We start from the raw sequence: 144,179 nt of genomic DNA, 5'->3' as shown, positions 1-144,179 counted from the left end.
CTCTACAAGACGTAAACTGATATTCTTGTTGAAAATGCAGTTTTAATAGAAAATATGTTTGTCAGAAATAGCCTGCATGCAAACGTTTAGCTAGTTCTACCTTCTCTAAAGGAATAGGGAAGAGAAAACTGGTGGAGTCAGAGCTGTTAATGGAACTTTGTAACACACTTTAATTTAGCCTTGGATATGCTCAATTTGCCTAAACTTCAAAAGAGGTCAATGACTAAATCTGCATAAAAAGTATAGCACCAAATGCCTGTTAATTTCCCCTAGGTTGAAACAATGTAGGATTTTACATTTGGAATTATAGAGACACAGCTTTTCTCTTATTTAGGAAAGGAGAGAACAAGCACATATCTGCTTAGGGGGAAAAAAAGACAGACATTATTATATATACTTACATATATAGTCATAGTCCTTGTCTGGCCCTCTTTCAAAACAAAAATAAGTGATCTGGGCTGCTTGATATTCTTAAGTACAAGTAAATTCTCACCCTAAGGCACATGTGATATTCTAAAATAAGCCAAACAATAAAGCAAAATATCTGAATCCCAAGTAGCTGACACACAAAATTCCACACATTAGGAACTATTCCTAATATAGGGAATGGAAAGTTGATCAGAAAGAAAATTATTGCTTCACCAATTTGCTTAGCTTAGGCAGTAACAATCCAGTTATGATTTCCAAGTCACTATATATTTGTTAAAAGCAAAATTATTCAATATCAGTTTACTGAAAATTGATTGGTGACTGAAGCTCAGGAGCAACCATAGAAATGGTAACAAAATTTCCCTTGTGACTTACTGTCCATAAAAAAATATGAAGATAATCTGCAGCTCCGCATCACCTGCACCTGTGATGTTACTTTCTGTTACTTCAAACATACTCATGTACAGTATACACTAGTTAGGATAGAATAGAATTAACCAGGTTGGAAGAGACCTTCGAGATCATCAAGTCCAACTTATAACCCAACACTATCTAATCAACTAAACCATGGCACCAAGCACCCCATCCAGTCTCTTCCTAAACACCTCCAGTGATGGTGACTCCACCACCTCCCTGGGCAGCACATTCCAGTGGCAAATCACTCTATGAAGAGCTTCTTCCTAACATCCAGCCTAAACCTTCCCTGGTGCAGCTTGAGACTGCGTCCTCTTGTTCTCTCACAGGTTGCCTGGGAGAAGAGACCAACCTCTGCCTGTCTACTACCTCTCCTCAGGTAGTTGTTGACAGCAATAAGGTCTCCCCTGAGCCTCCTCCTCTCCAGGCTAAGCAACCCCAGCTCCCTCAGCCTCTCCTCATACGGCTTGTGCTCCAAACCCCTCACCAACTTTGTTGCCCTTCTCTGGACACATTCCAGCAACTCAACATCCTTCCTAAACTGAGGGGCCCAGAACTGGACACAGGACTCGAGGTGTGGCCTAAACAGTGCTGAGTACAGGGGCAGTTCCCACACATTTCATGCCTCTAATTGCATTCCTAGTTTGTAAAAATACATAGGTCTGGAAAACATGACCACTTCCTACCTCACACAGTGCAAAGCAAAATAAGAAAGAGATGTCAATCTAATTTACTTTGGTGTAATGTTATTTAGAAGTAAAAAACCCGATCAAATTACCCATTGTCTGATGACCTGCTTTCTAATTTTGATGCACCTGCATCAGAAATTTATCTGGATCAATAAATATATAACAAAGGAGTGACAATGGCAAATTCTGATATCTGAAAGCTGCAGTTAAAACCATACTTTTGTCAGAACTTATTGGCAAAAGGTAAAGTATTAAAAATTCAAGGGCCATGTTTGGTGTCACCCAAAGCACAGGCAAGGTTTGCAGTGAAATGAGACAGGTAACAAACAGCAGAATATTCTTATTACAGCATCTTTTCCTGCTGAGTCAAGCCTGGTGTGTAACTCAGTGTGATTCCAGCAATTTCCAGGAAACCATGCCCAAACTCACCTCACCTGAATGTAGTGTTGATCCTGCACTAAGCAAAAGATTGGAGTAAATTCCTCTGGGATCCTGTAATTCTATGGTCTGCAGTACACCATGATTTAACTGCTGACAGGGAAATGCACAAACAGTTTTGCTCATTTATTTTAAACTCACAGTGGACACTCTTCCTATCACAGACTTGTGGCTGACAAAACAGAATAGAAAAGAAAGCAAACCAGAAGACTTGGTGGTTTGACCACCTTAGTGCTGAAGGAAACCAATAAAGCAGTGGAAGTATTGACTGAAGAGCCAATCCATCTTTCTGTCACACCTGTAAGGAAGACAGGGTGGCAAAAATTTTGCTGAGTTCAGCTCACTAAGTACTCACAATTCCTCTCCATATTCATGCATTTTACACATGTTACATATGACCAGAGTAGTTTAGCATGTTTGTTTATATTGGATAATCCTCTGTTTTGAATTTCCTGGAGAAAGAATAAGGATAATATATTTGTGTCATGCAGCCCAGTTTGCATATAAGAATCCATATTCTTGTTAATAATTTAAGCAGATGGTACTGGAAACATTATTTCCTCCGAAACATTCATTTTCTATTAGGATTTCATTACAAGTGACTCAAGATAATATAGTAATCGTAAAATGCTTTCACTGGGCTAATTACAATTTGTTTTTTTATAATTATTTTAAAGTGCTCCTCAGCAGTCTAGGTTTAAAGATGGTTCAAGTAAACTACCATATTGTTCAATAAAACTAGAAAGCAAGTCATTAGATGAAAGATAGTTTGATCAAGTTTTTTCTAATTACCTTTACGCCAATGTCTATAAAGCTAGAAATGAAAAAGGAAGAAACAAAAACAAATCCAAGGAATGCATATTTTCTCTGCTCTTGCCTAAAAGGCAACTGCAGGTGTATTCATTATTTAACATGAAGACAAAATGTGTCAAAGTCTCATGTCATTAGACCACACCTATTAAACTTTCTATCAAATGCTAGTGATTGTATTGATATTTCTGAGGCAAATCCCCAGCACCTCTCAAGATCAATGGCCTTTTACATTTGGGCACAATTCATAGGCATAAATAACAAAGAGGGAGTTATTTTTGGTTTTGAAGTAATTTGTGGGCTCTTTTTATTTTTCTCTCCCTCCATGCAAAATACCCTTAAAAATGTAAAGCCTGTAAATGATTTTAGGCTAAATTTATCCTCTGCCTGTACTTCTGCTACTTGGCCACTGGTCAAAAAATATTATCTTCTTTATTACTATAGACCACAAAGACTCAGAGTTCTGAATAGTCAAAACTCAGTTGTGCAATGCATGTTGGTTAGTAAACTAAAAAATAATCACCATCATCCCATTAGCTTTGGGACAATACCACCTCCACCATATTCACATTTGTGACTTTAGCATTGCAGATCCTCTGAACAAGTCTGGGCAAAAGACTACTTTTTTTTTGTCTAATTACATAAACACATAGTGTTTAGTTACACAGGTAGATCTTTATGTCTTTGTCATGTAACAGATCAATTCTGAAAGCACGCAGTGATACAATCTGTCTTAAATCTGTTCTGTAGAACTACTACTACATCTTAGAAGTCAATAGCTAATGATTGGAGTCCTATCCATATTTAGATACAAGTATCAAGCCTATATGAATAGACATGCAGGCCATTAAATATTTTTACATCACATTGACAGTGCCATGGCATTTCTGGGATGGTCCTGATTCACAAGCACACAAGTGAAAAAGACAGGCAAGCTCAGAAAAACATTATCCAGAAATATAGACTTGAAAAAAAATAGCTAAAGGCAGCTCTTTCTCTTTGATGGAGGATGACATAATTTTGATGTTTTTTGGTTTTTTTTTCTTCAAAGAGGAATTAATCCATTGAGATTTGTCCTGGAAAATTTATTTTTTAAAGTAGTAAGCATCAAGGTCTCAGTGTAAGAAGAAATCTATGTAGTTGTCATATACAATATTAAGAGTCAGCCTTTCAATACACTTTGTATGCCTGACATGCAGCTATTAATGTACCAGCTACTGAGCTCTAGTATAAACATTTTTTCCAATACTTAATCCAGCCTCCTAGAAATGAGTGGCTGACACTAAACCCCTTCAAACAGCTTAGACTCTCAAGGGGGATTTGGTTTTTACATGTACTTGTCATTGTAATGGAAAGCACATTGTCCTGATGCCAGGTTCTTAAAGTGAAGGAGGGCCCTTTACAACAAATACAATAGTAATTCCAGGATTTACAAAGTGTTGGCAATAAGGTTTCTCTTTAGGATGGATTTTAGCTAATCCATGCTTCCTTTAAACTACCCTCTCCCTCTCCCTCTCCCTGCCATGTTTTGAAATACAAATCAGGATGAAATGCAATGAAATATTTATAAAAGCTTGGGATAATTATGAAAACAGGCATAATTAAGCAATAGGCTAGTCAGATAATTTGTGGAATTTGCAACCACAAAGCTTATCACAGTATCACTAAGGTTGGAAGTGACCTCAAAGATCATTGAGTCCAACCTGTCACCACAGACCTCATGACTAGACCGTGGCACCAAGTGCCAAGTCCAATCCCCTCTTGAACACCTCCAGGGATGGTGACTCCACCACCTCCCCAGTCAGCCCATTCCAATGACCAATGACTCTCTCAGTGAAGAACTTTCTCCTCACCTCCAGCCTAAACCTCCCCTGGTGCAGCTTGAGACTGTGTCCCCTTGTTCTGGTGCTGGTTGCCTGGGAGAAGAGACCAACCCCCTCCTGGCTACAACCACCTTTCAGGTAGTTGTAGAGGGCAATGAGGTCACACCTGAGCTTCCTCTTCTCCAGGCTGAACAGTCCAAGCTCTGTTAGCCTCTCCTCATAGGGCTTGTGCTCAAGGCCTCTCCCCAGCCTTGTTGCCCTTCTCTGGACACGTTCAAGTGTCTCGATGTCCTTCTTAAACTGAGGGGCCCAGAACTGGACACAGGACTCAAGGTGCGGCCTAACCAATGCAGAGTACAGGGGCAGAATGACTTCCCTGCTCCTGCTGCACACACTATTCCTAATGCAGGCCAGGATGCTGTTGGCCACCTTGGCCACCTGGGCACACTGCTGCCTCATGTTAAGGCAGCTGTCAATCAGCACCCCCAGGTCCCTCTGTATTTGGGAGCTCTCCAGCCACTCTGACCCCAGCCTGTAGCTCTGCACTTGGACTTGTTGAATGCCATCCCATTGGATTCTGCCCATCTGTCCAGATGGTTGAGGTCCCTCTTGCAGAGCCCTTCAACTCTCTAACTGACCAACATCTGCTCCTAACTTGGTGTCATCTGCAAATTTGCTGGTGACTGACTCAATCCCCTCATCCAGATCATCAATAAAGATGTTAAAGAGGATGGAGCCCAACACTGATCCCTGGGGGACGCCACTGGTGACTGGCCGCCAGCTGGATGTGGCACCATTCACCACCACTCTCTGGGCTCGGCCCTCCAGCCAGTTCCTAACCCAGCACAGAGTGTTGCGGTCCAAGCCACGAGCTGACAGCTTAGCCAGCAGTTTGCTGTGGGGGAGAGTATCAAAGGCCTTGCTGAAGTCCAAGTAGACCACATCCACAGGCCTCCCCATGTCCACCAGATGGGTCACCTGATCATAGAAGGAGATCAGTTTAGAGAGGCAGAACCTGCCCTTCCTAAATCCATGTTGGCTGGACCTGAGCCCTTGGCCATCCTTCAGGGTTCCATTCAAATCTATGAACTCTATGTATATACACAAGGGTGAAAACTTCAGGAGAAAACTGAACATTGCTTTACTTATTGTCTTGGACTGCAATTCCTAAGAATTTCCATCATAAGATTAAAAACCAAACATGTAATTATTCTAAAACATTAGAACCTGGATCAGGGACTGGTTTTCTGATGCCTTTGGCAGTGAAATCACCTCAGTATCTGTAATAGTTGATGGAGGCTTTCTTCAGCAACTTGTACAAATGCACATCTACACATATCAAAATCTTAATGGGAAAACCTTATCACCAGAAAGTTCATTGATACTTAGCTCCCATTCTAATCCTTAAAATCAGTGGTAAGGCTCTAATGCTCCAAACAGACATTTGCTTCAAACAAACAAACCAACCAACTTGACCCCCCCAAAAAATCCATCACCAACAACCAAAAAAACAACCAACCAAAGAAAACCCACCCAACCAACCCTGCTTGTACATTAAAGCTAAAGTCAGAAGAAGAAAAGAATAAATAAGATTAAGAATAAATAGCTGAACAGATCTAATAATTGTTGCCCTTGGAAAGGAGAATTCCTTTTTGCTTATATATGTTCTTTTTTCTCTCTCCCTCTCTTAGCATATTTATTTCATTTTCTGAGTTAGCTTTCTACCCTTTCGGTTATCTCATTAAGCTTACGAAGGGGATGAAACAAGAGACGAGGCCCAGACAAAGGGAGAGAAGTGGAAGGAAGAACATAGTCCAGAACAAAGACTTATAGGGGACTGAACTGTCTGTGGAGATTGCCTAGGTTATAGCTATTTATATCAGGCTATGACTGTGCAGTAGAGGCATTCAAGATCCTTGAGATGACAAACTGGGTATACTGGTTGGGCAAAAAGCCTATAAAAATTACTATATGGTCTCTAATACTCAAGATACCTTGTTTAGAAGTAGCTTTGCTGAGTTGAAGTGGGAGGGGAGTATTAAAAATATCTTTTTCTGTCTGTTCATGCTGTTGCTTCAGGCCATCATAGTACACTAAAATTCTCAGCTACAGCAGGACTCTGTAAAAGGTTTTATTGAACATTTATCTGACAGAGTACAAAACAAGCAATTGGGATAAATTCTAGCTCTGAAGATGGAATGCTACACAGACAATCTATATCTTTGAATCCAACATAGACATTTCCTTCAGGTTCAATGGCAGCATGTGTACTCTATATCTGAAGTGCAGAAAATAAAATAATTGCAAGGCACAAATGATATCTGAAGACCTGTCAGACAGGATGCTTGACCAGATCCAGTCATAATACAATAAAAGACCATAGGGATCCCACTATCAGAACTGGTTATATGTTAAAAAAATCATGAGCAGTTTTACTGGAGCAAGACCACCAGCTGTAAATTAATAAATGTTTCATACAAAAATAAATGGCAACTTTCTATTAAAAGAGGAGACTCAAATGGTCTGTTTTATCACAACCACTGTAATGAATACTTTCCCCTAACAGAGCAGAATCCCTGCTGACCAGCACAAAGCCAAGAGGATTTCATGTCCTCTTTACAAAGGTAAAAGAGGTGAAGACACCACATAGCTATCCTAATTGACAAGTCAAAATCACTAACAACACGGCTGTGATAACAATGTGAATTCAATGGAGCCATTACTTATTTACAGTGGAATGTGTTAAAGCAGAGTCAGAATCAGACCCTGGGGTGCAAAACAGAGGCAGAAGTCATCCCCTGGTGTATATTAACACAACATGGTATAGATCCATCGTCTGTAATGCTTTGACTTGCTTTTGCCTCTCAGCCTGAAGCCAAATAAATTTCGGCAGTTCATGCTGGACAGAGACCAATTGCAAAACTCTCTCATCTTTCCTGATGCTAAACAAGGTTACAAATAATGAAATAACATTACTCTCAAAGACCTACACCACATGACTTTCAGAGCAGAAACCAGAGTAACTTAAATGATTGAAAATTATTTGCATTGCAAAGTAAAATGTCTCCGAAATACACAAAAAGGAAAAATTGTGGGTAAAATTAATCCAGAGATACCAGCAGTCTCTGGTCACTGTGAAGTCCCATCTGGACTTGCACTCATGTAAAGCACGGTGAAGATTCAATTTTACAACGGATTCAAAATGAGGAAAGCAAGCTTCTCGATGTGCATTAATGTATTGCAGAACACTCACCACCATTCTGGCACTGCGAAGCAGCTATAAATCTGGTTAATAGCCAGTTAAGCAGATTTTGTATCTGTCATGTATTGCAAGAGAAACAAAACATCTGGAGCATCATGATAATTCTGATGGGCTGATGTGTTTAAGGTCTTTAGCAGACAACCCTTTCTGATATCATGTGAAAAAACACACCATTCCCACAGCTCCCAGAAATCCACAGGAAACTAATAGTGCAAACTTAATAAATGTATCACAAAAGAAGCATGACTTTTGTTCTTGATTTCAATTCTTGTTTGAATTTAGAAAGAAAAGGTACACTGCTTATTTCCCAAATCATGCTCCTAGCTTCATTCCACTGACACATAACACACCTTTATTAATACCAGCTGACTGGAATCCAGCCCAAAAAGGTTCTAAAAGGGATCTGTTACTTTGGGCCACGAGGACCATCAGAGGGCTGAAGCACCTCTCCTATGAAGATAGATCGAGAGGGTTGGGGCTATTCAGCCTGGAGAAGAGAATGCTCCAAGGAAACCTTATTGTGGCCTTCCAGTATATGAAGGGGGCCACAAGAAGCGCTAGTGAGGGACTTTTTAGGATGTCAGGTAGTAACAGGAATAGGGGGAGTGGAACAAAACTAGAAATGGGTAGATTCAGATTGGATGTTAGAAATAAATTCTTCACCATGGGGGTGGTGAGGCACTGGAACAGGTTGCCCTGTCCACCTGGAACAGGTGGTAGAAGCCTCATCCCTGGCAGGTTTTAAGGGCAGGCTGGATGTGGCTCTGAGCAACCTTCTCTAGTGTAAGGTGTCCCTGCCCATGGCACAGGGGTTGAAACTGGATGATCTTTTGAGGTCCCTTCCAACCCTAACATACATAGAAAATATTTGTAAGAAATTTTTAACTATTTTATTTCACATATTTTTTGAAAAAAATTCCCCCCTCTTAATGTAGGTTTTCATTACTTGCTTAGTGCTTACTGAAATCCACCTCTAACACAATTTAAAGTATTGTGAGACAGAGACAGTATTTTTTCCATCTGTATTGTTTCATTAGGCTAGGAAAAAGAATCGATAGTCCCTTATTACATGAAGACATAAAGCCTTAGATTGAAAGAGTGACATATTAAGTTAATTGACAAGAAATGAGTTCACACAAGGATAGCTAAGAAGAGAGAACAGTATGAAACACCAGGAAGGGCCCTACCTTTCTGACAGAGCTCTGGAGAAGTATTACACTTGCTATTTGACACCTAGAAGAGAACTTAAGCTATGAGACTTTTTAATCAAGTATGTGTTTAAAAGCAAGTAACTGAGTCAGGTTTCTCAGAAGGAAGAAACACAGGGAAAGTCTAATACAGAGCAGCTTGACTCATTGGTTATTTATTATCATATCCACATAATTACATCTACTTTATCCTTCTACTATGTGTAGTTATGTGTGCATGCAAACTGTCATTCAATTTTCCACTAGTTCATGGAAAAAAAACCAAAACCACAACACACCACTCTGAAGGGAAAGAACAAATACCACATGCAAAAAAACCCAAACAAACAAACAAAACCCCCTTCAATTTCAAGTTTGTAAATAAAGCTATGTCAGTAAACTTCTTAGTAGACTCAGAAAACTATGAGTGATAACATCAAATCTTTTGGATGCCCCTCGAGCTTACACAGAAAAATGAGGGAATCATTTTAATTGTAGATGTTAAATTTGTAAAATTTATTGAAGAACTGTTAAAAGAAAAAAAAAAAAGAAGCTAGTATGTAACAATCTACATCTTTCCAAAAGTTAATAAGGATCTGTAAAGGACATCTTACCCAAACATGCTGCAAACTAGAGCAATTCATATGCATACACTTTGATTGACTCTAGCCAGCTCTAATAATGAAACTAAAACACTATGTGCTATGAGGTATTTCAAAAGCAAGTAAACACTCACTTCTACTAGAACTGATAAAAATTACAGGGGAATATAGGTATCTGCTCATCAAGTTACCTAGATAATCTAAACTGAGGGATCTCTACTTTAATTTCAAATGAAATTATGACAATCTTATTAATGTTCCCATCTATCCCTAACATACTGTGGTTGAAGGCAAAAACAACTAACCAATCCAAAACCCCACCCACTAACAGCCTCAAGCAACAACAAACCTCAAACAATCTCAAAAGTACACAGCAGAACTCCTGGTATGATGAAGAAATAATTTACCTTTAAAAAAAGGATAGTAAAAGTGAAGTAATTTAGCAAAACAAGGTTTGAGGACAAATGTGAAAGCAAAATATTGACACCATGGATATTAAAGCTTGTAATAAAAGCAAGGCTAATAATAAATGAATAAACCCCCAAATATAGGTAAAAGTAAGCCCAAACAGAAGACAAGCAATATTATAGTGCACTGTATACAAAACACTGTCAACCTACCTGCTTTTTTTTCTGACACACTGCCCACTGCTGCAAACGAGATAAAACCTCACTTACCAGATTGACAGCCATTTCCCTAGGAAGTAACCATATTGTGGGGAGAAAATAACTTCTGTGCTTTAGAGAGAAGGTGCACTACATGTTGTTTTTTGTGACTTCTGTCAAATAGACTTGCTCAGTATTATTATTTGCTAGCATGGTGGTCTTTTCTAGTTCTGTAATAGAACTACGTGGGTGTGTAAAGTACCATAATTTTCTCCATATGGCAAACAGGCATTTTACATTTCAGATGCTGGCCACTTCTACTAAATATACTTAGCACTTTCCAATATTAAGGTTCATACATAAAGAGGATGGAAATATCTACATGTGGTGGGTTGAAATTACCCCCAACTAATTTGGAGAAAACTACTCCCAAAACAAAATTGCCAGACCAGCTCAGTTGGAAACAAGTGAAGCTCTATTTACAAGCAAAACTACAATCTAGAAATATGAAATGCAATGAATATGTATAAAATACAGACTATTTACATGGATTTGCAATCTATAAACAGTACAAGACCCCCCCTGGACCAAACCAGGTGGCTACTAATAGCTTCCCTCTCTCCCCCTCCTGGACAAGGGAAAGAGAAAGAGGAAAAAAAACAGAGTAGCTTGTTAGTACCTAGCCACAACAAAGAAATACAGCCAAGGTCAGCAACAGCCAAGCCTAAGCATCAGCTAGTGTCTGCTAGAGCAGAGAGAAAAGAAAGTTAGTTTATACAACTAACTTTGTGTTAGTTTTCAGGCCAATGGGATTATATAGACCTTATTATTTTTCTTTTGCACCCAATGGTAATTTATTTACATTCTAGCACTTTTTTTACTTAAGATCTGCAAAAAATTTCCCAGGCATCAGCCTAAAACTGCCACAGTACTGTTTTGTCCAGTCAGTGTTTTGGCTGTGTTGTACAGATGCAGAGTAGGAAGTATGAGGTGACGAAAAAAGCTGTGCAAGTTTCTGCGCAGTTTGCAGAGCAAATGGTCACAATTATCTCTTCTTACAGAGCCAGAATCTGCTTCTTATGAGAAAGCCCTGCTGCTCTGCAAACCTGATCCAAATGTTTGAGAAACCAAAACCAATGCTAAACACAGATTATTTGTTGTAGATCCTGAGCATTCAAGTTTTAAAGAGTATATGAAATATGGGTTGCTGTGTGTCATTCATCATGCCCTACCACCATAAATACTCTTGCCATAAGGCTTCTGTGTGTGGAAGGGATAATCAATAGCATTGCAACACTGCGCTACTATCGTAAATCTTGGCCGCTGCTGTGTTGAAGAAACAAAGATGCAGTTGTACATTTGAAACCAAAGGAAATGGGGTTATTCAGTCTGGTAAAAAGGAGGCTCAGTGGAGACGACCTCATTCTCCACAGCTACCTGAAACGGCCTTGTAGTGAGGTGGGTATTGGTCTCTTCTCCACTGTAACAACTGATGAGAGGAAATGGCTTCAAGTGCCCCAAGGGGAAGTTTAGACTTATACCAGCAGAAATTTCTTCACTGAAAGGGTTCTCAAACACTGGAAAATGGTCCCTTTTGAGGTGATTGAATTACCATTCCTGAGGTGTTTAAAAGATACACAGATATGGTGCCAAAGGACATGGCTTAGCACCAGAGTTAGATAATGGTTGGATTCAATGATCTTAAAGATCTTTTCCAAATGAAGATTCTACAGTTCCCCTACTGACTAATTGTAGGGCCAGATACCTATCTGTGCTAGCACAAGGAAAACAAGCAGTAGGATACAATTAGATATATGCATACCAAAATATATGAAAATGTTTTAACAAGCATTCCATAGGCATCGTAAAATTCTGATGCTTATCTGGATTCTTGCTATGAGGAATTTACAGCAGAGTTTTTTTTTTTTTGTTATTTTTACAGTAAACTTTGGCAAAACAGTCCTGCTTAACTGGCATTTACTTTCTACTATTGTAGTATGAAGTAACTTTAAAGCTTATGTTAGCAGTCAAATGAAGTCTGAAGTAAATGGAATAACAAGACAATGATGTAAGCCACATCTGACTTTTCTTCCCCAGTGGACTTAATTCTGCTAAGCGTTCATAATTAACGTATTTTTTATATCAGATTTGATGAAAGATTTTCAGACAAATGTTCCATAAAACATTAAATATATGGAAGGTATAAAATAAGTTTAGAGCCTATAGTAAAAATTAATCCTTATAGTGCAGTATGCTTCAATTCTTCCAGTATTAGTTTATCTTTGTTTTCAAGTTCAAGTATCTCAGAATCCAGAGTTAATACTGCTTCAATTCTGCAATATAGCCACGGCATGACTACAGCTAGGTGAAATCAACTGCATTTACAATAAAAGCATAGGCCAGAATATTTTGAAGATATTTCTGAACAGTATACAGTCATTTCTTCTTTGCGATTGTTAGTACCACACTCATTGACAACAGACCCTGTTGCCATCTAGCAATGAGATTCCAGAAGTGCAGAGGACAGAATCTCAGAATTACTCCCAGAAGCCTGTTTTTGCTGCGTTGTAGAATCCTTAGCATTACAGAGTCCCACTTACAGAAGTAGTCCTGGAAGTCCTTAACAAACCAACAAGTTAACAGAAGTTCTGAACGTACCTCTAGCAGCATCCCTACACCAAAGCCCTAGCCAGACCAAGTAGCTAACTAACAGAAGCAGAAATCCCTGGCAGCCCTAACCCCCCAAGCTAACTAAAATAATTGTTTCTCAGAGTAGCTGTTTATATATAATCTTTGTTATCAATCCCTTAACCAGTAAAATCCAATCACATATGTAAGCTAAAAATCTTTTCCCAATGAGAGGTGCCAGCATGTCAAGGAGGTGGCTTTTGCAGCATGTTCCAACCCAAGGATGTCAATGTGAGGACATTGTTCTTGGCACACATGGAATGTGATAGCTTTGCTCTAGGCAGCGTGCTAAGGAATTGGTCAGCTGAGGAATCTCGCACTCTGCATGCTGCCAGCAGCTGCCCTCAGAACAGTGGCTGCAACTATCAAGCTTGAATATGAGCTCTACAAAAAAACTACAGAGCAAAATATGAAGGGTATTTTTTTCTAATTAAACATTTGAGAGAAACTGGCTTAAATAAACAAGCCCCTTCCTCTGTGAACCTGGAGAAATTACAGCATATTACAGCAGCATACAGGACTATTAAAAAATCTGAAATTAATTCCTTGTTTATTTCTGCAAAAAAGAATACAGAAAGATCTGAAAAGCAGAAACAAATTTATAGTGACTAAGACATGAAGATGAATGAACATATCTTAATCTTAGCCTGATTACTTAGAATGAGAATCAGATTCATCTTGGCTGGTTTCAACTGTAAAAAAAAAAAAAAAAAATAAATCTAATTTTAATAAGTAAAAGAAGTCTCGAAGCACAAGGTGAGGACAAATATCTTTGTCAGCCATTTATTAAGTACCAGCAGATCACGTGTTTTTAAAGTAAAGCCTAACCAGAACATAAAACAAAGCCTAACCAGAACATAAGACAAAATGTCTTTTAGAAGACGAACTTTGAAAGAAGTGTGTGAGATATCAGAAGTATAGTGTGGAGGAAGGAAGAGAAGCCCAGAAAACTACATGAATAAATGAAAAGTGGGGTCCACAACAGAGTACATGAAAATCCTGCACATTAATTACTCATTGCATGAACAATAATGTCTGAAAAATGCATTTGTAGAAGAACTAGGAGGGGAAGGACAGGACCAAACCCAAAAAATCCTCTGTCAGAATGAAGATACAAAACCATGAGTCACACAGTAAGGAGTTTTTGACCTGTTCAGAATTCAGAGAACCTGCTTTTGAACTACAGTTGATGGAAGGCACATTTAGATCAGCCAGCGTAAGTTATACAAAGGGAAAAGAGCTACACTAAAGCACAATGGTGAAAAATTGACAAGGAAGACATCAAGTTGCCTAGCATGTGAAATAGAGGAAGGACAGTATTGCTTGTCAGCTTTTTTTAGGCTGGCAGATTTTCTAAAAATCTTCCAGTGGATAGCTTCATAAATGTTAGGAAGCACTTAACAGTGCAGAAAGGTAAGGGTACAGAAAAATATAAAATGTTATCAGGTTAGGTGTTTGACTCTTTTTGATCAAGCCTTGAATTGCCCACAGACTTGCAGTAGTAATACCTAGATCTTTTCTCTAAGGTAAAAATCCATCAGAAGGATTTTTAATCAGAGGGGTTTTTAAGTTTAAAGAGAAACTATAAATACTTTTGATATAGAACTCAAAACACCTACCAAAGATGCAACTAGATTTGTGTGCAAACATTTCATGTCCTGACTCCTATAACCTACACTTGTGAAGGAAACTTTTTTCCACATAATGAAATATTTTTTAAGGTGGCTGTAAATTCTGCCTAGTCCATTCTAGTCCCCATAAAATTCTTCCTATCCCTTCTGAAGCCTAGCAAGCTGACACCATTTCTACCTACAGTCATACAGTTTCTCCACATAAAGTGTAGCCTCCCAAAGTTGTGTTTTGCTTTGCCCACTGCAGTGTCCAAAACATCTTCCCTTAACAAGACACCAAAAAAGTCACTTCAGTTATCCCATTCTTACACTTCAGGGTGTGGTGAGCAGGTCAAGATAGGTTCTCCTCCTCTACTCTGCCCTGGTAAAGTCACATCGGGAATATTGTCTCCAGTTCCGGGGCCCTCAGTTTATAAGGGGACAGGGAGCTGCTTGAAATAGTCCAGCGCAGTGCCACAAAAATGATTAAGGGAGTGGAACATCTTCCTTATGAGGACATATTGAGGGAGCTGGGGCCCTTTAGCTTGGAGAAGAGGCAACTAAGGGATGACTTCAGTGAGTCCCGAATCCAAATCTGAATCCTGTTGTGACTATCCATTTCCAGTCCCTCAGTTTACAGGTAGTTTCCTATGAACTTTTTAAAAATTTCTTTTCAGATGACTGCATGTGATATTAAAAGAAAAAAAAAAAAAAGTATTGATTTTATCTTTTGCCTCTTGTCAAGATGTTGTTACACCACTTGCACATTGAGGTGCAATTTGATATCCCTAAATCAAAAAGATCTTTAGAATTGTTTCAGCTCTCATAATACGATCAACTTTTGTTGTTGGGAGGGGAGGGGAGGGCAGTATGTCCAAAGATCTGATAAAGTATGCTGCTTATTTTTTCATTTTACTTTCTTATGAAGCACCATGAAGTTCAAGGTTTTCCTGTCACATTTCTGTCAGTCACTCTCTTTCTACGTATCAACAACTTTCAAACATCTAACAGGCTTTTGAAACTCTCTCATTAGAGAATAAAAGCTGTTTTGATAGCCAGTTTTACTATCCAATTTGTTCATCAGCGTCACTGAAATTAGTGAGCAGCTCAGGCTCTTAAAAACCTTACTATATCATTACCCTGAGAACAAAATTGAAGAAAGGAGAAGAAAACCCCAGATAGCATTACTGGTACTGTAATACTGGCATTACAGCTAAGCATTGCATTAGAAGTGAGGACAATTCACTCACTAATTTGCTGCAAGCATTGTAGCTGAAATTTCACATTCTCTGGTTTCTTCTGCATCTGTATTCTCAAAAAAACAGAGCCCCATCCGTTTCACTGCAATCAGACTTTGTTATTAAAATATATGTTCCATTAAAATACTAAACCAAACCAACCAACAAACCCCACAACCACCATCCATAGGCAAACAAAAAAAAAAAACCAACATGAAACCCCACCCCAAACCAAACAAACCCCAACCAAAGCTGGTACAAAAGTTAGTTGCACAGTATGAAATTACTTGCACTGAGCCCTAGATCAGGGAAAGTCATAGCATCTGAATCTGCAGAATTTAAACAGCCTGACTGTATGACACCTGGATTTCAGCATCTGGTTATTACACGCACCTAATTTATCCAAGCAGTAAATATTACAAGTAGAGAGATCTATTCGCCTAAGGCTTATGATTCAGTTGGTTTAGTATTTTAGGTTGAAAATAAAGTGCTGAATAAATTATGAGCAATTGTGTCCCACACTTCCTCAGCAATGTGGCCTGCCACTGTTTCGCAAAAATTGCTGAAGTCTAATGGAATACCAAATACATTGACTTTAAATAACCTCTCTGCCATCTTGAATCATGAATCTCATTAACCAGGTTTACCTTTAATCTGTTTCTTTTAATTTTCCTTAAGCATTTCCTTATCTTAAAACTAGTCTAGGAATGAAATTACCTGGCTGCTTTCTCCTACATAAAGACGTCAAATTTAAGTCCATTTTGGTCTCCAGTACATCCTGAATCAGATCTAAATTGACTACCACATCTCCTCTTGAATATTTTCTGACTGACTGCACCAAAAGGCGTTGACTCAAATTTTAGATATGACAGAAGCAAGTATTCTGTCCTGATATGACATTTATCCAAGATTTATGAAGTTAACTTAGGCTTCACATTATTACTATGCTTTTTAAACTTCTTACTCTTTTGTGTTTCGTGTCCTTTGTTACTTATTGTCATCGCGCAGTATAAAGTACAGACCTGATGCAATTCTCTCTGCATTTGGATAGCACATTTAAATCCACAGAGATCCTATAGTACTTCTGAAACAGCTGTCTGAATCATCCATGCTGGGAAGGACCTCCAAGATCATCAAATCCAGGCATTTTGCCCACTCCAACAAATCTGTCACTACACCATGTCCCCAAGCACTGGATCTAAAAGGCTTTTAAACACCGTTGGGGTGGCAATTCAACCACCACCCTGGGCAACCTCTTGCAGTACCTAATAATCCCTTTCTGTGAAAAACTTTTTCCTAAATGTCCAGCCTAAACCTCACCGGCACAGCCTGAGGCCACTCCCTCCCATTAGTTACTTGTAAGAAGAGATCAGTGCCTACTTCTCTACAACCTATTTTCAGGTAGCTGTAGAGAGCATCAAGGTCTCCCCTCAGCCTCCTTTTCTGTAGGCTGAACAGCCCCAGTGCCCTCAGCCACTCCTCACAGGATCTGTTCTCCAGGTGCCTCACAAACTTAGTAACCCTTCTCTGTACCTGCTTCACTGCCTTGATGTCTTTCCTGCACTGAGGTGACCAAAACTGATCAGAGTAGTCAAGGTGCAGCCTTGAGTACAAAGGGACAAACACCTCCCTGGTCATGCTGGCCACATTATTTCTAATACAGGCCAGGATGCTGTTGGCTTTCTTGGCTACCTGGGCACACTGCTGGCTCATATTCCTCTGCTCGTCAGTCAGTAGCTATGACTAACTGTTCATCAGGGTTTACAGCACAGAGAAGCACTGCTGCTTTCCAAACTGTGGCTTGTCCTTTGCTGTTGTGTTTGGACATAATCTTCGCAGCATATGATGGAGCTGAATACCACAAATAATTACATATAATATTACATAACTACATATTGTGCCAAGACCAATGTTTTGCACATTGAAAACTTAAATCTGTAAAAACATAACTCACCTTTAGGGTTTCAACTCTGAACATTTTCTACCTAGAACACATCGACACATTCTTTCTAGCATCTGATGTGAACCTACCACTGTCATATATATATATTACAGATTCAAGCTACAACATATCAAAACCCCTGAACTTCAAAACATTTCACATAGAAATAACAAAAACCTTTGGCATACACAACTCCTTTTCACCTCCCTGAAGGATTTCATTATCCTCAATTTCTTTGCTTTCAGTACAGTTTTCAAATCACCTCACAACTAAGCTTTCCTTAAAAGGTGCCACTAACTTCAGAAATAATCTGAACAGTTTAACAAATCAGGGTAAGTACAGGACAGGTTAAAAAAAAAAACAACACAAAAACTTGGAAAGTAAATGTAAGCCATAGCTGCTAGCTAAAGAAATTTCAGGGCACAGACTACACCACACAGTTAAGCCAAAACCAGTGTATGCCAGTATTTGTGCCAATCCGCTGGCATTCATGACGTTAAGAGCAGAAGAATAAAAGCCGTATTTATTGACTACAGTTTATTTAGTTTAAGTGTATGTATAGAATAAATGCAACATTAATTTAAAAAAAGTTATTTCTACTCATCACGTCCCTTTGACATGGTTCTTTAAACACCTTCGTAACTGCTCTACAGGGCCTCAGCAGGTTTGCTTGATATAATGTGTTCTTTTGACTTTCCTGTTATGTTTGTAAAGACAGCAACAAAAGAATACAAATAGATGAATTCCAAATAGCAGCTGCCTGTAGTTTGGTTTCCATTACGCAAATTGATTTAGAATGCCTGTAAGATTCATTGCGCTTTGCCACCCTGTACTGTTTAAGCACTCAGCAGGCTCATTACATGCTGCTGCTCCATTCTACCTATAAAAGCTTGTGTTTTGTTTTAGTAGCTTTAACTGCCTGTGTCCTTCAGCTATAAAAGTTTACAATTATAATTCCTACAGTATTGATCAAAATAATTAATTCTAAAACATGAAACTATTACAAAACAAAATTCAGTATGGCATTGCATCCTCATTTTTATGATCCATTGATTTAGTTACTAAACCTTTTTTTTTTTTTTTTTCCAAATGTCTTCTTTCTATTAGACTCAGCTCCATCCCTCTGAACAAGGTCAATTAATGAGAAAAGCCAAGAAATATCTCAATGAGATTTCTAAGTTAACTTGTTTCTCATATCAAGGTGTGTGTTTGGGGGTTTCCCCCCAGTTAATTAAAATACACAAATAAAAAAACTCAAGGATTATTTAAAGCTTGCAACCCCTGATGTCATAATGACACAAAGTGCAGTGTCTTCAAGAACACTGGTCTCTTCTCCCAGTTAATTAGTGATAGAACAAGAGGGAACGGCCTAAAGCTATGACAGAGTTAAGTGTAGACTGGACACTAGGAAAATATTTTTCACAGCAAGAGTGGTCAGGCACTGGAATGTGCTGCCCAGGGAGGTGGTGGAGTCACCAACCCTGGATGTGCTTAAAGGTGGTTTGGGTGAAATGCTTGGGGATATGGTTTAGGGGTGTACCTTGTAGAGTAGGGTTATCAGCTGGACTTGGTGATCCTAAGAGTTTTTTCCAACCTGAATGTTTCTGTGATACTACAGAAAGAATGAACTGAAGCTTAGTTTCTGAAGTTTTGCTCACAGAGATTTAGGTGTTTGAACATAACATGGGTACATATGGCACAGGAAATACCACATTAAAGATTAGTGGTGATTTGCACATATTCAGGTCTTTTTGTGCTCCACAGACTAACACAAAGATATGCTATATCAGCAGACGTACTAACAGAACGTTCTCTTACTCTAACCTGTAAAAAATATTTATCCAAAGAAGGCTATTCAACTTTGCCAAAACGAAGACACAACTTTTTCCTGAGCAGTCATCATTGAGCACTGACCTCTGAGCATTTTAACTGAATAACACTATTCAATCCAGTTCTACTGCCTATTAATGAGCGTTATTTATTCTGTTTCTTTATCATTCCACAGAAGTTTCTTTATACTATAGCTCTTCCTAAACGGTAAATTTCACAATTTCTAAAAGTGTTTATCATCGACAGATTATTTTTGAAGATGGCTTACACGAATCCTCCAATTCAGCCCAGAAGCTTGAACACGTACATTAGCACAAGACTGCAGTTAATGAATTAAATACATTCAACTTGCCTCTAGTTGTTTGGGCTTGTTTTTTTCTGTTGTTGTCCTGAAAACAGACAGCTAAAAGTACATCTGCTAAGAAAAGTTAAAAAAAAAAAGTTACTCAGAAGATGTGCTTCTCATTTTGACCTTGTGAAGCTGTCTTTCATTTTATTTTCACCCCCAATACCAATTCAAAAGTGGAAATGAATTTGCTGAATAAAAATGTTTTGGCATTTAGAAGGCTATCTGCTTCATAATTAATATGTTAATTGCATTCTTACGAGCTGCATATAATGAGATTTGCAGAGAACACTTAATGTTAGGCTTGAGTAGTGAATATGTCCAGTTATATACAGTTGTGTTTTTTTTCCAAGTTGGTCATTTACATAAACTTGCAAACTATTACAAAGTTCAATTTAATTTTAAGGTAATGGTTTTGCTTGTTTGTTTAAAACAGTTTCTTGGAGATATTCCAACCTAAGTAGTAACAGTTTCCTGCTCTGACAACATAGATTAAAATCAAACCAAATAACCAGAAAGTCACCAAAACATCTGCATTATTAACAGCATTCTTATTTGATCTGATCTACTGTGTTGCTGCTCCTTTGCTGTGTTCAGCTATACAATGCTGAAGTCCAACTTTATACTTTTTGGTAAAACCTTGAACCAAATGGTTGAATAAAAATTCCTGAAGGAAATAATTTTTTGATGATAAATTGTCTGTACTGTGGAAAAATCGTGTCCTTCTCAAATCATAGAGAAAATAATTTTCTAACTTGGGAAAATTCTAATCATTGTATACAGCATATATATGATACATTCATTCAAATGACACTCACATTCTATACTATGATATAAATTCAGGCTAGTAAAATTAAATGCCAAACTGAGAGGGCTTTAAAAACAAGCCCAAAGCACCTTACAGAACTACTAATAAATCTTAGTGCAACAGTGTAAGTCAGGGTAATGGCAGACTAATGGATAAATTCAATTTATTAAGTGTACTAAACTTCCTCCACCAATCAATATGCTATCAGTCTGAAATAATCTATAAAGTAGAGAGTTCAGTTTCAATTTTCCTTAATAAACATGGATAAGAGCTGCCATAACATACAGAAATTTTACCTTTTAATTCACTGCATACTGTACATAACAGCTGTCTAAATAAATGCTTTTGTCAATCTTTGGAGCACCTTTTAGTACATCAGCAACTCAACTTTATAAAACTTGCAGCAACACAGAAATTTCTGTGTTAAGGACAAGATACAGAGCTGATATAAAATGCTGAAACCCACCAAATCTCTACAGTTAAGTAAAATTTTCACTTAATGATGATCAGTTTCCAATTATAACTTCAGGATGTCTCTCTAATCTATTTGAAAAGAATAAACATAAATGTGATCTCTTAAAGGCTAGGAAGAGCTAATGAAATAGATGCTACATTTGTTCTGCCAAAGCTGATGAAGCTGTAACAATTTAGAGTAGCTGTGGGTGTCCTTTAAGTGTAATATATTTCATTTGAAAAAGCCACAAACCAGCAATATGTTCATTATTCATTTCTATCTATGCACCAGATGAAAGCATGTAACACTTGCCACTATTAACAGTCCAAGTTTATCCTGATACATGCAGTATTAAAGTTGTTGTAATATTGATTGGTTAAGTACTGAATAAATACCATGAATTTGCTTTTCACAATAATAAGGGAAGCCTGAATTTTTTACTTCCTTGTAGTGAGGCAAATTCAGCTCATTAGATGACCAATAGATCTTTCAGATATATTGCTGAGGTGCTGATATTTCAACTACAGCTTTAAACCAGGTCATAAAATAAGCAATAAAAAGAAACATTTTTTAAAAGAAATAAATTTTAAAAGTTAAAATGAGAAAGTCACAAATTTCTCCTTGGGAACAATCCCCCTGCCCCCCAGTCTGAAAGTAAGTCTCAAAAGTGATGTACTGTACAGTTTGATGTAACATAAAGGTAATTGAACAAATAATGAAATGTGTACCAAATGGTGACCTAATAAGCCCTGGATCTTCAAAGGTTCAGGTACAACTTTCCTTAATGAGAAATTCCTTTGATGAGTTAAAACACACAAAACTTACCCCAATGCTTATTTCAAAGCAAAAGGACCTTAGCTGTTCAAAATGCTTACAATCACCAAATGCTACTAGCAGTAGAAATCACTGAAAAGTAAATGTGAAAATCTTTCTCTTACAAAAACGAAATGGAGGTTAGGGTCTCCAAGGACATTAGTTTTTTTTATCATGTGTAGGAGAAAAGTTATATGAGTTTCTAAGACAGGCAGAAAAATACACTAACCACAAGATGACAGTTTTAACAGCTTCAGTGGGTTTGCTGCAGTGAAAACGTTTGCCCCAATAGCTTGGAAAAGCACAACACATCAGCAGTGTGTGATTTTATCCATGAGACCAGTCCATTCCATACAGCAGTAGGTGGCTTCTCGATTACACCACTGGGATTTAGTTTATGAATCAAACATTACAAGTAAAACAAATTCTCCAAGATTTTCAACAAAGCCAGAATTTCACCCTTTTGGTATTGTGCAATGCCAAAAAATGCTGCATGTATTTCCTCTTCTCTATGTTGCACCTTGACCCACTCACCAACAGCCTTCCAGTTTTCCTTCCCACCAATGTTATCACAAACTAATTAATTAGCAACACAGGTATAAAGATGGGAAAGGCTAAATGTTTGTGTTCTCATCTTGTTCTCTGTGCCCGCAACGCCGGTGTACAAATAAACGGTCACACAAGCTCCCTGGTCTTGATCAGTCACCTTTTTCAGGGACGGTGTGTTTAAATTTCAGCATAATACTCTTACTCTATTACCTACAAACATGCACAAAACCAAGGTGCCAGCAGCATGCCTGTATGCTTCCCTTTTCTCCCTCGTCTGCTCAGGAAACGTGCTAGTCTATCTCTTCCTTCAGCAGATGCTGCATTGTGATTTTACACGAGTTTTCCTACTGTTTTTATCAAGGTCACACTTATTTTTCTACTCACTCAACTGTCCTGATCACAAAGATGGAATACAGTTACATTTATCTTAATAATTCATTTAGCATTCACTATGACCTATAGATAGTTAAGAATTCATGTGCTGTTCAATGTGCATGTCACAGGTACTTCCACATGAGCTTCACTGTAATCTAGCACGTTTAAAATCCAGGTGGCAGCATGACCTGGTATATCTAAAAATACACAAGGAAGCAAAGAGCTGCTTTAGCCAATAACTCTATTTTGAGACAATGCAGTAAATTGTCACATAAGTCAAAAGAGACAATATATGTATAAGAACATCACATAAATGTTCTGGTCAGGAAGCATTGGAAGCCAAGTGTTCTTGGAATTTTTTTCCATGCCTGAACTCAGAATTCATACACATGACAAGGTGAGGCACTGAAGGAAGACTAATCTGAAAGTATTTTTAGCAGTTATAATGTCTGAACAGGAAGACTGATTTGTAGTCCTCGTTCCATATGCTAAGTGACAAAAAGGCCATAAAAATAAAACAGTCAATCTGAGTTTCAATAAAATATTTTAAAGACTTAGTAATAACCCTTAATCCCATTCAGACTTCAACACTATGACTTCTGTGAAGTCAGCACAACTGTGTTCAAATTTCTGCGGAAAATGAAAGATATCCAGTCCACATACAGATCTACAGCAATGGAACAGAACTGCTGTACCAATTATTCTAAATGTAGAGTAAGCTCTAATAGATATCACTCTTCATGAGAGGCTACTCTGCTTGTAGACACCATTTACAGTGACAACTATAGTGTGAACAATTTGCAACCATTTGGTTTTGAAACTACAGCTGTTTCTGTGTTCAGTGAATATTAATCACAGAATCACCAAGGTTGGAAGAGACCTCAAAGATCATCAAGTCCAACCTGTCACTACAGACCTTGTGACTAAACCATGGCACCAAGTGCCACATCCAATCCCCTCTTGAACACCTCCAGGGACTGTGACTCCATCACCTCCCTGGGCATCTTATTCCAATGGCAAATGACTCTCTCAGTGAAGAACTTTCTCCTCACCTTGAGCCTAAACTTCCCCTGGCGCAGCTTGAGACTGTGTCCTTCATTAATACAAGTTAAATATCTGGGGCTACTCCCATCTCAAATTCACTGTGGCTCTGGGGACATCTGAATTGAACAGGTTTAATGATGTGTACCTATATCCCCAAAAAGTTATTTTTACTGTGATGAAGTACAAACTGCTGCCATTTACTACTGTTCTAGAGAGTGCAACACTAACTCTAAATGGTAAATTTATTCTATAAATTTTTAATTATTTTTTTTCCACATGGGGAAAAAAAGACTAAATCACCTTACAAATTTGGGGAATTAGTCTTGCATGGTCATCACAACTGCTTCCACTTTTAATCATCCCATTTAAGAAAATATAAGCAAAAGCTATTGAAGTATAATTTTGTATAATCATAACTTCACACACTGACAAAATCCTTTCTAGAATAAGTTCTTCTAGTAACACACTATTTCAAAGAAAATAAACTCCTAAGGAGCAATATTTACATTAGTTCAGCCACAGGACTTATTTTCATTCTGTTTGAAGAAATATGCAAAACACAAGGACAAACAGGTGGAATGAAACAGACAGGACACTTGATGGTGAGATTAGATATTTTCACACTCTTATTTGCTCTTAAATTCTGTGAATGGGAGCCAATGCACTTATGAAATTAAATTTACTTTTAATATATTCTTATATTTTAGCAATGAGTTCATATAGAGCTCATTTAGCTACTAGAGCATTCCACAGTTTAAAGCCACATAAGTTATATTCAAGTACATTTTTTCTTACACTAATGTAAAGATACCATTTATAATGTTTTGTTACACCAGAAGATTTCAATGCCACAAGTATTTGTACACTGAAGTGTAGCCTCAACAGAGGCTAGTTCACTTGTAAAACTACAAATACTATCGAAGAGTACAAAAAGGCATCAATGTTCTACAACAATATATGAATACGCTGCAAATGCAAAACTCTACCTGACTTCCAATCCAACAATTCCCTAAGTGATCCTCAGAAGTTAGAAAGAAGTTTGCTAATTACAAGCAAACAGTAAACTAAGCCCACATAATTACTGAGTGAAACTGTGGGCCAGTAGCAGTATTTTAGGGTTTTCTCTACATTTTATAAAACTGAATATGACTAATTGATTACATCATTGGAATACAAAAATTGAAATGCATTATATAACGATATATTAATGAAAGTCTATCACTAACACTTTATCAAATTACATTCATCATGAGAACGTAACTTCAGGAATATTATTTTCTTACCTGGTACCTGCAGTCATGGACTGGCACTGCAATAAAATCCTGACAAACTATGTCCATACTGAAGCTAAACAGACAGCATAAAACCCATGCAGACCCAACATAAAATTCAATTGAGGAGGAAAGAAAGGAAGAAAAATCTTCTAGCGCCTCTATCATGAATATCAAGCTGGTTTGATATTCCACGCATGATGTCTAACTTTTATTTCCACCTATTTTCACCAGACTTAGCAAATAATTACTGCTTCTAAGGATCCTGAAAACTACTAGTTGAAGTACCATTTACTCTGCTCCTTGATAACCTCTAATCCCTATGCCTAAAGATATATGGAGGTAAAGGGTGTAACTACTTCCCACATGGAAGTAGCAGGCACCACAGGTGATGGCATTTTAGTCATCTTTACTCTGTTATTGACTGGAGAGGAACTTGCAAAATGGCTCCCTAGCAGTGTCTGTGAGGTAGGACATGCTACATCTCATGCTTCTAAAAATCCCATGTTTATAGAAGTCCTCTATCATCTACTGAGGTATTCTGATCCCATCACAAATCTAGGTGATCACTACTTCTACTGATGGTGTTACACCTAGACACTGATAATTTTTTTTTCTATATGTATAATTTTAATTTTGTTTCTCCAGAAAGGACTGGGATGTGGATTCACAGCACCCTGACAGCTCCACACAACTTCTCAAGGAAAGCTCTTAGTACCCAGTAACTACCTTTGGATCGTTCTACGTGGTGTCTTCCAGGACCATCCAAACAGGGATTTTACATAAGAGGCAATGTTTTGATCAAGTCTATATCAAATCTCATCAAAGGATCCCTGGGTCAAGCAGTCCAGAGCTGGGGAATTTCTATTTCCCCTCCTATCTAAATAAACCTCGATCACTGAACTAGGTATTTAGGAAAACCAGAAAGTGATTAGACAAACTCTTGTTCTCCCACATGCCCATTCTCCAATTACCTTGTTTTCATTGTCTGAAATTTTCTCTGATGAGGGACCAGATGGAAGAATTTCTCTCTGCTCTTGATGAGGCAGCAGTTTTGGCAGCAATTCTCTCAGGAGTGTTCCTCTTCCGGCACAGGAGCAGTTTTGGCAGCAATTCCCTCAGGAGTGTCCTTGCTGTGGCACGGTGGCAGTTTTGGCAGCAATTTGCTCAGGAGTGTCCTTGCTATGGCATGGTAGCAGTTTTGGCAGCAATTCCCTCAGGAGTGTCCCTGCTGTGGCACGGCAGCAGTTTTGGCAGCAATTTGCTCAGGAGTGTCCTTGCTCTGGCATGGCAGCAGCTGTAGCACCACTTCCCTCAGGAGAGTTCCCACTCCATCAACATTCCCTCCTGTGGGAAGTGCCCAGCTTAGTGGCTGCAGAATCCTTCAATATGACATGCTGTAGATTTCTCTGGTGAGTAATTTTGGGCTATGCTATCTCTTGTTACATCTTTTCCCTCTCCTCGTGCTCTCTGCCATAGGGCCAGCTGAAAGCAATTTTAACTCCCAGTTCATGGCTCGCCTCCCCATCACCAGCCACCTGTGGCAGCTCTGCAAAGACACGTGAGACCATATTATTATTGAGGGGAGCAGTCTAACCGGGCTCTTCTACTGTGCCTAAATCTTAACCTCCTAGATCACGACACACAAAAAAAAAATCATGACTGTTGAAAGTAGAGAAGCTTGGACTAAAATTTCAAGAGAGTTTCTGTCTCTACAGATGCATCTTCTAAGTGCCTGACAAAATTATCCATGCTTTGGGAACAGGCTGATAACTCAGGAAAATGAAAAGGTCATGCTGATTCTGAAAACTTACCCTTTGAGCCAAGCTATTTTACATCAGTGGAAGCCTTACACCTCGTATATTCCAAGTAGAACACATTTAGAGCAAATTGTGTTTTATTCTGAATAATTGCTTGTTCCTGGCTAAGGTAATTGTGGTTCAATACTTATCAGCCCAAAGAGTCAAATTCCTTTATCACTTTGGTGCCATCATACCATTTTGTAATTCATCTTGGCGTGTAATAGGCTTACATACCTTCACATGATTTGTTTCTTCAATTGTTTATACCTCAGAAGAGCACAGTGAACACCTCTGTTTGAAAAATGGAAGGTTTTCAAGGACTTGTCTCAGAACAACACTGAGGTATAAGAGGCTAAACCCTCGACTGTATAAAAGGTGCCTGGATTAAGCAATTTCTGTACTAAAAAATCTACTCCCTATTTTGCAGTGTCAGAGAAAACCTGAAAATTATAATTATTTCTATTTTATCTATTATTAATTTATACTTTCTAGCTTATTTAGCATATTTATAACCCTTGCATAACCCTTGTACTTCTCCTAGGAGTAGGCTTTGTAACAATCACAATTAGGAAAATTTTGACTTTCAAAAAAGAAAGTCAAATAATTAGGATGCCCAAGGAGGTAGAAAGTTTTTCAGAATTATTTCTTTATCTCTCCCTCACATGGTGTACCTTGCTATTTCTGTAAGCAAAAATGTCACTACACTGCAAAGCCACAATAATCTACAATTTAATTACTTTAATATTTGATTTTTTTTCAATGACAGATTCTAATATAATATGTACCAGCATAAAAAACCCCACTCAGTTCACATGGTACAAATCAGATTAATATCCAAGTGGTTTATTGATTTATTAATACTGTGTCATTATCTGGTAAACGGTGAACCCCTCATTGAGGATCACAATTTCAGCAATAAACCATGTAAACCAGTAATGCACTGAAAACCGGTTAATAGATAACTACAACTTTCTAAGAATCCTTTTGTAAGTAATGTTAAAAAGTTCTAGTTGCACACACACAGTTGGTAGACCCCTTCACTTCAGTGGGTGCAGGCTGACATACTTACACATGCTGCCTATGTGCTTGGGTGACTTCTGCCAGCATTGAAATGGAATTAAACTGCTGTTCTGTTATGCTTTTCTCACTTCCAGGTCCCTCATGATTGTTGCATACTTTCCAGGCATCTTTCCTATTTCTTCTCAAGACACTTCTTCATTGTTTCAAAAGCATTTTTTTTGCAAATCCTTGGTTGCTCTTCGATCTAAACTGTGGTCATCATTAAATTCAGCAGCAGCACTAGGCAAATCCTCTCAGTCAGTATTTGCTGTTCCAGTCACACACAGAGTTACTCCTCACATCATGTCTTGTTAGCTGCTATTACCCAGATCATTGTGAAACCCTCCTCCTCTGCCCCTAACAGTATACATCAGTATTTATTTCAAAGATGCAACCAGCAGAATATGAGAAGAAAAACTATTTTTAAAAGAAAGTGAAATGGGGAAGGCAGGTGAGTAGATCAGACCCACAAAAGTAGTTATGACTGTGAGTCTTACCTGCATTGAATCATTCATCTTAAAATTAATAGTATCTTCCTAGAATTAAACATATAAAATATAAATCATTTTCAAATAAATCCACAGTAATTCAGATTATAAAACACATAACAAAGTAAAAGCACTTTTAAAATAACCCAATTATACTTTTAATACAGAATATTATGAATGAAGAGACTTTATAAAAGCTGCTTTTGTTTCACTTTATTTTTTTCACTATTTTATTTTTTTTTTCAGTGAGTTTAGAACTATTCCACTCCAGTGAACTTCTTAATGAAAGTCAGCCTCATCAATTCTGGTGTTGTCATGTGTATTATTAGATGAATGTTTTTTCAGTAACGAGAAGTTTTCTTACTCAATACAAATGGGTAGGATTTAAGTGTATAGGATGGTAAGTATAGACCATATAAGACTATACAAGACAGTAATTTGCATGAGAGATACTGACTCTGAAAATTTTGTTTTGAGGACAGTGTTGGACTGAAAGGCATTTTTGTTCCTTCAGTCAGTGTATTTTGATTGGATTTAAAAAAATAATCTAGCTGAGCTCAGGAGTCATCTGCTTCTGTATATCTCACACTAGCCACTAGAAGATGAAGCAGAGAGACAGAAAATTGTAAGCTTTTAGCTAAACAGTTGGTTTTGATACACTTTTTGCAACTGTGTAATTAAGGTTTACAAAATATAGAATACTGTACTCTGACTTGGCTTTTCTTTTTAGTAGAAAAATAAGATTTATTGTATTTAGGTTTCCTCCAAATGTACTAAACAGAATCCAAGTTTCCCATTTAGAATTGACAGGAACAATTCTAGTGACTTCTGATTCCTGCTTGACTTCAGTCCATATTTTCTGTCTGAGCGTTTTAAAGTATGGAGCTACCTGGAACATAGTGAAGTTTATTGTTGATACTGCTTATACAGAAAAGGTCTGACACAAAGCAAAAGAAATGTCAGTTTTAAAGCAGTGTAAAAACCACACAATTAAAGACATTTTTTTCTGGAGCTGTAACAATTATGACACTGTTATCAATGCAATTAAGAGCCTATGGGTCTAACAAAACCCATTAAGTAAGCTCAAAGACTTCTGGGGCCTTTCAAACAGCTTATTCCATATGTATCCAAACTACTGTTTTATATCAACAGGGAAAATGCATCATCAATTACTTTTACTTTGCTTTCTAAAGTCAGAACATTATGACAAAAGAAATATAATTGGTGTACTTGCTCAAATATGCAGGAGCTTTTAATAAATAATTTTGTTAGACTTTAATCATTTATGGCTTGTGAAGGAAAGATAAAATAATTGATAAGCAAGCACTTTCATATTTGTCACTGAGTACTGAGCATTTGTTTTTCCATATGCTGACAATGTTGTCAGAGAAAACTTGTGCAGAATGTCTATGATGTGCTTCTGTTCCAGTATTCAATCATAATCCGCATTTCTTGACGTAGTAATAGTTCAAAATGGCCCCAAGGCCCCATAAAACAAGAACTGCTGAGCTCCGTGACCTTGATCTTTAGAAAAGGCACAAATTTTTAAGACTGGGTCTGAACGTTGACAAGATGCCGTTTCAAAGTTTTAGGATTTTCAAATATATCATGTAATAATTTTGATAAAAATGTTTAATAGATTCTTAACTTTATTACAGAACCTGATATTCCTAATTAGATGTAATTTGATTTAGGTTTTGGTGCACAGCCACTAAAGAAACAAGATAAATGCTGCAGGAAATATGGTATGACCTTTTCATTATTGCTTTGTCAGGACATCTGTCAAGAGACTTTTCCTTTATTCCAAAGCAGTCAGACATTGCAGTGAACTGAGTAAGGTATAGCTTGCTCTTGGTAAGAAGCCAGACCATGTTACTCACTAAGATTCATAATGTACTACAGTCAACAAGATATCAAGATACAAGATAAAATCAAATTTGTCTTTTGAAGTAGTATAGGTCAACAGTTTAGTGCACTTTAGAAAGGAAGACATGAAAGGCCAGAAAAAGTAGAGGGGAAAATGTCATTTTCCATATCCCTGGAGACATTATCTGTGAATATACTGTAGAAGGTTTATTATACAAATTTATTAATGAAACATTTTTAATAAGCAATTTTGTAACATCAACATTGAAAGGCAAATGAGAAATTTGCAGCTCAGGATTTGCAGAAGAAAGAACAGACATAGGCAGAAAGAGTTTTCTCACAAAAGGGAAAACTTGGTTAGATTAATCCCATTCCAGAGAGCATAATAGTTATGACAGTCTTTAGGAAGCTGCTAAAACCATTCTGTATTCTCAGGCCAAAATGAATAGTTTCAGAGACAAAAGAAGCAAGCCAGCCCCCCTGAAATTAATAACCTTTTTCAAAAGCTTCTTATGTAGTAGAGAAAAAAGTGACAAATAGAGCATGTTCCATCATACCTGCATATATTTTCTAGTCTCTTTGAATTACTTCAAAGACAACTGCAAAGAGTAAGAAAAACAGAAGATACATGTCAGCAGTATTGACAGTCCCCTCTATTGGGAATACTTTAGAGGCTTGCTAATCAAAACTGCCACCGGTTTAGATCAAGCTCAAACTTAGCAGCAATTACCTGCTGCAATAACACAATCTCGGACAAATATTTACTACTCATGAGTAGTTCTGCATTTATTCTAAGGGAATGTAGAATGGCAACATTTAGAACGTTCTTAAACTTTATACTGGAAATTAAATGTACTTACATTCAGCTGTCTTTCTCTCTTCTCCTGGTGTTTCCCTCAACCTGTTATACCTCTCATTTAATTAAGCTTCCAGTCTTATAACTGATTTTATGCATTATGATTATTCCTTGGAGTCTTTCTACCTCTGATTCAACAACAGAGGCATAAGACTATAGTATTTGGAAAATAAATCATCTGATGCAAGTTTCTAGATTTCTTAAGTGAAAGCAATAATTATTTTATTACTTCCTATGTTAGTGAATACCTTCAATTTTCAGAACACATTTGTGGAGGAACGTATTTAGCATAAGGCAGACACTGAAACACTCTGGGTTCCGCCCTACATTGCCAATGGTAGAGGACTCACAGTATCACAAAATCACAGTACATTAGAGGTTAGAAGAAGCCTCAAGAGATCATCAAGTCCAACACCCCTGCCAAAGCAGGATCACCCAGGATAGTCCACACAGGAATACATCCAGGTGGTTTGGAAAGTCTTCAGAGAAGACTTCACAACCTCCCTGGGCAGCCTGCTCCAGTGCTCTGTCACCCTCACTGTAAAGAAGTTTCTCCTCATGTTGAGGTGAAATCTGTCTTCAAGTTTGAACCTGTTGTTCCTTGTCTTATTATTACTGTGCACCACTGAAAAGAGCTTGGCCCCATCCACTTGACATTGATAAACATCGATCACATCTCCTCTCAGTCCGTAACCACATTTCAGTCATGAGAGCTGTCCCACCATGTCTCTGTAATTGGAACAAGATCATAACCCTGCAACTGCACCCAGATTTCTAGTTCATCCTGCTTATTTCCTATGCATCTTGCATTGGTATACAGACACTTCATAGACTTAGCAGAGGAGTATCTATTACCATGGTGGCTGCTGCATAATCCACTACTCTTACAGCCCCTAGGATAACAGTGGAGCTGGTACCCTGCCTCACAATTGTCCCAGGAATGTCCTCAGTGACGCTCATTTTTTCCCTCTTCCTGCTTCAAAATTAGTTTAAAGACCTATCATTCAGCCCTGCCAGTTCTTGTCCCAGGATTCTTTTTCCTCTTAGAGACAAGCATTTTTTTTTCTATAGTCAGCAGGCCTGGAGTCTTGTTGAGTAGCCCATGATCAAAGAACCCAAAATCCTGCTGTTGACGCCAGTCCTGCAGCCATAAATAAGTATAAGTAATTGTCAAAAAGAGCAATTCTGGGAATTGTCACTGTTTTTATAAGTACACCAAGGAAGAAAGCAGGAAGGCTTCTTCCCAGAGTGATATTAAGTATCCCTGAGGAAAGACACTATGATATAACAAATACTTCCTTTCTTATTGAATTCCATATAGCATTTCTAATTCTGACTCTGCAGTCAGCCCATTCCCATCCTCTCCTCATTCCCTTACAAAGAAACTCCCTAAGAGCTGTTCTCATTTACACGCCAGTTGCCTGCTCTATTGTCAGTTTTTGGAATGGATTAATGTTTTGACATGTCCAGTTACTATTGCTTCCTTAAATTTTTCACACTGTGAATAAAACTGAACATTCTGCAGTGAACACCCACAGGGTTACTGCAGCTGTCTCTGCTGTAAAAAAAATTTAGTAGTGACATGGAATTTTTAGAGCTTGATATCCAACAGTTTAGAAATTAAATTACTGTCAGTCAGAAGTACAGATTCTTATCTCAGCAATTAAACCATGCTTAGCTGCAAACTTAAACCCTGTGATTTCTCACCTCAACTAAATTAAATGGGGTTAGAATCATGAACTTTTTTAAGAATTGTGAGGAATCTTCCACTTAGGAAAGGATAACAGAGCAACTGTCTAAACTTGCTTTGGCACTGCCAGAAGTTGCCCTGCTGACACCACAGCCTCCAATTGTTGAGGCACAGCACCCTCCCCTCCAGATGCCATAAGCAGCCTACACCCAGCTAGAGGAGTGACAGTGCAGAACCAGAAACCCAAAACTGGCTGTGCATATGTGACCATTGTAGTAGGTTTAGGATATGCCTTTAAGGTTTTGTTACAGATTTTGAACAGAAAAGTAGAAAAATATAAATAAATCATTATTGGGTGTAACAAAAGATTATTCAGAACAAATTAATTGGGTAAATATCTGGAATAAGAGGAGCTGTACCATAACAATTCTTTCCTTTTCTTTTCTGATCTCTGGCTGTTTTACTTTGCTCAGAAGAGATAACCTGCTTATCATCTGGCTTTGGCTAAGTCTAACTTCTCTGCTCCTTTCTCTTGTTTCTTTTGTACAGGGGGGGAAGTGGGGTAAGGGATGGAAAAGCCAGTAGCTTCCCCTGGTCCTTGGCCAAGGGAGTCCTTGTGCTGTTTGTTAATAGTAAATATCGTAAATACTGTATATTTTTTACATATTCATTGCATTCCATTGTAGAGTGTAGATTTTGCCTGTAAATACAGCTTCATTTGCTTCTAACTCAGTTGGTCTGGCAAAGTTAATGCTGAGGGAACCTTCAAACCACCACATTAAAAGCATATAATTGGCACCCAATGTGGTGGGTTGAAGTTTCCCCCAACAGACCATGGTGGTTTTCTCATCAGCATATGAACCCGCAGGTTTTAGGGAGCAGCAGGGTGCACCTGAAGCTGGGGTGCCCACAGTTCTAACAGGAGATATATATAAATAGGAGAACCTGCACCCCCAGAACCAGAGGAGGGTGTTTGCAACTCACATGGTCTGCAAGAGAGGAAGTATGCACATAATAGTATGTGACTAGCATGTTTAATCCCTAGCTATAAAGTAGTTAGAAAGTTGTGCCTTCATTAACATTTTGTATCTGTTTCTGTAGTTATCCTGATTGACTAGGTCACAGATAGACAGTTAATAACCTCATTAATAAGTCATTAAGCTGCTCCAATCCGTATTTGTTGTAAACCATGAGCTGAGCAGTTTCCCCTGTGACAGCCTACCTCTCATTTTTATTATATACAAAGCTTTGGTCTGTACACATGCCCAGATAGACGTATGACACAGTAGAGTGGAAAGGAGAGACACTTGTACTACCTTTCCTTACTAAGGTGTTTATCCTAGCTTGAAAAAGCTGATAGTAGAAAACACTGATAGTAGACCTTAAAGCTCTGTACTTGTCTCCAAATGTGCCAGCACACTCACAGCTACCTGCTGCTACAGTTAAATAAGAACAGGAATGAGCATACAGAGGCGCTCTTAAAGATGACATTGTCTTTCCCCAGGCTGCTTCACATTTTATCAAGTGTTCCTCAGAGCAATTAAACTCTAAGGCAAGCAGGTTCTGACAGGACTTTTAGGTAAACAGCTTACTACCTTCGGAGGACACAATAGAGAGGGGTTTATTGCAGTGACATTTGTTTACCAAAAAAAAAAAAAGAGGCCTTTACACTGATTTAAACTGATAGTACAAAAAGATAACTGAATTCAGAAAAGAAGGCAGTTATAAAAAAATAATCTAATAATAACCTGACAGGATCAGGGTAGAATAACAACTGGTGCCACAGTTGTGGTATATTGTTCACCATTGATCCTCTTTCAATTAAGACTTTATATTTAACTAAAAATAATTCTCTAACCAAATAAGAATAATGGAGTTAAGGTGAAATCATATTGATGTAAATAATATAGGTCAGTCATAATGATCTTTTAGATCTTGGAATATAGCCACCTGCCCAACACTTTACATTCCTCCCACCACTGCTAATGTTCCTCTCTTTGGCATGCAGAAGAGGCTTTTTTTCCTCAAGCTTAATTATTTTTTAACTAAAAGGTTATAAATATGCAGTGTTTATAATCACATTTTGACAAAACTTTGGAACTAGGATTAAACCAGTTCAAGAGGAATTAAATACTGAGAAAATGTAATTCAAATAAATCAATTCTGTTTAATATTTATTATAATTTAATGTAGGAATCACTAACCTTGAATACACAAAATATTTTATAACTTGGGTTTATCAGTTAACACTGCTGTGTATTAAGTCTGCCTGTGATTTGTTAGCCTTTTCCCCCAAAGTTATTAAAGTGTGCCACTGAGTCTGGGCAGATTTTGATTACTTTCTAGAGAGGAACAAGTAACTTATGTCAGTCAGTGGCTACAAATTTCATCTGCAAGAACCATGTACAGATGAAAGCCCACACTAGGTATAGGCATTTAAATTGAAGGGAGATTAATTTCCAAAATAAACATGCAATAGTAAGTAGCTGCACAGTCTTTGACAATTGTCTTTTATGTTGTACTAGAACTTTCTCAGTGACACCCTTATCACTAGCACTGTCATACTCTAAACATCAGTCTCTTGGCATAGTATCTGAATATATGTAACACACCAATTGGGACAAAAAAGAAATACCTCCAGCAATATTTACTTGAGGGTATCATGAGTCCTTTAAATTCCCTAAAAGCTTTGATATTATTTAGATATCACTTAACAAGTTCCCTGAAGTCTGAATCTTTATTATAGTCAAACAAGTATTTGTATACATACAGATACACACAGTGTGTGAGACTGTATGAACACCATTTTTTGCATTGATCATTGCACTAGTACCAAGAATGTCCTTTAATTAAAACAGGAGCCAGTGCATAGAACTGTCTCACAGGAAATGGTCTCTTCTGAAAGAACACTGTGTCTGTGTCTAAAATGTTTAGGTTTTATACCTTCATGGTCCAATTACCAACGTAGTCATCAAATTGGTCACCAATAAACAGTGAACCCAAACTGCCCCTCCAAATGTGCCTTTAGTTTTAACATTCTAAGTATTCTATAATTACTTAGAACTGGATTACCCAATGAAGTAAAATTAAATATAAGCATCTGACAATGTCTACTTTCTTTGAAGATTTAAGATTTGTTTTTTATCATCCTGACTATAAAGGACTCCAAATTCTGAAGCTGTAAGCAGAAGGCCCCCATATCTGAGAGTATTCCAGTTTCTGCCAAACCATATGGCACAACTTTATTTAAATGTTAATGATTTTAATTTTCAGCATGAACTCTTTGAAGTAATGCTGCATTTGTCTTTGATATAAAGTAGTTTTATATAAAGAAGCTTAATTAAAAGTTAATTTAATAAGTTTTCAGTGTGCTGTTAACTATAATTTTTCAGCACTAAACTTTTCAATCAGGACATATTTTTAATTGGGAAGTGTTACAGTGATTTTAGGAAATCTTCTTCAATTAATTTGGAAGTATTGTTCCAGTTAGTAGAATCAATGCTTCTTGCTATTTTTCTTCAAGGGAATGCTTTTTCTCTAAGCAACTTACATCCTAAAGGGCAAAAAGTTTTATTTTATCAGACTCTCCAAATGTTTTCTGTTTGAGATGATTGCAAAAATTCTGATTGTTTTTATAGAACAGAATATAGCTTTATTTTCTGTCCAAAGGTCTGTGAAAGACCTTTTGGATATACGGTTTTCTGGAAGAAACAAATGCACTCTTTGAGCAGAAATTACTTCAAGTTTTCTACACAAAAGCTACTCTACTGCAGTTTTTATGTTGTCTGTCAGTGCCTTACTGTTCCTGTCATGTATTTTGTTTATCCTCATCAAAGCTGAACTTGACTGAATGTAGATGACACTTTCAGAGTTCTAAATAGACTATTAGCAGGTGGTTGTGTTGAGAAGATTTTTTGCCAAAGCTCTCTGAGGTACAAGTAACAGAAGTTAGCACCACATCCCAGGAAGATTATACTTACAGTTAATTAGCACTTTTGGCAATGTAGCAATAGGGTTGGTGATTCTGGCAGCAATGTTATCCACAAAACAACACGCAATCTGCTTCTAGAACTGACTGTAGAAGGTCTTCTTTGCCAGTACTCTAAATGCAGGACTGTTCCAAGTGACTATTTGCTTGGTTTTGTTCAAGAAGTGCACTTGTCCTGCAAACCAAAAACAAACAAACAAAAACAAACCACATTTAAAATCCCACTCCATTACACCCAAATCTCATTTGGTGTCTTGACCTACATGAAAATGCTGTGCATCTTTCTGGAATTAGGCTAGATGTTTATGAATGGGGGTGGTTTTGGTTTGTTGTGTTGGTTTGGTTTTTTTTTACTGAAGTGTATCTACCCTGTTCGAGCAGGGCAACATGTTTGTCAGTGTCATCCAGCAACTTACCTATCCCTGGTCAAAAAATATTTTATACACAAAACAAATATTCCTGTAAGATAAGCCCATTCATTCTCTACAGCATCATACATAGATAGATATTTTTTTTTTTTAGAAGTCAAGCCATTCCTTCATTTCCCCAAAGAACATTTCATTTCCATTTCTGTAAAGAAGTTAGATTTGCCTTCTTTCTCACAAATCAGAGAAACTAAAATAGGAGCAGGTTTAGGTAACAAAAAGGATTACAGCTTTTGCAAATCTACGTTCAGTCTATAGAGTCTCCAGTGGCACTTAACAATGGAAATTCACTAGTCACCTATCCAATCCTTTCTCAAACTTTATCTAATTCTCTATCCCATTCAAGTTTCCTTCTCATATTCTCGTAGGTCCTCATTTATCTAACAGATAAATGATGTTTTGACCACCTCAAACCACTACCTTTTCCCTCCCTGGAAACTGTCTGTAGTTGAAGTTTGTGTGGAGTGACCCTGAGGATTCACACCAGACCTTTATTTTTAAGCAAACTGTAACATTATGGATCTGAACACTGCATTAAAACTTGAAAAGACTCATGCTGCACTTAGGTAACTTTAAAGGAATAACGTAAGCTAGAGCAAGTAATTTTACATGCAAGCTTGAACTCTTTTATTCTCCAATTTACAACTTACTTAATATGTACTGGAAATCAACCAAGCTTGCATAGGCTGACTTAATCCAGTAATTACTGTTTAGCACGAGCTTCAATAAACCAGAATTGTTCTATCTCTTGAATTTAAAAACTCTTTAAACTACCGCTATTCATAACCCAGGCTTCCCATTGATTTTGATTTGGGGACCCTCAAGAGTGGCTGCTCCAATAGAAACTATGAAAATATAGAAAATATTGCATAATCAAACAATCATTTGCAACAAGCTGAAATCTAAGAGCAGAAACTCAAATAAAAAAGCCCTCTGGCTGCTATCAGGAAGTTAATCTGCATAACAAATATCTGTGCATTACACTCAGGAAAGTCTTTAGTGGCTTACTCAAACCTATGTATGAATACAATTATTTGGAATGGGGGTTGGACTTGATGATCTCCAGAGGTCACTTCCAACACCTAACATCTTGTGAATATGCTGAAAAACAGACTAGCATTAGGCCTATTTACTAAAACTTCAAGTAAGACTTGAAAACATTAAGTATTACCTAGGTGTGAGGCTACAGTAAAAAGACATCTGAATGTAGTCTTAGGGATTGAAAGCCACATTAACAGTCAGAAGTGGTTGTCCGTGTCCTTGATAAATGGCCCTTGTTGCCAGTTAAAAAAAGAAGGAGGGAAAAGGTGAATTTAACTACTTGCATTGTGATGAAGTTCACTTTCTTCTTTAACCATTCCTAGATAAGGCTTTGCTCTTTAAAATGCAAGAAATGGTAATGAAAGGCTTAAGAGAGAAAGAGAAGCTTTCAGAATTTAAAACTAAGCTACCTCAAAGGAACAGTCATTTTATTCCTATGTGTGCCAAATAACTTCAGTTAAAAAAAAAAAACGACTTTCAGTATTACTGGGATAAAGGTAGGTCAGAAGTCTTTTGCTGATAGCTCAGGACTGCTGTAGAAAAACATTTTGTTCTCAATTTTAAAATAGCCAAAGAGACAAGTGGCTTTTGGGGCTAATGTGGTAACTTAAAAACATTTCTGCTTTTGGACTCAGTAGATCTGGTCACTTAAATCTTTCTGTTAATTTCAAACAAGTCACTTTGTTGGAAATAAAATTTCTTACTTGCTACATCTTTATAGCTAACATTCAAGGTCCTGTGCTGAACCAGTGAAAGCACAAGACTGAATCAGCACTGTTCCTATTGTTCTTAATTATCCCGTGTGCATTATGACCAAGACAGTTGCCAAAGATTAATTTTTTTGTTGTAATTAAAATAAATATGCAAAACCAGGAGTTTTCTACAACAGGAGGCCTTATTTTCTATTCACCCTTATTCCTAAATTACTCATTTTCTTTCTACAATCATGTTTTGAGTAAGTACATGAATGATAGTGAATGGATCAGTACTTTGCCACCTGTCATCCAAGCTGATCAGATGAAAGTGAGTTCTAATCGACATACAGTAGTCACATGAGCACACCACAGGAATACAGCACCATGCCTTTCAAAACGAGCTCAAGTCTGTATCCATCTACAAAAGATGCTCCAAAACATACAATACAGAATTTCTGGGGAAATCAAAACAAAATAACAGCATCAAAAAACCTCCATAAAATACAGCCATGTAATCTAGAAACACTTATTCTAGAACCAAATGGGCTAGAAGAAAGTTAAAGCTCAGCTTTTGGATCACAGTGTTGTGGAAAGGGACACAATTCACTGTGTATTCCACAGCCAAGGAATACTGAAGTTGCGCATGTAGCCATTGAGTTTTGATCACCTCACCTTATAACTCAGTGCGAACTATTTACTGTCTTGTTCAGTTCCACAGAAGACAAAATTGTCTTATAGTGAAACTGGGATAAGGAAATTGTGTAGTTCGATTTCTTGACTTGGAAGAAAATTTAATTGATTAGTGTTCCTCTTTGAGCAGACATGCAAAAACCTGGCTGTACTTTGTGTGTGTGTTAATGTGGTCTGCTTAAAGTTAGCTGCAACTGCTCCCCCATGCACATGTGTGTATAGAGAGCTAGCTGGTAGAAATAACCTCAGGAGAAAAGATATAAACCCAAGATATGATTTCACATACTTCTCAGCAATAGATGTGTTCTTGATTTTAATCTGCAAGACACCTAGGAAAACTATTTTACAGCAGTGCAGTAATTATTGCGGAAGTCTGAAGGGAAAAAATAAGTTAACTAAATTGCAGGATAAAATTAGGTTTGGGCCAAAATAATCTTTACTCACTCTTCAGCATTTAGACAGTATTTCTATTTTCCCCTAACAAGTTCTTTTATCGTACGAGTTTGTATCTGTCACCATCTAAATTAATTTTTTAACATATTTATAACAAAAATAAAGAAGGAAAATGTATATGTTCTCTTCACACTGTTACAGGGAACCCACTTATATTAGTATACACAAAAAGAACTATCAGTTCTGAGTAATGGTCAGAGTGAGCTGCTTCCAGGCTGAAGAAAGAAGACTAACCAGGTGTTTAAAGCCCATTCAGGATATGACATAAAAAATCATGGGCAGGTAGCTAAGCTGAGCATATTCCACATGTGGCTGCTTAGAACAAACTGAACTCTGAATTTTGGGTTGGTTTTTTTTGGTGCCTTGTTTGTTTTTGTTGTTGTTGTTACATTTTTTTACCATTTGTTATATAAGGGAAAGTAAGAATCTGTTTAATTAATGCATGCTCCCTAACTGGAGTGCAGAAAAAGTAACAGAGTTTCTTTTTAAAGGCAGGATCTGCTTATTCTTTCCCTATGTTATCTTGCCAGTATGCCGTACGGTATTGTAAACCTATGTCTGCATTACAAAAGGTTGGTTTTGGCCTATAGATCAGTTAAGGAAACAGCATACCTCATCCATGCAGGCCTAAATATATAATTGCAATACCCTTTTCCCTCTTAGGTGTGTAAGTCAGCATGTCCCTTTAGAAGAGATCACACAAGTGTTGGAACTGGATGATCTTTGAGGTCCCTTCCAGCCCTGACAATTCTGTGATCCTGTGTGAACTAGTAGGAACTCAAGAAACTACATCACTTACAGTGTACTTTATAGCAAATATATCTCCTTTCACATTTCGTAGTGAGATGACAGCAATCCTGTAAGGTATTCAAGCTGACACTGTCATGTGCAAAGCATTTACAGCATAATGATCATTTACAATGACCTGCCATGATATGTCAGCATCCCCTTCAAGAAAAGTTGAAATAGGCTGACAGAATACAAAACACCACACAATGATCAATGAAGAAAACTCATAAGATCAGTCACTTGTCAGATATTATTAATTCCTCAGGATCAAAGCAAGGATGACCATAATAATTCACTAACAATTTATCTAAAGACAAAACATTTGGAATAATAATCAGCCAAAAATGAGTAGCTATTCTGAGCTAATTAATGTATCCATTTATGTACTGATTGACAATCTTGCACTGCAGGACACTCTGTAGTGGATAATCTACAGAGTGCAGTTAAACAAGAGTTACATTACCTCCCATTGTAAAGCTGTGTTGCTTTTCACATTCTAAGATTTTTATATGCACACAGCAGATGGATTAACATTAGTTTATGCATAGCACTGATGTTTCTACCCAGCAAAATCAGTAATATACCTAACATTATTGTAAAAGCTTTTTTTCAGTAGACGTACAATACAGGTTCAGTAGTTCTACCATAAGGCATGCAGTTAAAATCATATTTGTCTTTCAAAGAAGAAGTGGCACTTTTTCTTCCTCTGTTTAGTTTTACAGCCTTGGTTTCCCAGTATCCAAAAGAGATTTACTCCTCTTAATGTTGTAGTACAGTTGTTAATTCTTAGTGTTTTGTCCCCATAAAAATTAAGATACTCTACTATTTGGAAGAAATATTACCTATACTCACACGACTAAATCCTGAGCCAGAGAGCAACATTGTGCAAATACCTAAGTGTAACCCACGGAAGTTACTCCTGCAGTGAATTTGACATAGTGATTCAGAACATACTGCATTAGACTACAATGAGCTAAAAGGCAAAATATAACAACTGTTTTTTTGATAGTAGCATGTGAACAATAATTACTAGACAATGTTAGTATTTCTGTTGTGATTTTACTGGGAAATCATTGTATAATTCATGTGCATCACCCACTCTTTTCTTTCCCTCGCATCTGAGTAGATGCAGTACAGCATATCTAGGAGGGTACACATAGCTAGGGTATGTGCTACTCATTTAAAATCATAACTCCTATTTCACTGCTTTGCTAAAGGCAAAGGAAGTGAGGAAATCATTAACAAGATCTTATTCTGAATTTTGGATGGTAATTGAGCGTATATAGGCAGCCAATTCATTACTCATTTTCCTAGGATCTCACCATGCAAATTAAGCCATTTGAAATCACTGCTTAGTTCATGGAATGCAATACTCAATCATTATCTATTCAGCTAGGGTAGCCAAGCTTTCATTAAAAAACGAACACATCTTACTTCAGGTTACACAACAAGACTCAGTTCCTGCATCAGCCATTTGGACTGATGCTAAGATTGGGAATGCTGTTGTGTCAGCTGTCTCAGGTCTTTTATATGTGGTTCAGAACAAAAAGGCTTGGATAATCACACTTACATGCAGAAATAAGCATGTACAATCTTAAGAACTTAATTCTTTGAATTACATATTCAGCTTACTAATAGTACTTTTGCTGACAAGATGCTAGTTTTGTCAAACATCATCTAAGATACAGTTTTATTTGTTTCACGGCAAGAATACTGCAAATAAAGCCTCAGGAAGCAGTATGCAAAAATAGTATACAGGATTACTGTGTGGTGCATAATTCATGCCATCTCTATAACAACTTCCTGTTTGTAAAATGTACTTATGTAGAGAGATGGAAAAATCAATGCACGTTAGCTGGTGTGTTGACTCATTTTTGGCCTGGTTGGGCTTGCAAGCTGTCTGTGGTTTTTATTTCCTTCTGTTTATGTTTGGAAGGCTAACTCAGCAAGCACACTGAGGGAAGTATTGATCTCTTGGGGAAGATTACTTTCCAGTGGGCTGAATAAATTCAGAACAAAAAAAACCCCAAACCCTTGCACTATGTCTTAATGTGGTTTTTAGAGTCTCTCAAAACTGATCATCCTGTACATGCAGGTACACAAGAAATTTATTTTCAAAATGCAATGCCAGGTGTTATTTAACAAATTGAAGTGGAAAAAGAAATATTTTTGCTTGGTTTTGCTTGTTTTGTTTTTAATCCACAACACATTGTTCAAAACATTGGAGAAATGTGGTAGGTGTTTAAAATAAAAAGGCAGGCAGTGTGATACTGGATACTGTTTCTAACTGTTTCTTGTCTTATTTTCTCTGAATAGACCTCTGGTTAAGAGGTGTGAAATGGTTGATGTTTTTTAGAAAACAGCAAACTAAAAATATATGTGATTTGCCCTCACAGTAGACACAGAATCCAATTTAGCTTTTCAAAGAGAAAGCTTTATGGATTTCTACCATCCCAATGCTCAGTAACTTAAACCTCAGGCTGATGTTAATATAGACTTTTAGAAGCTAACTATTAAAAAAATATTCTTATAATTTAATGGTAAAAAACATGAAAAACCGCAGCCAACATTCTTCTTTTCCCTGACCGTAGGGAGTCATTCAACTTAACAGAAAAATCTCTCCACTCTACATTAGCATTCTACAGAGATTTCAATAATAGGCTGTCAACATTTTCAGTTCCAGCTATTAGTCAAGAGATGATTCCTTAATGAATTAAGCAGTCTGCTAATTTACTGGAATTGTCTAATTTTCCATATGTTTAGTACTTCCTACAGATGAAGAAATTTTTAATTTCCCCCCATTCCCTATCTGACAGCTGCTAATCAAATTGTGTTCAGTTTTATTCATCTTTATTTGTGCTTAAGATCTTGTGTTACTGAACTAATTTTTGCTATGACAGTGCCTTTTTTGGGGGACATCATCAGGATTTTTGTGTGAGAAGTCCAAGACATATTCCAGATTAAAAACCAGAGCACTATTTATGACTCCTATAACACAGCAAAATTGGCAGTTCAGTTATATTTACATAAGCATGTCATCACAGTATAAGGAAATAACTTCATACAAGGGCTTTAACTGACCTTTAAACTGGCTTAATCAGGTAAAATTAAAACATGAGCCTGTTACATCATGGCTATCAAGTTCTTGCATGAAGAGTAATAAGACAATTCCCTTTCTGAGATAGCTGCCCTTTTTAGGATGACCAATCTACTATTAGATCATATCCTGGTATCACCTGTGATGCCCTACATAGAATAGAATAGAATAGAATAGAATAGAATAGAATAGAATAGAATAGAATAGAATAGAATAGAATAGAATAGAATAGAATGGAATGGAATGGAATGGAATAGAATAGACCAGGTTAGAAGAGACCTTCAAGATCATCGCATCCAACCTATCAACTAATTCAACCTACCTAATCAACTAAACCATGGCACTAAGCACCCTATCAAGTCTCCTCCTGAACACCTCCAATGATGGTGACTCCACCATTACTCAGAAGATCAGAATGAAGAAGAATAACCTGTTCTGACTAACATTTTTATCGGGGAGCACTTTCAGACCATATTTTAAAGCACTGAGCAGATTCCTAAAACTAAGTAAATATTTAAAGAAAAAAATGTGTGCTCAGGTTTTCAAGAAAATTTGGGAACTGTTTTCTTCAGTGAACTGAAAACATCAGAATTTCCAAAATTATTTTCTACCTCATAAAATAGAGATGTTATTAATAAAAATATCCATTCAATTTTTAGCCTAATATACATTGAAAAAAATCACAATCTTAAAGTGACTAAGATAAAAATATCAAGATCACAAACATTGTCGTTTACTAAGGCAGCTCCAGAACAGACCAATATTTCTGTCACAACACCAAACATGGTTTCAGTTCTCCTCTTTGTCATATCTTGCTTGGGGATTCCTTTAATCACTGGGCTAAGGAGGCCCACCAGATTGTGCCAAAATGCTCTTCTGGATTTAAGAAATCTTCTTTTTGAGGATTTGTCCAGAAATTTCAAGTCACATTTACCCAGCAAATGTTGCATATTAGACAGTGAATGACATAGCTACAGAATTCTCCAGCTCACTTCATTTGAGTGGCAATCAATTGTGTGGCATTGACCCAATGACTCTCACTTTGTTCACTCTTACTTTTTCCCTACTTTAGGCTATGAGGATGGTAGTTGTTATTTGTGGTATATTCCTAGTCCACAAAAATCTACATCTTGTTTGCTGTTCATGTTTACTAATCTACAACCGTTAAGTGTTTGGGGGTTGTATCTAGTACAATAAAATACAATTTTAAAAAACCCCAGCAATGAAAATAACTTGAATTCCAATAATTGTAAATGGCCTCCAAATTAATAGCTTTCTAAAATATTGTAATGTACACTGTTATCCACTCAAGAAACGAGTCTGGTGCACCGATATATTTCATGCACCTCATCTATTTAAGACTGGATGAGGCACTTAGTGCCATGGTCTAGTTGATTAGATAGGGTGATTGGTTGGACTTGATGATCTTGGAGTTCTTTTCCAACTGTGTTCTCTTTTCCAACTTGACTTCTCTTCCAACTGTGATTCTTATTAAACAGGAATTTGAAAGTGGTAAAAGAGTGCTCCTAATGTAACAAGATTAAAATTCATGCGTATCAGCAAGGATTTTCTGTGACTTTTGTCAAATACAGACAGATGTGGAGCCTGCTTTATTTATTTAAAGCAAAATAAATAGAAATAGGCTACAAAACCCCACTGGTACTCCTAAAAAAAAAAAATTATTAAATTTCTTAACAACATTAACTTAGAGAGAAACTATCCTGCACACTATGTCTTACTACAATCCGTAATTGCCAGCATAAATCTGTTTTCTATATCTTCACAACAATAAAAGCTTCACTAACATCAAGACCATCATTTCCATCTTACATAAAAATTGTTGTCTAGCTGTATGGGAAACAAGAGGCTGTTAATATTCATATTGAATGACAAGCTTTTTACATAGCTTCAACAATTCATTGTAATGAATGCTTCAATAGGTGTGCAATATTGGTTTTCATTGCCATTAAATTATGCAAATTCATTGTAGTCAATATGACCTTAATTTATTATATTACATTACTGTAATGTAATTGCTTTGCACATATTTGGTATACAACTTGATTGCTGATTAAGTTCTGCAAGCTTCCTATGGTGAGCAACATTCAGCTCAGGCAATAAATGTGTTAATGCAGTAGTCTAGATGGTGCAGACATCAGTGAGTGGTGGGTGAAGAATAAAGACCAAGAAAAACTTTATTTCCAGGTGTTAAGGCAGCATAGAGGAGTTTTCATCCCTCTTGCCTTGAACCTTTTCCACAGCAGGAAAAAGATAACTGGGTTTAGGACTAGGCATGGCTTTTCTCTGCTTGGGATTATTGTTAAGGCCAGGCTGGATGTGTCTCTGAGCAGCCTGATCTAGTGTGGGGTGTCTGTGCCTGTGTCTGGCCAGGGGTTGGAACTAGATGATCCTTGAGGTCCCTTCCAACACTAACAATTCTATGATTCTATGACATACTATAAAATATGTAACAGATATAAAACCAGAAGGACAGCAGCTCACCCTCATGTGTTGGGTACTTGAAAAAAACCTCCCATCCTATAATTTGTTACAAATTTGATAACATGACTAAGAATTATAGAATCACATTGGGTGGAAAAGATGTCAAAGATCATTGAGTCCAGCTTTCAATCTAACAGGTCCATGGCCATTAAACCATCCCCCAAAGTGCAATGTCTACACTGTTTTTGAACATCTCCAGAGACAGCCTGTTCTACTCTGAAGTGAACCTAAATGATTTAGGTCTTGTATAAGCAGACTCATCCTTGGTAGTGTATTTGAAATTTATCTTACAGCAGTGCCACATCACATAACAAAATTGTACTCCCCACTGATAACGCCTCTGCTGTTAAAAGAGCAGAATTAGACAGACTTATATTAGCTTGCCCCAGGTATTTACTTGACCAGATTTCCTGTCTTCCTGCAAACAAATGGTGTTCTGATCCTGTTAAGTTTGCTGTAATAAACAGAATATTTGATAGTTATGTAAACAAAACATCAAGCTTTTTGTACATTTCACAGAAAATCAAATTTACACACGTGGTCATATTTCAGTTACAAAAAACAAGTCAGAGGGTTCAGCTCATGTATTTTCATTAAAGACATCATAGCTCTTCTGCTTCATCTGTGCTAAAAGCTTGATCAAGACTACTTTGTCTTGGACATATATACACATTTTGCTGCATACATTGTCCTCTGTCAGTTTTTTTTTTTCACTTGGTCACACCTCTGCCTGCTACCAGCTAAATCCTCACATGGTTAACCCTGGAACTCACACAAAAAGGAATATATTCTTAAAACCAAACACCCATACAGGGAAAAAAAACAAACCACAAACAAAAAACAGCAGGTAGTGAATAAATTGGTATTTCATTCATATTCTGTGATTCTGTGATTCCAATATTTTTCCATTGAGATATTATATAGCTTACAACTGAGGTCATTGTTTCCTATGACTTGCTAAGCAATTTTATCTATATCTGCTTACCTTAGATAAGGAAATTATCAGTTGCATGGGGCTTGTAGCTGCAAGTCACAGACCTTGATAATATCTAACTATTGATTTTTATTTTTTTTAAACCATATTAGCTGTGATTTGTTCATTTCATGCTCATTTCTTGAAGTTTAACTTGGATTTTAAAATAATCCAAAACTACATACATGGAACATCTGAAGTTAGAACAACTATGAATGTTTAAAAAAAGAGACTGCAAATTTTGTTTCTCTGAAGATGGACTTAAATTAACTCTTCTATCTTCTAATATTGTCAGTGCCTTATTTGAAAGGCTGCTGTTTTTCCCAAGTATCTCCTGTTCCTGTGCATATTTTTATGAATGCCTTTTATTAGTTCTTAAATTCCATTTCCACCGTGGATCTGCTTTTGGGACTATGTTCATTATCTAATTTGCTTCAAATTCTGGCCCTGGATTACCTGCAGGAAACCAATTGCCCTTTATCTTTTTTTGCTGTTAATTGCATAGTTACAATTGAAGGAATGAAAAGTCATCATGAAATGAAATTACACAAAGGTCAACTCTAATGATTACTTTTATATTCCTGTGGTATTGGTTTGAAGTTAATTTTGACTAAACCAGAAGGTGACCTGAAGACAGTGGTAGACCTTGCCAGTGTTGACAGGCACAGATGAATTAATATTATCCATATTCTTGATACTATTGACTTTAGTGCTCTTGAGAGTAACAGTGGATATACAAAATGCTATTGAATTTTTGTTGTTCTTATTTCCAATCATTTATGTGAGATACCTTTTAATAAAAGTTATTAATTTTTGTATTACTGAAAAAAAAATGGAGTTAAACACTCCAGAAGCAAAATCAATATCCCTTGATACAGGAATGAGCATGACTAATTGTTTTTTATAGAAAGCACTTTATAAATGAAGAGGAAAAGATACTTATAAAAGTTAAACTCAAAAGAAAAGTGAGTACTTCAGAGGACAATGATAAGTTTATGTATATGAGTTGTAAATAGAAAATGGGAACAATGCTTAATGAGCTTTGCTTTCTATACAGTATCCAATAAATTCTAAATTAATGGAATTTGAAGTAAGGTAAGTTTGACACCTGAAAAAGCACTTAAAACTACATTCCATCCCTTTCTTAGAATGTAAATATTCTTTAGGAAAAAGGAAGCACTTGCTGTTACAAGCATAACATGGTAAAAATAACTTGCTGGAATCAGCAGAGATCTGTTGATTCCAATCTATTCTGTCACATGTGCCTGCAACATAATTATGGACAGAGGAGTGCTACAAGAAGGAAAGCTTAAATATATTCATACTACACATACTACAATCACTTCCGCTACATCCTGGTTTTGAAGCTGTCAGTTATGTCCTAAACCCCACAAATTCAAAATGAAAAAAACCCCAACACTATAATTGTGGGCTAACAAAAGGAAATCTACATGCTCTGTTAGACACAACAGAAAGCTTCTAAAATGCTTTCAGGATAATTTAGTTGTGGTAGTCATGTTTTATTGTTAAACCTACATGTGAACAGACTCCATATAGTGAGGCAGGAAATTATTTTATTATCCCATGCAACTAAATTTCCCCAGTACGAGCTGTATATGCAGTATGACAATGTTTAGTCTTGAGTTACATTTCCGTTAGCATGGTATCTGACATGCAGGAATTTTGGGCTGAGACAGTTGCAAGGGCAGAACCACACCACTGCCAACAAATCTATGACCACTTACTAAGCAAGATCACTATAGGAGCTGGTAGCAATAAAGGCCTTCAGTCCTGCTGTAATCAGTACTATGAACTCAGAACAGTAGAATATCACTCCAGATGGTTGAAGAACCAGAGCCCTACCTGGGAGCCTGCTTTTTACACATAGAAGCTCCATCTTGGGTGCAGCCTTCTGCCATTGTGGTGGATGTTCATGGAAACATTTCCCTCAAAGTGCTCTTGTTTTCACTATTTCTTGTTTTTAATGTTGATGATTGACATAAGCCACCAATGGCCTTATTTAGCATATTTCCCCAGGCAAATCTCTTTGACTTTCTTCATATCTGGAGTCTCTCTAGTAGCTGCAGCTCTTGTGCACTGTTATGCCCAGAACTAAATACAATGCTGCAGGTAGAGTCCCACCAGCACTGTGTACAGGAGAAGGAACATCTTCTGAAACCTGCTGACAGCACTCCTCCTAAGTCAGTCCAGGAGAGTTAATCTTTTTGTTCCTGCAAGGACCCATTGCTGGTTCCTTTTCAATTTGTCCACTTCTGCAAAAGTGCTTTCCAACTGATCAGCCCCCACCATGCGGCAAGGGGTTATTTCCTTTGCAGCTGGGAAATTTTCCTCTTCTCTTTGTTGGCACGTGTAAGGTTCTTGAAACACATGCTTAAATGTAGATACTCTCAGCGGTTTGTAGAAAGATGTCTTTACATGTCACCCACCTCAAAATGTAGCTTTTGTTATAGATGATTCCTACAAATCTGATGCATAGGAGTTCAGACTCTCAAACATACCTTGACATCTCACTACCGGCAGTCAATGCCCTTTGTAAGAGAGCAGAAATCTACAGCATACAGGTGCAACTGACACACTGAGATTCCAAGGCTTTCCCCACCACTATTTCCAGAAAAAAAATGTGTACTTGTCTACTGCTCATAATTTAAGTCACTGAGCCAAAAAAGAATACTGGTTAGATAGTATTTCAACCTACCATAAGCAATTACAGCTTTTCTCACATGGCTTTTAGTGAACACAATACTCTTGCTGAGATCTAACCAGTGCCTTGTAATTCCTTTAATTTTGTTTTTATGCATCTGGGATGCATGCCAATATCCTGTTCTTTCTGTGAAGTGCTGACACCTCAAGGCTTTTTCTGCTTAGTGCTCTCAGGGCTTTATGTAGTCGTTGTATTCTAGCTCTTCCTCCTTTTTGTGACTTTTCTAAGAAGTCATTCTTTTGCATTTATCTCCATTAAATTTTGTTTTCTCTACAATGGCCCTGAACCTCAGCTTCTGTCTTCAGTTCCTGCAGAAAAATACACACTGCAACTCAAAGCAAAAGAGAAGGAAGTACCTTGCATTCATAAACTACCTCTACTCCAAGCCAAGACCATCTGTGAGTCACAGCAAGCAAAGGATTTTCTGAAGTATGGTAACTGTCCCCAACAGCCAATAACTACCCTTGCTTGCATTGCATCAAGGGATATCATTTCAGTGGAAGATTTTAATGAAATCAATAATCTGTTCCACCACTAGTATATTCTCTTACAACTTTTTATAGCATGAAAATATTTTTTTCTACATATCTAAAGTTATTCACACATAGGAGTTTTTTGCCTTCCTCATAAAATCAAAATACTGCTGAAAGGAGTAGACAGGCTTAGGATAAGACAAAAGTAACAAATGATGGGGAAAATTATATTTGACAAGAATACCAAAGATTAAGTTTGAAGAACCTACTCTGGGAGCAGTAATTTACACCATTAGGCTTACTCCTAAGACTTTCTGATTGCCTAATATTCAGAGTTACAAATAATCACCTGTGTCAGGCTGGCAGTATCATTCTGGATTCCAGCCTGTTAAAACTGATTGCTTTAAGCAAGTCACATCAAATGTGAGCATTAGAGCCAGGAAGTATCATGAAAGGCTTTTTGAATTTCTTCTTTGTTCTTCTGTAACTAGGTCAGGTTTTCCTCTTGCTCTCTATTAAATCAACTTCAAATCTAACCTGCACACGTTAAAAATCCTAAGATGCAAGACTGTCTACAAAGCATTTCTGATTCCTTCTTATTGACCTCTAAAATTCTGAATTCAAATCTAAGAGATGTAAGACACACTGTGTGCATTCTGTACAGCCTACAGCATCATCTGAGAATATGATGTGTACTAGATTTGGAATAGAATTAAAAAGATTGGAAAAGACCTTCAAGATCATCATGTCTGAACTATCACCCAACACCATTTAATCAACTAAACCATGGCACCAAGTGCCTCATCCAGTCTCCTCGTAAACACCTCCAATAATGGTGATTCCAACATCTCCCTGGGCAGCCAATTCCAATGGCAAATCACTCTTTCTGTGAAGAACTTCTTCCTAACATCCAGCCTAAAACCCCCCTGGTGCAACTTGAGACTGTGTCCTCTTGTTCTGGTGGTGGTTACCTGGGAGAAGAGACCAACACCCCACATGGCTACAACCTCCCTTCAGGTAGCTGTAGACAGTAATAAGGTCTCCTCTGAACCTCCTCTTCTACAGGTGTAAATAACCCCAACTCCCTCAGCATCTCTTCATAGGGCTTGTGTTCCAAATCCCTCACCAGCTTTGTTGTCCTTCTCTGGACACGCTCCAGCAACTCAACGTCTTTCCTAAACTGAGGGGTGCAGAACTGGACACCGGACTCAAGGTGTGGCCTAACCAATGCTGAGTACAGGGGCACAATGACTTCCCTGCTCCTGCTGGCCACACTATTCCTGATAAAGGCCAGGATGCCATTTGCCTTCTTGGCCACCTGGACATGCTGCTGGCTCTTGTTCAGCCTACTATCAACCAGTAAGTACCCCCATGTCCCTTTCTGCTTGGCTGGTCTCCAGCCACTCTGACCCCAGCCTGTAGCGCTGCATGGGGTTGTTGTGGATAAGGTGTAGAACCCTGCAATTAGATATGTTGAATCTGATGACCTTGAACTCTGCCCATTTGTCCAGCCTGTCAAGGTCCCTCTGCAAAGCTCTCCCACCCTCTAACAGATCAACACCTGCCCCCAGCTTGGTGTCATCTGCAGATTTACCGATGATGGACTCAATGCCCTCATCCAGATCATCAATAAAGATATTGAACAGGATGGGGCCCAGCACTGATCCCTGGCAACACCACTAGTGACTGGCTGCCAGCTGGATGTGGCACCATTCACCACCACTCTCTGGGCACAGCCCTCCAACCAGTTCCCTCCAACCAGTTCCTAACCCAGCACAGAGTGCTGTTGTCCAAGTAATGGGCTGACATCTTGGCCAGGAGTTTGCTGTGGGGGATGATGTGAAAGGCCTTGCTGAAGTCCAGATAGACTACATCCACAGCCTTCCCCACATCCACCAGGCAGGACACCTGATCATAGAAGGAGTTCAGGTTGGTGAGGCAGGACCTGCCCTTCCCAAATCCATGCTGGGATTTTGGCAAGCAGACCCCCAAAAGTACATTACCTCTTTCTTTATATGTGACAGAAAATCAGGAAGGCATGTATTTCCAGTTCTGAATATACCACCAGATAAGGCAGCAAACAAAAGCATTTGGTTCATATCTACATTGACAACATCCAGCAGTTGCCAGCAGTCAGGATCAGGGACCATCAGCCTCATAAAAGCAAGAGAACACAAGCCCTACATAAAAAAGCCAGCACTGTTCTTCCAGTAAGAACATGTTGAAACAGGAGGATTTATTTCCTAAACCTGACGCAATCAGCTTATTTTCACAGAGAAAAGATTTATCTTTAGCAATATTTTCAGTTCTGTAAGTGCTCCTAATGGAAATCAATTTATTCTTAAGAAAAGAAATCCAGGTTCAGTAACCTCTTACAACAGCAAAACTCAGATCTTGAAAGCAGACTGAAAGCAAACCATTCTTCTCTGGTCACGACTAGCAGTGCTTCACCAATTTACCATGTAAAATAACAGAGCAAACAAAGAGACAGAAGGCTGGTTGGCATTTGTCATGCACAATGGTGTTAAGGTGCAAATGTTTATATCAGCCTATATGAACTAGAGATTCCCTTTCCAAGTCAATTAACAATTCTAATCTGAAATAGACCTTGAGTGCTCAAATCACTGAATTTCAATAACAGTCTGTTAAAAATAACTCAAAAAGCTGTCCTCCAATTTAAAGTTTATCACTTGGTATAGAATAGACTCTTCTGACGGTATGAAAGAGCTCCAAACAAGAGAACGAAGCAGACCAAGAACACATTTGGCAGCTATTCCACTTCTACTTCATTGTGGATCATCCTAACAGAATGCACATTATGTTTTGCCAGAGGGCTAACGGCAGGATATCTATAGGCAGCCACTGACATTTTCAAGATTCTTTCTTCCATCATCAGTTCAGCAAAATATTTTTTAGTTAAACAGCGAAGCTGGACTTGATGATCTCAGAAGTCTTTTCCAGCCTCAATAATTCTGTGATTCTGTAACTGATAAAGCAGTCATCATTATCTTCTTAACAATCCAATCCCTATTGGCTTTTCTCTAAAACTGTGATGGAATTAGACCTGAAAAAATGATTTGGATAAAAATTGTATTAAGAAAGCCTGCGTAAGCCAGCTGCATGCTAGTTGTTGGGACCATGCAAAACTGTTATGAACTGGATATGGATTGTATTTTTTTGACATAAAGTTGGGATAACAATATTTGCAAGGCACTGAATCTTACTTATTTGTACTTTTAAATGCAAGTCTTTCTCCATGGTTCTAGCATGACAGCTGCTGTTCACAATTTGTAGTATGAAAGATAACTGCAGATCCACTGTGATGAAACAGGGATTGTACTATAGTGCAGTGCTATGGTTTTTAAGCTGCGTACAGAGTTTTTTTGTCAGAGCCTAAAAGTAGCTCCAAAGGTTGGTTGTTGTTTTTTTGGTTGGTTGTTTTTTAAAACAAAATATAGCAACACCCCCCCCCCCCCCCCCCAAAAAAAAAAAAAAACACCCTCTGTGGTGGGTTGAAATTACTAATCTGGAGAAATTATGCCCTAAAATAACTTACCAGACTACCTCAGTTTGGGATGGAAGAAAATGAAGCTCTCTTTACAAGCAAACTAAACTCTAGAAATTTGAAATGCAATGAATATGTATAAAATATACAATATATGTACTCTCTCTATATATTTACAATTTATAAACAACACAGAAACTCCTCAACCCCCCCCGGATGGATCCAGGGGACTGTTCACCTTCTCTCCCACTCACTCATCCAGTCTCCTCCTAAACATCTCCAGTGATGGTGACTCCACCACCTCCCTGGGCAGCACATTCCAATGGCTAAACACTCTTCTCATGAATAATTCTTCCTAACATCCAGCCTAAACCTCCCCCGGTGCAGCTTGAGACTGTGTCCTCTTGTTCTGTCACTGACTGGGAGAAGAGACCAACCCCCAACTGGCTACAACCACCCTTCAGGTAGTTGTGAGAAATTACAAGCAGAAGTGACAGAAGAAGAAAACAGAGCTCTATATTCCCATTAGCAAGCCAATTAATTATATAGACCTTATCATAATTTTTCCTTTTTCATCCAATGGTAATTTGTTGTACTTTCAGTCTTTGCAGTCAGGGATTAGGCTAAAGTTCCCCCTTCAAACTATAACACCCTCCTAATGAAAAAAAGTTTTGCTCTTGTAAGTCTACAATAAAATGCTATTAAAATACCAACATTACTGTATTTAACTATCAAGAGTTCAACACAGAACAGCAGAGATCCACCAAAGGTTGTTTTCTGACATGATAGAAATAACTGTCTTTAGGTACTCAACATATAACTGAATTCAACAAGGCATTGTACAGTCTCAGTGAATACACGTTATTCAAAGCAACTGCAGGGCTGCTTAAAAGAAAATAAAAGAAAAGGGAAAAGGTACTGATGTTTAGTTGTTTTTCCACATTAAAAGTAGTATTCAAAAGCTGATTAAAAGCATTTACAATCCAGTGAAACATATCATTTGGGTTCAGTGGACCTCAGATGAGGCCTCTGGGAATAGAAGACAGATAAGGTTTACGAAGGACAGTTTTGATTAAAAGTGAAATCTTCAAGAGAAAATTAAGACAAAAAGAACTGAGTGCATTTACATCTATTTTGGCACTGGTTCATGTGAACTGCAGTAAATTGTACTGTCAGAGATGAAATTAATAATGGTAAGATAGTTCAAAATACAATGATTTTAAAGAATCTAGTTAAGAAATACCATTATGCACCTCCTGTGATGAACACCTGGTAGAGACTGCACAGTGCACTTCGGAGCACTTGAGTTTGGAAACATTGTTTCTGTGCTAATTAACAAACTTTGGACTGGGATAGCAGGTGTGAAATTACTACCATTTGAGATTTTCAGCTGTGTTTTCTTAATCAAATAATGCAGGAGTTTACAAAGAGTGAAAGTGAATTCGGTTATGAAGTACTGGTCTCTGAAGTGATGTTGACAGAAGGGATATAGAGAAGACATGTAAACATGAAGATTAGGGGCTTTATTTGTTGGTTTTTCAGTTTTGTTTTTGTTTGTTTCTTTGTTTGTTGCAAGGACTATGCATGTCAAAAGGTGAGACTAAGCAGGCACAGGCAGCAAGACCAAAACCTCAAGCTGTTAAGTAGTGGCCTGATATTTGATTGACATTTTAAGCAAGTTAGCTTTTGTAAGACTGAGCAAAAATTGCATATTTAGATTCGAAGGTTTTTAGTTTCTGGAGGGCGTAATTATGGCCAAGCACAAAATACACTAATTCTAAAGGAACTGTGCTGCAAGCAGCAAGTATTGGCTGGAGAAAAAGGATGCAGAGTATGAATGTTAGAGGCTGTGTCTTTTCATAGCCAAAAGACAAATGCAATCTTGTCTTCACAGTAAATATTTAAGATATTTTTCTTATAACTTGCTTTTTTAGCTGTCACAATGGTTTGAGGAGAAAAGACTAGGTGAGTTTATTTTATATTAAAGTCTGATAGAAATATTCTTCCTTCCTACATTACAAAGCCTGTTTTCTCAGCAGATGTGAGTACAAGTAACTTGAACTAGACAGATAATAAATGAGCTCTCAGTACCATCTATAAAAACAAAATTAACAACTTTTAATTGCCTGGTTTCTCATAAGAATCCACTTCAGAAATTAAGCAGGTGGGGAGCAAGAAGGGCAGGGTGTATGGAAGAGGGGGGCAAGTAAGGCTGATCAGGGCATTTAAGACCTACTGCTGCCTTGAAAAGCCAGATGAATGAGTTTCACAAATAAATGAGTTAAAGAGGTGCAGTCTAGCCAAATTTTCTCTTTATCAGCACAAAAGAATGGCGGCCGAACTGTCAGGCTGCCTGGGAGACAGCTAGTAATGAGATGACAAGAGCTTGGCTGGACTCAAGTGAGCTCTGTTGGCAGAGCTGTATGGAAAAGTTACTACAGCACCTGCTTCCATCATGCTTGGCTCTAGCTACCAGATCCTGCTTCACAAATTTTTACATACAATTGTTTTATACATTTCAGGAGAAAAACTATCACATAAAATATGTTTAAAAAACTTAAAGCAGCAGAAGGAACCCATATGAAAATTAAGAAAATTAGACACAGCTAACAAGATAGCAGGTCGAGGGAGGTGATCCTCCCCCTCTACTCAGCCCTGGTGAGACCCCACCTGGAGTACTGTGTCCAGTTCTGGAGCCCCTATTACAAGAGGGATGTGGAGGTGCTGGAACGTGTCCAGAGAAGGGCCACGAGGATGATCAGAGGGCTGGAGCACCTCTCCTATGAGGACAGACTGAGGGAGTTGGGGCTGTTCAGTCTGCAGAAGAGAAGGCTCCGAGGAGACCTAATTGTCGCCTTCCAGTATCTGAAGGGGGCCTACAGGAAGGCTGGGGAAGGACTTCTCAGGATATCAGGTAGTGATAGGACTAGGGGGAATGGAATGAAGCTGGAGGTGGGGAGATTCAGGCTAGATGTGAGGAGGAGGTTCTTCACCATGAGAGTGGTGAAACCCTGGAATGGGTTGTCCAGGGAGGTGGTCGAGGCCCCGTCCCTGGGGGTGTTTAAGAGCAGGCTGGATGAGGCTCTGTCCAGCCTGATCTAGTGTGGGGTGTCCCTGCCCATGGCAGGGGGGTTGGAACTAGATGATCCTTGTGGTCCCTTCCAACCCTGAATGAAACTATGAAACTATGAAACTATGAAGATACCATGATGATTTTATAGCTGAAAACCAGAAAAATATAATCAAGATCTAAACTCTCCTGACACAGTCTACCATGCAGCAACTTAACAAATTTTAGAGAAGCTGGGAAGTAGACTTAAGAAAGAATTATTTGAATTAATGGCATTTCACATCCCCTCTGGATCCAGGGGTAGTATTTTCTGTTCCCCCGCAAAATGGTCAAGACATATTAACTGACTCAAGAAATAAAACATGGCTTTGGACTTGCATGGATGAGTTCAATCCAACTTTCATTACCTGCTTAAAATCTTGAGTCTGTCTGTGAGCCTCTGCTTTACTTCACTACCTCTCTCCTTTAATTACTATTATTCACTCAGACAGCTGCACAGATCCTGTACTCTTTCCTTATCTCCTCAGCCACTTCACTTACGTTCTGTTGTACTTCATTATCTTTGTATGTTCAATTTGTTTTTTTCAACATTCCATCAACACACAAATAGTCCAATTACTCTCTCTCTTTTCATGTTATGAAATTAAAAATGGTAGGGATTTAAAGATGTTTTAGACTGCAAAAATCAAAAGTAAATATATACTTAGGTGTAAATCTGACTATACTGAAGCAGCACCTTTGCTGTGTGGATATGTCCAGTAGGCTTCTTACATGGAAATAAGGATCAAGACATTTCAATGCATTCGTGTCATCTTTATTGCCATATGCTAATTCAATAAGATGATGTACAAACCTGACTTGTATCTGTTCTACCTAGTACTTTCTTAAGGCTCTGTGAAAACACTGTGGAGAAAAATACATGGCAAACACATTATGTCTCTTCAGTTCTAGCTCTATCAGTATTCAATATAGAGCTTGGGCAGACTATTCTGGTTTATGTTAAATTTAAAAGATTTTTCAATGTGGAAGGCAGAAATAAATGGAATTGTCAACCTGCTTTTGCTGCAATAACAGCTCTAATTATTTCTTTCCATTGAAATTTATCACTGAGAAACTTAAGAGCAGTTTTTATAAACTATTCATATATTATCTGTCTTCTCTAATACTTGCAATGAGTTGTCACTAGCTCAACTTTTTGGTACATGACAGAAAAGATATGCGCAGCAGAGGCATATTATCATTAATTACTGTAATTAATGCAAATCATGCAAAACCAGTAAAACTCAATTACCAAAGAAATAATAACCTTTGAAGGGAAACTGCAACTTTAAATGCAGAAGTTCAACTTGTAACAGCTTAATTGTGGCAGAAAGAATGCTGAGCAAAGCGTTTAGATTTTGGTTCTACATACAAGAGCTGTTTATAAAAAATTGCATAAGTTTATAGAATGTGAATATAAGAAATATATATATAAGAAATAAATATATATATGTAAGGAATTATTTGTGCATAGAAAATGTCTCTTAAAATATTTGTTTTACAGGATTTGCTACTGCCCTTTAAATCAGCTGTTTTAGAAAAGCAGTGCCCTGCAGATTTCTCACAGTTGGCTCTCCATTCTGATAGCCAAGCTACATTCTCCCTTCCTTCAAATAAATACGTCACAACTTGCCCAGCATGTCACTATTTTGATTATTATTTTTTTTGATGGAAGCATGCTTGCAATCCTAACCTAAACTCATTACAGCCATTGGGTTCAGCTAAGGGGTTAAAAGTCAGGTAAGGGATCAAAGGTTTGAGGGTTTTAGTACTTTATCATAATATAAATACTTGATGAAGACGGAAGAATTGAAACAGCCTCTAAAGTGATGAAATTAATCACAACATTCATGTCTTCTGGTCCCACTGAAATAAAAGAATTCTAGAATTTATGTCAAAGAATTAGAATTTCACCAGCTTTTGTATTCAGATCCATGAAGAGGGATTTATTAGCTTCACAGCTTTATTTCAAAGCTCTTTTGTAGATCTCAGTCCTTATTCCTGTAAATTTACTATTTGTCTGAGGAACAGGAGGAATTGTACTAAATTATATTAGTAAACCAACCACTTCAGTACATTTGAAAAGTCAGCTCTTGAAGACAAAACATATTGTTACTTTTGAACTATCATCTATGAAATAACCATCTTAGGAGAAATGTATTCATAAGTTCAAGCAGTGCATGATCTGAAGTGTGCGAGTTTATACAAATGTTATGTGTCTAATGTAACCCTGGAGGTTCTCATGTGTTTCTGTTATGTATTCTCCAGAGCTTTCCATTTCAATAATGGTGTTCAGCAACCTGTCTTACGTGTCATATTAAAAAAATAATAAATTAATATATTTCTTTTTACTTTGCTCTACTAAGATAGCTTTCTTTAGAATAAAGAATAGCAGTCAGATACATTTCTTTAGGAGGTACCTTTGCATTCACCTTGCAATGTAGTTATGTGCCATGTAATATAGGTGCTTTCCCCTGCAGTTCGGGAGATAATGACTCATACCATTTAAAAATACAGCTGCTGTTTATCTGATCAGCAAAACCTCAAAGCTTTAGTGGTTGTTTTAAAGTACATGCTAAATGTTGATCTGGCAATATAAAATATCAGATAACCTAAAAACATGACCACTGTGAATAGCACAAATTCTCTGGAGAATCACGAAGACCAAATAGTACAATGCTGCTTGTTAAAGACACCTACTAGCTAGATTATAAATGTTTAGGTAATGTCTATTTTAAAATAAAATATGGTACACATAAGTGTAAATAGGAGTTACAGGTAAAAAATATTAACTATCAGATAAGTGTCTGTTATGAGGAAAACTTCCTTAGCAGATGTTACAGTTTGAGCTGGGTGCCCCCCTGTAATGTTTACTTCCTGTGTCCAGAGGTCCAGCCCAGAGGGGTGGACACAGGAAATTATGTTGTCTATGTGAAATAGGGGCAATGTCTTTGTAGGCCAGACCTCCAGGGTTTCTCAGTAACTGTAAGAAAATCCATCAACTATATTATTTATTTTCACATATTAATAAAAAACCTGCCAAAAGTTACAGACTTGGTTCGATGACTTCTCTGAAAGTTGACTTGCCTTTTATTGGCTTCCTCCCCACCCCCAACCTCATATTGACTTCCAATGATCTTGTATCCAGCTCTATAGGTACACTTTCCTAACACTTGACAATCAACTGGATCATTCACAAGCATCCCTCTGAGTGTTCACAAGGTCATTGTCCAAGCCTCCCGTTAAATGCTTTGTGCCTCCCTAAGTACGATCACACTGCAAAAATGCTCTGCTTTGAAAGAAGCACAGGAACACTCATTTTCTAATATGTAGATTTTTTTTTCCTAAACATATTGTGGAACGTCCCCTCAGCCTGCTTAAAAAAAAACAACATTTTTTTTTAAAAAGATTTAAAAGATGTTTCATTTTGCTTGCTTCGTTGGGTTTTTTCCTCCATTAAAAGATATTTAAAAGCCCTGGCAAAAATACTCACAATTGGCTCATTTGAGAAAATAAAACAAGAAGGAAACATTGGGATACTGGGCCAGTGGACCTTGCCAGTGTAGTAAGTAAAAGTGAAACCAGATTGGTCTGTAATGACAGCTATTAGTCCTTCTAGGTAACCTGCAAAATTGCTTCTGTGTATCTTTACCCTTTGCAGGATTCAATTTTCTTTTATTTTATCGCATGTTTGAGTTTTGCCTTTCTAGGACTACAAACAAGTTTCTGTATCTCAAGCTATAACCATAGAACAAATACAGGGCAAGCAGTCACAGTCCTGCTACTATTCACTTAGCTGTCACAGGCAATAGCAAAATGAACTAGATACATTCCATACAGCCTAGGCAAAACCAAGGATCACAAGCTACCTGCCTGAAGCTTGATCAGTAACATCTTTACTACTGCTGTTAACTACCTACATCCATGCTAGTGCTCTTAGGCCAATGAGCACTGCGATTTCATTCTTTAGCTGAGTTACATGGCTGATGAAAAACATGCTTATCCACTCCTGTATGTTCCTACATGATAAGAATAATGAATTAAAGTCCCAAAATCATGAAGTCACCTTAGATATCACTAAATACATACATACTTTATAAAATGACTTGTTCCTAAGAATATGAAAGTTTAAAGGATGGCTTAAAGATGGATTATTAAAAGTATTTGACTACTAATGTTGCTACTCTTTTACTCAAGTTTATGCCAATGTATTTCTGGAAACACTATGGCAGGAACAGGCTTCTGAAAGAGAAAAATCAGACAGGAAAATTTCTTCAATAAAGGACCTCTATGGCCCTGTTACCCACCTTGATTATCTCTTCTCCCAGTGGCAATGCACACCAGCTGTTCAAGAAAGGTGATATCTAAGCAGCTGAATCCATTTACACATCCTCATGCATAGCTGGCCCTGCTGCTGGAAGTGCAACCAAAGATTGACTTGGGACATGAGGAACACTGATGGTCAATATGGTACTTCTCATTTACAATATAACCCTCTTCTAATATCTGTTATTCTAATTCTCATGATAACTTTCCTTACACTGTTGAGAGCTCTAAAACTCCTCTTTGCATATTCTCCTCCCTTTAGGACCCTGTTAAAAATCCAGACCAGGTAAAAAATGAATAAATAACTAAAAGTTAAGGCCACCCATACCAGCTTCCTCTTGATGCAAATCTGCACTCCTGAGATTACTTGTGTGCACATCACACAAAAATAGAGTTTTCCTTGAAATTAATCGCTGGTAATAGCATAATTAATATGAAGTGCATGGCTGCCTGAGCTCTAAAAGGCTACTCTGTGGCTCCCCCTTAAAGATAATGCTTGCATGCTTAGAACCTCAATCCAAGAAAACTAGACCAACCCCACCTGGCTACCACCTCCCCTCAGGTAGTTGTAGACAGCAATAAGGTCTCCTCTGAACCTCCTCTTCTCCAGGGTAAACAACCCCAGCTCCCTCAGTTTTTCCTCATAGGACTTGTGCTCCAAACCCCTCACCAGCTTTGCTGCCCTTCTCCTGGACACGCTCCAGCAACTCAACATCTTTCCTAAACTGCGGGGCCCAGAACTGGACACAGGACTCAAGATGTGGCCTAAGCAGTGCTGAGTACAGGGGCACAATGACTTCCCTGCTTCTGCTGGCCACACTATTCCTGATAAAGGCCAGGATGCCATTTGCCTTCTTGGCAACCAGTAACCCCAGGTCCCTTTTTGTGCCTGGCTGCTCCCCAGCCACTCTGACCCCAGCCTGTAGCACTGCATAGGGTTGCTGTGGCCAACATGTAGAACCCTGCACTTAGATGTGTTGAATCTCATACCCTTGGACTCTGCCTATCTGTCCAGCCTGTCAAGGTCCCTCTGCAGAGCTCTCCCACCCTCTAACAGATCAACACCTGCCCCCTGCCCCAGCTTGGTGTCATCTGCAGATTTACCAATGATGGACTCAATACCCTTATCCAGATCATCAATAAAGATATTGAACAGGATGGGGCCCAGCACTGATCCCTGGCAACACCACTAGTGACTGGCTGCCAGCTGGATGTGGCACCATTCACCACCACTCTCTGGGCACAGCCCTCCAGCCAGTTCCTAACCCAGCACAGAGTGCTGCTGTCCAAGCCATGGGCTGACATCTTGGCCAGGAGTTTGCTGTTGGGGATGATGTGAAAGGCCTTGCTGAAGTCCAGATAGGATACATCCACAGCCTTCCCCACATCCACTAGGCAGGACACCTGATCATAGAAGGAGATCAGGTTGGTGAGGCAGGCATTTTTTAATTATTATTACTTTTGATGAAGGCTGTAGAAAAGCCAAAGTTGAAATTGTACTTTAGCTGAAAGCAGTGGAATTTCTGCCATTGATTTCAGTGAGCCAAAATCTACTCTTCTTTACCATGTTGGATAACCTACAAACTGCTTTTCTCGTGCAGTGTTCAAGGTATTTAAACATTTGGCACTATCTTTGATGTCAGCAGAGCCAGAAAACAAACTCCTGAGAGACAGCTCACTCTAGAGAACTGGCAACTATGTAGTTTCCAAATATCTTTCTTCTTCCATTGTGCCTTCATGCAGACTGAAGACGCATTATTGCATAGCAATATTAATCTCTTCAAAGAGGGAGAGTGTTCATAAAAAACAGGATTAAAAAAACCCAACACAAACCCTAAACCATAAAACTGCAACCACACACACTCACACACACAAACCCATCAGAAAGCAAAAGTGCTTCAGAATAATAGTCATACTAAAAAATAAAATAGAGTGAAATAATTGCCCAAACTCCCTGCAATCTAACAATTGTAGTTCTTGAAGAATCAGTACATATTCTTCACAAAATGAAATTTAATTAATAGTGGATGCATCTTTTGTACAAGCACCTTGCTACTGTGAAGAACTGCACAACTATTAATGCACAACCAATTTTCTGTTAGTTAAACACACCTGAAAATACTGTTTTCCCTATGCATAAGGAATCAGTGGCTGAGTGTTATTAATTTTCTCTTTTGTCTTGGTGTTTGATTCTGAAATAGCCAAGGTGTTACAAAGAAACATAAAAAAAATAAAATCAAATGCTAAAACTATTGTCTGAGATTTCACCTGGTGAAGACCAGTGTCATCCTCCCTGCTTAACAAAAAAAAGTCACTGGTAGCTTCACAGCATCTCTAGCCTACCACTATACCACAGTCAAGTTGTCATAGAAACAAGATGAGGTTTAGGATCATTTGGCATTTTATGAAGACGTTTTAAAGCTATTTCATATACAAAAAAAGTGTGAACTCTAAGGTACTTCTCCAATTTTTCAATTAAACGAGTCAATACCAGAAACTTAAACATCTATTTTTCCTTTGTCCTGAAAGTAAAGTAATAACTGAGGGTGAACAAACATCATTATCACCTGATGCTGTTCTTGACTACTATTTAATTCAGCTGTACAATATACATAACACAATAAAAGGGATGGCTGGTTACATACAAAATCGATTAGAGGTTTTCTGTCAATTTGCAATTCAATTTGGTGTTAAGAAGCATGAAAAAAACCACAACCAAACAGCTAGTAGAAGGCACATGAGAAGACTCTGTGCAAAATATTTCATTAACTCAGACAAGAAAAAGAATATGAAGAAAAATGTTTGTGTCTACTAGAATATCTGCAGTTAAAAACAGAGTAACTGTAGTTGGTGTAGTGGCAGAATGATGGCTTGCCATGGACTAGTGGACTACTATTTTTGACTTATTATAAATCACAAGGAAAACTTCAAACCAACAATGTGTTATCTAAGTCCTTGTGAGAAAAGAAGACAGCTATGTAATGTGTGTGCACACTCAGGCATTCAGGCACTTCTATGACAAACAGAAGCAAAATTTAATGTAAAAATATGGATAGCGCCTCATCTATCTATGTGCACCACATCAAAGTATTAAAAATAATACTCATATTGTAGGTATTATCATGCTCATACACCTAAGAATCAGCATAAGAGACAAAAGTAAGTACAAGCAGCACACTTAAACATCACAGGGAACCAGAGAGTCACAACATTTATAAACTGACCATGAAGTAACACTCTTTATTCCTGTTGAATATCCCTGGTTTGGTACAACTAAACTTGATTTCATGTTACAGAATCATTTAAAAAAATAAAAAGAATAATTTAAAAATATAAAAATACTGATAGAGATTTATTTAACCCCAGAGAGGTTAAATGTAATATTTCAAACCTGATCTTAGGTGAAAAAAAGGTTAGACATATTAAACAGAAACTTTCTCTTCTTGCTATGAGTAAAATTATCTCTGCTATAAAAATCCTCCTGCATTTTTCATAATCCATCCCAATGGGTGTTCATGAGAGCAGAAGGAATGAAATAGCACCTTGAGACCATCTTAGACCCAAATGAAGGATTTTATTTTCATTTCTTTTAAAAGAAAAAAAACCTCTTTTCAATTATTGCACAAGTAGCTGTGGAATCAATGGCCAAAGTAAAATTATAGTAAAGTAATAGAAGTGTAAATTTGAAGAAGAAGAAAAAAAAAAAAAAGAAGAAAAGAAGGAAAAAGAGCATTCAGAGCTAGGAAGTTGTTTAAAGGATGAGAAAATGGCTTGATATTGCTTTAAATATTAAAAGTTTTGAAAGCAGGCAGATTAATAGTGCCTAAAAGTATCAGTAGCTGTTCTTTCTTATAGCAGCTATACTGTCACACCGCATCAGAATAGTGCCACGTGATATTCACAGCATTGCTTTACAATGTGCTCCTTCTGAAATGACACAGAATCTTATGTATTGTTCAAAATATGAAAAACAACACTATTACATTCTGCCAGATACCTTTTGTGTGCAGTGTGACAGGAATTGTCACTGGAGCGTTTTCAGATCCTCAGCAAAACATTTACTCTTTTTATTCTATTAAAGATTACATCTGCAACATCATCCCATATTCATTTTTAAATCACCTCGTTTAGTAAGTTCGTATTTACTACAGAAAAACAATGTCATCTGTGTGTAAGAATGAGTTTGTTCTCAAATTTTTTTTTTGCAGTTGCTATCTCTATCTGAATTTGAAAAGGCAAGATAATATCAGAACTGCTACTGGTGTGTGTCAATCTCTGTTACAAAGCTTCTGAAGCTTCTACGGCTTTGTCCCTTTAATATCTCTCTCTTCACTGCTGTAAATACACACTTATATCCTTGTAATTCTCCTACTTAGAAATATACTGTATTATTTATTGTATTGAATAAACTGAATCTCTGAAAGCTGAAGGAGACACAGAAGCTCAAACAGCAGATGTAATAGTGGAAAGAGAAATCAAGTGAGGAACTGTGTCACTCTGTCAATGCTCTTCATCCAAGTACCCGAAACAATCTCCCTCACTTATTTTCTAGCTTTTCATACATCAAGCTGTTTTTTTTCCCCAGATTTATTGAACCAGGTTTACAACAGCAGATGCTCACCATCATAACATTGGATCTTCCTTGCAACTCTGTACTCTAACAGCTATCTTGAACAGAAGAAAACTGTAGAGAGAGTTTGTCAGGAGTTTTACTCTAAAATGATGTCTCCAGTTCAAAATTTCCTGACAATCCTAGGTAAAAAAACCACACATTTCATTCTTCATTCCACTTTTTCCCTTTGGATTTCCACAGCACTGGCTCTTGTGGCTGTTTGTACAGATGGGCTTCCTAGAAGCAAACTGTTTTCCATAATCAAGGCTGTGTCTTTATTCGTGTTATCCAACAGGATATCTTTTTACCAACAATGAAAAGTCTACCCCAAAAATTACATTGGGACTTACATATTTGTACTCTTTGCCAATCTACTTTCCCAACTTTTTCTTCAAAGCATAATACTGAATAACCTGTTTGTAGTGACTCCTCCTCTAATTTTTCCTTAGATTGATTTTGCTTCTTATAGAAATACAAGAATAAGAAATCATTTCACTATTTTGATTTCACATGTAAAATGACATCCAGATCACTTTCATGGAGAAAATACAGAATGTACTGAAGAGCCACTTTTCTTGATGCTAATTTGGTGACATGTTAAAGGCCTTAAAAAAATATCAAAAGGGACACCAATATAGTTAAAAAAAACCTTTTCTATTGCAGTTTTTATTTTCTTGGTTTTGACTGACATACCTGCAGCTAGAGCTTGCCTGGCAGACTGTAGAGACATTTACTCTGTGAGTTTGAAGTGATAATAAATCTCAGATGAAGTAGTAATCCAAAGCTTTTACCTTAAGTATGCAGAACTTGTGAAGAATTTCCACATCTAAGAGAACTTCAAAAACTACACAAACCTCTGTAGATGATGAGTTAAGCAAAGGGCTTTATGACTAACACAACAGCATAGTACATAATATTCTGCTTAAGGGAAGTAGGTTAATTTCCAATCTTTCATGTGAATTTTGCCTGGTTGGAAGGGAACAGGAAGATAGTATTAAAGTAAATAAAAGAATAGGGAATTCCTAAATTTCACACTTTGTGGAGTATACCCTTATTACAGGAAGCATATAAGGAAAACCAAAAGCTCTGAAATTCCAGCTGTCCTACAGGGCCTGTTATTATAGTATCAGCAGTAGTTTTCCTATTAATTCCACTTTATTATGTCTCACAAAAACAGATACAGCTGTTAATAAGTATGAAGTAAACCCTTTGTACTCCCTGTTACTGTATTGCTTGTCAGTTATTCAAAGTACCAAGAAAATTAGGAGGTTCATTATTATACCCTAATAAGTATGCCCACACCTCCCCCTGATTTCAAGGTATATTACTCATGATATAACTCAGGCACCTAGGAGAATACCTTTTCTTTTGAGACAAACTCATGATACAAAGATGTCTTTCCCCTAAATGCCTATTGCCGTGTTTTTTAAAGTTATATTCTTTTAACACCTCAAGGTGATCAAATATGAACAAAGCTCATATTTTAAAATTATTTCTGTTTGTACTGTACAATTCTACTAAATTTTATTTTGTCTTTATTGTGCTTGACAATCTTTCACTATAGGTGGTTTTCATTGAAATCTGGGAGGTGGAACACTAGAACAGGTTGCCCAGGAAGGTCGATGAGGCCCTTTCCCTGGGGATATTCAAGGTGAGGCTTGATGAGGCCCTGGGCAAACTGATCTAGTAGGGGATGTCCCTGCTGACTGTTGGAAAGTCAGACTAGATGACCTTTGGAGGTTCCTTCTGGTCTGGACTATACTATGATGATTCTATGATCTATAAGGGCAATATAACTTTTTCTAGAAGAACATGACAGAGGCATAACAAAAGAGTTTATGATTTAAACATTCTATAGATTCCTAAACTTGTTTATTTTGAATAGCTCATAGCTAAAAACAGTGTACTGCTTGGTATTTTTCTTTGCCAATTACCTGCGCTGTCCCAGTGCCTCTAGTGTTTGTTTTGTTTGTTTTTAACACAGAAATGCAGTGGTTCAGTAAATGTTTAAAAGTTTCCTAGACAATACCAGTTTTTAATCTAATGATTTTTCACAATCTTACAATAGATCTGTTAATATCCAACTCATTGAATAGCCAAGTCATTGAATATCCTGAATTTCTTCTCAAATTACAGCCCCTTTATGTAGTTCATTCTGCAACACTTCAGATTGCTATTATATTTTGTTTCTATTCAGTAAATTTTATGCAACAAATATTTTATTAATATTTAGGGATATGCCAGAATATTTATTTTTTTCCCCTGAGGGAATCAAACCAGGAACATGAAGGGCAGTGATTAAAATTGGTAATGTATAGGAATGTTGAAATCACAAAAATGGTAATGAAGTTTACTATAGCACATTCTACTTCAAAGCAGTTTCCTTCTACCAAGAAAGGACAGACACAAGATGTAACTATGTAAAGTTTATGAAAAGCCAGCAATGCATCTTTATACTGTCCCTGTCATAGTTCAGTATTTCAAACAGTATGCATTAAAGAAAATCAGAAGAACTTAGAAAGAGATGCTTCTAAATCAGGCCAGAGCCCAATTAGAATCACATCAGTCTCAGAGACAGAACACAGGCAAAACAAAATCCTGAAAAAAATGAAGGAGAAGCAAATAATGAAATACTATGAATACCAGAAGTCCTTCACATGGGAATGACTTAGAACAAGAGACACAATACAGGTTGGAACAGTTGGCTAGGTGTACTAAAGAGTTGGCTGGAAAAGCTGAGAAATAAATTCTTGCCCATACCAGGAAGCTTTCATTTTGATTTAATTTTTTTTTTAGTAAATAAAAATCTATGTACAGCTCCTAGGGAGTGTACACAGACTGTATAGATGGCAGTGATACTTTCAAAGTGTTTTGTATATCACACACTGGCACCACCAAACACTGAAAATTCAGTGTATATTTAAGTCAGGGAAGATTAGAGTACTCCAGAAAAATCCTACAAGATACTGACAATAAAACATGCTGCAACTGAGGCATTTTAAACAAACATTGAGAACACTGAACATTTTACAGACTTGCTCTAAAATTATTTCCTTTTCTAAAGAGCTCTTCTCTCTTGCTTACAAGATCTGATTACCATTTTAATCACCCAATGGTCTGCTCCATGTCACACATGCACAGGATCACTTCTTACCTTATATTTTACAGCTAGAATTGATGCTTATTCTCATGGTATGTTGATGTCCAGTCTTTCCTGGGTGGCTGTAACATACCACTGGCCATTTTTCTCAGTCTCTTCTGATCTCATCACTAGTCTCTGGGCTATAATAAAGAGTTCGTGGAGTGACAGAAGCCCTGCAACATTTAAACAACCTGTTCTTTCGTCTTGTCAAGTCCCTCACAGATTTTTTGCCCACAGAGATTCTCAGGAGGCTAAGTCTCAGTTGCTGCTTTTCCAAGAAGGCTGTTTTTCCTGTGTTTGATTTCTAAATGGTCCCAGACTACCTGTTTGCCAAGAAAGGAAGACCTGTTCTGGATCTTGGCCCCTAAGGTGTGTGATTTTATTCGGGTATGTGATTCAGAGCTATAAAGAGCAGAATGTAAAAAGGAAATAAAGAGTCTCAGATCCTGTGAATTTATAAATGCAAAACTAGTATTAAAACATTCAGACATGCACTTAAGTTAGAACTGGACCCCTAAATTTCTGTTCAGCCACAGTGAGCTATTGTTTTCATCTACTTTTCGACCTTTACAGTCGGAATTGGAATGGGCACCTTGTGCTCTGATGTGAGTGGCATTTATTATTAGCTGTTTTGTCCTACATACCTCATATTAAGAAAAGAAAATAGCTTATAGAAGCAAATACAGTTCCTGGTGAGTTGTTTATGCAGCTACTGAAGATCTGGATGACAGAGGAATTCTTAGGCTGCAGAGATTTCTAATATGCATGTCAATACCTTAACCCTAATTATTAACTATAATCTCCCATGAGGGAATGGCAACTATACCTTCAATCAATATGTCTAGACATGAAGATATTTGGGTGCCTAATGCTAATGATGATTGATAAGAGTGCTAAGTGATTTAATAACTTTGAAATCTCAGTTTAGGTATATAGCAAATCAGTCTGCAGTGAACTTCAAGTCAACTAGAGAAAAGTAGGAAAAAACTATGCTTGGAATAAGGTTTGATTTCTTAGTGTTCTGAACACTTTCATTTTCATGAGTTTTAAGAGGAAAACAGCACAGGAAGGAGTGAAGAATGTTATAACTGGCATTGGAATATAGGGAGAATTTGGTTTGTCTGACTGTTATTAGACCTTGTTATTTGGACAGCACATTGGGGTTAGTGATCCTATTTACAAAGGGTATCATGGGATCACAGTTGATATAGATCCTTCAAATTGATACGTACTAGCTGATCCAAAAGACAGAACAAAGAGAGACTCAGAGCTTCTTGAAATTGCACTGTGATGGTAGATGAATATCTCAGGGGGTAATAATTCACAGATCCTCTGATATTTATCATTCAAACATTAACCCATCTTATTTGTGATTTGTTGGGATGTATTTCCTACCCTGATAGCATGATGAAGTGTCAAGATACTGTAGTTAGCTCAACAGCATCGAAGTGGCATAAATGCACACAAATGAATGCAGGTTCATGTGTCAGAGATAGCAGGTACAACTAAACAGAGGTGTTCTGCCTATCCTAAACAGCCCTTCTTAGAAGCACTATATATTTTATTAGGGATGACTTTCTTCCCTGCAAGGATAAAATGAGAAGCATTCAGCCCTTTGATTTTTCTTGATCTGTCTTTTGCTTGTAACATTCAACAACGTTAGCATCCTCCTTGCACACACATACAGTGGCCAAAATATCACTGTTTATTTGGAAATGTTGTTTTCCATGCATCACTGGGCTAGTAAGCCAGTTTTAAAGTAAACCAGTTTCTGTAGCTAATGCACACCACCATAGTCAGCCTCTTTTAATTCCCCTGAACTATGACCAGATAGCATCTGTGTTGTACAGGTTTCCTATAAGGACTAGTCACAAGAAAGATTCACATATTTGAGGATTAAACATTAACACGTTCTAACCACAGTGTTAAACCTAGAAACTGAAGTCTGATGGAGATTTTTTTCAATAAAATGGTGTTTATTTCCCACTACAGTAGAAACAATAACTAATAAGTTTTCATGTCATATCACTGATTTCTATATTAGCCAGTCAGCCAAAATTTTGCCTTACGAATTTTATCAACAGCCACGTTGATTTCCTGCTTGCTTAGCAGTTGCCAATTAAGTCTCTCGTACAACTTTTTCCTAGAAAAGCAAATTTATGACATAACAACAATTTATGCTCCCATACTTCCAGCTGTCCTTTTACTTAGGTCACAAACTCCTCAATTTACTTTTGTCTTTGCAAACAAAAAATAGCTTTCATGCAACTTACATGCAGGTTGAACCTGTCCAGCCCCCACCTCAGGACAATGTAGGTGAAAAGAGGTGTATTTGGTTATATTAGAGTAATTTTTAGAATGTTATAAATGAGCTTCTGTGGTAGTTTTAGGCTGTGCCTAGAAAATTTTCCACAGATCTTGAGCAGAAAGTGATAGAATGTAAATAAATTACCATTGGGTGTAAAAGGGAAAATAATGGTAAGGTCTAAGTCATCCCATTTGTCTGAAAACTAACATAAAGTTAGTTGTGTAAACTCACTTTTTCTTTTTTCATCTTCTTTCATTCTAGCTGGTGCCTCCTCTGACTTGCTGACATTGGGCTGTGTTCTTTTTTTGTGGCTAAGTACTAACAGCTAGGATTTGCTCTTCTTTTTCTCTTGTTCCATGTACAGGAGGAAGGGAGGAAAGACAAGAAAGCTGTTGGAAACCCCCTGGTTTTGTCCAGGGGGGTTCTTGTGCTGTTTATTATTTGTATATGTTAATATTGCAATATTGTATATTTTATACATATGCATTGCATTTAATATTTTAGATTGCAGTTTTGCTTGTAAATATAGCTTCATTTGCTTCCATCTGAGCCAGTCTGGCAATTTTGTTGGGTGGGGGTGGGATGTGGGGAGTGTGTGGGCAATTTCAACCTACCACAGCTTCTCCCAGAATCTCCTCCCTGCCTTTTGGGTCCCATGTATACCTTCAAGTAAAATGACCTAGAGAAGCTGCAGGGATCTTTCCTGAATTCACTGCTGTGAGAGTTTCAGCATGCCTCCAGGGCATGCAGCAGTTTCCTGGTACCCAAGCAGCAGCCTAACAGCATCTATATCTGGCATGGTGCATTATTTCTAGAACTGCTTTTTTCATCATGTTTCTGTGCTTTGAATAATAGGTAAGATAAAGTAACAATCACATTTCTTTAATACAGGAAATAACTATTTTCTCTCCAAAAGATATGTTTCATTCTTGTCCTTAAGGAAAGGGAAAAAAGGTAATGCTTTTCACAAACTTATGCACAAACGGTTAGAAAATTCTCATCTTTCATATCAGCTACTAATTTTATTTTACCTTTATGGATTATGCAAGAATTTTTCCCTTTACATAATTGCTAAAGAGCCTTCCCAATTAATAATGGCTACTTGAATAATTTGTTCTTTTGCTATCTTGACATTATACAGAAGTCTCTCTGCTATACTCTTCAGTGATGAGAAAAATAAGTATTTGCAGCTATGCTTCTTTTGTAGTTTACAGGGGGGAAAAAAAGATAAATCCTTCTTTTCTCAAAGAGCTTAGATAGCTTTTGAAATATTGATTCTGTATATAATAATATATGACTACATTTCACATTGAGCCATTCTTAGCCCCAGGTACTCAATAGCTAGTTTAAGGAGAGTAAAAGCTGTTTCAAATTCCCAAGCAACAGAGCAGCTGTTAGAAAACTTTTTTCCCAACTAAACCCACACTGAAGTAGAAATAATTCTATCCAAATTCTGTGCACTACATAACACATTTGCACATTTAATTTATAAAGAAGGTTAATTATATTGCTCTGCTAGCATGACTGGCTTCCATGATGCAGCCAGAAAGCATTAATGATTTTAAAGAATGCATCAAGGGAGTGGATTTGTTCCTCTAGGATTGCTTCTAAGTCTTCTGTGCTCAGCCAAGCAATAACAGATGTACACATATCTGCTGTGATTATATTCAGAATCCCAAGAAGTTTGAACCTGAAGGAATGTCAAACAAAGCTCAGTAATAAATGATTTTTTGATGCCAGAATCAAAACAAAAGAATCAACATTATTTTTATACAAACCTAAAGTTAAATATATTTCTAGGAAACTGTAACTATCCATCCTGTATCTTTTACCATTTACATCTAAGAAGTTAATGCATGATTCAGGCCAATTATTTCCCAGTAATTACAATTCAAAACAGAAGGATGATTTTTTATAGAGAATTTATGGCGACTCAAATAATAGAGAGAAAGTGATACAAGGGCATTCACTGTTTATAAGATGCAGCACATCCATAAAGGTTATTTGGCTTGACTACATTGTTACTGCTAACATGTTTACGGTCATTTGCTGTGTACTCTAATCATGATACATATTTGTGGCAGAATAATAACTCTAGCTAGCATTAGTGGGACTACTGTGTAATTAAGAAATTATTGTTTCAGACCTTTTCTTCATTTTATAAGAAGACCCTGCATTCATATAAAGATTCATGTAAAATGCCTGTATGAATTTCAGAAACAGTGCAGACCTGCCACATGCAGCGAGCTGAAAGAGCTGAGGAGGTGAATAGTGCTTAGTCACACTGATGGTTACCTTAGAACACCCACATCACACCACTGGTAGATTCATTGCAGACAAAAATTTGTCATGGATTGGATGATTGGTTACAAAAGAGCAATTTTAATGCATAGGAGCTTCAACACCGGCTTTGTCCTAACTTAATGTGAGAAGATTCAAAGTGTTGTAAAACCTTTTCAGTCATATCTACGGAATTTTGTAGAATGAGGACACAAAACATTTCTTTAGTCTCATGTCCCATGGGTAATAACAGTGAGCATAAGGAGTGGTTCCGACTGTTACCTCAGGAGCCTAAGGACTTCAGAGATGAGAAAGCCTATAGATCTCTGTGAATCAGCAAAACAAACCCATACTGGTGGGAAAGCATGTTAAATATCTTGCTCAGATTTGAAAGGGCCAAATAACCTGACTGGAGTCTTTTCAAGATCAATACTTTAATGAGATTCCAGAATTATGCGGATTACCTCCATAGATTAAGGGTAATACACTTGGTATTTGCAGTGCTTTTGAAACAGCCACCTAATCACTTACATAAACTAATCAAGTAAGCAAATCTTGCCCATTTATGAAACCATAAAATATTTAAAGTAAAAATATGAAAAAACACTGAAGTTACTACCTGCTGATACATAGCTATTTATTAATAAATGATCTGACCCTATGGCTGATTATCGCTAATAGCATTCTGTACTTCTGACACAGAGCAGCAGATGAGAGAACTGCAATGCCTGATCAGACTGGATAAGGTTTATACGGCATACTGTCATAGATTTCTTTATTTGAAATTAAGAAGTTGTGTCTGATACAGAAAAAAATAATTAAAAGTAAGTAGATGATGAAGATGTAGATTTCTAATCTTTAGACTTCTAATGTAGACTTCTAATCTACAGCTATTAGGAGGGTTTGTATAATCTGTAGACTCTTCAGCATCATAAGGCAACTACTAGATGGTTAGAGACTTGATTTTGAAAGAAGATTTAAGAAATATATTTAAATAATCCCGATGTGCACAAACTTTTGATCTAAACATAATTAGACCACTTGTGAAAAAAGAGTTGTACAAAAATGTCTAAAAATACTGGCTGAAAAAGTCATTAGCAATGATCTGTTATCAAAATATACTGAATCATGTAAGTACCTTGAGTATTTTTAATACTTAAAAAATAAACATGCACTTTAATAGCAAATACTTGTGTCCAGCTCTCTGGTGGACAGTGAATGGTCAAATGACAAAACTACAAACAATTCTAAAAGCCCCACTGTAATGATTATTTTCTTAGGACTTTGGAATTTTGGAAAGAAAAGTGTTAAGCTTCTCTAGATGGCTATTTAACATCTTTATCTTGTCATCAGTAACTTCCTTTTTATTTAAAAAGCTAAAAACTCTTTCTTGAATCTCCATACATCCTGTCTTTGAAAGAGCTATACTAAATTACAGCTTCACCATACATTCAGCAGGGAGGAGGCAGTCCAGAAGATTCCTGGAGCGAATGGAGGACTGCTTCCTGACACAGCTGTTAAGCGAGCCTACCAGGGGACAGGCTCTGCTTGACCTGCTGTTCTGCAATAGGGAAGGGCTGGTGGGAGATGTGATCGTGGGAGGCTGCCTAGGGTGCAGTGACCACGAGATAGTGAAGTTTTCAATATGCAGGGAGATTGGGAGGAGCACCAACAGAACCTCCACCTTGGACTTCCGAAGGGCGAACTTCAGCCTATTTAAGAAACTTGTCTGCGAAGTCCCCTGGGTACCAGCCCTCATGAACCAAGGGGTTCAGGAGGGTTGGACCTACTTCAAACAGGAGCTCTTCAAGGCACAGGAATTGGCGGTTCCCACGTGCCGGAAGGCAAGCCGGCGGGGAAGGTGACCGGCCTGGATGAGCAAGCAGCTCCTGGAGGATTTAAGGGGGAAGAAGAGGCTGTATCACCTTTGGAAGGAGGGGAAGGCTTCTCGAGGTATGTTCAAGGAAGCTGTTAGATTATGTAGGAATAAAATTAGGGAGGCTAAGGCCCAGCTGGAACTGAAGCTGGCCACCTCAGTCAAAGACAATAAAAAGAATTTTTATAAATATATTAACAATAAGAAGAAGGGCAGGAAGAACCTGCACTCCCTGGTGGACCTGGAGGGGAACATGGTGACTGAAGACGAGGAGAAGGCTGAGGTCCTGAACACCTCTTTGCCTCAATTTTTAACAGCAAGGCAGGAGGAGTTCAGGACGAGTGGCCTCCGGAGCTGGGCGTTGGGGTCGGGGAGCAGTGTAATGCCTCAGAAATCCATGAGGAATTAGTTCGGGACCTGCTGAGCCACTTGGATATTCACAAGTCCATGGGACCGGATGGGATCCATCCTAGGGTGCTGAGAGAGCTGGCGGATGTGCTGGCTAGGCCACTCTCCATCATTTTCCTCCAGTCCTGGCTCACAGGTGAGGTCCCAGATGACTGGAAACTGGCCAGCGTGGTCCCCATCCACAAGAAGGGTCGGATGGAGGAACCTGGAAACTCCAGGCCGGTCAGCCTGACCTCAGTGCCAGGGAAAGTGATGGAGCAGATTATCCTGGCGGCAATAACTGCGCACCTGAAGGATGGCCAAGGGCTCAGGTCCAGCCAACATGGATTCAGGAAGGGCAGATCCTGCCTCTCCAACCTGATCTCTTTCTATGATCAGGTGACCCGTCTGGTGGATGTGGGGAGGCCTGTGGATGTGGTCTACCTAGACTTCAGCAAGGCCTTTGACACCGTCCCCCACAGCAAACTGCTGACTAAGCTGTCAGCCTGTGGATTGGACCATTACACTCTGTGCTGGGTTAGGAACTGGCTGGAGGGCCGAGCCCAGAGAGTGGTAGTGAACGGTGCCGCATCCAGCTGGAGGCCAGTCACCAGTGGTGTCCCCCAGGGATCAGTGCTGGGCCCTGTCCTCTTCAACATATTCATCAATTATCTGGATGAAGGGGTAGAGTCAGTCATCAGCAAGTTTGCAGATGACACAAAGTTGGGGGCAGATGTTAGTCAGTTAGAGGGTAGAAAGGCTCTGCAGAGGGACCTCGACCGACTGGACAGATGGGCAGAGTCCAACAGGATGGCATTTAACAAGTCCAAGTGCCGAGTGCTGCACTTTGGCTATGGCAATCCCATGCAGAGCTATAGGCTGGGGTCGGAGTGGCTGGAGAGCTCCCAAACAGAGAGGGACCTGGGGTGCTGATCGACAGCCACCTGAATATGAGACAGCAGTGTGCCCAGGTGGCCAGGAGGGCCAATAGCATCCTGGCCTGCATTAGGAATAGTGTGGCCAGCAGGAGCAGGAAGGTCATAGTGCCCCTGTACTCTGCTTTGATTAGGCCACACCTTGAGTACTGTGTCCAGTTCTGGGCCCCTCAGTTTAAGAAGGACTTCGAAACACTTGAGCGTGTCCAGAGAAGGGCAACAAGGCTGGTGAGAGGCCTTGAACACAAGCCCTATGAGGAGAGGCTGGGGCTGAGGGAGCTGAGATTGTTTAGCCTGGAGAAGAGGAGGCTCAGGGGTGACCTCATTGCCCTCTACAACTACCTGAAAGGTGGTTGTAGCCAGGAAGGGGTTGGCCTCTTCTCCCAGGCAACCAGCACCAGAACAAGGGGACACAGTCTCAAGCTGCGCCAGGGGAGGTTTAGGCTTGAGGTGAGGAGGAAGTTCTTCACCAAGCGAGTAATTCGTCATTGGAACGGGTTGCCCAGGGAGGTGGTTGAGTCATTGACCCTGGGGGTGTTCAAGGGGAGATTGGATGTGGCACTTGGTGCCATGGTCTAGTCATGGGGTCTGTGTTGATAGGTTGGACTCGATGATCCTCGAGGTCCTTTCCAACCTAAGTGATACTGTGATACTGTGAGGGTTCAGTGAAACTACACTGCCTTGATTTTGAGAAGTCATTCCTTTTATAACATTACCAAGAGCTACAGATAAGAATCTTCAAGAAGGAGGTTTAACTATCCTAAAACACTTATCACTTCCTTTCTGGCTGGTGCCACGAGGCCCAGAACTCCTGAGGGCAGTCTAGGTAGGCTCCCTCAGCCTGGTTCCCAGATGTTGCACAGGCCTGAAGCTTCCCTCTAGTTCCCCTACAGCATAGGATAAGATGGGACTGAAATGAGTGGGCACCCTCAGCTGTTGTTTGATGGTACCCTTACCCTGAAGCATGTCTAGTCTAGGGCCTGCCCAAGCTGCTGGGCAGTTTCTGTTGCAGATACACATGGAATACACACACACATACACAGCTGCTTTCTCACAGTGGGTACTTCATTAGTCTACAAAGGCAGGATCAAATAAATGAAAGAATGTGTTGAAGAAAGCAGAAGCTCTTTTACCCGCCCCCAAAGGTGTAAAGGAAAAACCTTCCACAGAGTATTGTAAAGATGTTTACTGGAAGTTTAAATGGAAGCACTATTCATAGCCATATAAAACAGTACAACAACATACAAAATACACAAAAATTCATATTCAGCCTCAGCCCAGTTCTCTCCACCCAGCCTTTACGATAACCTCACTAGACCAACATCTACCAAAAAAAACCTTTCCCCCTCCCCTCAACCAGCCTCAAGACCTCCCTCCCCATACCTCCCAACTCAGGCCCGAATGATGCAGTAAAGATTAGCTCTACCAAGGCTGAAGTAAGGCTGAAAACCTGCCCCACAAGAGATAAGGTGTGGCAGGGAGCAGAGAGGAGAAAAGGGAAGAAACTGAATACGCAGCCAGTTTATATATGGAAGGGAGATGCAGGCTGATGGGAATGAAATAACTAAAGATTACACTTTCCAATGTCCCTCTGGAAGACTACTCTATGGTTAAGACATCCAACCTTAAACCCATACTAAAATGTCCCCAGGATTTGGAGACAGATGAGTTGGACACTTCACATTTTCTCCTTCAGGTCCACCAGGAACATTTGCCACAATCACTAGCAACTCCACTACTTAAGTCAAAAGATGATGGTGTTCTCATGTTCTCAGCTCAAGACTGACAGAGTACCTGCAGTCTGTGTTTAACCAGTTGCTTGTTTAATCATTTGCAGTAAACATAATTAAAGTCCTCTTTACATGCAGTTGCAACACAAATTGTCATTTAAGATGCAGGACAACAATGAATCAAGTCCAAAGAATGCCACTAGATACAGTAAGAGGTCATCATCATCTTATGCCTGTTCTTCTCAACAACCTGAAACCCATGATGCAGTATTTACAGCTTTCTAAGCCTTCTTATGTTTTGGTTTTCTTTCCTTACATTTGTATAGGTTTTGATCAGATACTGCTTTTGGATGTATGAAAAAATTTAAAATGGCCTTTGAACAGACAGTTTTGCATCTCTGTTTATGGAGACTACATAACACAGAGAGAAAAATTCAATTGATGTTATACTTGTTTCCTTAACTACATTTTTCTAATTGCATTTGAAAGTTTGAACTCTGCATTACTGTAGATGGCAGTACCTTGAGAGTTGGACTTCTCACTAATCAAAACACACACAAGTGATCAGCAGCCAGAATTCTCTCATTAATTTCAACAGAAACTTAAATTTATTCTTTTGGCAAATACTTTGCATGTTAAAATGTATAAATAGCTTCACTTATCTTAGCAAATATGGCTGGAGATGCAGATGACTGCATTTGGAGCGTTTAGAATTACATCTTCTGGGTGCTATGCATGGTTTGTTCAGTTAATTGATTTTACACATTTTTGCTGATTTGTGTTTATTTATCAAACTCACAGAAGGCAATTGCTGAACAACACTTTCACATGCAGCATTTGGAATTCAGACAGGTTTTCTGATTTGGAGAAAAAGTTGAGAGTCATTGATTACACTTCAAAGAATGAAAATATATTTCTAGTCACACATGTTTCATAGTTTCATAGTTTCATTCAGGGTTGGAAGGGACCACAAGGATCATCTAGTTCCAACCCCCCTGCCATGGCCAGGGACACCCCACACTAGATCAGGCTGGCCAGAGCCTCATCCAGCCTGCTCTTAAACACCCCCAGGGACGGGGCCTCAACCACCTCCCTGGACAACACATTCCAGGGTTTCACCACTCTCATGGTGAAGAACCTCCTCCTCACATCTAGCCTGAATCTCCCCACTTCCAGCTTCATTCCATTCCCCCTAGTCCTATCACTACCTGAGATCCTGAGAAGTCCTTCCCCAGCCTTCCTGTAGGCCCCCTTCAGATCCCCTTCAGATGTTAATCCTCGATCACACCATGTTCGAAAAGCAAGCTGCAATAATATGTCAGTGCCCCAGAAATTAATAATTTGGTTGCTTAAAATTAGTGATGTTCTATCTCTTTGAAACATTACCACATAAAATTGGGCACAAAAAGAAACAAAACACATTCTTTTAGACATTCTTGGTTCTCCTGTCACCAGAGCAACAAGTGACACTTCCTATTCCCTTACTAAATTTTTCACACACGGGTACAGAAAACCTTAAGTAACATTTGTTGATAGATAGGCTTCCTCACTTTACACTGAAGTAGATGGGGAGTCCTCACACATTTTTTCCCCTGCTAATTCAGCTGAAGGACCAGTAACTTTGAGCAGAGAAACATTACCAAGTGGCTGAAGCCTCTTGATCTTGTACAGCCATTGCTAAGTATCTTTGTCTATTCCTAACTGTGGCAGTTTTAGGGTATGCCTTTAAAATTTAGTTACAGCTTCATTTACTCTAATTGAGTTGGTCTGGCAAAGTTAATGTTGGGGGTAAACTTCAACCCACCACACTAGCATATCATGAGCTCACACCTGCTTCTCAACAAACACATTTGCAAATGCAGTAGTGGTAAAGAGATTGGCAGTTCTAGAAGATACACTAGGGTGAAAAGTTCCACCTTAGACACACATACACCTACCTGTAAAGGTGTAGAATTAATAGAAATTTGATACATTATTGAACAAAGAGGAATAACCAAAATACAGTAGCAGATATCCTGCCAGAAAATGAAGAGAAGCAGAAAAAACACCGATAACACTGTGTAACAGAACACATACAGATTCAACTATGAGGTTTCTTCAAATATGCTTTTATAACAATTTTTTTCCCATGATTTAACAGAAGCAATGATTCTGCCTTTTTATTATGCTAAATCTATTTCATTAAGAATTTTATTATTTTTTTCTTCTTCTAAGAGCCTCAATGAAAGTGTCTCCTGCTAGGAAAAGCTTATTCACCATCTGTTTAGTGGAAAATCTGTGACACAGACTGCTTGTGAGAGATCTGATTCTTATTTACACTTCTACATGAGAGATGCTCTTCTCAGAAGAGCACTTTATTTCCATTTTGCTTCCTACTTTATTTCCAAAAAGTTCTTAACAAAAGGTCATTTGCTTCAGGTCTATGCGGCATATGTCAGTGCCTTAAGTTTGCCATGGGTGATTTCCGCACACTTCATCTGAAGTGCAACAGATAGGACAATTATATTATAACATGATTAAAATTTTGTAATTGTGAGAGTAATCTGCAAAACTGATTTATGTTCCAGCGTTAAAAATGCTATCTTGTCCTCAGGTTGAACCTGTAGAAAGCATTTGTAATTACTGCACAAATATAACATTTTTCAGTACTGAGTTATTTTCAGCTGTGACCACCAAGTTGCTGTCTAAAAGCTGTTCTCAGCAGGGAGCTAAGCAAGATACTCTTTATGTCTTTGAAAGTTTCTTTTCTAATATGAATAGCCCATTCATAATTTTTGAAGTGAATTACTCTCAGCCACTTTAGGCGCAGGAGAAATTAAGTAAAATAGATCTAGTTCCTTCCAAGAAAAAAGGGACCGGGGATTTCAGAGAAAGGAACATGGTGAAGCAAAGAATTGTGTGCATTTGATCTCTTAGTCATTTCATTTCTTGAAGGGGAATACTGAAAAATAAAAGGATGTTGTTCTCTAGATGGCCAGCCTTGATTATGTTCAGAATGAGATCGCTCAGCATGTTCCCTAATTGCAAGGAATTCCCCCTTTATGCAGACAGTGCAGAGTAAACAGTAGCCTATGGCTCTTTTGTGCACCCAATGCACCATGCTGCTGTATCAAAATGTAGCAGAATTTTTACACAGTTTGAAGTAAGATATGCTATACAAAGGCAACAGAGCATTATGCATTTTCTACATAATTAGTATACACTTAATATTCCTGGTATTTTGATGTGGGAAATGGGACAGCATAGAGTGGCAAAACAATCAAACACTGATGATAGTTTTGTGATGACAGTAGGGCTTATTTATATAGTCCAGTTCTTACCATCTAGAGCTGGTGCTGTCGCGGGAGACAAGCAGGAAGATTTGTAATTTGTGTATTTCAGCAGCACTGGTGGATGGAATAATACCATTAGGCATTTGTTTTGGAAAAATGTAATAACCCCAAGGCCCTTCCAACATCTGTAGGTATAAAGTAGTTATATTGTAAAAGTTTGAAATGGAAAACAAACATATAAAAATCCTATTAATATAAGCTATCAAGTAAATGCTACCCATCAGTAGGAAAAAAATTTACCTCTCCATTTATGAATTTTATTTTATTTTTCAGTCATGGGAAGATAGTCTAAGGCAAGAACAACAAAAAGCCTTCAGACTGCTGAAGTGACAGTGAAAAAAAAATTTAAACTATTTTTTTCTTTTCTCTTTTATTGTTTTTTAAATCTACCAAAAAGGACACACCATGGTGACAAATATTCCTGCTGTGGGTAGAGTTCTTTGCACCTCCAACTTTCGAAAAAATAAAGCATCTACAGTCCTAAACAGAAGTACTACTTCTAGTGATGGTTTACTAACAAGAAAGAGCTGAAAAGGATCTATTCATCACAGTTATCCAACAAATGAAAGAAAAAAGAGCTGGGAAAATTCACTATGACTTTTCCTTCTACTCTGGAGGATCTTTCCCTTTGAAATGCATTCTTATATGCATCAAAGGCTTTTAGGCAGAAGCACTTTTCCTACATTGCTCACATATATCACAGTATCACCAAGGTTGGAAGAGACCTCAAAGATCATCGAGTCTAACCTGTCACCACAGACCTCATGACTAAACCATGGCACCAAGTGCCACATCCAATCCCCTCTTGAACACCTCCAGGGATGGTGACTCCACCACCTCCCTGGGTAGCACATTCCAATGACGAATTACTCTCTCCGTGAAGAACTTTCTCCTCACCTCCAGCCTAAACTTCCCCTGGTGCAGCTTGAGACTGTGTCCCCTTGTTCTGGTGCTGGTTGCTAGAAAGAAGAGACCAACCCCTTCCTGGCTACAACCACCTTTCAGGTAGTTGTAGAGAGCAATGAGGTCACCCCTGAGCCTCCACTTCTCGAGGCTAAACAATCCCAGCTCCCTCATCCTCTCCTCATAGGGCTTGTGCTCAAGGCCTTTCAGCAGCCTTGTTGCCCTTCTCTGGACACGTTCAAGTGTCTCGATGTCCTTCCTATACTGCAAATTTAATTGTTTTCTAGATTTGGCCTTCACTTTTACAGTTGACAGGGTAATAGTTACAGTTAAGGAATTAGAGGGAGGGCTTGGGCTCCTTTGCTTCAGCTGGGTAACTCTTTTTTTTTTTTTTTTTTTTTTTTTTTTAATGACATAAGCATTTACCTTATATGTGTGTGAGCTTTGAGAGCCTTAACATAACTTGCTGCTGCATACAAGCTGCTGATGTTTTCATGGGAACCGATCAAAATCTTGCACATGTTTTTCAGAGCATCAATGGCACGCGTTCTCAAGCTTCGAGAAATGCAGTGCACATGGGCTAAGATGCTCCACAGTGAAACAGTGCAACAAAATGGCTTTGCATTGCAAAGCCAGCTAGCAAAAAGTAAAGTTCCAAAACCTATCTGGCAGTACAGCTACTCATCTTACTGTATCTTGATAGATATAGAATTGCTCTGCACTTTTATCTTTAGTTTTATCATGTCTTCTCACTTTACTGGTAGTCCAGGATCTTGGTATCTCACCCTTGATTTAACAGAGGCTGTACAGAAGAGCTCTCCTTTGTACCAGTTCTGAAAGGAAAACATCACACAGAATGAGGGATGTCGTTTCTTTTGATATCACACTTTTTTTCCTGTGCACTCCTTCTAGGGCAAAATCTGACTGAACAAAAGTGTTTCCATTGCTAGGTCCCTGCTTTGCAATGTCATAATTTCTGAAATTTGATTTTCAGAAAAGCTATCTTTCTGTGCTTTTATCAGAAATAAATTATTCCCTTAGAAAAGATTATTTTGTGTCATTATGGCAACAAATGCTTTCTGTTATGAACTACTAATATTTATTTGAATGCTGTCACATTCCTAATTTCAAGGGACTACTCAGAGGGACAAACTAATGAGAACTGTCACAGGTCACGGTCATTAGAAACATTCGTCAAAGTACTGTGTTAGGCAATAGCAGCTATAACACCGTCCATAATTCATTAAAACTTAAAATATTCAAGTGTATACAAATACTCTATATGTGCAACTTTGCCTGAAAGGCTGCATGCCAGGCAAGATATGACTGTCTTCTAGTTGTGTGATAATTTTCCCTCTATTCAAATGACCTAATTTTTTGTCTTTCTTTCTTATGATGTGATGAGTTTTGTGGCACAAATTTCCAAGCCGTGATCAATTTGAATGAAAAATGATTATGACTGGATGTTCCAATTCAGTGTTTCTACAAGATAATAAAATGAAGGTAACAGGGGTTTAGCACATTGTAGGAGCATTAAGACTCTGAATAGTAGAAGAATGTGAGGTTTTTGAGAAATAACGTGCTGCCTCATTTTCATGCCTGTAATTCAGTCAATTAAATATCATTACTAACTTTCAATAATTGACTTTAAAAACTCTAGGTATACCTTTAAAGACAGCTGAACTAGTAGCACTCCAAATAAACAACCATTATCACTTCACATTGAAGTGGCTTTTTTATTACCTGCTCTTGATAATTTTTTCTTGTTTGTTTTGCTTACTTTACAAAGGCCTTTATATTCTTTATTCAAATAACTTAAATTGACTTATTTTTAAAAGGGATGAAAGAAATGAAAATATATCGTCCAAGAACTAAGCTGCAACTGCTAATACATGGTGAATAGCAATACTGTTTTGACTCCCAGTGAAACCACACATAAGCAAATAGAAAAAGAAATGCATACCCAGATCTTTTGCCATGATCCATCATACACAAATACAATGCAATTTGAAGTTTGTTTGCCTATAACTGCCTGCACTCAATTCTGGGCATGTTTTGCAGTCACTGACAGATTTTCTGTATTACAAAAATCAACACTGAGGACACTTTGTCATGAGAACACAATAAAAAATTGTGCTGGAATTTATCATTAGGATTTTAATTACTTTTGCTTCCTTCGTAACAGATGAAGGCAGGCAATAATTCTCTTGGGGTCACACTACCATTTCAATGTAGTAACTGGATAGCAGGTCACTTTTGGCTCCCCAGATAATAGATGAATATTTTCTTCCATTTTTTAATAAGTTGGACTACCTGCACCATACAGTCTTAACACACAGACACCTTGTTTTGAAAATTATCCTTACCATTGCTGATTCATGCAACATTTTAGTAATCAAAGTTTGTCATCCATTACAAACATGGTTTGCAGGAAAAGATTTCCAAGTAGAGACATCACTTTATGAATAGGACATATCTGATATACTCGGCTGCTTGGTTAATATATCCATTAGGCTTAAGTATAAGTGACCAGACAGCTGGACTCTGTAGTGAAAAATGTAGTTCTTTGTAAAAAACCCTCTTGGCTAAATTCCTGTGATTTTAAGGTTTTCATCTCTCTTATTTGACACACTGCACAAAGCTTTAAATAGTTCTCTGCTATAATGGCAAGACATGCAGAGCATTTACAGCAAGGAAAGTCAGAAGTGTGTAGCTGGAGGTTTCAAAGTGACAACCCAAAGTGACAAGTCAGCTAACCCAAAGCTTTCCAAAACTGCAAATTTCATTGCACTTTTAAAATAGCACAGATAAGATTTCTCCCTCATCTGTATTTAGGACTTAAGATTATATTACCAAGGTTTTCTTCAAAACCATGAAAAATTAGGCTATAATTACCTGTTTTTATGAGAATCTTTAAATTTACTTAGGAGTAAACTAGAAGTCCTAAGGTTCTGCATCAAATTCTCTCTCCATCTGTCTGGAGATCACTCAATTACAAGACCTGAATTTAAAAGGAACCTTCCTCAGGTCACAAAGTTTAACTGCAGAGTCAGTTTGATGATTTTTCTACCTACATTTCTTGCCTAATTTGCTGTCATTTTGTCTGTAAATTATTGAAATCTTAATTTCTCTCCCTTTTACCTTAAACAGGTATTGCTATTTTTTAGGGCTGACATATTTTATGTAACTGATGGTTTTGGAGGTGCTATGAAGATGTGAGGTAATCTCAAGGGTGAGCAGCATGGAAAGAGTTACGAGGAATAGTACACTTAAGAGTATCTCTAAACACAATAAACCCAGCACTTTCATGTTGTATATTGTCTATTACTTAGGCTGGCTCAACAAACCTGTTTTATAAAGGGACGTAATTCATACTGATAGAGTTTTCATTCACTGGGAACCAAAGTTGAAATCTCAGTACACAAAGGCATTAAAGTACAAGAAAAGGAATCATTATTTAATTTGCAGGGTGAATTATGTTTCAGCTCTTTCTGTTCCTGTGTTAGCCAGTAAAGACAGTCAATAAAGAAAGAGTATGAGCTTGAAAAGCAATCTGCTCCCTATACTGGATGATAGAAACAAATATCTTCACAAGGAATGTACTCACCATGCTTTTTCCTCTGAATCTTGCCTGACCCAGATGACTCTCCCCCAAACCCTGCCTTTCTACTTAAGTATGTTTCAACAGAAAAATATTTTCCTGTTTGATTTACCTATCTCATTACAATCCAGAGCTAGTGTACTTATGGAGAGATATTTCTCCCAGACAAGAAATTACCTCTTATTTTGTCAGATAATCAGTGAGCCATATAAATCACTGGTGGGCACCAGAAATTTAGCTGGTAGTTCTTCCAAAGGCAGTGTCAGGTGTTCACCCATGAGCACATTATACTGTTTTGATAAGTCACTGACCCTGAGAAGGGAAGCAGGAACGGTCACACATTTTTAGCCTGTTGAATTGAAACACCCTGAAATCTCCATGTGCCTCACTGCAACTTTTCCTACATTGGGTTACTTAAGGTTATCTTGGCTATATCACATTACATGATAGTTACTAGATGGAGGAGTAGAAGTTAGACAAATTGTTAAAAATTCTTTTTGTCCAGATTTCAAGGCTTTCCCATTATGTTTTATGTTGTATAATAACTATGATTTTCATTAGATATAGATTTTGATTCTGAGTAGTAGCAGACTTCCATTCTCTTAAGGAACTGGGTAGGTTTCAGAGAGGTAATACTCCACCTTTTTCCATGATTCCAGACTCTAAGCTGCAGGTACTTTTCTTACCCAACGTGCATAGGAGGTATTTAAAAAGTTTTGTCTTTCACTTGAACACAGCGCTGTGGTTTAGTGTGTCATTAAATGTAGAAATGCTTTTAGGCATTTTCCTGAATTAGGCTCTACAGCTATTTAGCATGAATCAATTTGATAGCAAAGCAAGGAATAAAATACAGAAGTTACAACTTGCAGACTTCACAATTAAGTTTTCAGAGCATGTAGGAATGAATAGTTCTACTTCATATTTTATTATTCACATTTGTCTAAAGTGTCTTACAGTCCTGTTTAAAATATAAGCAATTTAATCCATTCCCACTATTCCAAAGTGCCTAATACCTTTATAATCATCTTGAGAATAATGTGCCTTTGTTCTTAAATATGACCACAAAAATAATTGCAATTCATATTCATATATATAAGTGATTACTAGAATTATTAAAGTAATAATAGAGGTACATGTTAGATGTGAGCTATGAAACACCATCTGCTTTTCCACCTGAAGACCTCCATTTGCCTTTGAGGGAGTAAAATGGATAAACCTAGAAAATTCTGGTTCACTCTTGCAGAGGTGTGTAGTTTTTTTTTCCCAGTAACAGACCAGCCTCGAGGTTTAGAACCTACTCAGATTACCTTTCAGTCAACTATTACAGTTTAGGTTCCCAAGCCAGGAATAATGAAAAAGACCAAAAATGGGTTTAAAAAAAACCCTAGTGTTACACACAGGAAGGACATGGACCTGATGGAGTGGGTCCAGAGGAGGTCCACAAAAATAATCGGGGGCTGGAGCACCTCTGCTAGGAGAACTGGGGTTGTTCAGCCTGGAGAAGAGAAGGCTTCAAGGAGACCTAATCACCACCTTCCAGTACCTGGCGGGGGCCTGCAAGAAGGCTGGAGAGGAACTGTGCATGAAGGACTGCAGTGACAGGAGGAGGGACATTCGTTTGACATTAGAGAAGAGTAGGTTTAGATTGGATGTTAGGAAGAAGTTCTTTACAATGAGGATGGTTGAGCACTGGAATAGGTTTCCCAGAGAGGGGGTTGAGGCCCCATCCCTGGAGATATTCAAGGTGAAGCTTGATGGGGGTCTGGGTGATCTGATCTAGTTGAGGATGTCCCTGCTCACGGCAGGGGCATTAGACAAGATGACCTTTAGGCGTACCTTCCAACCTGGGTGATTCTGTGATTCTATTCTGTGATCTGACTGTATTCTTTGCAGCGCTGGCAAAAAGTCCCAACATGGACAGAAAAGACTGTTCCCATTTTTTATCTAATCTCCTTTTCATCTCTATTTGAAAGGCAGAAGAAATAGTAAATTGCACAGACTACAATTTAGAACTCTCAGGCTTTTTCATTGACCTATTTTCTCCTCCTAATGAGCTGTAGAGCAATGTTCAGTCTCTATCGATATCGACTTCAGAATTTATTGATACCGACTAAAGAGTTATTTTGATGAAAAACTTATTATTTTATTCCTCTTTCAGCAGTCTTCCTTGTAAATGCTGACCTAAGAACTACCCTCGTGGGGATGTAAACACTTTCACCAATAAAGACCATTAAAGTCTCCAATGGAAACCTGAGCTAAGGCAGTAGGTAGTCAATACACTATGACAGAATATACTAGCAAGGAATATACTTGGACAGTCAATCTATCTTTATGGCATTTAGAAATATACTTATGTAAAAATCTTTTCCATTGGAAAGGTTTTATGAGAAATTTTAAAGTATCTGAGCTACTTTTATTGTTTTGGGTTTGGTTGTTGTTTTTTTTTTTGTTTTTTTTTTGGGGGGGGTGGTTTGTGTGGTTTGGGCTTTTTTAGAGAATTTAAAATGGGATTTCAGAAATGTGAGTCAGTAGTAGCAAGCAACTTCAGGGTGGTTTTTTTTTTTAGCTTTCTTGTACGCTGATAACAGAAGGACACTGTCAAACCTGAATAACATTTAGGTGAAGCTCAAAACTTTAGATCCATCTGTGCATTTCTCCCTTCAGACTGCAGAGCTCTGACATTGTCAGACTAAAAATAAGCATAAAAACCATTTTGTGAAACAGAACTCGCCTAATCGGAAGCCATCTACTTCCATTTTCATAAATCTTAATGATTGCACATTAGCACATACTGTCTTCCTTTAATCACTATTTTCTATGATATTAATTTTGCAGTAAGTAAATGCATTTGGGTTCTTCTGAGTTGAAGATAGGACATTCTCTAATGTAAGTAAAATTGCTTAATAGTTGTCTTCAAATCATGTGTTTCAGATAACTCTCTCCACAGGAGTAAAAAAAAAAAAGGCAAACCAAATTACTTTAATATCAGTTCCAACCCTGATAATAGGTTTTTAATTTACAGTGTAATGCTTTCTGTTCCAGAATTTTCATCTCAAACAAATGATGCTATAAAATACTTTGTTCCTCCTTTTAATAATGTAATTGTTCAGTTCATTTGTAACTCTCATTATTCTACTTTCAGAGGTAAATTGTCAGTGAATTCAGTCACTTGTGACATGTAATATCACAGTTTAGTCTAATGAAGTAAACTGAAATACAGATAGGGGGAAAAAAACTCATGGTGAATAATTGTTATTGCAAAATCTTACTGTGCAATACAGATCCTTATAAATGTAAAGCCAGTGAGAAAAAGTTGGGTTTTGCTTTTCTGGAATCTTCTGTAATCAGTATTGTGAGAAGTGAAAGAGATAAATATGAAAGTTATTGTCATATTACATCAACTGCTGCAGCAATCTACAAAGAAACAGCTGTTTGACCCTTCTCTTAGAAACTCTATAAGGTTAGTCTATTGAATCAAGTGCACATCATCATCTTATCTCCCAATTTCTACTGCTTCATCGCAGATTCCACATGTTCTCTGAGGGACTGTGATAATTACTTAGAGATAGCAAGCAGAGGCTGACCGTTTGCAGAATTCAGAACAGCAACATTTCCTTCTAAAAGGCATTTTTTTTCTTGTTGAATGTGGTATAGAAAATAAGTAGGATCATCTACACCAGTGACACATACTGGCCAGGCTGTCCCTTCATGTTGACTATGAGTGTCCTGCTCAAAACAATCACAGAATCACAGAAACATTCATGTTGGAAAATAGCCTCAGGATCACCAAGTTCAACCAATAACCCTACTCTACGATGGTCACCCCTAAATCGTATCCCCAAGCACCACATCCAAACGATCTTTTAACACATCCAGGGTTGGCAACTCCACTACATCCCTGAGCAGCACATTCCAATGTCTGACCACTCTTTCCCTGAAAAAATTTTTTCTACTGTCCATTCTAAACCTATGCAGTTGCAGCTTGAGGCCATTCCCTCTTGTTCTGTCACTGTGAGAAGAGACCAGCCCCAGCCTCTCCACAATGTCCTTTCAGGTAGTTGCAGAGAGTGATGAGGTCTCCCTTTAACCTCCTCTTTTTAAAACTCAACAGCCTTAGCTCCTTCAGTTGCTCTTCATAAGATTTATTCTCCATGATACTGAGCTATACTTTGGTGTTTATTCATTGTATTATTATTTATTGCTACTTAAAATCAGTCTTTTGGGTTTTTTTGTCAAATGCTTTCGCCACTGAGCTTTGAGAATTCTATTTTTGTTGCAAACACACTTCCCTGTTGAACTGGAAAATGTTAGGCTCTTGCATGCAAATATTCAAGAGGCAGAATTAGCTGAGCTACTGTGGGTATGTGGTAAGAGCACTGTGCATTAGTGCAGTACTGTGTTCACGCAGTGACCTGAGCAGGTACCACAGCCCCTGGGAATGAACCACTGTTGCCAAAAATGATGTTGCTACTACCTAATCTTACTACTTCATTAAATATTTGTTTGGGGAACTTATTTAATTCCAACATGATAACTGGCATTTTTAGATTAGTGATTTAGGCTGTTTATCCTGCAATGAAAAGAACGAGAAATATTAACTGCTGCCTAAAATGCCTGAAAAAGTTCAAGTAAAATGCACAATCACTTGTCAAAAATATAACTGATTACCTAAGGCAACAGTAGGTCTGCAGGAGAAAAAAACACAAAGCACATCAATAGAAAGTTCTGTATAATCTATGCATATGAGAGTTTTCAGATGATCTAAAATTTTTCATAGTGTTTGAAATAATTTTCTTTGGAGACTGTAAATCTAGTTGTACATTTTCCACTATTTCTATGCAGTCTGTAATTCACCAAAAAAGTACAGAGGAAACTCCACACGAACTACACTAAGCCCCCAAAAGTTCTTTTTCTACACTATTTGAATTCCATTGAGGCAACAACAAAGTTTTTCAAAGTAGTGTCAAAGTGAAAGTTTCTGTTTTATCAAAGCTTTCCTGTTTGTCTGGGGTTGGTTGTTTGTTTTGTTTTAATATTTTCTGGGAATTCCAAACCCTTTTCCTCTGTCCCATCTTGCCCTTCTCTCTGTTTCTCACAAGGGGTTCTTGCGCTCACCACTTGGGAACAAGCACCACTCAACTCTCAATTTTGTCTTGCCTTTCTTTGCAAAAAAGTCCCATAATTTGAAGCAGCAGTTGTACCCAGGAAAAACAAAATATGTTTGTGAGCTGCAGATTATTAAGGAAACAGCAGTTACATTATCATCTCTCTAGTGCTCATAATTCATGCATGTTTTATTTATTTACATTTTTCATGGGTACTTAATGCAACAGTTCAATTAGGAAAATATTGCTTAAAATGTAGTGATACAGCTTTTATCAAATGTTTACAAACCCTAACAACTTTGTACACAACAACTCGACAAGGCTGTAATCAGGTGAACAAACAAATTATATCTATTGGGTAGCATATCAAACATCATTGAAAAATTCTCCAGAACTGAGCCCTACACCAGCGCTCAATGGTAGATTTGAACCAGCCATTGCAAAAACAGTACTATTGATCTTCCTAGTGAGATTTAAGCTTCTAGAGATACAAAATAAAACCTTCTTTCAAGGCTTCCAGAACACAAATGTCACCCATGATGCGATTAGGGACAGAACAGTGTCCTGGATGATACCTCTTAGATTCTTAGAGACTCCAGGAAGGAGCTAAGTGTGCCTAGTGTGTATGCACAGGGCCGTCAGTTAACCACAAAGGCCTACAGTTCCTCTCAGTGATAACACTGAAAAGGAGCTTGTCCTACTTCATCACCCAGACAATTAAACCTCAATTGCAATTACCTGGTCTTTTTTTTTTTTTTTTTTTTTTTTTTTTTTTTTTTTTTTTTAATTTCACATGAATTATTCATTTATAGGTGTGGGTTTTCGTTTTTCTGTCTAGTGATATGAATGCTGGTCTAGATACAGTCATACATGAACACAATCAGATTTTATAACTAAAGTTGTGTTTTACTAATAAATCATGTAATAACAAACATTATATCTGCAAACATTATTCTTATTAATGCTAACAAAACCCATCAGTAGTAAGAGACCATCTAACTGATAACACAGAATCTTTTATAGACTGGTGACATATCATACCTGGAATCCTTTCCCTTTCAGATTATCTTTATGCAAAAGATGCTATATTGCAGTTCAACTTCACATGCTATGTAAAGCTCCTAAATCTAAGACTGTGAGGTGCTTTTTACAGAGGATGTCTGAAATGTCTTTGCCACACTTTGGCCTTGCAGCAGACATAATAAGGGAGGTAAACTCATTACAGGCTCTCTAGGGACATCTTAAAAAGGTATGGATCTCACAAACGATTTTCTTAGGCATTATATGGAAGTGAAGATGCTCATGCACACACCTAGAAGCAATATTTTATGCTTGTTTGTAAAAAGATGTCATTGGCAAAGGTATATTTGTGAATTAATAGCAAGACAGGTACAAGTATTTGAATCCTAAGAACTTTTTAAAAGTCACCTATTCACTACAACAGGCAAATCTTTACTGCGTGCAGGCCTGTGACTAGCCATCATTTTTGCTACACAATTATAATACATTCAATGAAGGCTGTCTTGTAGAACACTCTTAAAATTGGATTTTCTCTCCATTACAAAGTTCTATATGTCAGGTACAAAATAAATGTGTGAAGTCATTTAACACTGGAAAAACAGACCAAATGCAATTTAAATTTAAGAACAGAAGAAAACCACTATCAGACAGAGTAATACCCTTGGGGTTTTTTTTTTAAAATGAACATGACAGTACACATCATCCTACAAAATTTGTTTCTAAGTCCTGGATTTCTCAAGCTCACTTACACTTTAAATTAATTTAAAGGGTAATGCAAATAATAAAAGTTTCATTTTTCTAATGTTTTTGAATATTAAACCGAGCAAAACTTTTCAAAAGACTTAGCCACATATTTACTTCATTCTAATTTGGAGAAAATACACAAAACATGCAATCTACTAAATTCATTACTACAACACACTGAGCTAATTTGTCCAAAATACAATTACAGAGAACTGATTTGTGAACTTAATATTTGACAAGCTACAAATAATTTCAGTTAACAAGGCAGTTTTATAAATTAGCCTTATGCCACATTTTGCTTCCGTAGGATGAAACCTAAGCATTTTTAGTAAGCTCATTATTACTATGGTATCCCAGCACCTATTTTAGAAAGCTCTTCTTACAAGCAACGTAACTTTATTCAATTGCTCAGAATGGTAAGAACATGAAATTTTAAAATAGATATTATTATAATTTGCTTCCAAGCTAGCAGAACATAGCAGCTCAGCAGTTAGTCTAAACACATACTCTCTGCATTCATTTCAGGGAACTACAAACTTGTACCAGTTGCAAAGTTGTGAATCATTGAACTTTAACAAGAGCTAGCTTTCCTGTGTGATGCGCTGCAGGTGATCCTGTTCTGGCAGGGGTATTGGACTGGATGATCTTTCAACATCCCTTCCAAACCCTAACATTCTGTGATTCTGTGATTCATATTTACATTTAAGACTTACACATAACGATGTCTAAAAGACTTTGTCTACTCAGCACACTCCCTTAATAGCAAAATTTCCTGTGGAGTGCAAAGCTATTTTTATAACCAAAAAGTAACAACTACAGCAGAGGTGAGGTTTTGTCAGGACTGAGAGATTCTTTCACAGCTTCAAATACTGGAATCCACAAAAATCAGTGTAAAAATAAACACCCCTTCAGTGCTATTACTAGAGGAATTATTTTTTCTTAGAGCAGCCAAATACACATATGAAACAGTGTAAATATCTGGGAAACTGTAATTAAACAGGACAGTTAAAGTCAAAGCCATCAGGCCCTGGCAACTCTTGCTTCTTTCTTACCAGAAATTACTGAGTGTGTGAGAAGTCTGAATAAGGCAATTGTGAGGTTAAAAGGTAGATGTAGAAAATAGGATTGCTGGGTAGAATTACGGAAATTGGGTGAACATGAGCAGTAGTGTATATTGTAGCTACTAAGGTCCTATATATGTTCAGAGAAAACACGTCCCAGATTACAATCATCTGATTTTGTGTTTAATGCATTTCTAGTTTCAGCTAGTAGTGGATGAGCACAGTATAAGTTCTCCTGTATGTGGAAGGCAATGAGCCTGCTGATTTCCACAGCTGATCTGTTAAACATTATTTTCTGGTTTTACTAACTTGTTGATTCTAATTTTATCATTTTGTTGCTGTGAAATAAGTGTTTGTGATTCAATACCTTTTTTTCCAATGTGAAAAAGCCACTCCGAACGAAGATACCATAAATGAGCACTATGAAATGTTTGAATTCCAAACACCTTGAATCTAAGAGTTCACTAATGAACAGTTGAGTGTCATTATCATGAGCAGTATTAAAACCATTACACAGTGATGGCAAGTTTAAACAAAAGCATATCTTAAAAGTTTGATGAACTACATGTTGCAGAATGTTTTCCTGTTTTGTTTTGCGAGTTGGGAGAGATGACTGTTTTGTGTTTGCTTTTGTTTATTTTTCATTGCCTCTGTTAGTCAGACAGACCAGTGCTGTTTTGAGTAGAATTCATTTTCTGAAGCTGCAGAAAAATTCCAGAGCTGCGGACAAATATATGTTACAATAGTTGGCCTCTGCTGTGCAATGGCTTCAGGGAGTGCCTATTTATTTCATAGACCTTTGCCTTTTGTGTGAATCTGAGAAAATTTCCTTAGTAGAAGCTGTTCAGACGGAGTTTTCTTTTAAGGACTGAAATACATGCATACTGTCTGTTGACAGGTGGTCTGCAGAATTTTCTCTGCTCACTTATCATCAAACTACTTTTTATGGATCAGTAGTAAAGTCTAAAGAAAGATCAAACATAAAATGAGTGACTGTACAGTTCAGGAGAGAAAAGAACCGCAAAGGATTATCTGCTATCTCTGTGGAGGTCTACACGTTATAACAGGTTATATTCTGCTATTCTTTTGCAGTACTTTGCAGAGGATAAGTAGCAACATCTATTCTCAGATGAAGGAACAATACTAAGCTGCCTTTCAGTAGGATTGAAAGGTCACTACTAACTGGGATAACTATTCCTTTCAGCCACTGAAAGGACACACATCCTGCCTGTCAAGAGTCCTTATTTGGTTCCATCCTACAGCAAATTAATCCTGCTCTACAAGGAAGTGGGCTAGCAGCCATTAGTCAGTGAACCATGACACTTCTGCACTCTGCATGTAAAATAACTCACTCAACAGGAGTGTGTTAAGCAGAATAAGTAACAGACACAGCCTGCACTGAACAGACTACCAAGATTTCTTCCTTGCAGTACAGTTAGGAGCACACAATTCCATGATGGAACCCATGAGAGACAGCAGCCTACCTGTACTCAAGGACCAATCTTGAGTGGATACAATGGCAACATGCCCACTTATCTGGAAACATCAAGCACTATTTTTCAATGGGAGACTTGAACTAGGCATTTAGGTGTTATCCGAGATCCCAGATTCACACCACAATTTGTATATTGGGGCAATTAATCTTCACCTATACCTATATAACTAGGTGTCCAAGATGCAGTTGAGAAGCTGCTGTATTTTGAACTTGATCATCGGGTCACTGTTTAATCAGTTATTCTACTGTGCACAATTTTTTCAGTTCTGTGGCATGACATCTGCAAAATGTCGTAACAGGGACATGAGTCTTTCTATTACCTTTAATGAAAAAGATAAAAAGAAAGAAGTTCATTGTTGTGGTTTGAGCTGAAAGCAGCTCTGGACTGAGGACCAGACTATAACCCAAAGGAGTATAAAAGAAAACACTGGCACAGAACTGGAAGTTAAATATAAATACTATTTACAAAAGTAAATCAAACACACAAAGTACAGAGGCAAAAGGACAGACGCACATACTCGGAATTGCCCTCCCCTGGCTAAGCCCCACACTAGGCATCAACCAAACAAACCTCCCCTCTCCAACACTAGGCTCAGAGTAGGACATACTGCCCATCCCCCCCCCCCCACCAAGATGAGCCTACCAGGCCTCACTACATCCCCCTCCACCCCACCACTCTGCCACCCCCAATAGCTGGCACACAGGGCTCAGCTGCACAGCAAGAAAAACAGCTTGCCATCAGGGCCACAGACGGCCACCCTCCCACACAAACCAAACAGATAGCAGCCACCACAAGTGCCAGGAGCAGAGAGAAGGGAGAAAGACAGAACTGGCTGTGAGGTCTGCTTGTATAGGGATTGCAGGATTACAGGATGGAGTAACAAAATTTCAGTTTCCTGTGTCCACCCTCTGGACTGCCTAGCCCCTGGAGGACGTTTTATCTCTATAATAGGACGCTTAGTCTCTAACCTACAACATTCATTAACTTAAGATACTCAAAACACAGAGGGAGTCATACTGGAAATTAGAAGATTGCACACAAATATTTTTTTTAGCACTTTTTAACTTATGGAAGCTTCATCTTGCAAGAATTGTTTAACATAATATTTGATATGAAGCACTACATAATGTTATGCTGTTAATAGTAAATGTACCATGCAATTCATAACAATATTAGTAAAATAAATATGTACACCCCCTCTTCATCAGTTGTGTCTGACAGCATGCAATTTAAATCTTGGCTGTCCCATGGAGCATTCTAAGCAGAAAGCATGAAATATGTAAATGAGATAATTAGTCTGGAGATGAGACAATTGAGGCAGACATACATCTATGCATGAAGATTTTGGGGATAAGGAAAAGGCCAAGTACATTTCCTTAAGCCTCTGAGAGCTGCAATACAGATTTAAGAAGGAAGAAGATTTCAAAACAACTACTTCATTGCAAACCAATTAAAATTTCAATTATGCTGTCTTAAGTTTTGAAAAGCTGTTAAACCTACAGATAATTCCTCGGACCTTAATGCTACAATGAAGTCATCGTCCATTTTTAGGTTTGCACAAAAGAACATATTTACAATGTGCTACAGGATAAAAATACAGCGCATACATAAAGTAGTAAAATTGTTTCTGTGGGAAAAGAGCTCTAAGATCACTCAGTCCAACTGTTAACCTACGACTACCACGGCCCCAAGTACCATTTCCCCATGTTTCCTGAAAACCTCCAGGGACAGTGACTCCATCACTTCCGTGAGCAGCCTCTTCCAATGTCTGACCACTCTTTCAATAAATAAAATTTTCTTAATGTCCATTCTAAACTTCCACTGCCACAATTTCAGGCCATTTCCTCTATTTTTATCATATTGAAAATAAATATTAAAATACATTTAAGGCAGGCAAATTTTACCTTTAAAATCAAGTTTTATCTAATGTGCTTAATTGTGTTCTATTCTTTACATGTGTTTATATGTAAATTTTAACTGGATTGATTTATTCTATAATAGTAACAGGACAAAAGCATAACAGCATTATGAAATTAGAGCTCCTAAGTAGTGGAACTGCAAACATGGTGTCTGGACTTCTTTTATTAGGTGCTTCATGTAAGCTAAATTATGTTGCCACTTAAGTGACTGATTGTAGTTAGGGTGTAGTCTTTGGCAGCCACATTAGCCTTTTTCCAGAGGTCTTGTAGAGTGTGCATATCCATACTGGTTGTAGTTCTACAGGGATAACACATGTGATTGGTAATTCTGGGGAGCAAAGGTATTTCTACAACACTAGAATTTATTTTTGTCTCACAGACCACTCTTTGTTGTTTTGCTTATTGTAAAACAAGGAAGCTTTCCTTTTTCCAACTGTTTTACCAGTATTCAGAGCACTCAGTGAAAGTGTGTATCCCACTGTGCCTCAAGATCAGTGAGAGACTCACACTTTCTGAATTTAAGGCTTTTGGTTTTCACTGTTGTTGGTCCTCAGTAAGAGAGGTTTAGAAGTTTCTTTGAGCCATGTTCTCTGTGCTATACATACACCTTCACAAAGCAGCTACAACCTGCTCTTTTATTTTGATACACACTTTGTGCTTCTGAAATATAAGTTCAAAACTTCAGCTGGTATCGGTCAATATAAATCACATAATAGTTGACAGAAGGACCTCTGGGCTTGTACAATGAATGTGGGTGTTTTTTTTGTTGGATTATTGTAAATAAAGGAAATACAGAGGAAGTAGAGTATGGAAGCATGAACAGTATAAAAAGTGCCATTGATCTTCTAAAGAGTAAAAAGGGGAACAATGGGAGACAAGAGTGTGAAGCCAGAGCTTGATGACTATATTTGTTAGAGAAGCAACTAGTAAACTCAGTGACCCACAATAAATGCTACAGGGCTACAGATAAGAGAGAAGGTCCAGGAAACTGGTTTGTAAGCAGGAGACAGATATTTCATTGAGAATGCACAAGAGGTGCCATCAAATGTGAACCCTGTTTCTCAGGGTCAGTTAATTTTCTGCTTCATTCAAAACAAAAATCTACAGCACTAGAATGCAATCTCATAAATGCATTGTCATCTTCTGCAGGTGCTTCTGCAGAAGCAAGGCAGACTTGCTTTACAAGAAACAGACAATTTATTTCAACAACATTAAACCATGTGGCATTACAGAAGAGCTCCTTTATGACAATGTAAAAACTGTACTGCTTTTATAAACTATCATTACAGGTATGCAACCTTTTTGTCCTAATTTGGAAAAGTAAGGACAAGTAAAACTAGAAACAAACAAACAAACAATTCAACTGAAAAATCACAACAGATGTGAATAGTCAGTTCTTCCATGGAAAAAAGTCAGCTCAAAAGAGAAAGCTTAATTGGGTAAATTTCTCCATTTAATTAAATAGAAGGTTCTTTTTCAAATTCCTGGGAACCGTTAGTGCCTACTGCTCTCATTCTTGGGAGAAAAGATTTAGTCAACAATATTCAGCAGCACCAATTGTGCCCTTAAATGCTCCTTATCATAGTAGAGTCTTTTTAATCACGGGAGATGTATATCTGTAATATCCTTTAATCCAGAAAGCATCACTGAGCCTAGATTTAAGGAATTATTTCTTCTCATGTTCCTTTTATCTTTCCCTAGCTCTCATCAAGTGTTTTTCTCCTTTGTTGGATATTTTAATTTGCTTATATTTTCCTATTCCTTTTCTCTGCATTCTTTCTCAAGGGATATTGGGTCTTCTATTCAGTTGGAGGCTGTTCACTTAAGAATTAAATTCTGAGAAGGATGAATTTGACAAATGTGAACAGTTCTTGTGAATTTTGGCTTTCCTTAATATAAATATGTGTGGAGAACACTGACTTTGTTGATAGTAGGTTAGGGTAGCTGTTGAGACAAAGGTGAGTAAAGCCACAAAGTTTTAATACTGTTGTCAAGGCCTATTTTCTTACTTTTCATACCTATAGGTAATACATTCTTGTATTTAAGAAATTTGGAATATTTTGTGTAGTTACCAACATCTAAATACCTCTCTGTGTTCCTTATAATAAATGGAAAAAAAATGAGGAACATAAATGTGGTGAACACCGTTCTGCCCATGATTTTAAGCTATTCACTGCTACTGTTTTAACCTGAGGTAGAAACTTGATGGCTGGTGAAACTTCCTTGCTTCATTCAGGCTCAGTTTCCATCATGATACCTTGAATTTTTGGTGTGTGAAAAATGGATTAGTTATGCAATGCTCTCATTCTTTCTTGTTGCTGTTTTGCAAATAGATCATGCTCCCTTTGCACAGAGGTTAAAAACTGTGCTGCATAAAATGGGGCCAGAAGAGAGCTGCTGCAAATTACAAGAAATTTCATGACCTGAATTTATGTCAAAATCAACTGTGAATGCCTACAGTAAAATAAAATCAAACAAGTGTCGATTCTGAAGCCTGCCTTTAACTACAGCTCCCGTGCTCTGAAGGTGGTAGTTTTGATCTAGGGAGTTCTCAGACATTGAGGTATTGGTGACTATAATATTCCGATCAACACAATGTAGCAGTTACAAACCTTTATCTAATCTAGAAAAAATAAATGAATTCTGTATATGCAGCGGTGTCAGAGTATTAAGATGCCACTTTGCGGTACTCAAGCAGAGAACCTAAGTTTTTTCTTACCAGCTGACCATCATTCCTTAAAACTCATCTCATTGAAACACACTCCTTAGCTTTCCACAGACCATTTTACAGAAGATATTCGTCTCCCTGTGGTGAGAAACTTGTGATTTGGTCACATGACTAGCCAAACTTCTCAGTCCTCAGCAATGCTTATTTATGAGGCCTAAAATACATATTGAATGCCACAGATTTAGGTGGTACCTGACTTAAATTAATTTGCATGACTGTCTAGGAGCATAGTGTGCAATGTAAACATAAGCAAGGAAAATTATTAGCTTCAAAACTTGTAAGGCCAGTTTCAGGTTCTGCATGCTGAGGGTCTCTTTACTGTCTGTAAACACTAAGCTCTAACTGTTCAACCTGGAACACATTACAATTGTATTGCAAGTACTCTTAAGGCTTTTTTGGACTGCAGAAGTACAATTGCAATGAGGTCCATGTCAGATTAAGGGGTGCATTTCACTCAATACTAAGAGCCGTGGGGCAAACAGCATGGAAACTTTGTTGTGAATGCAAAGAAATGGCCATATTGCTTTTCCATGTAGCTACAGGCATGACTTCCTTCTACACTGCTGAAAAATGTTAATGATAGTGCAAAATATGTCAGAAAGCTTTGAAAATAATATAATGATAAATATGGTAAGAATTCAGTATTCGACTGGTAAAATAACAACAAGTATGTTTAAATAATTGAAGAGATGGGATACACTGACTATCTAAAAGCCCTTTCATTGTTTCACACTACCAAAAAAGGAAGACTATCTTTACATAGTGAAGAGAAAACTATTACAGTTGTTACTTTCTTGAAGAAGAAAGCCTTCAGTATATAAAAATCAACACAGCAGGTTGACTAGCTGCTCTTTGGAAAGAAACAATGGATCTTTCTGGTTATAAGTTCCATAAATAACACAGGCAACAGATCTTAAGCTTCAGTTGAATCACTCCTACAAGTAGGCTGTACACAGTGTCTTTGGAAGCATCTAATGGAAATGACCATTCACACGTTAGCTCCTCTGGTATGATACCAAACAGAAGCAGTGAATGCATAAAAAGCTACTCAGTGTAATGATCACTGGACAGAACACATTTTTTTCAGAGTCAAGCATGGCTAAATCATACATCATTCCAGATAATAGTGATGATGAAAATGTTGAGCAGACACAGTTTGGATCAGAATCCTGTAACTAGTCATCCCCTCCCCCCCACCAAAAAAAAAACAAAAACAAAACAAAACCAAACCCACAAACAAACAAACAAATTCCTGTACAGAAATAACTGTAAAAGTATAATATATCATTGAAAGTACAGGACTGAACCAACAGAGTCAGTCTTGAAGAATTTACTAACAGACATGTGAGTGATGCTGAAAGAAACTCCTTATGTTTGCCTCCTCTAATTATGCTTAGTCACAGTACAGAGGTCATGATTAGTGGAAAGGGTAAATTGCTTTATCATCCATACATCATCGTGTGCATAAATAAACTCACAAGTGGCAACTCTAAGAACATCTTCTAGATAAATGGAACCTGTGAGATAGTTAATGATAAAAACGTTGTGATGACTTTTAATATTAAAAAATATATATATGAAGTAGTTTTTTACAGTTGGCCTCTGGACTTCATACACTCATAATGCAAGTACAGTATCTATGCATTTAGCACTTAAGATCAAACAAAAATACATATACTACATAAAAATCATGTGGGTAAGATGACTCCTACAGACAAGAAAATTCAGAATTTCACTTTTATGGATCAAGATGAAGAAAACCTGTGTTGTGCTGTATAACACAAATATATTTTTATATGTGTGCTAAGTGCATTCACTTCAATTATAAAATGAGTGATCTTATTTGTTTGGCTAATATTTCTCTTGTGGTGAATGAATAATTGCTCATTCCTCCCCAACACTCATGTCTTCCCAGACAAAATGGCAAATTATTTCAGCATTGACTCTGTGTTTTCCCTTATTACATACCTGCCTCCCTGAAGAGAGACAGCTGCACTGCATCTCAACAGCAGACAGCACAGGACATTCTTTTTGAATTCCTGTTTCCTCAGTTCAGATGCAAAAGCTCCCATCTTACCATCAAAATGCATCTTTCAAGCACATACACAAAATGTTTTTCCTAAGAATGAAAGAAACTAGAAAGTACATGCTGAGAAAGGCAAAACCTAACAGACAGCTTCATAAAAGAAAAATTACCTTTCGAGCACTGCATCAACTTCACTGTGCTTTAAATTAGGTTTAGCTTTAGGAATGATTACAAATTGCTTTCTCACTGATGTGGAAGAGCTGATGATATATCACAAAATCTCTGTCATGGTCTTCATGTGGAAGACTGCCAGCTCACTTTCTCTTTTACTTTCTTTCTGTTTAGCAGCCACCATTGTCATTCACGGAATTCAGCATTGTTTGAGCCAGACATTGAGACTTTCCACAATCAAAATAATTGATACCCTAATTTTTCCCCCCTAAAATTTTTCTTACCTCCCCCCACCCCTCCCCAGTTTTCCCTTTAATCACAGCAAACACACTGGATCTGTGTTTTTAAAAATGGCATTAATGTATTTTAGTTTTTTGGTAAGAATCTTTCTCTGCCCTTCCCCAACCCCCCTCTTTACAGTAAAATTCTGCCTCCCTCTAAGCCTTACAGTTAAAGTGCAACTGCTTGTTAACAGGATGAAACTTACTTCTTATATCTATTTTTTCATGGGCCGCCCCTGAGCATTGGGCAGTGTTCCAGCAGAGAATTTGGAGTTTAGACCCTGACCTTTAAGTATTCTGCAGTGTGAAAGTTTCCATCGATTTCAATGACATTTGGAGCAGGGTCTTGGCCCTTAGCATGACCTTATTTTCTGCTTAAAATGCAAATTGTTGACAACATTGGCAAAGGATACTAAGGCAGTAATTCTATTCCAGCTATAAATTTTATTTTATTGGCTAGTGTAACCCTACAGATGTGTGTGAATAATATTCTAAGCTAGCACAGTATTGTAAACCTGACCTTACTAATTTAAAACAAATGCATCAACAAGTTTGGAAATGTACACACATTCATTACAGCCTCAGTGGTGTTTTCAAAGGAGTTTGTAGGCTTTAGTATATCTAAAGATTTGAAGTCTAGTACACTCTAAACAAATCAGTCAAATAAGTCAAGAGATAGTAGAAAATAGGTATAAAATAAGAGAGATTTTCTTTTTCAAACTTCAATGAAATGGAGTTGTCATTAGCTGAGGATCTGTCTGTTGCACTGTTTAATATGTAAGAATAAGTTTCTTGACATGTGGTTATAGATATTTAGCTTGAGAAACTCTTTTCTTAGTTCACTGAAGTGAATTCATGCCCATCTGCACTATAACCACGAAGCTAGAACACCATCTAATCAGAGGGCAAAGTCCAGTGCCAGTTCATAGTGGTGACCATCCAGGCAGGTCTGTTCAAATAGCACAGACTCAGGAGTTGTATTACTATTCAGCGTAAAGAGCTTTCACTCCATGATGTGAAAGACTGACCTTTCTGCCCTATGCAGCTGGTGGTTCAGAGCCAGAGACAGCATTTATTCAGCTTGAGCTGTCAGATAGAAAGGGCAAATGTACAAGCAGGTAAGTGAATTAAGCACTGCTCAGTAGTTAGTAAAATCTAATTATTCATGACACATTTGTCATAGGCTGTTAGAAGACATCAAAAATGCTAAATTCTGGCCATTCTGTTCAGTGACAGGCCAGCTGAGAAAAAGCAGACACTACCTGTGTCAGGACCTGGTGATTACATTCCTGTTTTCTTTCCCCTCTACAAAACACATTTCGTAATTTTGTTTCAAGTGGATTGCAGCTTCAGTTATGAAAATGCAAGAACTAAACCTTAGTTCATGAAAAAGCAAAATATACAGGGATTTAAAACTCCATAGTTGCATCTAGGACTAGTCTAATAATGCAGGCTGCTATTCATAATCCAGCCAGAACATTACACCAGTGCTCTGCATATTTTCAATGCAGAACCAAGTAGGCATTTTCATTTTGTGTTATTTCTGTTTGCCTTTCTTTCTGGACGCCACACTAGTGGCTAGATTCCTATATAACAAACAGTCACAAACTCCATTATTGCAAATGACACCAAAGTTTGACCCAAATCTCAAGTTAAGCACTAAAGGATAGAGATATACAGTCTAAGATCTGCAGAACCCAGTACTGAAATATTTAGCTTTGGAACTTACCCTAATAAGAATCTGAAATACCTCCAATGTAACCAAGTATTTCATTTATAGACATGAGCAGGTTTAAGTAACTTCTGCTGCTTCTCACACTTCAGTGGGAACAAAAGCATCTTCCCTGTGAGGCTATCTTGTGCTGAAATAAAAATGTAAATATTTCTACTGTGGCTGCTTCTGGCATCCTTAACGAAAGCACCAAAACTGCTGAAGATAGTTGAATAAGTGCCAATCTATATAGCTACTGTTTTACAGTTACAGATGGAGCTTATATTCATCATTATCTTCATTTTTACTATTATTAGCATTAATGTAAATATATTTTATAAACACGTCTGCGAAATTATTCTTTTGGTAGTTGTAATAGCACTGACATTTCCTTGTCAAGTATAACGTGCCCTCATCAGGCACATAAGAAAGTCATCTCTTCCTTCTGGCGGTTTAAGTGCCAAACTCAATCAATTCAATCACTTGGCACTTTGCTAAATTGCATGTACTTACTTCTTGACTTAGAAGCCTAACCGCATGATAATTGACCTGATCTTTAATGGGAACAAAGACATCTAATTCTTCCCATTTCAGTACAGCCATATCCTTGACCATTAGCTGAGAGGTTCCGGCTAAGCAGCCAGTGTTTCACACGGCTCAGATAACCTCTAGCACCCTAGCTGATACCGACTGATGGAAATGCTAACTGCTTTCCGACAGAGCTGCCTCAAAGCAGGCAAGAACCTTTTAAGGTGGACCTCCAAAGATGCAGTTAATCTGGGGAGTCTGTAGCAGTCATACCATCTATCTATAATACCGAAATCACTGCCATCTAAACATTTCACTGTGTACTGTTACAACCTTCATCCCTGGAAGTTTTCCAAATCTGTTTGGATAGGTTCCAGAATAACTAGTCTGAGCCCCTAGTTGACCCTGCATTGAGTAAGGGCTTGGACAAGAGTCCTCCTATTGTCATTTCCAACATGATTTATCTTCTGACTTTTCACTGGTGGAGAACAGTAAGAAATCCTTAAAACTCTAATTCCTGAAAATTAGCATAAACATGGATAAAGTGATTCTTCCACAGCATACCCTACTGTAAGTTTAGGAAATATTTCAAGGAACATAACAGGGACCCTACATCTGTTTTTGCTGCCATTTATTTATTCAGCTGCTTCTTGTAACTATATTTTTATAAGTAATGGCCAGGCAAGATCCAACACTACTTTATAAAGTTAAGCCATATATAATTCTGAACAATCCTAATGTTAAATCCTTTGTAAGGAGAAAATTATTTCTAAATACAGCAATTGAGCACTTAGGGATACAGGCATCCTTGGTTCCTGCACACACAATTCTTTAATATTAAAGGAAATTACATGCCCAAATATAATGCTTTAGTCTCAGCATTGTATTAAGGTCTCCATAAATAAATCTTCCTGAGTATGACTGTCCATAATTTTCCCCAGTTATTTCAGCTAAATGGAGTTCAAGATGTAGTAGAAAATTATGACTGTTTCTTTACAAATTCTCAGATGTTATCCTACAGCAGGGCTCAGTTCTTCTCAGCTTATTTACCTGAGCTTCTTTGACAATGGAGAACAGAATTTCCTTTGAAATGTTGTGATTCAAATTTAGGACTGTTTGATATGAGTAAGTGTATCCTAAACTGGCCTCTGTAAACTGGATTTTTTCTGTATGCAAAATATGGAGAGGAATGTATGTTAAAATCACATACCACGAAAACAGTCCAACAAAACTAAATGGCCAAAGGCTGAAATTGCCACAAATGAGGTAACACATGAAAAAGCACCTCACAGATCAAAACAGTGTCAAAGTAAACACAGAATCTCCATATCTGGTGAAAACAAAAACAAACAACCCTCTCTCTCTCCCTCCCCCACCCCCCCACCCCCCAGGCAAACAAAAAGAACTCCCTCCCAAAAAACATTCATGTGTATGAATGTCCAATAAAAACATCCATTTAAAAGAAAGTTACTCAGGCCCATTGGGAAACTGGAGATGGCTCAGCTGTGCTTATCAAATACAAGGTAACATTGTATTGGGAGTAATTTCTATTCATCAACAGCCATTCTCTAACTGTAACAGGGTAAAGGCTTCATCTGTACTTGTCCTGTCCATCATGTTGAAGGGTTTGGCCAGAACCCCAGCAAGCTGGCAAGAATCAGTTGGCAAGTTCATGACACTGTCATTTAAGACCTTCTCCATGGTGACCTTACCACCACCACTAAATTTGACAGTTATAGTTCTCCCCAAAGAGAATTGTCTGTGGTCAGAATACAGATAGACTAAGGTGGTTTTCAAAACCATCGTTCAGCAGAAAGCTATTAACAATACCTTAAACTTTTTGGTGATTTCAATATATGAGACAGATGCAGCCACAATGTGAATGGGATATATGGGAACAGATGTGCCAGAGGAGGCCATCATCTCTGAAACCCTCTTCTCAGCACATCTACTGCCTTAATACACAAGAAAATATTGCCTTTGAAACACAGAAGCTAGTTGTCAGTATAACTTATCTCAGATATGTTCACTTCAAACTAAACCAGATGACAATATCCCACCTGTAATGTTCTAAGATTGATCAACAGATTTATTTCTTTCCTAGCTGTGTCATGAAAATCATAAGCAATTCCAAAACAGAAGGAAAAATCCAAGTAAAGGCCAAAAAAAAAGAAAACAAAAGAATGACAGTAGAAAGCACTGGGAGGCCTGAAAACTAAATAAAACTTCACATTTTAAATTGTAGCTCTGAATGATTTGTTAACCATTGATTAGTTCACACTGTGAGTTCTACTTCCTCATTTTGAGAAGTATAACTAGTTTTTCATCTCTATTAGAAGAGCTCAAGAGGGCTTTTTCCCAAGTAAATTCACAATTTAAAAAGCCCTAAGTGGGCTTCTGTGAGCCCTAAGTGATTAAAATTCCCTCACATCATCTGTGCATGCTTGGACAGCTTCAGAGTATCAATCTTTATTTTGGTTTTCTACTGTATTCTTTGTGATGCCTTAAGACTGTGCATCATGTGGGCATACACAGACAAAAACATTTGCTGTCATTTGATCTAATTAGACAATACTTAAGAAAAAGGATTAAAAAAAACAATATTACATGATTAATACAAACAGTCACATAATAAATCAGTGGTAGAGAAGTAAGACCATTATTGATACCTCGACTCTCAGCTAAACAATTAATTCCTATTGGATACCACACCCTTATTCTCAGTATGAATTTTAGTCCTTATGCATTTTAGTGTTTGTGACAGCTTTGAACAGCAATGCTATGCCCTTTCCCTCAGTCAGAATGAGAAAGCAAGGAAACAAACTCGTCAGAGCCTTTATAAGAAGTCACTTTTCTGAAATACTTGGTTCGTTGTACTTGCTGCTCTGAGCTCAGGTTCCTTTTTGCTTTACTCAAAATTTCAAGTTCTCGAGAATTTTCTAACCCTCATGATTAGACAAAAGGAGGGAAATCATCCCTACCCTCTGTGCAAGTGAAAATCTCACTGACCACACAGAGTCTGAGCTTTCACAAATTACTCCAGCCATAAGAGCTTCTAACACTTTGTAGCCTGGAAACTTGGTAAATAGTGTTACTACTGCTTGTAATAGGCCACAAGCATTGTGTTAAGGTAACAGCACAAACCTTAGGACTTCTCAGTCTATTTAAAAGCTACTAACAAAACGTTTCCTTTTTTGTGACACAGGATTATTTGTACTAAAACCAAAAAGAACGAAAAACAAACCAAGCAAACACACACAAAACCCCCCAAAACCAAGAATAAGAAAAAGAAAGGAAAAAAGGAAGAAGGGAAGAAAGAAGGGAAGAAGGGAAGAAAGAAAAAAGCCAAACCAAACCCAAAAAGACCCCAAAAAACAAACAGACTCCAATGTTCTGATAACATATTGTTAGTGAGATTGTCTGGTTAATGGCTTGAAAAAAATGTTCCACTGCTCCATTTGATGCTTCATGAAATGAAGCAATTTTGTCATACTTCACTGCATTTAGACCTAACAACACATCAAATTCTTCTGAAATAAACTGTGGGCCATTGACTGAGACAATTTCCTCTGGCAAACCATATGCAGTGAAAAATTCTCTTATGATTTATTTCTTTCATAGTAGGGTAGTCTGCATTACTCCAGATGCTGCAGGGTTGCTGAGCTTTGAAAGAGAAAGGCAAGGTACAAACAACAGCATTCAATACCACTAAGAATAACTTTTTAACCTTTTCCTTTATCACATGGAGTGCCTACTGAACTTTGATCATCCATCTTCTTCTACTTTGTGGCTGAATTCCTGAAATGCTCACTCAGTGTATGTCTGTCTTTCACTTGAAGTGGTAGCAAAGCTTCATACAAAATCACATTTCATTTTATTCTCTGCTGTAGCCTATAGCACTGCCTGCTGAACAGCTAGGAATATGTGCCTGCATTCTGTCTCATTTCCTAGAGCTTTTCTTAGCGTGACATCAGCAAAAATGATTTAACATTAAAATACCTAGCACCTACAATTTATTGTACTTTATATGACTTAGTACTGATAGAATGGATTTACTGTCTACCAGCAGTGATTCATAATTCTGAATAAATGTTAAAGAAATCCAAGTTCAGGACCAATACAATTAAGTTTGGGGAAAAAAAAAAAAAATTTAAATGCTCTCAGTCCTCAAGGCTTTTAAGTCCCCATCTTTGCATGTCTTTTTTAGTCTCCTGTCTACACAACAACTTTACTTCAAGGTAAATTATCATTCAGGCAGAGTAGGAGGTAGATACAAGGTGACTTACACATCTAAGTGCCCTTTTCAAGAAACTTCATCTCCTAGGATCCTAATTTTATTTTCAGATAAGTGGGATTTGGGCTTCTCTGGCTAGAAATTTGAGGCATGGATTTCTAAATCATTAATTTTAGATCCACAAGAGATATATATGCTTGTTACTTGGCACGCGAGTCAAAGCTGAGAACCTCTGCAGCCCTGTACATTTCATCCTCTCCCTCTGGATGTCATAGGAATGCACTTGCCTTACACGACACACAAATATATCTGAAAATGGAAATTACTAAATTTACTCCCATAGAGTAAGTTCTGTTGATTCTGTTCTGCTTTCTATAAATATTCATTGGCACAAGACTGAATATCCAGCTTCCTCCAGCTCAGGGAAGTGACTTAAACACTACAATGCAAAGTCAGTCTTGGCTTTGCCTTGGAAAAAAGATTTCTCACAATCCATAGAATTTCCTATACCTTGATAATTAGAGCAGTTTAACTGCATACAGCTCAACCAGATCAGCCATAACTACCTCACAGCACAAAATTAACCAATACATGTTTCACTTAATGTTGTCGCTGTAATCCTTGTAAGACCTTACTGTAATTATTCACATGCTTAAGACTCACTGACATTCATTCAAGTGATCTGAATATTATTTGGGAGGAAAGAAAAATGTGTAAATGAACTTGTTCCAGTGGTAACAGTTTGAAAGTGGTTTTAATTTTGTCTACTGTTAGGCTGTAAGACCTACATGAATTAGAAGGAAAATAAGAGGAGATGTTAAAACAGGTTGGATTTTTACATTAAAAATGTTCTTTGAAAAATGATCAGATGATATTCCATAGGTGCAATACATCTCACATGGAATAAATCAACAATTTCAAATTATCTCTCCCCAGACTTCCTGTAAGCTTTTTGCTCATTGTGTGGATACCAAAAAAAGCAAATGTAAAACTTTTTTCATTATTTTGGAATATCATTAAGGAATATGGAACTTCTCAGAATGCCTAGCAGTAGGATAAGTGGGAAATTGGGGGTCTAAGAAGCTGTCACACTTCCATTCTTGCAAATGCGTTTTCCTTTTATTATGAAGTATCTGGTGCACTGCTGTTTCAGTAAAACACTGGCCTAGTCAAGAACTGGAAAGAAAACAGAAAAGGCTCTGCATTCAGTCCATAAGTGTCATGCTGCTGCCTTCTAAGATGTTTACCTTGCAGATTCCTACAGCCTAAGTATATCAATCCAGATCTACTTTGCCTCACACCTACTCATCTATTGCATGGGCAATGCCTTGCATACCAGACCAGGAACTTGATTTTTGTCAAGTAGCTTTGACTGTGTTTGATATTTGACACAGCACACAGCTGCACACTAGTTTCTTATAGCTGCAGTGCTGGTTATAAGTGTACAGTATATAGAAGTTCTAGGCTCCATTCTGCAAAACTTTGTGTTTTAATTGTTCAGGTAGACTGTCATGACTTCATTGGATCACTAATATTTGGATTTACTCAACACTTTGCTCTGTTCATTATAACGTCATGTTGAAGCCTGCAGTATGCTTGGTCCCTTTTGGGAACAAAACAAACAAATTCTTTTTTAGGCACAATAAGCACATTTAAGTTATCCTGCTTTCAGCTTCAACATTAAGCGCTCCCTTCCTTTATCTTTTAGCAGAATCAGCTTGAGAAGTGGATCTCAGTATATACAGCAGTACTTGCTTTTGCTCTGCTTAACAATTCAGTGTTTTCATGAATACTGAGTTGGTCTTTAACACATATTTAGCAAGCAGCAACTGCATAAGAATCTGTTTGCATTTTGCCTTTCAAATCACAGTGGTAGAAACATTCCTGCCATGCACCAACCAAGAACTGGAGTTGCCTTTATCAATTCCAAAATATATTTCCTTTCCACAGTAATGTAGTTTAGTTGGGCAGAACAGAATGAAATTCTGAACTGAACAAGTTGCACTCACAGACTCCCTTTTCTTCCTCCTTGAGCCATGAGAACTTGCCTGACTATTATGATCAGCTTAGAAAAGTGTAGCCCCATTTAAAGTACAAGCTGATTTTCCTGCTGTGTGAACTACAACGTCTCCATTTGAGTTAATAGAAATCCAAGAGGCAGAAACAGGACTACTGCACAGCTAGTAACACTGACAGGCATGCTGTATATTGCTTTTGTTTTCCAAAACTTGACTTTATGTGTAATCACAAATAGCATTCTTCATGTCTGTGTATTGTTGTCTGACTTAATCTTGGAATCATATTGTTTGATTTTAGGAATTACTTTTTATAAGTTGAATGAAATTTGCATTTAAACAATCCATTCTATCCAAGGCTCTTTACTGAACGTTTGTAATGTGGATTAACACCTTCCTGAAGCAGGGAGTCTATTGTTTCACCCATTATCATTACCTCTATAGTCTATTTGAAAAAGTCTTTTTTTAGCAGGGCTGTTTATTGGGGAAGGAATTGAATAATGGAAGTTGTTTAGCTGCAGTCCAAGACCTCATCCAGTTTCCACTAACTGATATTCTGGACACTGACTAAACTGAATTACATCTATCAAGTATTTACACCATAATTCCCAAAGTTGAATTTCATTCCTTTAGAAGGGTGTGAATTTTTCCACTCTTTCCACATTAAAAGTTTCACCTGTTAAATTAGAAGAAATGGAGCAGATTCCAAGAGCTGCTCCCTGGAAATGTTACATTGGCTGCTGGCATATCTGCCCAAAGTATTTTATACAGATGGTCCAAAGACTCAGTTTACCTGTTCCACCCATCACTTTCCTACTCTCAGGGTACTTTGTGCCAATTGAACTCATGTTTTCTATTACAATCCCTCTATATGATCAGAGTTTTATAGGTTTTAGTGTAGCTACATCTTAAGATATTCACCTTCACTGCCAATCATCTATGATAAAATTACTATACAGCAACATGTTTATTCTTAATTTGATAGCAGTTTACAAGTCAGAAAATAGTTTTGCCTATCTCAGTCAATACACCAGGATGGTATAGGCTAGAATACCTGTACTACAAAGGAGTAATTTATGTCATAATATTTCAAGAGATTTAGGGTTAATAAAAATTATTTAGAAGCCTGTTTGAAAAACCCTAGAGCAGATGTGCTTACTTTCAAGTATACACTTTGCAATTTCCTCTGATGGCCTCCAACCTCCATAATGCTGCTAACAAATGTGTATCCTACTGCATTGCTCTTCTTCCCATTACAATTTCCAACCAGCATTTCCCTGTTCTTCCAGCAGTATCTTTTCTATGTTTGATAGCAGTGAGGGCAGTCCCTCACTTTTTCCTAAACCAGCCTTGTCTACATGAATTATTTGCAGGCAAAAGAATCTTTATCAGATGACAACAATAATTATTATAAATTACTGTTTTTATCCAGCATGAAAACATTAATCAAACTCAGTTAACACAAAACTGACATAAGAAACCTTGTCTGTAGCTGAAAATATGTGCATTTTCTGAAGCCATTGTTTCAACCATTTGTACCCTTGCAATACATGGACATATAAGACTACATATTCCAATTCTGCCTCTCTGAAATCTGCATCAGTCAGAGAAATGTCAAATGATTAGACTGCAAATAAAGGGAGTCTGTCTCAAGATTACATTGAGAACAAGTACCAAACAATGCCTACAGGATTTTAATTTTGGTTTTTGGTTTGGGTTGTTGTTTGTTTGTTTGTTGTTTTTTTTTTTCCCCATGGCTTCCTGCAGCTCTCCAAACCAGTGGTGTGAGCAGGTGGAAGCAGATTGAAAACAGCTGAAACAGCAATCCTGTGGTTTCCTTCTCAATATCTGGGGAGGATAACAGTGATATAATTAAGACCTCTCCAGTAAGAAAAGGATAGGATGATATTATTTTAATCTTAGAAATTACTACAAATAATTCAATTTTAAAAGTAATTTATGCACGACGAGGTGTGAAAATTAAATTGCTTCTTAGGATATAATAACGAAATTACATCCTAAGGTGTAATTTCCAAAGAAAGACACTTCAGAGCCACAGCTGAATTTTCAGCTGCTCCTGAAGAAGGCTGGCTGACTTCACAGTCAGCTAGATAAGGACTCATGAGCGGCCCTTTCTCAAGTTCCTCAGTTTTTTGAGATATGATCTGAAAGGAGCCACTGGTGAGCATAAGGCATGGAACTCATCAGCTGTTTTGGCTTTGGGGAGCCTGCTAATGCGCCATTAATTTACTTCACTACAAGAACCTAGGTTTCAAAACTAGGATTTCAGTTTTACTGCCCAGCTTGCTATTTTCATTCAGTAAGGATCCTGACATTCCATACTAATGTCAAACAGCCACTTGTTGTTGTGGAGTCTCCTTCTCTAGACACTTTTAAGCCCTGTCTGGATGCATTCCTGCGCTACCTGTGCTGCATTCTAAGGCGCTGCTCTGGAGGAGGGGTTGGATTCAGAGATCTCCAGAGGTCCCTTCCAATCCTTAACATCCTGTGATGATATTATTTAATGTGTTTACATCCAAGAAATGTGTGTCTACATACAAATGTGATTGTTAAGTATCTCAGAAAGTGAGAGTGTCCATGTGTAAGACTTAAGGTCAATGGTACATCACTAGGAATCATTATTTTAGTATGCATCAGGTTATAGAGCTACAGGATGATCACTGTGTCTGTAAACGAGTAGCATCAAGCAGTCAAACGCAGCCCCATAGCTCTGCAACTGCTTAATTACATGACTTCTGGTAGATAACCTACTATGGTCCTTCCCTGTGCTCATTTGCTCTGTTGTGCTTATACCATATTTTGAGACAGTAGGTGAGAGGCACCATTGGTTATACACATATGGCTGATATCTTACTGTACAACTTTTCTCCATCTACACAGAAATAACTGTGATGTACTTTGTACAGAACTCTCCATGATTCAAAATACTGCATGGAGCTGATTACTGGGCAAGTCTTGCAGATAGGAACCAGAGCAGGAGGAAATCAAGATGTGAGAGCCACTCCTCTCTGGGCACTGCAGTTGCATCTGTCCTTCATGGAGAAAGAAGGAGATAAGGCAACCCCCCCAATGGAATGTCTCTATTCCCTCTCTGTAGGGGCAGGGGCCTGCACAGACACAGCTCTTTCATAAACAAGTACAAGACAGGACTACTGAAGCACTAAAAGGAGCAGGGTCCCCACTACAGGCTGTGGCCAGAAAATACTGTGGGATTGGACCCTAAAAGCAAAGCCTAGTGTTGACAGCACTATTCTGGTCTAACATCTAGACAAAAACAATCAGAGAAGTAAGTAGCTGACAATTTAATTTGGATGAAAAATTCAGAATTTGGGTTTTCAGCATCAGAGATGCTCTGATACAAGCACAGTACAAGCAGACCTACAGAAAAGGTATTTGTTACTTCTCTGAGCACAGGACTTAATTCCTCCCTGGAGTAGTTCCAGAGAAGTCAGTGGAGCTGCCTGAGGGATAAACTTAGGGACATTCAGATGACCGCAAATGATCAAATTACTGCATTTTATGATATTACCCTCTCACCAGAGATGCTCTAACAGATTGTATGTGTTTCTAACTCAATTGAAAAGAACCAACTAACTTAATTGAAAGGAACAAGTTTAAATCTCCAGCTTGCGTTCACACTTCTGTTTCTCCTGTCTACCAGCAGGCATACTTATCAATTCACCCCTCTACTATTGCCTAGTCAATGACCTAAGTGACACACATGATGCTCTAATGTCAGCTGGGCAACAGTGAGGCTTAGCAGTTGTAGTCATTTACAGGCAGTGCATTCTTAGCTAATTACAACTGTGGCAATGCACATCATCAGTCTTAATTCAGCATAATTGATTTTTATTTCACAATCTGGCATGATCTCACTTAAAAAAAACAATCCTGAATTTTTTTTTAATTTTTTTTTTTTTTTTTTTTTTAACATTCCAATAACACAGTTACAATTCTGCAACTAATAAAATTTCACATTTTCTTTTAAATATATTCATAACAATTTGGGAATTTTGGTCATACACATGCATACACTGAAACCAGCATCTGTTGTCTACTTTATTGCTGCTCTAATGTTTTTAGAAGGTATTTCACAGAAGGATACTATGTGCATTAGAAAAGAAACCCCCCCTAAATTTCCTGCATTTAAATATTAATTTGTTTCCATATAGTGGCTCCAAATACAGCAAGCCAACAGATGGTTTGTTTGTAGATGCATGTTCTACTGTTAGTCAAGGAGCCTTTAGATTTTTCTCCTGGACTTTTAACCAGAGCCACCCAGCAGGCTCATAGTTTCCCTTGTGTTTTAGAAGCTGAGGATGTACATCAAGACAGTTGTCTAAAAATTTATAAATAAGGAAAGTTGTTACATTCTTTAATTGGATTATTCCCATTAACTCTCTGAGATCTGAGATTCCTGCCACTGGGCTTTCCTAGGTTTTTAGGTATGTGACAAGTAGAAGAACACCTGTGAGGGACAGTACTTTAAGTAGGATCACAGAGTTAGGGAAAGAATGTAAATCTCTCTTGCTACTTGCAATCAAACAAGTAATAGCAGAAAAATGTATATTTGGGAATATGATTAAATCTATTACTAGGTGAGGACAATCTCCACTACTTTTCATATCTATGAAGATTAAGCAATAAAATTTATGACAGCACACATAGTTTCAGAGAAACTAGCCTCCATATACAAAACTTCTCTGTTTTTTTTATTTTTTCACTATTCAAATTTACCCTGTTCTCTGAAGGCAGTTTTGTCTATTGAAGACTATTCAGCTAATTTATTATTCTTTTAATCCACTCCTCTCTATTTTCTCCTGTAGATTAATAAAATAAAGATCAAGCTTCAGAGGGTGACAAAGCACCAGTCAGTTAGGATGATTTATAGTTCAGCTGTGAGTGCTAACACATCAGCTGATAAATATTCCATCAGTTTAAAGTTGTCTCCTAATGATGACAATGAATGTTAGAATGATAACTTCTCAAGCAAGAGCTGCTAGCATGCAAGAGTTAATAATGACAGAAAAAGAAGCAAAGGGATAACTACTGAGGAGCTCTTAAAAAAAAAAACAAACCACCCTATATCTAAGAGGATATGACTAGGAAAAGTAAAAGCAGAGCACATAAAAGGTTCTATCAGCTTGCTTTTCAATTTAGAGAAGCATTCATCAGAATGAACACTTTTCAATATTCTAGGTTGTTCTGTATTTTTGGTTTCAAGTGCAAATAAAAATGCATTTCTGTGAAATGTATGAATGGTGTTAGAGCAAAAATGTCTTTAGAAACAGTTAGTGGCTGGAGAGAATTAATCTATAAATAAAAAGCTAAAGTTAGGATCTAAAATACTCCCCAAAGTGACTCAGAGCATATTAAAAATGGGCATCTGTAGAAAAAGTGACTTAATGTGATATATTTTTTAAGGAGCCATATCAAGCAGAAAAGACGTTGTCTTTTGGGTGCCACAGATTCTTTGCAGAGAGGTGTGTAGCTGCAAAAGAAAGTCACCTGTACCATTTGGACAAGGAGAAACAGAACAATTATGCCGATGAGATCACTGCAGCTATGCTTGGAGGAAAGCTGCACTAACTGTTGTTCCCACCCCCATTTAATGCTGTCACATCCAATGTCCCTTGAGAGAAAGGAATGTCCCAGGGTAAGACCATTTGGAATACTAAATTATAGTGTTTGGGATTATTCCTTAGAAGATTAGAACATTTTTATATTGATCCTAGACTCTGTTTCACATCCCTGAGGTAATTATAGGGCCAGGGAGTTCCTCTATCTCGATTTATGGTGGGGATTAAGTGGATTCTATGGACATGATTACCTTTCAAATTTAATGAAATCTGATGAGGGAGAACATTTGGTGAGTTGATTGGTAAATCCTGGGGAAAAAGCTTAAATGGATAAGGCAGATACTTTAGGAATCATATATTGAGAGCAAAATATTTGACTCCTCTCATACAATGTCAAAACTGACTGTCAAAAAAAACAAAAAAAACAACAAACCAACAAAAAAACTTGTTGAAGAAAGCAGAAAGGCTTATATTCTGACAGTTAAAAGGAGCGCTAAATATGAAGCAATGGTATACCAATAATTTTCATGTATTTTCTTCATTTTATACTGATGTATCTAAATCTAGACTAAAAGTTTTTGTAGTATCTCCTCAACTTACAGAAGATGTTTCATTGAAGTGTGATTGTGCAGTACGTTTGTGTTCTAAAACCAGTTCCCACATTTGAACATACAGATTTCTATGCAAATCCTATTGCCTTCAAAGACATTAAAATGAGACCTGTAGTAGTTATTGTACCACAATCGATTTCACAAATAATATTCATTTTTAAGCACTTTATAGAGTTTTCAGTACATGTAGCCTTGAAGCTCTGATCACCTGACTATAAAACAGCATTGCAGGAAGTATGTAAGAGACTAAACAGTTTCTCTAAGCAAGCTATGAAACCTGACATTTAAACTTCTGAAAGAAAAATATAACAAGTTTTATATATTTGTTTCAATGGGATGTCTCTAATTTGCTACGACTGGGTAGGTTTAGACTGGACATTAGGAAAAAACATTTCCCAGCAAGAGTGATCAGGCATTGGAAAGTGCTGCCCAGGGAGGTGGTGGAGTCACCAACCTGTGACTGGGGATATGGCTTAGGGGTGAACTTCGTAGAGTAGATTTCTGGGTCGGACTTGGTGATTCTGAAGGTCTTTTCCAAACTGAATGTTTCTGTAATACTGTGAAAGCATCTGGTAGCATTGGAAATTTCTGTCTAAACTCATATTTTAATGTAAAGTAATCTAAAAATAAAACAAGAGCATGTGTACCAAAATTAGCAGTTTTTTGCAAGACAGACATTATAATGAAAGTGTGATTGATAAGGGGCAGCAGCAAGGGAGCATCCCCACCATGCATGTTGACTGAAATGCCAGTCACTTGCTTGGGATACAAGCCTGAGTTTGTGCGGTCCTGCCAAACAAGGAGAATTTGAGGCAAAGACATCATTTTCTCAAACATCTGTGACAGAAAACAACTCCTCTTCCTGTTCCAACTGTTACGTGATGGACCATGAGGCTTCAAAACTTTCACGCTTCCTAGAAGCTCTAAAAGTATCACCTCAGAGTTTAGAGAATTAAAGGACTGAGAGAATTCCTAACATCCACTAACCCTGCTTTGCAGCTGTGAATTCATTAAATCCCATGGTCTCAGCTACACTAAGGATACACAGATTTGTTCCTGGCTTTATTGCATCACATCCAAGAACCTCCCAAGCTGTTAATTTTTCTGTCCATTCATGACTATAATAACTTGCTAATTATCAGTTTGTTAGATCTGAGAGCTGGCCATTATGGCTGAGCCAGGAGCCTTGCAATTTGTACTGCTCAATTCAGTTACTTTTCAGAATTTCAAAGCACTTTAAAAAATAATTCCCTTCAAAATTTTATGGGGAAAAAAATAAATCCCTTTGTTCTAAACAGAAAGCACATCTTTTCAAGAGGTTAGTCTTCCATGGAACAGTTCTAACAACCAATGTTTGTCTGTCTTAGGATGCAGAAAGTCTAAAATTAGGGAAATAATGTATTTTTTAATTATAATCACCTTCACTACTACACCCCATTCCACATATATTTCAAGTCTGAAATTTTTCCTTTTTAAACACTACTTCACCAACAGAAGAAGAAAAAATGATTTATCAAGCAGAGATGTGCCTCAAAGTGGAAATGAACACATATTAAGGATGCTTTAGTTATTCCCTCTTAAATGGTGGCAAGGACAGTGTGTGCCTCCACATTATGTGCTCCCAGTGATATTCGAAACTATCTGGCACCTCATCATACCTAAGCTTTGCTTATGAGGCGGGCTGTCTTGTCTTGCTTCATTTGTCCCCAGTGATAGAATGCAACACTCCAATATTTAATGTGTGATTCTGATTATACCCTCTAACTACACAGGTAATTACATAAAACATTTGCTCACTCTGCCTATATAGAGTTGCTAAGTGTTTTCCTGCTAACAAATGGAATTATAGCAGCTAGCAATATCAGCTTCAATTAATTTTTATCTCTTATTTGAATATATCCACCTAATTTAAAGCTTGAATCATTTAAGTTCTTGTCAATATGCCTTCCTTTGCAAACCTGTTTTTGACAAAGGTTTGCATTTAACTATAGAGGCAGCAATGCCAATGACTATAGCTAAGCTTAAACAATGAATTTTTTCTTCCTTCAACTTTTGAATAATAGGCATGATATTTTCTGTGATTAGTCTGGGGTGGAAGATGAATACTAGTAGTTTGATCAAAACCAGAAGCATTTTATTGCTGAGTAAAATGAATCTCTTTGTTATAATATTCCCCTTGTGGGTGGTTTTTGAGTTTATTTTGGGATCTGCTTTTTTGTTTGTTTCGATTCTTTAATTTATTTATTCATTGAGGAACTTATTTTCTGTTTGGGGGGTTTTGCATGGTTTTTATTTGTCTTTTTTTTATTATTATTTGTGTGTGGGTCTTTTTTATTTTTTGTCTTTTGCTCCTGTTGCATTTTTAACAGCCCTATAACTGAAACAAGAAACAACAAATAGTTTAAAGCTCAAGTTCAGCATACCAATATTTGTCAGCTAGAAATAATTTATATTTTTTCCTTTTTCTTTTTTTTTTTTCCCCTGATGCATGTTGCTTTTAATTTGACTGCGTTACAGTTACATCTTTGCAAACTAAGGTGCTATCTCCAAACCGCTACACTGTGCAGTTAAAGCCACTCTACTACTTCCAGGTGACATTCCGTTAAGCATCTGTAGTGATATATTGTGCATATGCTTGGATTTGGGGTGAACACTAAGAAAGACAAAAATTGGTTGGGCATGAACAAGTGAAAAGGGGCTGTGATACACCCTTTGCATCTTCCCTTTTGCATGGTAACTGATTAAGCTGCACTCACAGGAAAACAATTTCTTAGCAGGGATACCTTTGGAACACAAAGATTATTTTTGCAGAACAAAACAACATCCTGTGATTTTGCCTTAATAGTAATACTTCACAGAATCCCAGAAACATTCAGGTTGGAAAACACCCTTGGGATGACCAAGTCCACCTGATAACCCTACTCTACCTCTAAACCATATCCCCAAGCACCACATTGAAACTACCTTTGAACACATCCTGGGTTGGTGACTCAACCACCTCCCTGATCAGCCCATTCCAAGGCCTGACCACTCTTGCTGGGAAAAAAAAATTTCCTACTGTCTAGTCTAAAACTACCCAGTGGCAGCCTGAGGCCATTCCCTCTTGTTCTATCACTAATTACCTGTGAGAAGAGACCAGCATTAGCCTCTCCACAATGTTCTTTCAGGTAACTGTAGAGAGCCATGAGATCCCCTCCTCCACTTCCTCTTTTCCAAACTAAACATCCCCAGCTCCTTCAATCACTCTTCATAAGATTTATTCTCCAGGCCCTTCACAGCTTCCTTGCCCTCCTCTGCACTGGCTCCATCACCTCCACGTCTCTCTTGCACTGAAGTGTCCAAAACTGAACGCATTTCTCAAGGTGTGGCCTCACCAAAGCTAAGTACAAAAGGACACAGCACTTTCAATACAAGCCAGGATGCCATTGGCTTTCTTGGCCACCTGGGCACATTGCTGGCACACACTCAACTGCTTGTCCATTAAAACCCCCCAGTCCCTTTCTGCCAGACAGCTTTCCAGCCACACTTCCCCAAGCCTGTAGCACTGGTTGGGGTTGTTACAGCCCAAAGGCAGGACCTGGCATCCTTGAAGCTCATATTTCAGTGGGCAATACCCTGTGCTAGCTAGGAGTCATCTTTAAATCCAACCAAGCAATTTGTGAATGAGAGTTCAGCTTTGCAGGCTTTTTGATACCATAGAATCATTTTGGTTGGAAAAGACCTAAAATCAACTATTTATATCTTTTTAAAGAAAGAACAAGCATTTACACTTCCAGTTTTAAACATGTCCTTTTCTAAAGCTAATTAAATTCTTCTTCTGTTCTGAAACTACAGATCACTGATACATAAGAAAGGTAATTATGTTCTCTACAGCATTTTTTTTCTTACTTTTTTTTTTTTTTTTTTTTTTTTTTTTTTAATCCAAAGCAAGCAGTGTCAGTCTTTTAAATCCCTTTCCTATGGAACACTTTCCTCATCTCTAATCATTTACTCACCTGAATATGAATCTCCTCCATTTGTGTTCGGGAAGGATTTTACTGTGAATCCCTGGACTTTGTGTTGCTATAAGCTATGCTGCCTGCCTTTTCTTAAAGAAGCTGTAAATCCTTCCTCCTCTGAAGAGCATGGCATTTCAGACTGCATTTTCTAACATTTCATATTTTAGTGTTTTATCCAGGAAGGGGAATGTTTAGGGCACTGTAATTTCCAGAGGGCATGCTCCAGAGCTATTCAATTAGAAGGAAGGACCTAGGTAGCATTCTTTTCAGACAAGCGGGTGTTAAAAGTTTTTAAAGGCTTATTGCAGGGATTAACAAAGCATTGTATCAGGATGTACATAAATTAATCAAGGGCAACTATAAAAAATGTTCATAGAGAAAGCTGAATTGGCTACTGCAGAGAATTCATAGTGAAGCTGTCTTTACAGAGTAGAAGCAACAGTATTTGTGCAGGTTAAGAGCAAGCTCTGTCTGCAACACTAAAAAGAGCAAAGGCAAGCATTAACTGTGACATCTCAGATGCTATCACATCAACCTGAAAGAATCAAATGTAATGCAAATGGTCTTACCTGATAAAAGAAATTCCTTCTAAAAAGAGCAAAATAAATTAAAATGACAAATTCATTAAACGTTTAGATTTCATTTACACTGTAACTATTAGATTTACGAAAACATTACTTGTGCATCTCCTGAAATGTTCCCATTTAATATTTGTAATTATATAGAGAAGATTCGTTTCAATATCATCATTCTAGTCTGGTGTATATTCCCTGTTCAGTCAATTCCAATGTCCTTGATTGTACTAAAATTCCCTTCAAAAGCTCTCATTATAAAGCAGAACGAACTGACTTGCTGAAATCAACTCATTGATGATTAACATTTTTAAGCCTATATAGAGATACCTGATCCTAGAAAATTGCTTTTCTTTTCTTTTTTCCCACAGAAAAACACATGCCCTTTGCATCTGTATTTGCAGACTTGAACCCCTGCTGCCAGTTTAGTTTGAAAATTGATTTCACACATTTGAATTGGTACATGTATTACAGCCATGGCTAGTGGGATCAGCACGCTCTTGGAACCAAGTCTCAGAAGCTGGGAAGATCAGTTTCTGCAATGATGTTGTTAATGACAAGGGTGAATAATTGGGAGTTAATGATTACTGAAGAAACTCTGGTAAGTGCTTTACTAATCTTTCAAAGTGCTCCACAAAATAGATATCTGCATCAATTTTATAAATAGCTGAATCAAAGCAATGATATTTTTTCAAACCTAGCTAGAACAATTTAGGAGGGACTAATATTTCAGCAAGTTGTTTACTTTAGTCACCAACTACTCTCCAACTACAGGAAATTTTAGATGTATCTAAAGCTCTGGCTCAGAAAATCCCTGAAGTAGGTGACAGTAGCATAGCAGATGTTCTACCACTGTCGTCTTGACTCAGTCTCGGATGAGGTAGCACACTGAGGTCTGCCCATCTGCACACTACAGATAATCAATGGTTGCCTTTAGTAATAGAAAATTATTTGTAATAGTCCAGCTCTATGTGAGAATAATTTACCATCCTGCCACAGCTAGACTATTTCTCATTAGAAACTCATTTAACAGTAGCTCAGTTTTTCCTCTGGTACATTACAGTGCAGCCATACCCATGGATGTTATTTCATATAGGTTAATTTTGCAAGATGATCTGCCCCACTAGATTCCTGTATCTACATAGCTTAGATAACAACACCAGGACTTATTCTCCTGTCTTTGTAAACTCTGTTTGCTATCCATTCTGTTCAAACAAACAGCAGGAATATGAGATCAAGATAACCACAGCCACTGTGGCTTTCTCCTGTGGTGTAATAAAAACAACCCTAATTGAAAGTTAGTGCTAACCCTTGAAGCGATTTCCTTCTACTGCTTTTTACAGGGCACCCAGTATGAGGCTGGGAATTTATCTTTGCTTGTGGCATGTTACCCTAAAAGCTGCGTGATCCTTTGCTATGTGTTTCTTCAATACTGCAAACTGAAAAATAATACAAAATGTGTACTTATAAAACACAATGCCTTACTATTCTTCTCTTTTCTTAAATCAGTCTGGAAATAAGAGGCAGAAACTGCTCTGCCTTCTCTGCACTGCACAGGATTCATATCACTGCAGAGTCTGGGCTCTGATTATCGAAAATAATTCTGCTCCATCCAAACAGCTGAATGAGCACAAAATACTGTTAAGTCAGTTTCACAGCAATGCTGAAGTTTGCTCTGTACAAATATGTAACTGTTAAAACTTCTGACTACTCTAATCATTACAGTCACTCTCTTAAATAATATCTTGTATTACTATACTTGCCCAGTTTGAGGTGTTAGCTACATAGGTATCTGAAGGGGGCCTACAAGAAAGCTGGTGAAGGACTTTCTGAGATGGCAGGTAGTGATAGGACTAGGGGGAACAGAGGGAAGCTGGAAGTGGGTAGATTCAGATTGGATGTTAGGAAGGAACTCTTCACCATGAGGGTGGTGAGACACTGGAACAGGTTGTCCAGGGAGGTGGTAGAAGCCTCATCCCTGGAAGTTTTTAAGGCCAGGCTGGATGGGGTTCTGAGCAACTTAGTGTGAGGTATCACTGCTCATGGCAGGGTGGTTGGAGCTAGATGATCTTTGAGGTCCCTTCAACCCTGACAGGTCTGTGGTTCTGTGATTCTGTGATCTAAAATTGCAAGAAAAAATTCTTGCAATCACATTTTTAATAGAACTTTTAAGCACATTCAGACAAGTTGCATGATACACAGCTGCAAGCATAAGCAGTCATATACTTCTGAATAATGCAAGCTATAGTCACACACACCTGTTGGACAAAGTTCAAGTTAAAACCCATCTACAAACTGGCATACAAATAACACATTGGAAACAAAGACAAAGATGAAAAAACAGAAAGCTACAAGACAGAAGAATCAAATCTGGACAAGATTTTATCTAATGCCTTGCATTTGGAAATATTATCACAAGTCCTCCTTTACATGGAAAAGTCAGTTCTGTGAGAATCTTGAACAGAACATCTCCTACATAGTGCTTCTGCAATCATTAGCACTCTATTTCTGCTGCTGCTATTTGACCAATTAATTTTTATAAATCTGAAAGTTCAGCTTGCTTCCATTTTAAAAACAAAAAAAAAACATCAAACCTTAGTCTGATGTTAATAATTGAACACTTTGGTCACAATTTGAATACTTCTTCTTTGCAACAAATGTTTGTTGTAGTGTTTAGTTTACATTCCAGACATAAAATTTTCTTCCATTCTTAATAAATTGTAGATCAGAGTTAGCAGCACAGTTATTGAGGCAGATAGTGTTTGATTCAATACATTAAAAGCCTATTACATTCCTACATCATAAGGGGATAATAATTGCTCTATTATTAAAGCATGCCTTTCATTCTGACAGTGTTTAATGCCTTTTCTGAAGTCAATGCAGCACAATAATACTGACAGGAAAGCTAAAGGTTACATGGACAGTAAAATGTCATGTGCTTCTGTGATACAAGATAGAAGAGGTTTCCATTTATAGATTTTATTATCAACTGCATTTTAACTTCAAAATATTTAATCTGTCTTTTTTTTTTTTTTTTTTTTAATCTCAGAATCCTGTGTTGACCTTTATCTTTAGGAGGATTTAAACTGCATACAGTACTGCTGTACAACCATCATTATTTTAACTTTCTTGAAAATAGTCTTTTCAAAAGCAAAATAAAAATTTCAAATTTGGTTGTTTTATTTGGTTGGGTTTTCAGAGCAGGATCCCATCTGGTTCAAACATCCAGTACTTACATAACCTTTGTACAGAGACAAAACTGTTAAGCTATAATCATCTAGAAAATAGAGACTTCAGTGTTTCTGCATGATTCAAACATAGTCATGACAAAATTTCCATGCACATTGAGGAGTGAAGAACAGTAAAAGTGTGATCAAAATGATTGATTCTCCTGCCAAAATGAGCTTTAAATGAAATAAAAACCATTACTGAGGTCCCTTTTACAATGCAGTCACAGTGTATTATTACACCTATGGAGTCATTCTGTAGAAACCAAGTGACCATAGGCTTTCTTCTGTTGTCTTATTGCCTGGTGAGTAGCATAAAATAAAGGACTTCCCAAGATTCGTTCTTCACAGTGTCACAGTATCACAGTATCACTTAGGTTGGAAAGGACCTCAAGGATCATCGAGTCCAACCTATCAACACAGACCCCATGACTAGACCATGGCACCAAGTGCCACGTCCAATCTCCCCTTGAACACCTCCAGGGTTGATGACTCAACCACCTCCCTGGGCAACCCGTTCCAATGCCGAATGACTCGCTCGGTGAAGAACTTCCTCCTCACCTCGAGTCTAAACCTCCCCTGGCGCAGCTTGAGACTGTGTCCCCTTGTTCTGGTGCTGGTTGCCTGGGAGAAGAGGCCAACCCCTTCCTGGCTACAACCACCTTTCAGGTAGTTGTAGAGGGCAATGAGGTCACCCCTGAGCCTCCTCTTCTCCAGGCTAAACAATCCCAGCTCACTCAGCCTCTCCTCATAGGGCTTGATATCCCTTGATACACTAGTGTTTCTAGAAGGCAGTCCTTCAGAGATGGAATGATGGTTTATTTTGGAAACAAAGATGATGGAATTAGTTAGGCTATCTCTAGTGGTGTTTTTTAGGAGTACTAGCAGATAGGCATACAACAAATAAATACATTTAGCTAATTCAATCTGTAAAGGGAAAAACAAGAGGACAAGGGGACAATCAAGCAGACCAGTTCACAAACCTTGCCTACATATCCCCCCACAGAATAAGCTGGCAAAGTGCCATAGATTCTCATGGAGGTATGCCAATGAAAGCTTAAGGACCTGCCCTACTCTATTTACTTTTTAACTTAAGGTGACCCTATCATATACCTGAAAGAAAATAACTTAAGAAGTAAATCACTAGTATGCTATTAGAAAGTTCAAATGGCACAAACTACAAAACAGTTTAGAGATACCATGGGAAGTAATTTTCAAAGCATCATGTAGACAATAGGTTAACAAGGTTACATTACCGCTGGTCTCAGCAAATTAGAAGACTAAGACCATTTTAAAAATTGCACAGCTACCCAACTTTCCATGCCTGACTGCCAATGTGCCAAAATGTCTTCCTCACATCTGAAAATAGGTTTGGGTACTCAGGAACTACCTACAAAAGAGAGCAAAATTGCTGGGATTCTGACTTCTGAAGGGTGTATATGCCCACACTGTGAGTTGCAATCCAAGATCTCTTGTTATGTACCTGTGGCTCAGGACAACAGGAGAAGAAATTAGATGCCTGCAAACTGGAGTTGCAAAAAACACTGCATAGAGTACAGTGTTCAGCCATAATGATATGTTAGAAAGGCTTCTGCCTCTCAGGTCTTGTGTTTCTCTCAACCAGCAACCAAGAGCCCACTGACATAACTAAAAGATTGATAAGGAATTACATAATGCTGGAAGAGACAAAGCTTAGCACTGAAACTCTCTTCCTGGCAATTTCAAAGTTTCAAAGGCATTCAGCATCTAAAAAGTGATTCATATTCCAGGGGAAGACCTGGTGATTTGACAGGGAGGGCATTCATGAAAACTGACCCTAGGTCAAGTGAACACAGACTGTCTGGAATATGTAGATGACAAGTACTGTGTAGTGTTTGAAGGTATTTGCTCTTTCATTTGATGACTTCCAATTCCAATTAATGTTATGGACACATTATTTACAGAGACTGAAATGGACAGATCAGGCCACTGATATGACTTTAATGGATCAGTAAGCAAAGCTCTGTTCTGAATACAGCATTAATCAGAACAGGATAAGCATTTCACTTTTGTTTTGATGGTTTAGATACTGTCAGCTCTAGGACAGTTTATCTTCATTCTCTGCTGACTTAAAACAGTCTGTTTAGAAATGCTCTGACCAGCTGGCATTCATGCTCTAAAAGCAAAAATAAATTTACTTTAAATTATCACTTCAGCTTTTATCCATTTTGCAGAGAACAGAAAAACTGAATATATACCCACAGCCATAGCAAAGACAACATAAAGCATTATATATGCAAAAAAACTTTCTAAACAAAGTTTCCCAATTAAAATACATTTTCCCATAATCAGAAGGAAAGTATTTCAGTCTGCAAAATTTTTTTCCATCACAGTGATGGGAACCATGTTACAAAGGCTTCTCATAATGACTGTTGATAAGTTCTCAGGTGCTTGTCTTTGACAGGAAAATTAACAACTAACTCCTGATGCATAGTGTGCATCTGTTTTGCTCTTCTTGCTGCTAGGGCTCTTTAGAAATTCAGAAAAGAAACCTTATAGCGAGGCAGGCAGCTGGTGAAGGAAATGCATCTGTGCACTCTGTTTATCTAAGTGAATTTCTTCCTACTTTACACTACAGATGGATTAGAACAAAGTGCTGCAATTCTAACATATAGGTATTTACTGGGTAGCTTGGTAAAAGTGCAACCTGGAGTTGCTACACATGGCCTACACTATGGCTTTGAAGTTAATGTAAATTTGGGGCTTTAATGGATGCAGTATTTTGTTCTAATAAAACCTCTCAGTGAGTAAAATTAATTTTAGGATTAAGAGTCAATGCTAATTACAAATATTTAAGATTATTACTAATATTCATTAGTGCATGTGAAATTGATTTCAATATTTCTGAACATGCCCCCTTGGACATAAGTCTGCATTATAATTTCAACTAACCAAACACCCCTGTGCTTCCAGAAAGGATCAAGCAGAGGAGTCAGAACTGAGCAATCTCAGCTCAGTGATAGCCTCAAACAAGTACCTTAAACATTGCGTCTGTCTCCTGTCCACATCCACTAAAAGACAAGCAGTGAAATTATTCTAGCACACTATGAACTCAGAAAAGATGCTAATTAACTGAAAAATGTTTTGTTTCTAGAATAGTTATTGAGTGGGTAACAGCAGACACAGAAAGAGTTCAAGGCAACACTGAGAGGAGCTACAGTACACACGCTTGATCAGTTGAAGCTGAAGCTCCTACACATTCAAAGGTTTCTACGAGTCTGATTCCAGAGTGAGGTGTTTGGTATACTGCAGCTTAGCTTTTTTTCATCTGCTAACCTCTACTCTCCTGAGTCCCTATTCACGACGAACTTGCAGCGCAAGACTTCCCTCACTAGAGAGCAGTGTTGGGCTGACTGAGGCTGCCACTCCACGCCAGTGACCAACGTTAATGAATGCTCCAACCACAGGGGGATGGAGGCAGGAGGTTGATACTAATTTTACAAAAGCTCAGAACACCTGGTGGCACAGCAGTTTCCAGAACAACAGAAAACAGAAGCCGGAAAGGAAGAAGCCAACAACCCTCACAGGTATCAAGGAGCTTTGCAAAGAGTCCTACTATTGCAAAAGCTGTGTGGTGCAATTGCACTGCAGAACTGGGCCCAGGTGCAGCAGTAGAGGAAGAAGGTGCAAGCTGCAAGTCAGCTTGCATGGGTAGCTACTAGAAACGATGTGGACTATGTGACAGCAGTTTGTCAACCAGAGCAAATTAAACAGGGGAAAAAATCCTCTATACAGGAAGACCTTTACTCTCTGGCTGCACCACATTTTAGACTACCCTTTGTGATTAGGCATCTATTCAAAAAACTGTTCATCTTTGCAGTGACTTGAAGTGATGGAGGTGAGGGAAATAAATTAAAACCAAACCACATTTCCTTGGTTACTTCTACCATATATCCACTTTATGACCTGAAATATGCTGTAATAGTGTGACTGAAGCTGGGTGAGTTATACTAAGCTGAATTTAGTGGCCTGGCTTCTTTTTTCCCCCTGCAGTCATTTGAGAGTATGGCCTGAGGCACTGCCTGATGGTCTTGGATTTTGTAGAACTATTTATGTCATTTTACCTTTTTCTGCTCCAACTTGTGTGTATTTTTATCCTGTTATACTTTAGGAAAGGGTGAAAGGTAAATATATTTCAGTCATTGATATTTCTTATAAACTTGAAATAAACTTAATTTGGTTTTTTTTCGGTTCCTTTCACTGTTGGCACCTGCTGGCACCAATGGAATGGCAAACATTATTCTGGTATATCTTTTTATTTGAGTGCTGATCTTCAAGGTGTATATATTGTTTCTCTAGAAAACACTGAGGCCTTAGGATAGGATAGGATAGGATAGGATAGGATAGGATAGGATAGGATAGGATAGGATAGGATAGGATAGGATAGGATAGGATAGGATAGGATAGGATAGGATAGGATAGGATAGGATAGGATAGAATTAACCAGGTTGGAAATGACCTTCGAGATCATCAAATCCAAACTGTCACCCAACATCATCTAATCAACTAAATCATAACACCAAGTGCCTCATCCAGTCTCCTCCTAAACATCTCCAGTGATGGTGACTCCACCACCTCCTTGGGCAGCCCATTCCAATGGCCAATCCCCTTTCTATAAAGAACTTCTTCCTAACATTCAGCCTAAACCTCCCCTGGTGCAGCTTGAGACTGTGTCCTCTTGTTCTGGTGCTGGTTACCTGGGAGAAGAGACCAACCCCCACCTGGCTACAACCTCCCTTCAGGTAGCAGTAGACAGCAATAAGGTCTCCTCTGAGCCTCCTCTTCTCCAGTCTAAGCAACGCCAGCTCCCTCAGCCTCTCTTCATAGGGCTTGTGTTCCAAACCCCTCACCAGCTTTGTTGCCTTTCTCTGGACACGTTCCAGCAACGTAACATCTTTCCTAAACTGAGGGACCCAGAACTGGACACATTACACAAGTACACACAATTTCCATGCTTTATTTACTGCTAAAATGTGTTTACTCAGAATTGCTATTTCACTGAACTTTTAAAATCCTGTTAATTCATTCTCAGAAGGCTTTCACTCATTGAGCCAAACCTAGTGCCCTTCAAGAATGCCCCTATCCGATGGGTAAGTTGCCCTAAAAAGCAGTTTAAAAAACTTTGCATTGATAGAAGCTACTCAGGAAAGAGATCTTATCCTGGCAAGTCTACATGAACAAACAGATCATCAATGTAAATTGACTTTTCTTTGATGGGAGACTTGAAATCTCACAGAAAGAAGCGGATGGGAAATCTCTTTAATGAGATTTCAACACCCTAAGGAGTGGGGAAATTTATGGTATTGTACATACACTTTAATGATTGCTGGTTCCTGACTCCAAAGCAAGAAATACTTTATGTTTATTCCACTTCCTGAAACTTGCTAGAGTGCATCTGGAAATCTTGGGACACCTAACAGATCATAACCATTGGTATTTTTAGAGACTATTAAAATATGTATGTGTGGATTTAGCCAATACTTTAGGAACTTAACCTCCAGATTGTTTTTTCTTCAAATTGTTTATGTTCTAAGAAGAGGCTTTCTCTTTCGCTTTACTCTCCTAGTCCCTCTTCCTTTAAAGCAATTGTTGGTCTTATTATTTCCACATTTTTTCCAGTGTTACATTTTATCTTTTCTTGGAACCTACTTAAAAGACTTGCCTGTTTTGTTGTCAGTTTCATAAAAATTCTCTTTTTCATTCATTTTAGTTGTATACCCATAGGAAAACAAAAGAAATGTCTACCTTTCTCTCCTGTTCCTTTACAGTATGATGCATTCTCTATTCTAGTCTCCTTTCAGGGTAGTGGTACCAAATAAATTTCCCTGAACAAATGAGCCTAGTGAATTAATGGCATAAAGTATTTCAGAGAAATGTCATCCTATTCTCTTCTGTCCCTGTTTTCAGTAGAAGTTGCAAATATCCTAAGATCCCTCACCCCAACTCAATGGAATATAAAGCATCAGCTCCTTCCATACTTAATGTACTAATATAAAAGGAATTCTGTAGATTTGTTTTGTCCCACTCTATCAAAATATGAAAAGGTAGGTACAAATTACCGTTTGTACCTTCAAACCATTTTCACTGTTGGATATTAGCCAACAAATTAAGTAGGTTGAGAGAAATATTACCTTGAGCCTAAACCATGACACTTTTACTTTCCTGATAGTTGGAGATAAAGGCTTTTCAAACTTTTATTACAGTCTGATTTTTCATTAAAGAACCAACTATAAACTGGGTAAAAGACAAAATTAATTTTTGATGAAAGATATCTTTTTCAACAATGAGGCTCACAGAACTTCAACATTAAGAACACTTAAGCCCAAATAAATTGTGCTTTAATTTTGTCTAGAAGTCAGTTGATGCTGCACTAAGAAGCTGCTTAGAATCAGGAGGCTCAATGAGCAAAGAACAAGATGAATAAACAAATCAAATCCTCAAATCTCAGGCACCATGGAAATATTTTTTTCACTGGTGATAGCAAACAATACATAGTACATGGCACCTCAAAATGAAGGGCTCAGTGGCCTCCCAGTTTATTTCTTCAGTATCTGCGTTAGACTAGCTTGATGCCACAGCAGTGAGAGCTCACTGCTTTGCAAAGATGAATGATAATAGAGAATCAGAAAACTAAGTCTTAACTACTCAAAATTTCACTGGATTCTAGACAGTGAAATATGAGCTGGTAATAAGGAATCTTTGGAGGAGATTTTTTTTTTCTTGAGAAAAGCCCCCAAAACCTACCAAGTCCTGCAAAGGATATTTTCAGAATATGTGGAAGAAGAGAAATAACTAAAAGGCACAGACAAACAGCCCAAAGAGGAAAGCATGAAAACCTGCATTGTTCTAGGCTGGTAGGTTGAGTGACAGTGGTGTAATTAACACACACCTCTCCAAACTCAGTTATTAAGTGATCTCCAGAATATTATCTTTTAGTTTTGCCCTAAGATTACTCTTTCATTCAGAACATTCGATAACTATTATCATCTCTTGCATCTTCTCTGATGAATAAGATTACATTTTTCCCAGCACAAACTAATTTGTCGATAAGTTATTTCTATCACTAAGCTATCAGAGGTTCAGAGAGAAGAGTTACTATTGTGCAACAGGAGATGTCTGCCCAACTTGAAGAAAAAATATGGGAACAAAGCGGCAAACTGCAATCATATAAGCAACCTAACTTCACTGTTTTTACTAGCATTCAACAATAAATTCTTATTAATTTAATTTTTCAGGAATATAGAAAAGTTCATATATATTTATCAGAGTCTAGGGCATATTCTGAATGTTTGTGAACTTCAAACACAAGAGAGAATGAAAGGAATTTGAATATAAACAATAACATTCCTTTGTATGATTATAAACAATTCAATTAGAAGGGTTTTTTGTTGGTTTTTTTGTTCCTATTTAAATAACACAGTACTGCAATATCAAAGTCTATATTTATTTTTTTAATTCCTTTTTATGTACATACACTGGGACTTCTGAGGCTTTAAGAAATGTGATTTTGAATTTCACGTTTATTTAAACTCTCAAACTGCAGTTTACAATGTGGCAAAAGAGTCAATTTAATAAGAGAATGCTGTCTGGAGCATAGCCTTAATCACCTTTCAACAGTCAGCATGTTGTGTGTATTGGAGGGTGGTTTTTTAAAAATTCCATATAACTACAACCTAAGGCTTCTGTTCACCTCATCTTCAGGTTTGCAAATTCTATGCAAACACCCCCAAAACTGCACTGACCAACTAGTGTTTATATTAGAAGTCTCCATTCATTAAAGTATGTCATGGAATGGAATGGGATGGAATGGAATGGAATAGGATAGGATAGGACAGGACAGGACAGGACAAGACAGGACAGGACAGGACAGGACAGAACAGGACAGAACAGAACAGAACAGAACAGAATAGAATAGAATAGAATAGAATAGAATAGAATAGACCAGGTTGGAAGAGACCTTCAAGGTCATCATGTCCAACCTATCATCCCACAGCACCTAATCAACTAAACCATGCAACCAAGCACCCTATCAAGTCTCCTCCTGAACACCTCCAGTGATGGTGACTCCACCACCTCCCCAGGCAGCCCATTCCAATGGCCAATCACTCTCCCTGTGTAGAACTTCTTCCTAACTTCCAGCCTAAACCTCCCCTGGCGCAGCTTGAGACTGTGTCCTCTTGTTCTGGTGCTGGTTGCCTGGGAGAAGAGACCAACCCCCACCTGGCTACAACCTCCCTTCAGGTAGTTGTAGAGAGCAATAAAGTCACCCCTGAGTCTTCTCCTCTCCAGGCTAAGCAAGCCCAGCTTCCTCAGACTCTCCTCATAGGGATTGTGCTCCAAACCCCTCACCAACATTTTTGCCCTTCTCTGGACATGTTCCAGCAAGTCAACATCCTTCCTAAACAGAGGGGCTCAGAACTGGACACAGGACTCACAGTACAGTCATCTAGTAAAAGGGGACAAGAAAGAATCGTAGAATGGTCTGGGTTGGAAGGGACCTCTGAAGGTTATCTAGTCCAACCCCCTCCTGCAGTAAGCAGGGGCATCCTCAATTCGATCAGGTTGCCCAGACCCCTATCAAACCTCCCTTTGAATATCTGCAGGGATAGGGCCCCAGCCACCTAAACTATCTGTGAATGACCATCCAATCTCTTCTACCCTCAGGATCAATATGCAAACAAGGTTGAAGAAGCTAACCTCAACTATGCATCAAGCATCAAAAGCCCAGAATGTATTACAATAAGAAAAAAAAATTAAATAGAATGAGGCTTATTCATTTGTTGAAGAAAACAGTGGGTTACTAAAGAATACCTTGACCTGAATCTAGGTTCAGTTCTAAATTGTGTCATTAACTTCCCACATTTTCTTGAGCATGTGAGTCAAACCACTTATTCTAGAGAGAAATACACATAGATAGATTTCTACTAATCATCAATCACTTTAGAAGTGTCACATTAAGTTCCATTTTTATGGAAACAGTAATTTACACTTCTAAAATGACAGCTGTCATAAAATCAGGGTTGTGTTTTGTTCCCATTGAATACCTCAAACAATTTCTAAATCACTATGTTCATAAAGATGCTCTATTATTAATAACGAAAGATAATATCCCATAAGCGATGTATCTCTGATTGTTCTTTCCTACCAAAAGAAACAGTTTAAGTCAGTTGAAGTCTGTTTGTTTGGCTGAAAGAAGAATATTTTATGGAGTATTTCACACACTCCTGATGAATCTGTCCATAGTAATCCACTGGATTTTGTTTGGAAGCATGCTGCACAGCATTAACAAATTCAGCAGTGTAATGAGCTGCATCTGCTCATCAGCACCCCTGCACAGTGTATTATGAAGATACATGTTACCTCTCTGACCAGCAAAGTCCTTTATCACACCTCTGATTACTAAGAAAGGTTATATATTTACCCATGAGTCTGTTCTCTCAGCCTATTATTGTCTTAGTTTAGGTTTTAGGGTGGTCAGAAAGATATTTTACCCCTCCTCAAAGAAGTAAAATAAATGTGCACCTCACAGAACTTACTTTTAAATGGAAATACTGTTTATAAATACTGACACTCTTTACACAAATGCAAAACACCCAAATTCACATTTTAGCTTACAACCACCTCATTAAGCCAAAAACCTTCCAACAAACCAGGTTTCAATGCCCCCCCAGACCTCCCTACCCCCCAAGCTAAGCTTAACAGTTACCAAACTAGCTTTGCCGTGGCACTGCAAGGCCACAAACCTCCCTCACATTGCAAGAGATAAGAGATCTATGCTGGGAAGGGAAGGAGAGGAAGAAAAGGGGACGACAAGGACAGTGCTGAAGGATTTGCAAAGCCCAACACAAAAGTCGAGTGCAAAAACTCTCATTCTGCAGAAAAGAATATGGATGAGCATCACTGTGTGGTAGTCATTTGACACCTTGGCATTGATCCAGAAGTGCAGGGTCATCCATTTCACACTTTTACTTAGTGTCAGTGGCAATCTAGAGCTGACTTCAAAATGCTGGTGGCATCGGTTATTTCTCTGAAGACAAGTGGTTTCCTAACAAATAAATGCATAGAAATCATAGTCTGCCACATCAAATCTTTTCTTTCAAACTGGAGAACTCTGTTCTGTTGGTTTCTTTCCAGGAAAAAAACCCCACAAACCCACCCACACAAAAAAAAACAAACCAAGAAATAAGCAAAACCCAAAACCAACACCAATATAACAACTACCATAAAATCCCCATACAACTCAGAAATCACCCAAATTCCTGCCACTTCTGGGAGGAAATTCTCTCATGCAAGAATCTCCAACTTTCAACCTACAAGAAAGCTGGTGAGGGACTTTTTAGTGTGGCAGGTAGTGATAGGACTAGGGGAATGGAGCAAAACCAGAAGTGGGTAGATTCAGATTGGATGTTAGGATGAAGTTCTTTACCATGAGGTGGTGAGACACTGGAACAGGTTGCCCAGGGAGGTGGTAGAAGCCTCATCCCTGGAGGTTTTTAAGGCCAGGCTGGATGTGGATCTGAGCAACCTGATCTAGTGTGAGGTGTCCCTGCCCATGGCAGGGGGTTGGAACTAGATGATCCTTGAGGTCCTTTCCAATACTGACAATTCTATGATTTCTGTTATTAGCTCTGCATGTATGCATTCTTGGCCATCAGACAAGAGCATCTAATAGGTCAGAGTTTCAAAGCTATTTATTTACCCAAGTAAATTGATGGGATACCACTTAGATTTTCAGCATTACCTATACAGGTTATGTTTCTGGCTCTCACTTGAAAGAGTAATGAGATATACAATAAAAATATACTTGGGTGTAAAATTACACCGGTCTGCCACATGCTGTTTCCAAATTACAGCTGTAAAATGCACTATATTTGTCCAACAGTTATGACTTTGAATTGCTGTAAATTTTTTGATCTGGGGCCAAATGCCTCAGTTTTACCAAGGTCAGTGCTTAACATTTCATACAGCTTTAATAAATTTTCTCCTTCCACAGAGAGCTCACCATTACTGTTATTGTCATACGATTTTTGCTGAAAATTTTTACAAACCAGTAGCATTATTCCCAGAGCTGATAGGTCAGGAAAACCCTGAAGCTGTCATTAAAATTCACAAACATTCTCTCACAAACTATTTTACCGTACATATATATATATATATATATATATATATATATATATATATATATTGCTGCAGGGTGGCTCAAAGTATGACAGGTGCAAGACCAAAAATATACCTGAACAACATTTTAATTTGGTCTTTCTAATATTCATATTTCAAAAGAGTTTTGTGACTAAAATCTAATTTTTAATTAACAGCAGTACAAACTTTCTTATCTATGAATAGTTGCTAATCCTTTTCCAAGCCATAATGGACTTCCTTTCTTTTCAAGCATACCTGTCTCCAAATGCTTTTTCTATTAACAAAAAATTATTTTCATCCTAATACTTTGTGCTTAATGTTTTTCTAAAGAAAGGAGGCTTAGGATTTTATTCAAAGTGGATAAAACACATAACATTCACTCTTTATAGTGGGAAGAAGTCAGGTTGCAAAGCTCCCTGGAGTTGGCAAGAACCAGCTCTTTGATTTTTATGGTCCTTGCTTCTCAGTAAACGTCTCTTCTGTTTTTAAAACTAATAAAGTCCTACCTTTGATTATCCTTGGCTTAATTTTTTAACTTTCCACCCAAAGGCCACTGCCTGGATTTTATCACAGAATTACAGAAACATTCACGTTGGAAAAGACCCTCAGGATCATCAAGTCCAACCCAGAACTCTACTCTATAAGGTTCACCCCTAAACCATACCCCCAAGTACCACATCCAAACCACCTTTAAACGCATCCAGGGTTGGTGACTCCACCACCTCCCTGGGCAGCACATTCCAATGCCTGACTGCTCTTGCTGGGAAAAAGTGTTTCCTAATATCCAGTATAAATCTACCCAGTTGCAGCTTATGGCTATTCTCTCTTCTGCTATCGCTAATTACCTGTGAGAAGAGACCAGCACCAGCCTCTCTACAACGTCCTTTCAGGTAGTTGTTGAGAGCAATGAAGTCTCCCCTCAGCCTCCTCTCTTTCAAACTAACCAGCTCCTTCAGATGCTCTTCATGGGATTTATTCTCCCGACCCTTCCCCAGCTTCATTGCCCTTCTCTGCACTCACTCAGGATTCTGTTTTACTCCAATATTCCAGATTAAATCCTTGAAAGAACTAGAACCAAATTAGTAGAAAATTCTGATAGGCTTTATTAAGGACAAAATTTTGTCATACCTATTGTTTTCTTTCTACTTAAAACAATGGGGACTTAATTTAAACAATTACATAAACAGAAGTTTCAAATTATTCTTTTGTACATTCTTAAATGGAAATATGATTTCTGGTCAATTAATCCAGCAATAATATAACTAATGAGGAATTGCTTCCAATTCCTTTTCTGTAACCAGTGCCATACACTCAAACCTATTATGAATTTCAATGTGAAACGCAGTTTAACACTGCCAAAACCTGGAAGATCCTCAGTATGCTAACAAGCCTTCCCTGGCACTTTATTCATAGCAAAGTACACTCTCTAGGATGCATCCAACAATACCTTCTATGCATTAAATATCTATTTCCTGGAAGAGGGTAGATTTAGACTGGAGATTAGGAAGAAATTACAGTAAGTGTGGTGAGGCTCACCCAGGGACGTTGTGGATGCCCCCTCCCTGGAAGCATTCAAGGCCAGGTTAGATAGGGCCTTGAGTAACCTGGTCTAGTGGAGGGTGTCCCTGCTCATGGCAAGGGGGTTGGGACTACATGATCTTTATGATCCCTTCCAACACAAACTATGATTATGGTTGCTTTGGTTGCTCCGCATGTGTACAGTGGGTGTTTCTCAGGAATCTTACATTTGGACTCCACACCTCTTGGGCATCTAGAAATCCAATAGATCAATGTTCAAATATAAAAAAGTAAATCTTTAATTGCAATACAAGCTGACTAAACTAGTTGCTTTTTTCTATAGAAGATAGTGAGGATCAGTAATGCATTTAACCGAGGCAGAGTGGGTAGGAAGAACAATAATCTACAATGTTAAAAATGGAGACGAGAATTTTTCCAAACTGCCCAAGAGTCAAGTGAAAGCAGCTGTTTATTCACCCTATGTGGTAGATTGATTCTACCAAGCATGAAGGGAGACAAATCTTTCTGCTTAGAAAAAGCTATTGTCTTAACTTTCATGGGAGAAAATGTCGGCAATCAAGAGCCTGATTCAAAAAACAGCAATCAGTGCTTCTGGAAGCCAAGCACCTCACTTCACAGTGCAATCCAAATGAAGCCAGTTAATTCTGTACCTGGCAAAAATCTGTCGTACCACAAACCCTAAGAAAGTGCAATATGCCTGTTTGAGCAGGAAAAAATGTTTTTCCAACCTTAATTTGGGAATCTGGCTTGTTTCTGAAGAAGTGATTCCAAGTAGATATAGAGATGAAAAATAAATCCATTTCATATTGTTAAAGAGTATCATGGAAGCACAGAGCAGCTAAGAGCACAGTGTATATTTCATGTTTCTCCCCCCAAACAGACATGCATTTTGGAAAAATGAGAAGTAAAGTAGTACAGACGCAGGCTTACAGGGGATATGAAACACAGAAGGTTCTAATTTCAAACCATAGGTACCACCACCTGTCATTCAGCCCTGCATAGACTGATGAGAGCTAGAATTAACTCTAAATGCTAAGCCCCAGATTTGCTGCTCTGGCAGCATTTCTCTTTGGCTTATCAGCTTCATAACCAATCTTGTTTTTAATACTTGCTTAGTTATGATTATGCTTGCCCAGTTATAAACACAGAAGCTAGAATAATCTAACAGCAGAAGGACTAGGTAACTAAAATATTTGGAATTCAGAAATAATTGAAAATTACTCAGGAAGAAAGAAAATCAATAATTCTGTGAAATGCATCGCCATTCCAAAGTGTCTGTGGTGACAGACATTTCAATTATTTACATGATATTCAGCCTTGCAGACATGAATTAAATGCCCAGATTTGCTGAATCTCCATGTGATTTTCCTTGTGTATATAAACTCCCCCCAAAGTAGAGACTCTAAATAAAGATTTATACCTGTAATTAGCCATAATCTTCCTCCCACACTCCATGACACATTTACTAATAAAATGAATTTATGTTTTCATAGCACCTAGGACAAGAACAAGGTCACATTGTGCTAAACTCTGAATAAATGAAGGAAAAAAAAGTGATCTCTGATCAGTGTAAAAAGTACTTACACTTTGCATGTTCAACACCAACTGCAGATTGCAGTGACATCTTTTGACTGTTCCCCATCTTAAAATTTCACATTAGCCAAATGATGCTGAGAATCCATTCTTTAGCAGCATCATACCAGAATAGTTTCACTGGGGCAAGTATCTGAAGTACAGCCTGGGGTTTTTGGTTTGGGTTGGGTTTTTGGTTGTTGGTTTGGGGTGGTTTTTTTTGTTGTTTGGTTTGGGTTTGGTTTTGTTTGGGGTTTGTTTGTTTTAATGTTCACACTATAATCAAGACTGATTGGGAAGAAATAAATCTGTATACAACTGGGAAGGGAAGAAACTGCAGTACAGAAACCGTTTCACCCAGTGGCAGCTTGCCACTGAAATGATAGTAGGTAGTTACATGAAATGGACACTCAACATAAAACTTCATTGCCAGTTTTCTGGCTCTAAAGGGTCGGTGCTTGACTTTGTCAATGCTTATAGACATTGCACTGCCTATATAAAGTGATTGGAGTGCATGCTGTAGTTGGAAGCTCTCCACATTCATTTAAATGTGCCTCCATAGAGAGGTATGATACTTCAGATGCACATGTTGGCAAGCCTGAGGATTTTCAGAAGGCTTTAACATGGCATATTCAAACAGTAGAGAATATTCCAGGGTTTGCTATGGAACTGACTCCCAATGCCTAAAGCCAGAACCATATCCTCATGCTGTTCAATGGGTTTCCCAGTGGGTGGTACATGAGAAAATAATCTTTAAGCTCTGCTTCTGGCTTCATCTACAAAAAAAAAAAAAAAAAAAAAAAAAAAAAAAAAAAAAAAAAGCTAATATATAGCCACTGAATGGCAAAATCTTTTGCAATGAAATAGAATCTAGTTGCACTATGAAATTACATTTTAACAGTGAAACAGAGTAGACTTTTCTCCATGAAGCTTAGCAGCATTTTAAGACTAATCCATCTCCAGCTAGAGAACACAGACTTTTGGAGAACTGAATGGGAGCAGCATTAAGCATTAAACTCTGCACTACCAGAGGTAATTTTTCCACCCTTTATTTTATGACTTACATACTGGGAGAACTGAAATCAGTATCTGCTTCCCAGATGTTTATGGGAAATTATAATCCAAATCACTTCACTGAGCATCTTTTTTGGCCTTTGTATGATAAGGTATACCAAACAAGACACACAAAAAAAGTCTATTTCAATGACTTCAGTAAAAAGTAACCTGGCTAAGTAGTAACCATGGAATCAAGCATTATTATAGCCTTTTACCTTTAGCTTTGAGGATACTGTTTTGTTGGGGTGTTTTGTAATTATTTTTATTGGTTTTTTGGTGATACTAACTAATACAGGGTGATACTAACTAATAAAGGGTTCTAGGAAGGGAGTTGGCAGGACTCATTGACAGGAATTTAAACTAGATTTGAAGAGGGAAGGGGCTGAAACCAGTCCCCCCAGACAGGAGTCTGAGTGTGGTAAGCTGGATTCAGGGCTGAAACCAGCAGCCCAGCTGAAGTGCATGTACACTAATGCACGCAGTATGGGTAGCAAACAAGAGAAGCTGGAAGCCTTGTTACAGGAGGAAAGTTATAATATAGCTGCCATCACAGAAACGTGGTGGGATGACTCACTTGACTGGAGCACTGTAATTGATGGCTACAGGCTCTTCAGGAGAGACAGGTGAGGGAGAAGGGGTGGAGGGGTGGCCCTGTACATCAGGGAGGCTCTAGATGCCCTGGAACTAGAGATTCAGGATGATCAAGTTGAGTGCCTGTGGGTGAGAATTAGAGGGAAGGCGAACAAGGCTGACATCCTGGTTGGAGTCTGTTATAGACCACCCAAGCAGGATGAAGAGGTTGATGAATTATTTCATAGGCAGCTTGAAGCTGTCTCAAGATCATCAAACCTTGTCCTTATGGGTGACTTTAACCTGCCAAGTATTTGCTGGGAACTTAACACAGCAGAGAGGAGGCAGTCTAGAAGGTACTTAGAGTATTTGGAGGATAACTTCTTATAGAATAGAATAGAATAGAATAGAATAGAATAGAATAGAATAGAATAGAATAGAATAGAATAGACCAGACCAGATTGGAAGAGACCTTCAAGATCATCGTGTCCAACCCATCAACCAATCCAACCCACCTAAACAACTAAACTGTGGCACCAAGCACCTCATCAAGTCTCTTCCTGAACACCTCCAATGATGGTGACTCCATCACCTCCCCAGGCAGCCCATTCCAATGGGCAATCACTCTCTCTGTATAGAACTTCTTCCTAACATTCAGCCTAAACCTCCCCTGGCTCAGCTGCTGTGTGAGCCTACCAGGGTTAAGGCTTTGCTTGACCTTCTTTTTACAAACAGAGAAGGGCTGGTGGGAGATGTGGTGGTTTGAGGCTGTCTGGGTTCCAGTGACCATGAAATAATTGAGTTTTCCATATGCAGTCAAGCTAAGAGGGGCATCAACAAAACCCCTGCTCTGGACTTCTGGTTACTTATGAAGCTAACTCAGAAGGTACCTTGGGAAACAGCCCTTAAAAACAAAGGGGTCCAGGAGGGTTGGAGCTACTTCAAAGAAGAAATCTTGAAGGTGCAGGAACAGACTGTCCAAATGTGCTGGAAGACGAGCCACCTGGATGGGCAATGAACTTCTGAATGAATTAAGGGACAAAAAGAGGGTGTATCATCTTTGGAAGGAAGGAGAGGTAACCCATGAAATGTTTAAGGGTGTTGCTAGGTAATGTAGGAAATAAATTATAGAGAGGCAAAAGCCCATGTAGAGCTTAGACTGGCCTCTGCCATGAAGGACAGCAAAAAATGCTTTTATAAATATGTTAATGGCAAAAGGAGGGACAAGGACAACCTCCACTCCTTGGTGAATATGGAGGGGAATATTGTGACTAAAGATGAGGAAAAGGCAGAGGTACTTAACACCTTGTTTGCCTCAATTTTTAATAGCAGGATAGGTTGTCTTCCAGACAGCTGGCCTCTTGAGCTGGCAGATAGAGTCAGGGAGCAGTACAGTTTCCCTGTAATCCAGGAGGAAGTAGTTACAGACCTGCTTAGCCACTTGGATCCCCACAAGTTCATGGGACCAGATGGGATCCGTCCTAGGGTGCTGAGAGAGCTGGCAGATGAGCTGGCCAAACCACTCTCCATAATGTTTCAACAGTCCTGGCTCACTGGAGAGGTCCCAGATGACTAGGAAGCTGGCCAACGTGGTACCCATCCACAAGAAGGGCCGGTTGGATGAACCAGGGAATTACAGACCTGTCAGCCTGACCTCAGTGCCAGGCAAGGCCATGGAACAGGTCATCTTGAGTGCAATCACACTGCACTTACAGGATGGCCAAGAGATCAGGCCCAGCCAGCATGGATTCAGGAAGGGCAGGTCCTGCCTGACCAACCTGATCTCCTTCTATGATCAGGTGACCCGCCTGGTGGATATGGGGAAGGCTGTGGATGTGGTCTACCTGGACTTCAGCAAGGCCTTTGACACCATCCCCCACAACAAACTCCTGCCCAAGCTGTCAGCCCATGGCTTGGACAGCAGCACTCTGTGCTGGGTTAGGAACTGGCTGGAGGGCTGAGCCCGGAGAGTGGTGGTGAATGGTGCCACATCCAGCTGGCAGCCAGCCACTAGTGGTGTCCCCCAGGGATCAGTGATGCAGCCCATCCTGTTCAATATATTTATTGATGATCTGGAGGAGGAGATTGAGTCCATCATCAATAAATTTGCAGATGGCACCAAGCTGGGAGCAGGTGTTGATCTGTTAGAGGGTAGATGGGCTCTGCAGAGAGACCTTGACAGGCTGGACAAATGGGTGGAGTCCAACAAGATGGCATTGAACAAGTCGAAGTGCCAGATGCTGCACTTAGGTCACAACAGCCACATGCAGTGTGACAGGCTGGGATTAGGGTGGCTGGAGAGCAGTCAGGCAGAAAGGGACCTGGGGGTGCTAGT

Source organism: Melanerpes formicivorus, unplaced genomic scaffold, assembly GCF_026170545.1.
Source record: "Melanerpes formicivorus ecotype bairdi unplaced genomic scaffold, bMelFor1.0.p_v2 SCAF_7, whole genome shotgun sequence".
Classification (NCBI taxonomy): Eukaryota; Metazoa; Chordata; class Aves; order Piciformes; family Picidae; genus Melanerpes; species Melanerpes formicivorus.
This window is presented reverse-complemented; position numbering follows the sequence as displayed.